This window comes from Vicugna pacos, chromosome 24 (assembly GCF_048564905.1).
Source record: "Vicugna pacos chromosome 24, VicPac4, whole genome shotgun sequence".
Classification (NCBI taxonomy): Eukaryota; Metazoa; Chordata; class Mammalia; order Artiodactyla; family Camelidae; genus Vicugna; species Vicugna pacos.
Genome location: NC_133010.1, coordinates 183,539 through 304,434, shown reverse-complemented (window position 1 = coordinate 304,434; position 120,896 = coordinate 183,539). Strand labels below are relative to the sequence as shown.

General features: G+C 51.2%; 2 protein-coding genes, 1 long non-coding RNA gene, 1 other non-coding gene and 1 pseudogene across 4 annotated transcripts; 1 reads left to right on the top strand and 4 right to left on the bottom strand.

Annotated features, from left to right (window-relative positions):
- Positions 1-1,831: 1,831 nt before the first annotated feature.
- Positions 1,832-11,344, bottom strand: LOC102544839 (myeloperoxidase). The gene is made up of 12 exons (XM_072948877.1): positions 11,251-11,344; positions 11,025-11,118; positions 10,522-10,697; positions 10,174-10,297; positions 9,951-10,080; positions 9,657-9,863; positions 8,495-8,813; positions 6,459-6,619; positions 4,574-4,829; positions 3,945-4,115; positions 2,932-3,169; positions 1,832-2,201 (listed from the first exon to the last, which is right to left on the bottom strand). The coding sequence occupies exons 1-12, from the start codon at positions 11,324-11,326 to the stop codon at positions 1,994-1,996; spliced, it is 2,160 nt and encodes a 719-aa protein (XP_072804978.1). The 5' UTR covers positions 11,327-11,344; the 3' UTR covers positions 1,832-1,993.
- Positions 11,345-29,153: 17,809 nt separating this feature from the next.
- Positions 29,154-31,533, bottom strand: LOC140688952 (uncharacterized). The gene is made up of 4 exons (XR_012063770.1): positions 31,347-31,533; positions 30,832-31,140; positions 30,008-30,728; positions 29,154-29,904 (listed from the first exon to the last, which is right to left on the bottom strand). It is a non-coding gene; the product is annotated as an uncharacterized lncRNA (long non-coding RNA).
- LOC140688951 (cytoplasmic dynein 2 intermediate chain 1-like) lies at positions 31,259-74,853 on the top strand. The gene is given in 25 exon segments (XM_072948909.1): positions 31,259-32,349; positions 40,136-40,189; positions 40,812-41,229; positions 42,855-42,946; positions 44,486-44,782; positions 45,258-45,313; positions 46,573-46,627; positions 48,861-48,926; positions 50,829-50,906; positions 51,573-51,792; positions 53,833-53,935; positions 55,066-55,195; positions 57,086-57,219; positions 57,523-57,610; positions 58,580-58,709; positions 60,227-60,399; positions 61,105-61,258; positions 63,732-63,845; positions 63,936-63,997; positions 64,398-64,449; positions 66,613-66,673; positions 68,947-69,046; positions 69,221-69,352; positions 70,917-71,140; positions 74,317-74,853. Coding segments are annotated over 25 exon segments (3,396 nt in total). The 5' UTR covers positions 31,259-32,121; the 3' UTR covers positions 74,492-74,853.
- On the bottom strand, positions 33,886-33,946 carry LOC116277959 (small nucleolar RNA SNORD44). The gene has a single exon (XR_004187377.1). It is a non-coding gene; the product is annotated as a small nucleolar RNA SNORD44 (small nucleolar RNA).
- A 17,004-nt stretch (positions 74,854-91,857) lies between the features above and the next one.
- LOC140688896 (vasoactive intestinal polypeptide receptor 2-like) lies at positions 91,858-117,521 on the bottom strand (annotated as a pseudogene).
- Positions 117,522-120,896: the final 3,375 nt, after the last annotated feature.

The window sequence follows — 120,896 nt, the reverse complement described above, 5'->3', positions numbered from 1 at the left end:
GGGCAAGAGAGGGCAGTGCCAAGGGGTCAACAGGGAGGAGATCCAAGCCTGGATCCCCCCAGAGCTAAAGTTACTTTCCCTTCCAGAGGCCCTTCAGGGAAATACCCTCTTCTTCTAGGCTAGTCCTTGGAGCCTGTGCAGCCTCTGATGGGCAATGGGCGGGCAGCTCCAGAACATCCCTAGTGCTGCTGCCTGATGCATATTCATGAATTCTTTAAAAGTGACCCTCCTGGGTCAGCCAGCTGGGGCCTTTGGATCCCCTGACTGGCAGGGCGTGGGTGGGAGGCACTTAGCCCAGGACCCTGAAGACCGGGGCTGCAGCCCTGGCTCTGGCACCTTTTCTTCGAGGCCTCACATGAGTCCCTTAACCTCCCTGAAGGCCCCTGTCACCATCAGTGAACCGGAGATGAGCAGTCTGTGTCCAGCTACATGGTGGGATGCTACTATAACTGCCTGGGGCGCCTCAGGGTACCTGAGCCCCAGCATCCTGCATAGTTTCAGGTGTGGGTGCCCCCCTCAAATGTGGGAAGAAAGGAGGGAATGGGGAGGGGACCCATCGGTCATTTATAGGGATGAAGTTCTAGGCAAGATTAATAGGGACGTATCCTCCCTCCCCTCCATCAGCGCAGCCATGTGCTGCTCCTGTCTGGGAACCTGGCCACGTGAAGGTGGGAGTGAGAAGGAGTCAACTGTCCTGAGGGTCTCTGAATCACTGTGCCAGCTGCAGGGAAGCAGGACCCAGTCATGCCCTGTCATCTGGGGAGGGAACTACCTTCCCATCAACCCCCAGCTCTTTCTCTCTCCCAGGAAAGCTGTGTCTCCTCTATTTCCCAGCACTTGGCACCGGCCTGACATGGAGTGAGTGGTTAGCAAATCTTTCCCAGAGCCATGCATGAACAAAAGGGCTTGGTGACCACAAGTCCTGTCCTCTGGGGTAGTGTGGGTGGAAGGTGACGGAAGAGGGTCTGCTAGGTCTGGCCTGGCACCTAGGCTTCTAAGAACTGACTGCCTTCCATATAGGAATTGGCCAGAAGAGGACTCCTGGATGCCCTGACCTCCAGTTCAGAAAATGAAGGGCCCTGAGGCACAGCCCACCCGTGTTCAAGTTCAGAGCCCAGAGCAAGCTTCACACCGAGGACCCAGCCCCACTGCAGACTCAGACAGAGCGAAGGTCCCTATCAGTGGCGCTTTATTAGAATAATCATCAGGTATAAACAAACGGTACCAAAGGGCCAATGGGCCCTAGTTCCTCTCCAGGCAGGCTCCTGTGAATAAGCAAGAGAACAGGGTAAGGAAGCAAAAGGGGAGCAATGGACTGAGCCTGACTCGCCTGGGCTCATAACTCAACCACCTCGCACTGCTAATGGCCGTTCCTCCGGGGGTCACTGGTTCACCTCTGCTGACCGGGGACACTGTCAAGCTGTAGGGTCCGCGAGGGCCAGACACGGTGTCTGACTTTTCCCAAGCCTAGCACAGTGACTGGCAGGGGGTAGGTGCTCAACAAAGTACTAGAGGATGCAAATGGACCCGCTAAGGAGCCACAACAGCTGTCATTTACAAAGAAGAAAATTCAGGCTTAGCGAGGTGGAGGAACTTGATCAAAGTCACGCAGCTGGTAAGCTGCAGAGGCAGGATCTGAACCCAAGCAGTGTGGCTCCAGAGCATGTGCTCCTCACCAATCTGCTCGGCTGCCTTCCATACACTTAACATAGACACAGCAAGCACACACTCCCGTAAATGACACGTATACACAGCACACAAAACACTACCTGTGTTCATAGGCAACACACACATGAAATGCACGCGCGTACCCATGCGCGTGCACGCGCGTGCACACACACACACAAGTGAATGTCTAGTCATTCGCTTCCTCTGTCGGCTGGCACCAAGAACAGGGATGGGTTCACCCAGGGAAGGGAGATCTCTGTGTTTCCGACTGGCCAGCCCAGGTATGCCCGGCCTTCACCTCACACTGCACCCCCTTACCCAGCCTCTAGTCCCTGTTCCTCCAGGGAGCCAGGTCCAAGGCAGGGAGTGTACTGCAGTTGACAAAGTCCCGAGGGAATGTGTTGGACATGAAGATGTTGTTCTTGGACACGACAGTGATGCCTGTGTTGTCGCAGATGATGCGGGGCAAGGAGATCTTGGCCAGGGCCCGCTGCTGCTGCATGCTGAACACATCCTTGTTCTCCCACCAAAACCTGCACGGGAACACCCACGGTCACTGTGACCGAGGCTCTCCTGGGCTGGGAGGGCATCAACTGGCCAGAGCTGATCCTGGACGCAAGAGGACCATGCAGACAGCAGCCCTGCAGCACAGGAGAGCTCCGGGCTCTCAGAAAGCCCGGGGGCTTTCAAACAAGTAGAGCCCCACTCATGGCTGCCCAGTTGCCTACCTCCTGCCTCCAGAGCACCACTAATGATAGGCAGGGAGCCAGGCCCACACACGCTCACCAAGCCCTGTGCCCTGGCCCTGGGCTATATCCACAGGGTAGAAAGAAACTTGGGAGTGCTTAATAATTGTCCACCTTTTTCCCGATTTTCCTAAAAGCACAATATAGGTGAGGTGAGAAGTGGCTATGAGAGATATATGACAGTGGAACGACAGTGGGAGAGGCGGTGGGGAAGCAACGACGGGACTGTTCAACAGGGACAGGCAGCACCATGGCTGCGCCCTGAGACCCGGAGCAGTGACTGGCGTGGCAGCGAGGTCTCGCTTCCCTCCTTCACAGCCAGGCCCAAGTCCCTCCTTGCTACACCATCAACAGATTCAGAGCACATTAGGGGTGACCTGGAGGCTCCCCGGAACACAGTGGGAAATCACGGACTCCTCCTAGCCCTTCCTTTCTCAGGAGGAAGAGGGGCCCCCAGGGGGTCAGGGACAGGCCCGGAGCCGCACAGCCAGCCTGAGCCGCTCGGCTGCCTCCTCACCGATCGCCATCCCGCAGCTTCCTGAACTGGGTCCCGACGAGGCAGGCGAGGAGCGGGCCCACACGGCCTTTGCTCTTCAAGGGCTCAGCCACGCCGCCCATCCAGATGTCGATGTTGTCAGGTGTGCCATACTGGGCCATCAGCTTCCTCGCCAGGTTCAGGTTCTTCAGCACCGTGCCCAGCTCGCCCACTGTGCTGGGCTGCGGGAGCCCGCAGAAGTGCCTCCAGGCATTGTATCCTGTATGCGGGGAGGGGAGAGGTGGCTGTGGGTGGGTCCCAGTTAGCCCACCTTCCCAACACACCGAGGCCACATACAGAGGTACACGTGAGAGAGGAGGATATGGAGGGGCTGCCACCCCACTGTAAACCCCCAGGGAACCCCCGGCCTCTCTGGGAGCCTGAGGACAGCTGGGTCTCTCCAGGAGCCTCTCTGTCTTCCCTGTGCCCTCCTACCCTGAGGTAAATCCTTAACTGCATAACTCCTGCTAGATCCAAGAATAGGAGCATCTCCTTGCCCCTCTGGAAATCTCAGACTGCTAGGGGCACAGTTTGCCTCAAAGGATCAACCACACCAGCTCTCCTGTATCATTGGGGTTAGGCTGATCTGGGTTCAAATTCCAGCTCTGTCACTGATGAGGCTGGAGACCCTGGGCAGGTTCTGAATCTCTCCAAGCCTCTTTCCTCACGGGTAGACTTGAAGTGACAATAATCTCTTCCTCTCAGAGTTCATGTAAGATGAAACAAAATGAAATGTAGTAGAAACAGGTTTTCAGACTGGGGGTGGGAGGGCTTGTTGTTGTTGCTATGGTGATGCTCCAATTTGGAGGGTTACAGCAACACAAAAGGGGTGAGAGGAGCTGGAAATGGACCAGGGAGAGGTAAGGGCCTGAGCTGGGATGGCTTCCTAAGAGCAAGGCTGGTGGGCGCAGGGCTGGGCAGCTGGGGACACTGGAGACAGCAGGGCCCTGGGTGGGAAGCGGGGGAGGGTCAGGGGGACTCCTGCAGCCTCTCACCTGGGAGGCCATGGTCCCGGCTGCGCTGCATATTCAGAGCGGGCAGGTCCAGCCCGATCCTCATGACCTGCTCGAACAGCCGCTCCCGGATCTCATCCACCACGATTTGGTTCTGGCGGTTCAGCTTGGCAGGGGTGGCCATGAGGCCCCGGAAGATGGGGTTGATGCCACCTGGGGCAAGAGGAGCCAGGGTGGGGGAAGGATTTGGCTCAGTTTCAGAGCTGAAATGGAGTAAGGTAGAACCAGGGGGATTGCAGAAGAGGGCTGGGCACTTGTGGCTCCTGGCACCACGGTGTCCCCAGGGGGCAGGTCCTCGCTGGGGCACTGAGGTCTTAGGGAATCATGCCATTCAGACTGGCAAGGTTGCCATGCTCCCAGACGCTGGCTTCCTGCGTCACTGAGAGTCACAACCCACAGGAAGGAGCCAGCTCCCTAAAAGCCATCTCCACCCCACCCTTTATTATTAGATGGGCAAGCGGAATCAGGTGAACTGAGGCTGGAAAGTCAGATCAGGTCCCTAAAATAAGAGGGAAAGAGGGTTTATTCCGCCCGAGCTCACTGTGACCAAGCCTGCCCCCACCCCAACCTCGGCTGCCGGCCCACTCCCTCCTGGCCTAGGCCCTGCTCACCTTCCAGCACTACCCTCCAGCTGGCAAAAAAGACCCTGCTGAGCGGAACATGGGGGTTGGGCTGCATAGGCCGGTACCGATGGTCCAGGCGGAACATGAAGGGTTGGATGAGGGTGTGGCCATAGCGGAAGGCGTTGGTGAAGACATTGGAGATGCGAGGGTCCACCGAGTCATTGTAGGATCTGTACTTGGGCAGGTACTTCCTCATGGCCTCTGGCCCCAGCACCAGGGGCAGGTAGTCCTGGTAAGTGATGATCTAAACAAAAATCACCCCTCCCTGCAGATTCTCCGCCTGCTCCTGGCTCAGGGATCCCTTCCTCCCCTGTAGCCAGGGATTTGCCTCCCACAGCACTGGATCTGGGTCTCACAGAGTGGCACCAAGAGGCAAAGACAGGGCTCTACTGCCTGCCTGCTGTGTGACTCTGGGCCAATTATTAACCACTCTGAGCCCCAGTTCCTCAAATGTAAATTAAGGGTAATTAAGCTGCCCTCTGCCTTAGAGGATTAAATGACAAAAGGCTTCGTTAGTCCCTGCAATAGCTCCCTTGCCCTGGAGTTACTAATGTCTCATTTCTCCTACTAACTTATAGCTCATTGAGGACAAGGGTTGTCTCTCATTTCTCTTGAAATTACTCAGTGCCCAGCAAGTGCCTGGCTCACAGTGGGGTTCAATAAATTGTCTGTAGAAGGAGGAAAGGCAAGAAGGAAGAGTCTCCCTAGGTGACTTCTCCCAGTGAAAAGGGCCATGTCCTGGATGACTTCTCCCAGAAGAGATGAAATAGTCTCACTCTAGATTCTAGACTCTGGAATCTCCTCTGAGGCTTAAACAAATCTCACTCAAGTTCTTAATGCAAATCAAAAATGCACCAACGGCCCTTGCAACTCTCTCCCCCACAGAATCTAGGAATAGTAACAAGGTGGGGGCCGGGGCGGTGTGTGTGTGTTTGTGTTTATGGCTTCAGGAGAGGATGGGCGTGCTGAAGCAGCACAAATTGGAGGAGGGACCCAGGAACACTGCCCAGGGACAAGCAAGGATAAGCGTCGTGGTCCACAGTGGGACAGTCCGTGATGGGCCGGTGACACGGGTTGGTAAAAGAATTTACCAGAGATGAGGGAGGAAATGGTAAAGGAGTTTATTAGGGGTACACTGCCATAGACAACAGCAGGCCACAGAGATGAGAGGTGCCAATGTGAGCGCCGAGGGCCAATTGTTGGAGTCTTTTATAAGGTCAGGTCACAAGGTGACTGATCGGCTTGTGCACAAGTCTCTGATTGGCTGTAGGTGAAGTAAGAAGTTTAGGGTCCGTGAAGGGACACCGGGGATTTATGAGTCTAAGGTGGGCTGAAACAAGCCAGCCTGAGCTGTTGTGAGATTAGGCACTACCCAGGGCTATTAGTTTGTTAGGGGAAACATGCCCAGTGAAGAATGTGCTTTATCTGTTAAGGGATCACAGGCAGACATCTGAGAGCCCAGGAATGGGGGTCATTGGGCTTTGAAGGATGTCAGTTGGCCCCAAAAGAAGGAGAGTGGGGAGCTGTGATAGAGCCGTAAAGAAGGGGGGTGTGTGTGCGTAAAGAAGCCAAGAGCAACAATGAAACAAAGGAAAGGAGAAGCATTTACTGAACAGCTACTGTGCCAGGCACTTTAGTCCCACCTGTTTAAACGTCCCAGTACCATTCCTGGCGGACAGGAAAGAAGAAGGGAGAGAAAGCAAGTGACACTTGTCAGGCACTTAGGATCTGCCAGGTATTTAATCCTCACAGTATCATAGGTGAAGAAACTGAGGCTCATGAAAGTTAATTTGCACAGCTAGGATGTGGCAGAGGAGCATTTGGATCCCAAGTCTGCCGAGCCCCAGCATCACCGATGCGCAGGACTGCCTACATGGACCATGGCTCCCACGATCTTCCGGGCTTCCTGGTAGAGCCTCTCTCCATCCCAGCGGGGGTTCAGGCGCTTGAGCTTTGTGGCCAGCCGGTTGTGCTCCCGCAGTAATAGTGTGTGCATGGAGGTGAGCTCAGGCATCTCACTCGAGCGGGAGTCCCCTTGGGGATGCAAAAGCTACTGTCAAGCTTAAGACCTCCCTCCCAGAAAGTACTTGCTCCACTGAAGCTCCCTCCCAAGCCAAGGCTTGAAATGCCCCCTACCCAGCCCTCCTCTCCACCCATCTTTCCACGCCATGCTCAGTTTTCATCTCCTCTAGAAGGTATCCCCTGATGCCCTGGTCCACCACAAGAGCTTTGCCCCTCTTTAGTGGCACTGCTGGTTGGAAATGTTCATTCAGTAGGCATCAGATCTAACATATGATTTGCCACTTTCCCATATGTGAGACTGGGAGAGCCTTGAGGACAAGGACCATGGCTTGTGCCATTTTGTGTCTGACCCTCCTATCCAGCATACACCTAATGCCTGGTACAAAGTAGGAGATCCATGAACACTGTCTGGCTGACTTATTCTCTTGACTCAGGAAAGTCCACAAAGTAGCATGCATGTTGGCTCCCCCTATTTTTCTGCCCATGCCAGATGCAGCATATGATCACATCCCTCTCTCCTGCTAAAATTGAATGCAGCCTCAAAATCCTTCTCAACATAGGACTCTGGAAAGCCGTTACCCATTCTATGTACTGATGTGTAGCTTGATCGGGGGAGGGGGCCAAGGCTAAGGATGTTTGAAGTCCACACCTGAGACTGTCCAAAAGCATCAAGTCAGACCCTCTGATCCCTCCAGTCCTCCACTAAACCTCCTCTGGAAGGACCAGAGGGTTAGGGCCAGGCCCATTCCTGCAGGACACTGGGTTCAGTCCTCCCCAGGTTCTAAAGGTTGGTGGAAGGAGATTCTCTGAGAGCAGATTTTCCATCCCACAACCTGCCAACATGACAATCCAGGCTGAGGACATGTGGCTCAACACCACATGGAGGCTGAGGAGAGCTTCTCTTCCACCACTCACCCCAGAAAGTCCACCCTGGTGTGACTTTGGGGGGGGGGATGTGGGGAGGTAATTAGGTTTATTTATTTATTTACTTTTTTTTTTTAGAGGAAGTACTGGGGAATTGAACCCAGGACCTCATACATGCAAAGCACATGCTCTACCATGTTGAGCTATACCTTCCCCCCTCATCCTGGTGTGACCTTGATCTCCTCTCTACAGTCACTGACTTTGATCCTCTTCCCTAAGGCCCAGCCACTGGAAGCCACCAAGAGGAGAAATTGGGAGGCCAGAGAGAAGGGCCTCAGACCCACTACTGGTCTACATTAAAAATCATTAGAAAATTTCTGGGCATGGCCACCATCACTGCCCCAGCCATATCCCTAGGACTGCCAGTTTTTCACATCGAAAATCCCACCCTCTCTTATTATAGGGAATCAAGGTGGTTAGGAGGTGATATTCTGGAGCAGCTCTGTCCAATATAGCTTTTTGCATTGATGAAAATGTTCTGCATGTGAGCAGTCCTACATGGAAGCCACTAGCTATAAGGCTATTGAGCACTTGAAACGTGACTAGTGCAGTGCAGGAACTAAGTTTTTAATTTAGGTTGATTTAAATTAACTTAAATGTAAATGAAAATGGCCCTGTGTGGCTAGTGGCTACCATACTGGATACTGTGGTCCCTTTAGTTCCCTGTCCCTGGAGGACTCAACTCTCCTCGCTCCCAGAGCCCAAAGGGAAAGAGAGGGACAGATGGACAGAAGATCCTTAGCCATCGCTGAGTCTCCTTCTTAGGTCTGGGTTTTTGTTTTTTGTTGGTTTTGGTTTTGCCTTTCTGGCTCATCCACCTTGTTACCAAGGCAACTGGATTAATCTGAAATTGGTGAGGAGAGTCTCTCTAAATTCAAATCTACAAGCGGCTTGCAAACAGGCCCGCTGTGGCTCCAGCAGGGGGCACCCCTGTATCAGCCCAGGTCCCCGCCCAGGACTGACCTGCCAGGAAGCAAGGGATTTGTGCAGAGCGGTTGGTGAGGAGGCAGGGGTCATCGTGCAGGTTGTCGAAGGGGAGCAGGGCCCGCCTGTTGTCTTGGAAGCGGGTGTTGACAGCCAGCAGCCCCAGCTGGTTGGTCAGGTTGCGCAGCCTCATGGCCAAGGGGTCCTCGCTGCCGTACACCATGCTGGCGTCCACGAAGGAGGTGAGCGCGTTGATCTGGTTGCGAATGGTGATGTTGCTCCCCGTGCAGGCCGGGCAGGAGCGGAAGAAGGGGATGCAGTCACGTTGGTTCTTGATGCGGGGGTCATTGGGGGGGATCTGCAGCATGGAGAGAGGCCCAGCGGGCTCACCGAGGGCAGGGACAGAGGTCAGGAGTGGCTCTCCCCCGTCCACCCTCCTGAAGGCCTTGATCTCATCTTGGGGAGGGGGTATGGCCTGGAGCCCAGGACCAGAAGGGGAGACCCAGATATCAAAAAGGAGTTCTTCGGAACTTCTGGCCCCCTCAGCCTGCAAGGAGACCCCTCAAGGCCCACAAAGATTGGTGGGCCTGCGGTTCCACCAGCAGAACTCCTCTGACCTGGGGGGTGATGACTAGGACGTTGACCTGGGGGATGTGGTGCCCCCTGGAGGTGGGCGGGCCAGTCCTCTGACCCCTTCTCCCCAAACCTCCTTTCTCTCCTCTTTTCTGTGTCTGCTCCTCCCTACTCCGTCTTCTGAATCTGGTCTTCACCCTGCCGGCCTCCTCTTCCTTTTCCGTTCCTCTCGTAACTGTCTCTCTACCCTGTCCCTTTCCTGTCTTGCATTCTGGCCCTGTCTTTCTCTACCTCTCTCTCAGATTCTACTTCCTTTCTCTCCTCCACTCTACTCTGCATGTGCCTCAGCACACCAGTCCGCTCTCGGCCGGCTCTAAGACCACAACCCAGGATCTGTGTGCTGTGGACTGTGGGGAGGGAGCCCTGTGTGGGGAAGAAAGAGGACTGAGCCTGGGGAACCTGCAAACAGAGGTTGGAGGGACAGTGGGAAGTGGGCAGGGCCAGCCCTACTGGGGAGCTGGGGAAGGAAAGCTGGGCATCGAGGGAGGTGGCCCCTTCCAGACTGATGCCCCCTCATCCACCCCGACCCCTGACCCAGCAGGCTGGGGGTGGGGCAAGGAGGGAGCACCTTGAGTGGGAAGCAGGGCGGCTGCTGCAGGCAGCTGGTCTCGCAGTTGAGGCCAGTGAGGAAGGAGACGCAGGCGGCCGGCTCCGGGGTGAAGTCGAGGTCATGGTCCAGCAGCTGGCCCCACTGCATGAACATGAGCGAGCGCTCCTGGTCCGGGGTCAGCTGATCCGTGGGGAAGCGCACGATGTCGTTGGAGACAGTGCGAGTCTGCGGGACACGGGGAGTCAGGGGGCTTGGACTCCACGAGGTCTCGGCCTCAGTGGGGTCTCGCCCCCTCCACGGGCCAGCACTCACCAGGGGCACCTGGAAGCCATTGCGCTTGACCCCTGGCATCCAGCCAAAAGGCAGGGAGAAGCCATCCTCGTACTCCGCTGGCAGCCAGCGCACAAAGGCCCGGTTGGAGGCCCCCAGTGTGGGGCTGCGCCTGCAGGGAGGTGGTGAGAGAGGACAGGGCGCTGGGACCAGGTGGCCCCGGGCTGCTGGGACCCCACCCTGAGTCATTGCGCAGAGGCTGCACCTGTTGTTGCACTGGCCGGTGATGGTTCGGTACTTGTCCTTCTCGGGGCACCTCACCGCCAGGTCCTGGTAGGCGCAGCCACTAGTCTTGGACAGCAGATTAAGCTGGACAGGCGTCAGCACATCTGTGGGCCAGGAAAGTAGGGCGTGGGTGGTTGCCGAGCCCCACCATTTTCTATCCTAGGCTGAAAAGCCTTGGTTGAGGGTGTAGTCTGAGGACATGGAGGAGATGCCAGGAGGCCCCTGAGACTCCCTGGAACGGGGTGTTGGGGGAACTGCTGGGAGATGGCTGGAGGCACCAGGCAGGGTCACGAATGGAGTGAGGGGCTGGGTTGTCGGGGGGTGGTACCTGTGACGTTGAAGGGGCCTGGCCACAGGGACCGCAGCTTCCTCTCCAGCAGGCCTAGGGCCACGTGCAGGTAGTCAGCAGCCCTCACCGCTGTCCTGGTGCCTGCCACTGGCTGCTTGAAGTAGGACAGCAGTTCCATGGGGCTGGCTGAGCCACTGCGAAGGCGCTGCTTGATGCTGCTTGGAGGAGGGAGGAGTGAGAGCCAGAGAAACCAGGCAGAGACACGCAACAGAGCCCTAGCCCAGGCGAGGGACACGAAGGACAGTGTAGGCAGACCCACAGTCAGGAAGCAGGTTTCTCATAATAAACAGGGTATGGACCTGGGTATCCAGAGACTAGGCCACGGAAGGCGTGGTTTTAAAGATATTCTCACACCCAGAGACATAAAGACTGGCAGACAGACAGAGGGACCCATCCCCACCCACAAATTCCCCGCTGCCTGTTTCTTCCCTGAGAGGTCCGGGGTAGCCTTGTCCAGAGCCCAGCAGTGCCCGGCACCCCACCTTTCCCGCCGCTCCTTGTAGGCCTTGTCCACTAGCCACTTGGCCTCCTCCATGCAGGTCAGCACCACCGAGGTCTCCACTTCCCTCGGGACCGCTGCTCAGAACAGGGATCCCGAGGTCAGGAATGGGCCCAAAGTCCCCATCAGGTCCCGGAGCCCATGTGGAATCCCTGAAACTCAGAACCTCCCCCAACCCACCACGTTTTCCCTTCTTTCTGAGCTGTTACCTGGAGTGGCACCCCCAGAGGGCTGGAGCATGGCCAGACTGGCCAGGAGCCCTGCTAGGGCCAGGGGCAGCTTCATCTCTGCAACAAGACCCCAAGCCCAGTAAGTGTCCAAAGGCCACAGTGCATTTGGGAGAAGAGAGCCCCACATCTCTCCCTTCCCAGGCCCCTCACTCCCACCTTCATACCCCAGCAACCCCTCGGCAGGTTCTGCCTACAGACAGAGTCCAGGACCCCACCTCCAAAGTCCCAGTGCTCCCCCTGGCATTGGCATCCCCTCTTAGCTGAATCTGGGCTTTTATGTCCTCCACGCTGGGGGAGGGGCAGGGCAGAGGAGGCCCGTCCCTGGAGACTGAACTCTCCTCCCCCACCAGAGCTGGGGTGCACAAAAGAGCTCCCTGAGATCAGAGAGATGGGCAGGAGAAGAGGGACCAGAACTGTCTCCAGTCTTTGAACTTAGCATCACCACCCCAGAGTTTCTCAGCTCCCCATTGTGTGCCTAGACTGGTGCTGTCCCCAGGGAGTACAGACAGTGAAGCCTCCTTCAAAATTCTGATAAAACTGAGTATCCAGGTTTCCTTTGAAAGGGACGAAAGTTAGGAACCAACAACCTAGGGAATTATGGGAAGCAGAAGATGAAGGGGCGACCTGGAGTGATGATGGCCAGATCAGCCTCTGGGCACCATCCCCGACCCCCAAGTGTAACCTGGCCCCTGGGGCCGACCCTGGTGGGCAGCCCCCTATCCTTGGCGAGGGCTATAGCGACAGGAAATCTGGCTGGGGACCGTTGGGCTTCACAGGAAAAAGACTCTGGGGTCTATGGGCTGAGGACCAAAGTAACTTCCTCTCTACGACTGCTCACCCCCTTTCTTCTTGGCTTTTGGTAGGGGGCTGTCTCCAACACCTCCACCATCTGCTCCCAGATTTCAGGAACCAGGAGAGGGCAGGGCTGGTTGTGGTTAGTGGTCAGTTAGGTGACAGCCCAGGGCCTCTCAAGGACGAGAACAGTATAATTAGAAGGATTTTCATTAAACTTTTGAAATAGAAGAGGGAGACGCCTTGAGGACAACTGGCAAAGGGCCTGCCATTCTCAGGCAGCAGGAGTGCCCTATCACTAATGACTGTGTTTGTCCACCTCCCTGGGCCCTCATCAGGCTGGGCACGTGTCAACTGTGTCTCCCATGTCCTGTTTGGTCTAACCACACCTCCTACCTCTAGCCACCTTCTGGCCACTCACTCCTGCCTTCTATGCCCAGACCACATCTTGGCCAAGGAACAAGGGGCAGTGACATCTTCCCAGCGTGCCCAGGGATCCTGGCACCTGCCAGGAAACAGAGCCTAGGGGCCCACGAGAGAGGAGGCCTTTCTTCCAGCCTTGCTCTGCCAGTGACTTGCTCTGTGTGAACTTGGACAAGTGGCTTTTTGTGAATCAGGTTCTAGAATTTTATAAGATTTTGAAGATACTTCTTTTTTAGTCCTGTAAGGAGTATATTTCCACTCATGAAATGTTAGAGAATAAGTAAATAAAATATTTACAATCAAGTGACCTTATGGGTAATTTTTTTCTTTCCAGGTTTGTCGTTGTCTTTCACGTAAATAAGAAGCAAGAAGGAAGATAATTTCCCATATTCCCACCACTCACCAATAATCTCATTTCATAATTTGATATTCTGTATGTAGATATAATATGTATTTTAATCAGTGATAAGAACATACTTTAAATATTGTTTTACAATCCACTTTTAACACTTAATTTAGCCTGGACATCTACGTCAATAAATATAGATTTATTTCATTTTTATGTCTACATAATATTTTGTATGAAGTACTATGATTTAATCACTAATCCTCCCTTGTTCAATCCTGGGGTCATTTCCTATTTTCACTATTATAAGCAATACTAGGATCGTTATCCATGCAGTTAAATCTCTAGTTGCATCTTCAATTATTTCCTTAGGCAAAAAGTCCTAGAAGTAAAATTGCCACATGTTTGGGCATCCAAATTTTTAGGGCTTTTTTAAAGAAATTGTCAAATGGCCTCATGAAGATTTCACCTCATCCTCCCATCAATCATGCGTGGGAGCACCTGTTCCCCATCACCCTCATCGACGCTGACAATTAGGGTCCTTTTACTCTATTAAAGGAATTGTCAGAGCTCAAGATGAAAGAGACATTTAATACAAGCCCCTCATAGCACAGATGAGAAAGATGGAGGCCAGGGAAGGAAGTGGCTTTGCCTAGGGCAGCAGTGTGGCGCAGTTCAGAATAATATAGCCATCAGGTCTTGACTTAAAAACCAGTGCTTTTTACCCAGTGGCCTGTATGCACTGATTCCTGACCTTTAGCTTGGGTTTTTATTCAACTAGTGTGTACTCACCTCTTGCACATGTGCTGGCCCTTGGGTGCACTTCACTGAGCAAAGGTCTTGTCTTCAGTGAGCACAGGATCACGCAGACCAATGGCACCCCCAAGGACCTAGTGCAGGATTCCTTGTGAGCATTAGAGAAGGCTTTTTTGAGGAATCAGTGCTCGAGACTGTCTTGAAAAATGTTTAGAAGTTGACCAAGTAGACATACAGAGGAAGAGCATTCTGGGCCCAGAGAATGACACAGCAAAAGCCTTGACACAGGTGGGCTTCATGCAGATGCTTCCAACATGGGGGAGAGGGTAGGGCAGGATGAGGCTGAGAAGACAGGCAGAGGCCCAGGATGTAACACTCTTGCTGACCCACTGAGAAATTCTTGTCCTGAAGGCTCTGGGGAGCCATGAAGTCTTTGAAGCCCATGATCAGGGTTCCATTTTAGAATGCTCACTTTAGGGGAAAGTATAGCTCAGTGGTAGAGCACATGCTTAGCATGCAGGAGGTCCTGAGTTCAATTCCCAGTACCTCCACTAATAATAATAATAATAATAATAATAATAATAATAATAATAATAATAATAATAATAATAAAGAAAATAGTAGGAAAGCTAACTTGGGCAGCCGAATGGAAGGTGCACCGAGGGGACAGGCCCCAGAGGCCAAGTGCCAGGCAGGAAGCATTGCAGGGATTCATGAACGTCAGGAGACATGCCCTGATTTTTCATGGGCGGTGATGAGGCAGTTTGAAAAAGCTTTTTCAAAGAATGATGTTAAAACGCCTTTCACTATCCATGTGGAGCAGAGAGAATTCTCTCTTTGTGTAATCCCCAAACCACCTGCCTTTTGCTGGGCTGTGGGCCCGCATTTGTGTGCAAAGGTTTCAGATGCTCCGTGATTTTACCCTGTTTCCGACCAACTAAGAATGGCCCAAATGAGGTCACTCCAAGGCCGTCTGTACCTCTGCTGATTTCTCATCTAAGCCTTATTGGTCTGGCACAGGTGTATTTGAGGCTCAAAGGGCTTCTCAGCATGCAGAGTAACCAGAAGGAGACTATGTCTCCCTGAGGAGGTAATTCAGACAAGCCTTGTCCCGCAGATAACCTGCTAGCTCCCCATCCTGGGGGTGGCCTCTGGAAGGCACTGCTGGAACTGCCACATCTAAGACTACAGTCCTTTGAGGGAGTCTCCCCACCCACACCCCTACCTTCCTTTCCCCCACTGACCTTCCCAAACATCCCCACCCCCAGGGTGAAGTCCAACTGTCTGTGGGATAACGGGCTCTCTCTGCTACTGCTTGAAAACAGTTCATTCTTTCTTAACACTGTTTCAGTTGGAATTGCAGCCAGACTTCCTGTGTGTGTGTGGTTGGAGTGAAGGAGGCTTTGGAAGCTGGGGAGGGGACAGAGGCAATGACACCTCTGACACACCAATTGCACCCAGCCCAAAGACCTTGTTTTCTCTCTCTTTAAAATTTTAAAAATTAATTTTGAATTATGCAGGTAACTAACATCTGGATATGTTTCAAATAAAATTAAAATAGCACAGATCACTTTGTTTGTCCGTTTATTTATTTTTATTAAAGTATAGTCAGTTACAATGTGAAATATCACAGATCACTTTAAAGATCCCTCTAGATCAGGTTATTACACCATTTCCAATTACTACATTCCCGTCCCCCAACTGCTGAGCCATAAACGCTGTTGCCATTTCCGTGTTTGTCCTTCCAAATCTTTTCACTTTACATTCATTCATAGATATAGATCTGTGGGAAATATCCTTCCCCCTTTACTTTTCCCATAAATGATGTCACAGTATACATACCGTTGACAGGCATACCTCTCTCACGCAAACATACCTCTTGCAGATCTATCATGTACTACTTAGAGAACTATCTCACTTTTTTAACTGTTACCTAGTATTCTTTAGTTGAGTAATCTACACCTCCCATTATGCGACCATTCTTCTATTGATGGAAGTTGACTTTTCCCATTTTTCACTATTAAAAATGTTGTAGCAAGAGCCTCTTTGTGCACACACACAAGTGTTCTCCAGGGTAAAGATTGAGAGGTGGGCCACAGGTTTTGTGCATTTAAAATTTTTAATAGTGGGAAGGGTACAGCACAAGTGGTAGAGTACATGCTTAGCATGCACAGGGTCCTGGGTTCAATCCCCAGTACCTCCTCCAAAAAATAAATACATAAGTAGAACTAATTACCTCTGCCACAAAAAATTAATTAAATAAATAAAAATTTAAAAAAAATTAATAGATATTACCAAACTGTCCTCCAAACTAAAATTCTCATAGGCAAAGATTGGAATCACATTATTGTGATTCTTTTTTTTTATTTCCTCAATTAATAGTGAGATTAAGCATCTTTGTATTTGTATTACCTTTTCTGTAAATTTCCTGTGTTTAGTTTCGTCTATTTTCCTATTGATAATCACTCTTTTTATTGATGTGCAAAATTATTATGTATTCTGGATAAACAGTAATCTGTCAGCTGTCATGTATGTTGCTAATATTTTTTCCAGTTTGTCATTTTTCACTTATGTTTTTCATAGGGTCCTAATTTTGAGGTGGTTAAATTTATCAATCTTTTCCTCTGTAGATTTTCCTTTTCAGACTTGTTTAAGAGGATTTCTTCCTTTTTCAAAATCATAAACATATTCTCCTGTATATTCTTCTAATACCTTATTACTTTGATTTTTCACATTCAGATTGCTAAAATGTCTGAATTTTATGTGTGTGAATAGTGTAAGGTAGAGGACTACTTTCATTTTTTTCCAAATGGATAACCAGTTGTCCTAATGTCTTTAATTGAATAATCTGTCATGTCTCCACTGAATTGAGACACTACTTTTATCACTGACCATAAATGTGTATCTATTTCTAAACTATCCTATTCTACTGACCTACTGTTTATCGAGTCCTATGTCAATATCTCATCATTACAATTACCATGACTTTCTAATCTTTTGATTTCTTACAAGATAAATTCTCCTTCCTATTCTTCTTTTCCAAAAAGAATCTTCAACATTCTAACATATTTGCTTTCTCTTGTGAATTTTTTAATGTCTAGTTCCATCAGAAATCCAAATGAGATTTTTATTGAAATTGTATTCATTGTATACATAAATTTGGTGACAATTGGCATCTTTATGACATGAAATCTTCTCATCCATGTGCATTCATTCATTTAATATGTATTTACTGAGCAGCTCTGTTCCAGCACTGTTCTGGGCACTGGGAATAAAGCAATTAACAAATTACTCGCTCTCATGGAGTTTACATTCTTGAATAATAAAGTACATCATTTTATTTTTCTATCTTTATATTCTTCATTGAAATGTTACTGTTTTACCTTCCTGTTAGGTTTGTTCCTAAATACTTTCTTTTTGAAGAATGTATCCAGATTTGGTCTTTAAGTTTCTCTGCAGAACTTATAAACATTCTCTTTCCCTTAAAAGCTTTCAAGGTAAGTATTTTTAAAGAAAAAAAATTTTAGTACGCTTCTTTTTATTCTTTTTAGAAGGTAGATTCATAGATCTGAAAAGCATTGGACATTTTTAACCTTCTGAAAGGTCGCACTCTTTATTTAATGAATAAGATTTTTAAAAATTTAAGTGAATATTCAAACTTATGTTAGTTTCAAAGCATGGTTCCCAAATTTGTTTAGGGTGTATGGTAAAGTTAAATACAAGTTAAATTACATGATCATGCAAATGTCTAATGGTTATTCAGTAAACTCCATTTATACTTGTGGTTATTGGGGGTGGGGGTGGGGGATGGGTGGTAAGCTTCCATGAGACAAAGTTCTACAAAGTAGCACTAAAAATGAGAAGCACTAAACTCAAAAGTAAAAGAATTCAACAGCATCTTTACCAATCAGACTGGTTAAAATTTAAAAGGACTAATAATGCCGATGTAAGTAACCATGTGAAAAAATAAGTGTAGATTGGTTCCATGCCATGGGACAGCAATTTGGCAATGGCAGTCAAAATCCAAAATGTAGACTTGTTCTGACTCAGCAATTCTACTTCTAGGAAGGAATTTTTCCTTCAGATGCATTCTTAGGAAAACAGAAAGATATCTGCACAAGGGTGTTCACTTCAGTCTCATTTGCAACAACCAAAAGACTAGAAACAAGTCAAAGAGCCATCAAAAAATGTTGCCATATTGTGGTACATCCACCTAATGGTAATGTTTTATGCATCTTTTAAAACAAATGAGGGAGGTCTATATGTAGCAATACAGAAAGATGTATTACTGAAGGAACAGAGCTAGTTAGAAAAGACTGTATGCAGCATGATGAAATTCATACAAAACACACAGACACACATACACACCACTCACACACACGCCCACACCCATATCTTAAAATGCACAGATGGTTTGATCCCAGGATCAGCATCCCCCAAAATAAATAAATAAATATAAAAATACATAGGAAATTCTAGAAGCAGGCACAGAAGCCTATTACCAGTGAGGAATGGAACTGAAAGGGCTGAGGAGGAGGAGGCTTTTACTTAAAATCAATGCCCCTCTGTTTGATAGTTTTACCAGGAAAATATAACAATTTTATCTGAGAAGAACTAATAGTCTCTCCCTCCACCTTAACCAAAAGTAGCAAACTTTGATTTGTTTTACATAATCTGCAGTTTTAGATTATGTTTGCCTTGGTTTCTTAATATGAGACCAAACATTACCAAAGATCAAAATGGTAACCTTGGCAAACGTGGCACTGGGGATTAAGTGCTTCTTCTGTGGGAGGCTTTGGTTATGTGGCTGATAATTTGACTAAGTATAGACTTCAAGTTCAAATTTCTTGCTCTTTGGCACTTGGAAAATACTGCTCCATTATCTGTATGCATCTAGTATTGCAGTTAAGTTCTCCATTACCAGAAGACTTCTTGTTCCTGAAATACAGATGTTAGCCCTGATTTCAGGCAAAGCAGAATGAACATGGGCTGCAGGATCCATCAGCCAAACTTGACCATGGAGATATCACAGAAGTGAGACATAGAAGTGAAATTGTTGGACAGCAGAAAATAACAAGAGCTGTGGGAAATCCCCAGGGAGACAGAAAGAGCCTGGGACATGGTGAGGGGAAGACAGACTGAGAAGGGAGGAGGGAAGGGCAGAGGGTGGGGCTAAGGAGAGCTTCCCAGTTGTGCCCTCCTCTCTGCAGGGTGTTGCCCTCAACAGATCAGTGTCTGTCCTGCAGGGATTGCAAGGCAGGGAAACAGCTCTTCGAGGCCAGAAGAAGTTTGCATGGGGGGATGTTACCTTGGAGGTTTGGGAGTAGAAATAACAGGTCCTTTCCTCTGCCCTGAGAACTAGAGTATCATGACCCAAGGGGAAGTTCTTGTCTTGACAGAGATACATGGAGATTTCCCAATGGATGAGGACCCACTGTTGGGAACAGGTGGGAAACAAAGAATGGATGAGCCCAGATTGTAACCGCAGAGTCTCTCTACTCCAGCGTATGAGTCTCCCACCATCCTCACCATGACCCCCTTACCTTTGCCCTGTACACACGTCTCCACTCAATAAAAGGGGCACATCCTGGGGAATAGGCGTTCATCCTCCTCCCAAGTCATGACCAAATGGAATTTATCCCAGAAAAGTAAGGGTTGGCTGAACACTTGAAAATCAATCAATGAAATTTGCCATAACTAGGAAAGAAAAACAGAAAAAACAGTATGATTTCTCATTAGATGCAGAAAGGTCATTTGAAAAAAATCAAAATCTGTTACTGATTTTTTTTTTTTTAGAACCTCTCTGCAAACCAGGAATAGAACTTCCTCAAACCTGACGAAGGGCATCTACAAAAAAAAAAAAAAAACCCAAAAACCTATCACTGATATCATACTGGTGAAAGACTGAGTACTTTTTCCCTAAGGCCAGGAACAAAGCAAGTGAGTCTACTCCTGTGATTTCTATTAAACATTGTACCAAAGTTCTATCAGTGCAATGAGTCAAGAATAAGAAATTAAAATATCAAAATTTGAAAGGAAGAAGTAAAGCTACTTTTTTATATACAACCTGATCACATAAGTAGACACTCAAAGAATCTACAAAAAAGCTATGAGAATAAGTGAGTTTAGTAAGGTTGCAATACACAAAGCCAAAATACAAAGAATCAGAAATTGAAATTTAAGGTAACAATACTATGTATAATGTAATATAAATTTATATTTATGATAGTATCAAAAATACTAAATAATTAGGAGTAAATCTGACAAAAGATGTGCAAGATCTGTATTGAAAACTACAAAACATGGCTAAGAGAAATTAAAGACATAAATAAATGGAGAGATGTATTTGTTCGTGGATCAACATTTGTTCAAATGTCAATTCTTCCCAAATTGACCTGTTTGTTTCATCTTGTCTCTTTGCCTTAGTAGTTGAGAATCTTTGCAGAACAGTTGGGTGGGTACTGCTGCTGGCTTGGAGGGTTTCAGTGAGAGAGGGAAGAGGGGACCACGTGCGGCATTTTGATAGCTCCTCACCTGAGCAGTGTTTTTTTGTTTCTGCCCAGTGTTGCCAGCCACCTAAAGTGCTGTCTGGTCTCTGATCCACGCTGCCATTCCCACTGTTCTCATCTAAAGGCAGTCATCCTCACCTTTGCCCCTTGGCCCATGGAGAGAAGGAGGATGTGCGCCATCCACCTGGGGCTCCTCATGTAGAACCTCAACTAATCACGCTGTCAGCAGCCCCTGTGGTCCTTCTGCTGTTTGTGCCACCTCTCAGCGTGGAGCTCCACGCAGAACTCTCCCTCATGCGCCCTGTTTCGAGGTTTCTAAGTGCGATCTCCCATCTGCTCTGTCTGCTGGAATCCTGTCATTTCTAGTCTTCCTCGAATGGAACTATGCGTGGTGTTTGTGTGTTTGGTTGGTTTTTATTACATCTACTAGAATTTGGTTCAGGAGACTCAAGATTGCAGTATGTGTTCAGTCCCCTACCTTGAAACTGGTGCCTGCTCTCTTCCTGCTTCCCCGCCCCCTTCCCAGGCCTCTTTTGCCCCAGGACCCTGACCTGGCTCTGCGACCAGGAGCCCAGGAAGCTGCCAGACCTTCTTTGAGGAAAAGAATTCCAGAGCTGCTTGGTCTTCTTGGTGTTCATTAGTTTTGCCCCAGTCACACTCAGCTGTTAACTTCTGGGTTCTAAAGTCAAGGTCAAAGCCCACCATGACCCAGCCCCTCCAGGAGTCCCTCATCCCAGGTAGAGTCCAGCATGGGTGTTGTGAAAATAGACTTTATTATAATAAAATGTCTGTTTAAACAAATGCCCTCACCACTCCACACCCCTGGAGACCAAGGTGGGGGTGGGGGTTCAGTCAAACAATCTCCCACCACAGCGAAGGAAACATGCAGAGAGACACTCACCCAGCCAGAGGGTGGGGTGGGGTGGCTAGGGTGAGGGGCGAGAGCCCCCTGCCCCGTTCTGAACAGGGAATGTATGAAAATAGCTGCATAAATCTGTCCCTTTCCCCAGCCCTCGGACTCCGACAGGCGCCAGAGGAAAATGATGCAAAAGAGAAGTTGAATCCAATGAGCAAAATAAGGCAAACCCAATTCCTGCTTTCAGCCTGCTGGCCCCGGGTCTTGGGTCTCGGGCCAGGAGGGTGGCTGGCAGAGGGGGAGTGAAACGGGGCGGGTTCAGGCCTCTTGGGCAAGGGCCTTCCCCTCTCCTGGCGCCGTGCAGTGGAGGAGAGATGGAGGGAGCTGGACTGAGGCACTGAGTATGTACATATATACACACGGCCCGCCCGCCTGCCGGAGAATCCAGTGCAAACTTTCCTTCAGGGGAGGAAGACATGATGAGGGTGGCCAGCGCCACCAGAGGAACAGGCCCCTCTCGCACAGGGTCCCCATCCCAGGCATGTGGAGGCCAAGGCAGGTCTAGCACAGCATGGTGGACACTAGGCGGAGGTGGGCGAACCAGGAGTCCCAAGTCCACGGCCAGGCCCTGACTGAGGCGCTCAGGCTCAGCCACCGTGGCCGATTGGCTTCCCCACGCTGGGGCTCAGGTCCCCCTCCTGGAGGAGGAAGACACCCAGCCAGAAGACTTGTCGAGCTCTGACCTTCAACGAGTCTGCCTCCCACCCAAGTGCCACAAGGGGAACTCGGGAGGAAGAGGGCCCCCCTGCAGCCAGGAGAGTGCACTGGGGCCTGAGCCACTCCTGCTGCCGGGATGGCCACGGCGTCCTCACTCCTTCTTCCCAGAGCCCAGTTTCCTGAGGAGCTGCTTCCCTTTGGAGAGGAGATCCCACACCTTCTTGCTTGGGCCCAGTGGCACCCCCAGCTCAATCCTGGGGAAGCGGTCAGGGCCAGGAGCACAGGGCCAGCCTGGAGGCACTGAGGGCCCTTGTGTTGAGTCCGCGCAGTCCTGGAATGTGAGAGACAGGGGGCAAGGTCAGGGCCCGACTCCCCACCCCAATTTTCCTCCTTTACCCCACAACTTCAGGAGCTGCAGCACCCCCAAGTCACAGACTCGTGGGAGAACCAGGGTCCCCAACCCTGCCACTGCCCCACACAGAGCACAGAGAGGTGAATGGGTGCAATGATGCTGAGGGAGCACTGAGGTGAGAGTCCAAAAGGACAGGAGAGGAGTCTCAGTTCTGCTTCTGCTCACTTGGGCCTGGGCAAGCACCCACCCACACCAGCATCATTACATACTTCTGAGTATCTCTAACGCCAGATACATTTTCCAAACTAAAAACTATGATCATTATTTTTTTCATCAGAGTCCATTAAATCATTTCTTTCCGTTACTGCCCCGACCCCCTGCTGTAACATTTAGAAATTGGTTTTGGGAACCAGATTTTGGAAAACCAAATTCATAGTTGTGAAAATGAAAACTTCCATATTCTGTTTTTGAAAAGATGCGGCCATTATTACATTCATCTTATTATAGTGCATTGCCTCATCCAATCATAGTGATATTTTGGTCAAGGAATTTTAGTGACCAGTTATACTTGATTATAAACTATAAAGCAAGTGATACATGTCTTTGTATGATGTAATTCAGTGGAGATCAGAATAGTCTAACATACTGAAAACATTTCTAACATTAATTTGTAAATCTTGAATTTTTAAGAGGCTTATTTTGTTCTCTTGGCTGAATGAATACTTGAATTGGTTGAATTGAAATTGATAATTCTCATTTAAAAATAATTACATTCCAGAAATATACTTTATATTAAATGGAATTGATGATTTTTACTTACTTACATTGTTTATATAAATAAATATTAATTTAATTCTGATGATTGGCTTTAAATATTTGTATTACTAATTTTATTTTCTATTATTGTAAAATAATAGATATAATGTACAATAATCTTTCTGAGAAGGATTCTATACTATTATTTAAATTAAAAGATTTAGTGTATATTGCCTGAAGTATTTTTATTTGGGCCTTGAAATGTTCTTGTAAAGAAATACTCCACAATTCTTGGTGGTAAACATGTCTTTTCTTTAATGTGTGCCTCATATTTATATAGCTTTTATTCATTCATCTTATTATAGTGCATTGCCTCATCCAATCACAGTGGGGCTGCGTTTCTTCAGGCGGCGCAGAGGGCAGCCTGACCCGGGGTCCTTGGAGCGGGCGCCGTGGCCACGCCCCCTTCCTGGGGGCGGGCCCTGCCTTGTTCCAGTGGCTTCCAGAGAGGACCTACGCCGATGAGGAGCGGAGCGGTGAGCGCTGTGTGTTCTCCAGGCCTCTCCAGGAACGTGGAGTGGCTCCTGGGGCCCCATGGACGCGGAGTCAGAAGAAAAGGGGTGTTGGAGCCATCGAAGGCATGGGTACTCTTCGCAAAGGTAGGCCCCGCGAACGGCTCCACGAAGCGGCGGCGGCGGCGGCGGCGGGCGGGAGGCGGCGGGCGGCGGGAGGCGGCGGGCGGCGGCGGCGGCGGCGGCAGGAGGCGGCGGCGGCGGGAGGCGGGAGACGGCGGCGGGAGGCGGCGGCGGTGGCGGCGGCACCCAGCGCGGTGCTGGCATCGCTGTGTACGAACAAGGGCCCGGTTCCCGCCGCGCGGAGCGGGAGCGCGGCGGGCTGCGGGCGGCGGCAGGCGGCGGCGGGAGGCGGGAGACGGCGGCGGGAGGCAGGCGGTGGCGGGAGGCGGGCGGTGGCGGGAGGCAGCGGCGGCGGGCGGCGGCGGCGGCACCCAGCACGCTGCTGGCATCGCTGTGTACGAACAAGGGCCTGGTTCCCGCCGCGCGGAGCGGGAGCGCGGCGGGCTGCGGGCGGCGGCAGGCGGCGGCGGGAGGCGGGAGACGGCGGCGGGAGGCGGGCGGTGGCGGGAGGCAGCGGCGGCGGGCGGCGGCGGCGGCACCCAGCACGCTGCTGGCATCGCTGTGTACGATCAAGGGCCCGGTTCCCGCCGCCGGAGCGGGAGCGCGGCGGGCTGCGGGCGGCGGCAGGCGGTGGCGGGAGGCGGGCGGTGGCGGGAGGCAGCGGCGGCGGGCGGCGGCGGCACCCAGCGCGCTGCTGGCATCGCTGTGTACGAACAAGGGCCCGGTTCCCGCCGCGCGGAGCGGGAGCGCGGCGGGCGGCGGCAGGCGGCGGTGGGAGGCGGGAGACGACGGCAGGAGGTGGCGGCGGCGGCACCCAGCACGCTGCTGGCATCGCTGTGTTCGAACAAGGGCCCGGTTCCCGCCGCGCGGAGCGGGAGCGCGGCGGGCTGCGGGCGGCGGCAGGCGGCGGCGGGAGGCGGGAGACGGCGGCGGGAGGCGGGGGCTGGCGGGAGGCAGCGGCGGCGGGCGGCGGCGGCGGGCGGCGGCGGCAGGAGGCCGGCGGTGGCGGGAGGCAGCGTTGGCGGCACTCAGCGCGCTGCTGGCATCGCTGTGAACGAACAAGGGCCCGGTTCCCGCCGCCGGAGCGGGAGCGCGGCGGGCTGCGGGCGGCGGCAGGCGGTGGCGGGAGGCGGGCGGTGGCGGGAGGCGGCGGCGGGCGGCGGCGACACCCAGCACGCTGCTGGCATCGCTGTGAACGAACAAGGGCCCGGTTCCCGCCGCGTGGAGCGGGAGCGCGGCGGGCTGCGGGCGGCGGCAGGCGGCGGCGGGAGGCGGGAGACGGCGGCAGGAGGTGGGCGGTGGCGGGAGGCAGCGGCGGCGGGCGGCGGCGGCGGCCGCGGCACCCAGCACGCTGCCGGCATCGCTGTGTATGAACAAGGGCCTGGTTCCCGCCGCGCGGAGCGGGAGCGCGGCGGGCGGCGGCAGGCGGCGGCGGGAGGCGGGAGACGGCGGCGGGCGGCGGGCGGTGGCTGCGGCACCCAGCACGCTGCTGGCATCGCTGTGTACGAACAAGGGCCTGGTTCCCGCCGCCGGAGCGGGAGCGCGGCGGGCTGCGGGCGGCGGCAGGCGGTGGCGGGAGGCAGCGGCGGCGGGCGGCGGCGGCACCCAGCGCTCTCCTGGCATCGCTGTGAACGAACAAGGGCCCGGTTCCCGCCGCGCGGAGCGGGAGCGCGGCGGGCGGCGGCAGGTGGCGGCGGGCGGCGGGAGACGGCGGCGGGAGGCGGGGGTTGGCGGGAGGCAGCGGCGGCGGCGGCGGGCGGCGGCGGTAGGAGGCGGGCGGTGGCGAGAGGCAGCGTTGGCGGCACTCAGCGCGCTGCTGGCATCGCTGTGAACGAACAAGGGCCCGGTTCCCGCCGCCGGAGCGGGAGCGCTTCCTGACACGTGTCGGGGAAGCGGTCTGAGAAAGGGAAGGCATAGACGGCTCCGGTGAGGCGCCAGCCTGCTGCGGCCAGAGGCGGGCGGCGTGAGAGCCGAGGGGAAGGAGCCAGCCCCGTGGAAACCCACTCCTGTGAATTCATGGCCCGATAGGTGTAAAGAAAGAAAAGACTTGCGAGGGGCGGCCGAAGTGCCCTGTTTCCGGAGGTGCCGTTCCCGAGGAAGCCTGAGTCAGCGGTCGTCGCCAGGAGCTGGCCTTCCCGGACGGACGAGGGGACAGATCACCGTGAGAACCAGGGCCCGGTAAGGTTCCGTCCCCGGGGGGCTCAGAGCCGGGAGAGCGGGGCGGAGGGTGCTGAGGAGCAGGCGGGGCAGGATCATGAAAGATCTGCTGTATACTTGGCTGCTTTGCTCTTTGCCAAAGTTATAAGGGGTGACAAACTTTTTGAAAAGGGCCAGATAGTAAATATTTCAGACCTGGCAGGGAACATAACATCTCTGTCAAATATTCCTTTTTTATTTTTATTTTTTTACGGTTCTTTCTTTAATTGAAGTAGAGTTGATTTACAGTGTTTGGTTAATTTCTAGTGTACAGCATAGTGATTCGGATATATGTATTCTTTTTTGTATTCTTTTCCCTTATGGTTTACTACAAGATTTTGAATATAGTACTCTTGCTCTGCAGTGGACCTTGTTGCTTATCTATTTTGTATATAGTAGTTTGTATCTGCAAATCCCGAACTCCTAATTTATTTCTCCCTTCCCCCTTTCCCCTTTGGTAACCATGTTTGTTTTCTATGTCTGTGAGCCTGTTTCTGTTTTATAAATAAGTTCACTTGTCATATTTTAGATTCCACGTATAAGTGATAGCATATATTTTTCTTTGACTTCACTTAGTATAGATAATCTCTGGGCCCATCTATGTTGCTGCAGATGGCATTATTTCCTTCTTTTTTATGACTGAGTAGTATTCCAGTATTATTAATTTTTATTATCGTTATTATTATTATTATTATTATTACAGATCTTCAAACACATTAAATCCGTTTGTCACTTGCAGGCTGGATTTGGTCCACAGGTCAGCTTCAGCTTGCTGACCGCTGAAGAGAGTGGGAGGCATTGTAGACATTTAAGCAGGAAAGGACGTTATCAGATTTGTGCATTGGAAAGCGTACTCTGGTGGCAAGCAGTGTGGCAGAGATTTGGTGGGGCTGAGGTGTAGGGAGAGTTAGGTCAGAAGGGATGTGTAGAAGAAGACTCTAATCATGATGGTCCAGGGAGAAATAATGAGGGCCAGGACCAGGGTGGTGGCAGTGATGCCAGTGACTTCTTCATAGCTGGGCTGGATCACACATGCAGGAGTGAATGGGCATGTCGTAGAGCTACCTTTCTCTCTTCCTCCTTCCCAACTCCAGGAGACATCTTCTTGTCCACCTAGGGTGTGAGTGACTAGCAGAAAAAGGATACCTTAGCTTAAGTCCTGCTGTGTCCAGGCATAGCTTCACCCTGGGGCACAGCTTCACTCTGGGGGACATGCCCATCCCTTTCCTGTGGACCCCACATGCCAGGTTCTCCCTCCAGCTGGTGGCAGCCATAGGAGGGCAGCTCCCATCCCTCCTGCCCCCTCCTCAGGCTTCACACTGGGCTATGCCTAGTCTCCTCTTCTTTGAGACCAAAGTCTCATTTTTCTCTTGAAAATAAGCATTTCCCCAGAATATCTCACTGTGTGTGCCGCCTCCACTTTAGTCTAATTGCCCTCAGTGCCAGGCAGCTCAAGCCTGACACTTCTCACCCCGCTTCTTCTGTTTACTTCCAAGAAGAGTTTCCTGTTTCAGGTGTAAAAGATAGGACTAGGGCAGAGGGACCCCGGGCAGGGTGGAATCACATCTTATCCTTTTGCTCGGTGCCAATGACAATGGCCCTCCTTGTGGGAACCGGGCTGTCTCCCCGCAGACAATTTGTGTACGTGGTCTTTGCATGTTTTTTGGCACTTAGATTTCTGAAGCTCCTCACTGATATGGGTCCCTTTTATCCCAGGCCCCATCTCGCCTCCCCTTACCTGCTAGTCCTCCTTTCTCTGTAAGTGCCTCTCTCATCTCTTCAGGGTTAGCTTTCTCCCCCCAGGACACGAACACATTGTTTCCAGATTTTCTCACTGTTCCCAGGGTAGAACTCTTGCCCTTTTTACTTGTGTTTCCTTCTCAAATACTTCCTTGCAATTTCTTGAATTATGTTTTAAATGGTGAGTTGCTCATTCTGGTCGGATTTGTTTTCAAATACTTCAAATATCTGTGACAACAGGTTACGTTTTCACTTTCCCCTTTTCTGCTTTTTTACTTGATAAAACTTTGCTATTGTCTTTGGAGCTACAAGCGGCTCCCCTTCAGCAATGCTTGGTAGGGGTACAGGCCTCATTGTATTGACTCTGGTCCTTGTTTATGTAACTTAGTTTTGAGCATAAGTACCCTCACTGATAGATCACTGAGCAGTGTTTCCACAGAGGATGTCTTCTCCTTTTGCACAGCTGCTTTAGTCAGTGGCTCTGCTCTCTGGGCTTTTCTTTATTATTATTAAACTCATGAAGCAGAGCCGTTACATTTAGCGCAAGTGCCCTCTGTTGTAGCTGAAGACATTCCCCTGTTCTGGATTCTTTGGAGGTCGCCTACCTCCCTTGTTCCAGAATCAACCTCGGGACAGAACACATTTTCTTGGTTGCTTCCTGATGGAGACTGGATTTAAGGGGTAGAATCAGAGGAGCTGTGGTTTGTGCAGGCTGAGAATCCAGAAGCGGGTTCTCTTTCTCCATCCACGTGAAGCTGGGTCAGGCAGGAGGAGGCTGTAAGCGGCCTGCCTCTCCCCTCCCAACCTCTGGAGCTGACGCTGGGCTGGATCACGGTGGGCTGTGGGCGGGGAAGTACAGCTCTGGCTTTCCCTGAACCTTCCTCGTCCTGCTGAAAGATTGGGTTTGGGGCCTGCTGATTAGGGACTGTGGTTTTGCTGGCGATTTTTCTTTTCCAGGAAAGACCTCCAAGCTAAGGAGCAAGTGTGAACACTAGCCTTGCTTGGATATGGTACTTTTCAGTGAAAATCACAGCATTTCATCTTATTATTTGCACCCTTTGCTCCCTGAGTCCCGAGCAGCCCCTGCCTAAATTTCAGGCGTTCCCCAGGACAGCCGAGCCCCTGGGCACCCAGTGTGGGAATCTGAGACACAGCCTGTGGGCTGCTTAGAAGACAGGGAAAAGGTGTCCTGGGGCTTTGTAGCTTCAGAACTCTCTGCAGGGCTGCAGGGGTTTAAATTGAAAATCCAGTCCCTTACAGGCCAATATGCATTTCAAGCAGAAAGGGGATTTCAGAGATCATCAAATCTAATGTCTGTTTCATAGATGTGGAAATAGAAACCCAGAGGTCATATGTTGGATGACCCCCAGAGCAGGACTTGAAACCTAGGTCTCCTGACTCCCAACCTAGTGTTTTTCTCGTGGAGGCATTCATATAGCATGTTTGTATTTTGGTTTTTTAAATTATTATTTTTTATTGAAGCATAGTTGCTGTACAGTATTATATAAGTTATAGGTGTACACTATAGTTAACAGTTTTTAAAGGTTATACTCCACTTATAGTTACTTTAAAATATTGGCCTGTTTTCCTGTGGTGTACCATATATCCTTGTGGCTTATTTTATATCTGATAGTTTGTACCTCTTAGTCCCCTACCCCTGTATTGCCCTGACTAGATCAAGAGATCTCAGATGGTAGAGACAGCTGAGTCTTAAGATAAAGCTGAGGTCTTTTTGAGATATCATAGTGGAGGACAGGCAAATTCAATTTCTGGAAGGTGAATTGAGCCGATGTCCTGAGGCATAAAGGCAAAAGGCACAAAAAGTATAAGTGACGGGTGGTTGTTGATATTAGACAACAACTGGCTATCAGGAAACTGTAGGCCCTGCCTGAAGGCTGTAGAGAACAAACCATGGGTTGAACTGATAAACAAGCTGTGAGAAATGTCACATAGCTGGCTGAATGAGAGATGCCTACTTAATGTGTCCAGCATGGACTGCTGGATAGCCAGTGACGGGTGAGATCCTCAGAGGAGGACAACCTAAGACAGGCACAGCCGGCTGGACCGGAGATGACCTACTCAATGTGTCCAGCATGGACGGCTGGATAGCCAATGACGGGTAAGATCCTCAGAGGAGGACAACCTAAGACAGGCACAGCCGGCTGGACCGGAGATGGCCTACCCAATGTGTCCAGCATGGACGGCTGGATAGCCAGTGACGGGTAAGATCCTCAGAGGAGGACAACCTAAGACAGGCACAGCCGGCTGGACCGGAGATGGCCTACCCAATGTGTCCAGCATGGACGGCTGGATAGCCAGTGACGGGTAAGATCCTCAGAGGAGGACAACCTAAGACAGGCACAGCCGGCTGGACCGGAGATGGCCTACCCAATGTGTCCAGCATGGACGGCTGGATAGCCAGTGACGGGTAAGATCCTCAGAGGAGGACAACCTAAGACAGGCACAGCCGGCTGGGCAAGAGATGGCCTACCCAATGTGTCCAGCATGGACGGCTGGATAGCCAGTGACGGGTAAGATCCTCAGAGGAGGACAACCTAAGACAGGCACAGCCGGCTGGACCGGAGATGGCCTACCCAATGTGTCCAGCATGGAAGGCTGGATAGCCAGTGACGGGTAAGATCCTCAGAGGAGGACAACCTAAGACAGGCACAGCCGGCTGGGCAAGAGATGGCCTACCCAATGTGTCCAGCATGGACGGCTGGATAGCCAGTGACGGGTAAGATCCTCAGAGGAGGACAACCTAAGACAGGCACAGCCGGCTGGGCAGGAGATGGCCTACTCAATGTGTCCAGCATGGACGGCTGGATAGCCAGTGACGGGTAAGATCCTCAGAGGAGGACAACCTAAGACAGGCACAGCCGGCTGGACCGGAGATGGCCTACCCAATGTGTCCAGCATGGAAGGCTGGATAGCCAGTGACGGGTAAGATCCTCAGAGGAGGACAACCTAAGACAGGCACAGCCGGCTGGGCAAGAGATGGCCTACCCAATGTGTCCAGCATGGACGGCTGGATAGCCAGTGACGGGTAAGATCCTCAGAGGAGGACAACCTAAGACAGGCACAGCCGGCTGGACCGGAGATGGCCTACCCAATGTGTCCAGCATGGAAGGCTGGATAGCCAATGACGGGTAAGATCCTCAGAGGAGGACAACCTAAGACAGGCACAGCCGGCTGGGCAAGAGATGGCCTACTCAATGTGTCCAGCATGGACGGCTGGATAGCCAGTGACGGGTAAGATCCTCAGAGGAGGACAACCTAAGACAGGCACAGCCGGCTGGACCGGAGATGGCCTACCCAATGTGTCCAGCATGGACGGCTGGATAGCCAGTGACGGGTAAGATCCTCAGAGGAGGACAACCTAAGACAGGCACAGCCGGCTGGGCAGGAGATGGCCTACTCAATGTGTCCAGCATGGACGGCTGGATAGCCAGTGACGGGTAAGATCCTCAGAGGAGGACAACCTAAGACAGGCACAGCCGGCTGGACCGGAGATGGCCTACCCAATGTGTCCAGCATGGACGGCTGGATAGCCAGTGACGGGTAAGATCCTCAGAGGAGGACAACCTAAGACAGGCACAGCCGGCTGGGCAAGAGATGGCCTACCCAATGTGTCCAGCATGGACGGCTGGATAGCCAGTGACGGGTAAGATCCTCAGAGGAGGACAACCTAAGACAGGCACAGCCGGCTGGACCGGAGATGGCCTACCCAATGTGTCCAGCATGGAAGGCTGGATAGCCAATGACGGGTAAGATCCTCAGAGGAGGACAACCTAAGACAGGCACAGCTGGCTGGGCAAGAGATGGCCTACTCAATGTGTCCAGCATGGACGGCTGGATAGCCAGTGACGGGTAAGATCCTCAGAGGAGGACAACCTAAGACAGGCACAGCCGGCTGGACCGGAGATGGCCTACCCAATGTGTCCAGCATGGACGGCTGGATAGCCAGTGACGGGTAAGATCCTCAGAGGAGGACAACCTAAGACAGGCACAGCCGGCTGGGCAGGAGATGGCCTACTCAATGTGTCCAGCATGGACGGCTGGATAGCCAGTGACGGGTAAGATCCTCAGAGGAGGACAACCTAAGACAGGCACAGCCGGCTGGGCAGGAGATGGCCTACTCAATGTGTCCAGCATGGACAGCTGGATAGCCAGTGACGGGTAAGATCCTCAGAGGAGGACAACCTAAGACAGGCACAGCCGGCTGGACCGGAGATGGCCTACCCAATGTGTCCAGCATGGACGGCTGGATAGCCAGTGACGGGTAAGATCCTCAGAGGAGGACAACCTAAGACAGGCACAGCCGGCTGGACCGGAGATGGCCTACCCAATGTGTCCAGCATGGACGGCTGGATAGCCAATGACGGGTAAGATCCTCAGAGGAGGACAACCTAAGACAGGCACAGCTGGCTGGAGAAAAGATGGCCTACTCAGTGTGTGCAGTGTGGACTTGGAATTGGAGAGAGAAGGCATCACTCGGTCCTTGAGGCTGTATGAAGTGGCCTTATAAGCTAAGTGAATGAATGACAAAGGAGAGAGAGAGAGGAAGAGAAAAGAAGGAAGGAGGGATGGAAGTGAGGGGAAGGAGGAAGATGTGCTTAACTCATGAGTCTGAAGTCTGAGGTGGCTTGAGTGTTCAAAGCGGGCCACATTAACTTGGGCATTTAGGACAACAAGACAGAAATCACACCACAGGGCAGAGGCTGGCTTGGTGGGCAGTGACGGGCAGCCATACCTTTCTGTGTTGGTATTAAATGCTCCCTTACGATTGGCTTCTCTGTTGGAGGGGGGAGACCCAGCGAACAAGTGCTATTCCTCCTTTGCTGCTCCCTCCCCGCGGGACCAGTCCTGCACTGTTTTGCTTTTTCTTCTTTCTTTTTTCCTTTTCTCCTACCAGGTTTTTGGCATCTTTGTCTTTCGAAGAGGGCGATGTTCTGTCGGAGTTCGACAGGTGCTCTGATTGGCTCAACGGGTCCATAGATGTGAGTTTTGGTGTATCTGTGGGAGAGGGTGAGCTACAAGCGTCCTTCTGCTCCACCATCTTGCTTCTCAGGTGGCTGACTCCTGTGCCTCCTGTTAGTCAGTTACTGGTGGGGGTCACCCTCTTGGCCCCAGGACAGGTTGTAACCTCCCAGGCTTTTCGCGGGGTCTCCTGTCACTGGAGGGCAGTTCTCCAGGGAGGGGTGTCACCAAGAACACTTAGCAGCCAAACTAAGAGCAGCTGTAGCAGCGTCTGCTGGAGGAGAGAAGGAGCACCCCCACCACTTCCTCCCAGCCCTGTGTCACGAAGGCTGAGAAGGAGAATGGCCACAGGAACAAGGATCTGGGGTCATATTGGAGAACGGGATTTGGCAGAAGGGAGGAAATGTGCAGATGGTCAGGCTTTTCTGATGCAGCCCTGCAAGTTGCAGAGTCTGGGGAGGAGGAGGACTGGTGCAGGACCTGGCAGGTGTGTGCAAGTGAGCGTCCACCTGTTGAGGGGTCTGGGAAGTCTTAGACCCTTCCCCATAATATTCTTTTCAGGAAGTGCCTTGTTTTCATGTAGAAACTCAACTGATTTTTGAGTGTTGATTTTGTACTCTATAACTTTGCTTACTTTATTAGCTCTGATACTAAGTTATTTTGTGGATTCTTCAGCATTTTCTACCCATGGGAATCACGTCATCTGTGAACAGAGTTTTACTTTTTCCTTCCCAGTTTGAATGCCTCCTTTTTCTTCTTACCTACTACTAGTAAATATTGAATAGCAGCAGTGAAAGCAGACATCCTTGTTTTGTTCCTGATTAAGGAAAAAACTTTCAGCCTTTTATCATGGAATTTGATGTTCGCTGTGAGCTTTTCCTAAATGTCCTTTATCATGTTGAGTAAGTTTCCTTATTTTGCTAGTTTGCTGACTGTCTTTATGAAAGGTGATCTAGTGGCTTTTCCCCTTTATTCTGTTGATACGGTGTGTTATATTGATTGATTTTTCTAATGATTCATTCCTGGGATAAATCTCACAGGGTCCTAGTGTGTAACCCTTTAAATATATTTTTGGACTCAGTTTGTTGGTATTTTGTTGAGGATTTTTGCATCTATATTAGTAAGGGATATTGGCTCGTAGTTTCTTTACCTCTGATTTTTTAGTCTGGTATTGGTATTAGGGTAAAATGGGCCTTATAGAAAGAGTTAGAAAGCATTTCTTCCTCTTCTATTTTTTGGTAGAGTCTGAAGAAAAATCGATGTTAATTCCTTTTAAAATGTTTGGTAGAATTCACCAGGGAAGCCAGCCAATCGGGCTTTTGTTTGTTGAGATGCTTTTGATAGCTGACTCAATTTATTTACTTAGTATGGGTTTTATTAGGTTTTCTATTTTTCAATCAGTTTTCATAATATATGTATTTCCCAGAATGTATCCATTTAATCTGAATTATCTGTTTGGTGTAGAGTCAGTTGTTCATAGTAACCTCTTGTCATCCTTTTTATTTCTGTGGCATCGGTAGAACTGTCTCCATGTTCATGTCCTTTTTTTTTTTTCTGATCAGATAGAGCTAATTAAGACCTTTGTGTTTACTCAGTATTTGCTTATCATCACACAGCCCATGTTCATTTCTGATTTTATTTATTTCCATCTTTTTTCCCCCTTGGTCAGTCTAGCTAAAGATTTGTCAGTTTGCTGATCTTTTCTGAGATTCAACTAGTGTTTCACTGATACCATTTTTCCATTCTGTATTTCATTTTCCACCACACTAATCTTTATTATTTCCTTCCTTCTGCCTAGGTTTTAGGTCACACTCTCTCTGGTTCCTTAAGGTGTAAGAGTCAGCTGCTGATTTGAGACCTTCCACCTTTTTCAGATTAGGGAGTAATTGGTATAAATTCGTTCTGAGAACTATTTTTTTCTGTATTCCATAGGTTTTGGTATATTTTGCTTTTACTGTCGTTTGTCTTTGTTCTCTAATTTTCCTGTGATTTTTTTTCTTTGACTCATTGTTTATGTGCGATTTAGTTTCCAAATATTTGTCAGTTTTCCAGTTTTCCTTCTGTAAATGATTTCTAGCTTCATTCCATTGTGGTCTGAAAAGATGTTGTGTGACTTCTACATTTTTAAATACATTGAAACTTGTTTTGTGCCCTAACTTATGGTCTCTTCTGGAGAAAGTCTGATCTGCTTATAAGAAGAATGTCTATTTTGCTGATGTTGGGTGTAGCCGCCTGAGTATGTCTGTGAGGTCTAGTTGCTTTATGGTGTTAATTCACTCATTTCCCTACTGATTTTCTGTCTAGATGTTTTATGTATTATTGAAAGGGGTACTGAAGTCTTCAACTATTATTTTAGAACTGTCACATTCTCCCTTTAGTTCTGCCTCATGTCTGTGGGGGCTCTGCTATTTGGGGTCTAGATGTTTATTACATCTTCTAGATAAGTGTGAAATTTTCCAAAACCCTTTTATCAATACATAATGTCTTATTTGTTTCATGGTAACGGTTTGACATACAGTCCATTTTATCTGATACTAGTTCAGCCCCCCCAGCTCTCTTCTGTTTACCATTTGCATAGAATGGCTTGTTCTGGCCTTTCACTTTCCACCGTTTTTTGTCTGGCTCTAAAGTGATGATCTTATAGACAGTAAATATTGGAGCATGTATTTTTATACCCCATTCTCCTAGGCTTTTTCTTTTGATTGGAGAGTTCAGATTTAAAGTAATTACTGAGAAGGAAGGACCTACTTTTGCCATTTTGGTGTTTGTTTAATATGTCTTATACTTTTTCGTGTTTCTCAGGGATACTAACTGATAATTTCATCTGTCAGTGGGTATACTTTTTCTTTGCATTTTATGCTTCATAAATTTTTGTTGAGCACTATACACTTTGAATACAATAATATGATAATTCTGGAATTTTCTCCATCTCAGGGTTTATGTTTTTAAGAGTCTACTCTGGTACTTTTTGTTTAGTGACTTCTCTGAAATATTTTAATGAAATGTCTGTATATTCTTCCTCATGTGTGGCTTATGAAGTAGTTGTTGTTTAGACTGGGTTGAGCTAGTGTTTGAACAGGGATTTCTTTGACAACAAAGAGAAACAAGAAGTAGAGAGAGAAGGGGGAGGGAGGAGGGGAGTGAGGAGGAAGAAGAGGATGGAGGAGGAGGAATAGGCTCCTCTCACCCTTATAGAACAACTCTGGGTCAGGGTCAGGGATCAGTAGTAAGGATCAGGGCCAGGGTCAGGTTAAGGGTCAGAGCCAGGGGATGAGGCCAGACCCAAGAGTCAGGGCAAGGGCCAGGGTCAGTAGTCAGGCCAGGGTCAGGAGTCAGGACAGGGGCCAAGGTAAAGGGTCAGGACAAGGGCCAGGGTCAGGGGTCAGGACAAGGGCCGGGGTCAGGGAAAGGGTCAGCGTCAGGGTGAAGGCCGGGATGGCTAGGTATACGGCCAGAGGCAGGGCCAGGGCCAGGGTGATGGTGAGGATCAGAGACAGGGCCAGGGTGATTGTAAGGGTACGGTCAGGGTCAGGGACAGGGTCAGGGTCGGAGTCGGGGTTTAGGGTCAGGGTCAGGGTTTAGGGTCAGGAACAGGGTCAGGGGTTAGGGTTAGGGGGTTAGGGTTAGAGGGTTAGGGGTTAGGGTTAGGGGTTAGGGTTAGGGGTTAAGGTTAGGGTTAGGGGTTAGGGTTAGAGGGTTAGGGTTAGGGTTGGTTAGGGCTAGGGCTAGGGTTAGGGTTTAGGGTTAGGGTCATCTACTTAATGTTTTACTTTGTTAATTTTAATATCGAGGATTTTTTCTTGTTCTTATATCGTTCCTTTTTGCAGCATTTGTTTAACTTGTGCTTATAATATTTTAGAAAAAGTTGAAAGATATTCCTTTTATGCCTTTTTTTAAAAAATAAAGATTTCTCTTTATTTTCTTGGTCACATGTCCTTTTAGGATCCTTTTCTCCATTTGTTTATCTTGATTCTTTGCTCTCTCATGTTTGTTTTTCTCACTGATCTTTCATATTTGTGCGAAGCGCCAGATTAATTGTGTAAGTTCTGTCATTCCAAGGGTTTTCTCTGCTGGTCCTCTGCTCTGGTTCCCTGTCAGGCCGCCTGCACTGTCTGCAGAGTCCTGCTGGAAGCAGAGGTTCCAGCACAAGCCCCGAAGCCCCTCAGGGCTCCTCTCCACCAGTCCTCGCACTAGTCATCAGACACCCCTTTCAGACACCTGTTTGCCTCTGGGACCCCCGTGAGTTCCTTTCCCTCCAGAGTTTTTCTGTGGTCTGGCTGAGATCACTCACCTGGTTTATTACAGTTTGTGTTATTTTTGGGTCACTTTTGGGATTTTTTTCTGGTACATATTTATTAAACATTTAAAGTCACAAAAGCCACGACCTCAGGGCTAATGTTCGCTGGCAGCTGATGGGTGTGCACCTTAGTTCTCAGTTTAAGCCGGTCTCTTACTTCTTAGGAAGTTAACCCACCGGTTGTTAGAACCTGATTGTGTAATTACTGTGACTTCGTGGAGTTACTACTTTGTCTCCTGACGCAAAGGGAAGGGTCAAGGCGGCACCAGCTTCTTGATGGTGTTTCTTCCGGCCCATGTCCTGTGCCAGCCCTTCCCCTTCCTCTGAGCATCTGTGCACTCTGCGCTCACACACACACACACACACACTCTGTGCGTACACACACACCGCGCTCACGCACGCACTGCACTGACGCACACATACTGTGCTCATGCACACACACACAGCACTCACACACACGCACACACTGTGCTCACACGCACACACACACTGTACTCACATGCACACACACACACTGCGCTCACACATGCACACACACTCTGTGTTCACACACACACGCACGGTCTGTGCTCACACGCCGGCAGTGCAATGCAGCAGGGCCAAGGCCTCCCCGCCCTGGGTGCTCACGGCCGTCCCTGGGACACGGAGCATGCCTCGTGTCTCCTTGGCAGCACACCTGCTGGTAGGACCAGGCAGTGCTGTGAGTGCTTTATGTATTACACAGTGTTGTACACCTGTTTTACCTGGGTGAAAGAGCACACTTCAGCTTACCTTGCTTACATGGGAATGGCCAGGCCCAGCATCTGCCCCATGGACTGGGGGCGAGGCCTGGTGTCAGCAGACCATGCAGGGTGGACAGGAGTGGACATGGGGGCAGCCCTGGAGAGGCGGGGGCCCGCGTCTCCCCCGCAGCCTCATTGCAGTGAGAACAAAGGACAGTAGCCATGTTTAGGGAGCGCTTCCTCAGTCACTGAATTCGATTCAAAGAATTCTGGGATCAGGCATAATTATAAAAGATTAAGACAGCAAGAGGGAACTGTCTTGACCCCAAAGCAGTGTGTGAAGCAGCCTTTCCCCCTTCGGGACTTTTTAGCAAATGTTAGGGTGGTCTGTCACCTCTGGGGGTGGACAGCATCCTGTGCCCCTGTGGTCCTGGGAGTCGCGGTGATGCGGGGACCCCGCCCCGGGGCTGTGGCAGGTCAGGAGATGCTAGTCTAGCCGGGTGTGGGTGGCAGTGGCCCGGACAGGAGGGTGGAAGCAGGGCATGAGTTAGAGGAGGACATGCAGGGACCTGGTGAAGAGCCGTGTCTGATCTGAGAGTGGACCCACCCCTGGCTGGCTGTCCGGGCACCAAGACCTGCACTGAGGTGCTTGGAGACGGATCCTGCTTGGCCTCAAGTCTAGGGAGCAGGGACAGCCGTTTTCACCCAACTGATGGAGAACGAAACAGCCTTGCCCTCTGACCTGCGGACTGGTTCAGTGACTGGCAGCTGCGGGCAGGCAGAGGGAGAGGTCTGCTCTCCCGGGTGGTGCAGGGCGCTGGAGGCAGGAGTGGAGGCCCCTGCGGGGCGGGTAGCTGCCCGGTGCTGCCTGATGGGACACCCGTGAGCACAGCACTGCCGGGGCAGCTGGTGGAAGTCACAGCTGGGGTGTGTGGGGAGGTCCGGGCGGCTGAGCTGTTCGGGTGGGGAAACTGGGGAAACCACTTTTCTCCAAAAGGGAAACAGGGCCAGCAGGGCCGCCTAGAGACCCAAACATGACCCTGGGGGTGAGGCCATTGCTGGACGGCCTGTGCCTGGCTCAGGAGAGACATGGTGCAGGGAGGTGGACCCTGCATAGTCATGTGGGCCCCGAGGCAGGGCACTGGGGTCTACGGCGCTGCTTCCCTGGGCCCACCTGGGGCCGCGCCTGTGGTCTGACACCCCTGCCCCCTGGGGGCCCTCCCCTGGTTCCCGCAGTCTCAGGATGAGCTGTGGGCCCTGCGTGGATGGGAAGGGATGGAAGCAGTGTGACCCCTTTATCCCCGCGGAGGTAGACAGACTGCCTGTTGCCTGGGTTCTCACTGGGCGCCCAGCAGGGCTTTGCTGTAGAAGCTCCTGGACAGCAGCCGAGTCTTGGGCTGCGTATGAGCGCTCCCTGTGTCTGTCCATCCCGCGCACAGGATGACACGCACGTGGGTTGCCAGCTGAGGTCCCCGCGGTAGACTGGCTGCTCCTGTGGTCGGAGGGTTTACTGTTCAGGCAGTGCCCTTCACGGAGGACACGCGGCCTCCGGCTGTGGAGTAGGTTTTAACTGCACTTGTTGCTCCGCGAGGCAGACGGGGAGCACGGGCGAGGGCGGCTCCTGTCTGAAGCCGTGTCCCCGCGCGCACTCTGGCGCTGCTGAACTCGTGTGACAGTGAGCTGTGGTGGGCACGAGGTGCTTGTCATTTTACAGCTTAAAAAGTGTGAAGAGAAAAGGGAAAGAAAGAAAAGTGAAGGACTGAGACCTGAAGTTGAGCTTTGGTTGGTGGGAACGTAGGAGGCGGGTGGAGAACCCTGGGATCTCTGCTGGAGATCTGTTGCCTTCAAGATTTTTACTTTTTGACACAAGTGCTATGATTACAGCCACTTGGAGAGACATTCCGATGGGTTCCCGACGCCCTCGGTCTGCTGTCCGGCCCTGGAGCTGGGTGACCGCGCTGCCGGCACATGCTCTTCCTCGGGTTTGGACCTTTTGTTCGGAAAAGGTCACGTGTTAACCTCTCTAAGGAGCCTTAACTTGAGAGAATGGATTTTAAAGTTCAGCAGCTGTGAGCTGCAGCCGTGCTGGGCGCTGATCCTCTTAACTGTATCTTCCTGTGACCCGTTTTGTTAAATCGACCAGCTTTCCGGACGAAGAATACATTTCCTAGTGAGCGTGACGGTAGAGGGTGACGCGATTTGTGGCCACTCTTTGGCCAGGTTCTTCCACCGGCTTGCTTTTTGTTCCTTTCTGCCTAGTGTATTTGTGAGCGGCTGTGATTTTCTTCTGCTTCCCTAATCTTCACATCACCAGGAAGACTTCTGTGTTTTGTCTTCATTTGGGACACATTGGCTTTAAAGTCGGAGCACTCCAGGTCGCCCTGCAGCTGTGCCCTTAGGGCCGTGTTTCTCCAAGGGAAGGGGAGCAGTCCACCGGAAATGCCCTTAGTCCCGTCTTACTGTTTTCACCAGGCCGTGTCTTGCATGCGGCTGGGGACCCGTGTCATGGGCTGGTGTCCTCTCAGCACCTGGGGGGCCACCTGCCATGAGTCCCTGGGGGGCCTGAGCCTGGGAGCGTGTGAATGTCACATTATGAAGTAGCTTGTGATCACTTGTGGGTGGTTTTAAGATCTGTGTTGGTGGTAGTTTTAATTCCTGTAGAGAGACTTGTGTTTTCTGGCATATGAAGGGCTGATTGCCACTGACTGGAAGTGACAAAGCTCCCTGGAGCAACAAAATTCGATCTTTTAAACTTTAATGATTCTGACTTTATGCTTTTTGTTTCAGAGAAGAACCAAAGACGATACTTGGAAAGCAGATGACCTCAGAAAATACCTTTGGGTAACATACTTTAAAGATTTGGGAAGAAAGACATGGACCTTGGATGGTTACCTGGGGCAGTTTTACCTGGTTCTCAGGGCTGCACGACTTTGCTCACGTGTGACGTGACTCGTTTGGGGCAGTTTTCACACAGAGATAAAGCCACGTGGTTAATTGCCCTGGAATGGCCCTGGGATAGGGTCCCTTCGCCCCCCGCCCAGTGCCCCACCAGCTCAGTCGGGTTTCTGTCGAGGTTCAGGGCTCGTGTGTGAGACAGTGTGTCACTGTGCATGTGTGTACACGGGGGGCATCCAGGTTGTGATCCAGGCCTCCTGAGGGCTTACAGCAAGGGTCCACGCTGGTGCAGTGGGCCCTGGGTGGTTAGTGTCACACTTACTGCCCAGCCCACACCCTCTCTCTTCTTTCTGCTCCATGTGGTACTTTAGGGTCGATTTGCCAACACACGTGGGTGTCCCTTAGGTGGGTGCTGTCACCAGTCGTGGGGCCGCCAAGTCTGACCCCTTCTTGGGTTCGAGAGTGTTGGTCTAGGCCCGTCCTGCTGGGATGGAAAGCCCTCAGCCTGCACTTTAAGGCCCCTCAGTGAGTCTGACTCTGTTTCTGAAACTTGCCATCTCTTGTTCAGGCGGCACAGTCAGCTGGTCCCAAGGAGGATAAGAAACACAGAGAGAAGCAGCCGCAGAAGGATCTGGAAACGGACCTCCCTGAATGCCGGGAGCACAGACGCAGGGACCCAGAGCGGGACGCCAGGTGCAGAGACAGGGCGGCTGAGAGGGAGAAGCCACACAGGCTTCAGGACCAGGACCAGGACCGGCATCGGGACAGGAGGAAGGACACCAGGAGCCGGGACAGAGAGAAGCCCAAGGAGGGACACTGAGAGCAGGCCACTGCTGAGAAGGCTCCCAGCCGGGGGAAGGAGAGCGAGAAGGGGGGCCACAGGGCACGGCGGGACGGGCTGAGGCAGGCAGCTGGCTGCCACAACCTGCTGGGCCGGGACGCGCAGGGGCAGCCACCTGACAGGCCAGAGCGCAGGACACAGGCAGGTGTGTGCAGGGCGGCCTCCTCCCCGCTGCTTTCCGAGTTTTGTAAATGCTGGGTGGTGGGTTTGCAGTGAGAGGCCTGGGCTGCACCCTGTGCACCTGCCCCTGCCCCCTTCTTATGTTTTACAGTTCATCTCGGCGAGTGAGGGGGTAACTGTTGTCTCATTGTTTGCTGGGGTTTTACTGTGAAATATAGTTTAGACTTAAGTCTCCGTAAATCTTAGTCCACATAGTAAATAGACAAAAATAATGCTCTTTGATAGAAAGAAATCCTGAAAAGGAACAGACTTATTTTAAGCAATGTTTAAATATCACTTGTCCAGATTCCTAGGAATTCTAGTGTAGAGGTAAATGTGCTTTTTTTCTCCCAAGTATGTATTTCATTATCTTTTATTACACAAATGGTGTGTTCTTCCTATAAGAAATTCAAACCAACCAACATAAACAAAAAAGGGAATGTCAGAAGAGTTCGTAGTAACTTTGGGAGTCCCCAGGCTAGGAAGCTGGGCTCAGGCTCCGGGAGGGGGTGTGTCTGTGGCCTTGGGCAGGGCCGGGCTGAGGTGGGTCATCACTTTAGTACGTTGCCTCTTTCTGGGGTTATTATGTTGGTGTTCTCGGTAGTTTTTTAAATAATAAGGCTGCAGGCTTGTTAAGCCCCCGGTGCCCGACAGCCCCCAGAACCTGACCCCCCACGGCCTTCCCTTCCTCAGGCCAGAAAACCTGGGGACCACCCTGACCTGCACTTCCTCTCCCAGCCTGGGGAGCCTGGCCCTTCTCCCTTCCTCTCCTGCCCCCACGTTGGGCGCGAGCCCTGGGAGGGCCCCCACCTCCTCTCCTGCCCCCACGTCGGGCGCGAGTGCTGGGAGGGCCCCCACCTCCTCTCCTGCCCCCATGTCGGGCGCAAGCCCTGGGAGGCCCCGCCTGCTGTTCTGGCCTCTTGTACCCAGGCTCCTAGAAAGTGGCCAGTGTTTGGTGGATACTTCTAGACGGAATGAACTTTGTTTCAGTGATCGCTGTATGTTTAATTTTGTCCTCATCTTTTAAAATATTGCGTCTCTTAGGACTAAGCCTAGTAACTTTGAGCAGACTCAAAAGAGAAAATCTAGTTTCTCACTGTTGGACAAGGCTGTAAGTGGTGTCTCCACTGGCTGCCCATGCCAGGGAGAGCTCGCGGGTCTGGGCAGCAGGTGGGCTGGATGGAGCCTCGTGGTGGGGCCTCCTGGTCCACTACGCTGCGCCCTCAGCAGCGGGGCTCTGGGAGCCAGGGGCTGGGCCCAGCTGCTCGAAGGCCGGCACCTTCCGGCAGCTGAGCCCTCGGAGGAGACGTCGGCCCTCCTGGCCAGTTTTCCTGGGAGGACTGGGCTCTGTTCCTGGGCTCCTCTCAGTGGCCCAGGGGCTCCGAGGGCCTGGCATTGGGCTGCTGCCCCTCTCAAGTTTCCAGGGCCTCCTCTGACACCTTCTCCTGGCTGCTGGATACCAGCTGCCATTTATTCCATTTTAAGCCCGATTCCAGAACTTCCCACCCTCGAGACTGGAGAGTGTTAGTCAGGGGTGTGTTTACATACGTGTTACCGTGTAGTTCAGTTGAAGCTGGAGTTGGGAATGTTAAAACTTGTTTTATTTTGTAGTAAGTAAAGCAAGGCCTGAGGAGAGGGAGCCAAAGGGTGAGGAGCCCGAAGGAGGCGACGAGGAGAGAGAGAGACGGTACCGGGAGAGGAAGGTACGTGGGGAGGCAGGCCGCTGCCGACTTGGGCCTGGGCGCCAGGCAGGCGCATCTGTCCGGTGCAAGAGTGAACTGTGGCCGTTTGGGAGAATTTAGGAAAACCAGGCCCCCCCCAGAGAGAACTATGGGTCACATCATGCACGTGTATTCTTGTGTGTGTATGTGGATGGACATGTACGTAGAGACAGTTTTCTTAGGTTGGATTGTTACTGTTTTATAACTGTTCAAACTGAATACATCTTGAGCATTTTCCTAAGCTATCGTGTGTCTATGATATTATTTTATCCATAATATAATACTTAATGATATGGACTTGTCATGGTTTTCTTGACATGTCTGCTTTTTTTGGACACTTCAATTGCTTCTAATTTTTTTTTTATTATGAAGACATCCATGGTGTAAACTTTTTCACTTATTCTGAATTATTTCTTTATGATTAATTTCTGGAAGTGAACTTGCTGGATCAATGTCAGGGTGCACTTGCCCGTTTGCTTTACCTCAGAGCTGTGATTATGTATATCACCGGAGCGTGGCACCCCACGTCATCACTGTCAGTCTTTGCTCATCTGACTCAGAGAAAAGGGCATTTCCTAAAAGGCTCTGCGGCCCTGCGTTGGGCCTGACCTGTGTGTGTGTGTGCGTGGCTGTCCGGCGGGGTGTCGTGCTGGTTTTGGGAGCGCCTTAAGGTCACCTCTGTGCCTGTCACATTTGCTGGGGTTCTGTTTGTTCTGTTCATGTTACTGTGGAATCTGTATTTTTATATGTTTAAATCATGAAATAGTCAAGTCTGTCCTTCCGAATTCCCGTTGCTGATGCAATGAGCTCTCCTCCCCACACTTGCGTCATGTTAGGAGTCGCCCGTGTTTTGTTCTGGGTCCTCATAATTTCTTAAACACTCAGGTCTAATCCCTCAGACTTTGTTCTGTGATGGGTGTGGGCAGCCATGTAATGTTACACTGAGCGTCTCCATCAGGACCTGGTTGTCACGTTTCTCTCTGGGAAGGTTGTCCTGGTGGCTGTGAGCAGAGTGGGTGGGGCTGGAGGCCAGGGGGTGGTCTGCGGTGGGACGGAGGGCGTGGGGCCCCAGGAATGGAGGTGGGGAGGCCCTGCATGAAGGAAAAGGCCAGTCCAGTTGGGGTTATGTTGAGACCTGGAGATGGTGCTCCCGGCCCGGCATCCCAGCCAGCGCTGGTCCACGCTCACCCACCTTGTGATGACGTCATAGTTGTCACTGGGCTCCAAGGCAGTTGAGGGATGCAGAGATGACGTAGCGATGGTGCTGGTTTTAAGGATCTCCCTGTGGGGAGGGGGCAGACGTGCAAACTGCCCAGGAGACCGAGGGACCTGGGGATGCACTGTTGGGAGGGGAGCCCACAGAAGCCGGCAAGTCCCAGACATGTCCTGTGGGAGAGGGTGTGCGCTGGGAAGACTGGGACGAGGCCCCCGCCGTCCTGGGGCAGTTCAGCAGCACCCTGGGCAGGGAGTGAGGGGCAGCCGCTCCCAGTCCTCATGCTCAGTTTCCATGTCACGCTTCAGTTGCGGTATGGCGACAGCAGGGACAGCCCTCTCAAGTACTGGCTGTACCAAGAGGAGGGCGAGAGACCGCACAGGTGGCAGGAGGAGAGGAAGCGCCGAGAAAAGAGCCACGCCAGGGAGAGGAGAGACAAGAGCGCGAAAGACAGCAGCCACTCACTGTCTGACAGGGGCGGGGAGGAGCGGCGGAGAGACCGACGGCTTACAGAGGGCTTTCCTTCTGAGGACAAGCGGCTCTGGGGCCATGCAGACAGAAAGGACAGGCCGTGGAGGGAGGAGCAGTGGAGGAGGGCGGCCAAGGTATCTGCCCCCGCGCCCTGCCCGCCCTGCTCCCGGGCTCCCAGCCGGTGGCCTCACCCAGCTCTGTGAGGTGCTCATGGCGACAGATCGTCTAACGCCGACACACCTGGGGACCCTGGCCCTTTAGGTGTTCTCCTCTAAGTATGTGGCTTTGTGACATAGCCATCTTCCATGTGTTTGAAAGTTTAACTTGAAGCAGTACAAGGAGCTAGTCAGATTTTCTGAAAATAATGTGACATCGAGAAGTATAAATTTCTCCTGCTCAGGTAATGTCACTGAGGTGACAGTCACTCTCAGTGCACCCTTATTCACCTCCCTTACTTAGGGCGACACCTTAGTAAAGCTGAGAACCATCATTGTGAGACACGCCGCAGCAGAGACACTGCTAGGACTGAGCCCCGCTTGTCTTGCAGGCGTCACTATCGCTGATTTGTTGTGCTGTACTAATGAGTGGTTCTGGAATCTTTCCCGACAGAATGGTGAGCACAGAAGTCGAGGTGCAGGTTCCAAGAAGGACGAGACCGGCAGCCAGTAAGGCCCCGTGCTCTTGGGTGGTGGCTGTGGGTTGTGTGTGTGGCGCAGTCCTCACAGGTGCCGTGGGGTGAATTTTCCTTACTGGGCCTGGTTGGGGTTGGTAAGTGAGTGTACATAATGGGTTTACTTCACTTACTCCAGATACAGCCCTCCCACTGTGTGTCTGCTGTGCTGGGGGCTTGAAAGCTTGTTACAAACGGTTAGTCCTGCTCTGCCTTTTGCACACTTGCTCATGCAGCATTAGGAAGTCAGCTCTCATGGGGCGGAGGGGGGACTGTCCTGAACCGTGAGCCAGGAGCCTCTGCACATGGGCTGTTAGGCACCTTTTCCCAGTGTCTGGTCCACGTCCCTGGACATGGAGCCGCCTGCAGATTCCCGCTCGTGGTGTCCGAGAGTCAGACGACAGACCCAGGGCCTTGGCACCACTACTGCCTGTCTGCCTGCTCGGGTGCCAGGCCGTGGAGCTTTCTTCACCTATAAAACTCAGACGATGCCCCTTGTGGGTTTTGTGAAGTTACAGATTAGAGTTTATAGAGGCTCTCATTTTGTGTATCAGCTCTACATTTTAATTTGTGCATTGCGACAACCATTTCTGGTCATTCTTTTTCATAGATGAGGAAAATTTAGGTTAAATGCCTTGTCCAAATTCTTACAAGTTTGAGCAAAGTTAGTCCTTAAACCTGGGGGTGCCAATTCCTAGATTGTGTGTTGCAGATCTGCCGCGGTGCACAGTGAAGCTTTTGCCTGGCTCTGTATGTTTTCAGCCACGTGCTATATTGAATTGGTATGAGTGTGAGCTCCAAAAACTGAAAATCAGTCTGAAATTTTGAAAGCCTTAATTTTAGGGTCCAATTAAACATATACATGTGACTAATAAATAGAACATATTTCAAGATAAATCTTTCTTTTGGAAATACAAATATTACATTAAACACAAAACAGTATTTGGGATTGATTCTCTAATAAAATTGCAGGAATTTTCTAGAACCCTTATGAGGATCTATTACACAAGCACAAGTTTGTTCAAACACAGTTTCTTCTCTCTGCTGAAGGTATTTCCTATCTTGCGTTACTGCTGAATTAGTAAAAATTGTTTTTAAAAAGACTTCAGTGTTCATAGTTCTAATAAACCAGGCTTTGCAAATTTGCCAACCTAATTGTATCAAATGCTGATAACAGCCTTCACTGAGGTGTAAATGTTTTATTTTTCACGTCATTTAACATTAGTTTTGATTTTGATCATGTTTGCTTTCTAGGCATGCAGAGAATTCAGGGAGGAATAATGGAAGAGATAAAGACTCAAGAAGGAAGGTAAGACACTTTGCACTGATTCTTTCATGCAGTGGGTGTGGTCCTGTGTCTCAGCCTGGAAGCTGGGCCGGAGACGGGCCTTGTTTCAGATGATTTATTTCAGTGGTGATTCCAGGAGGCACATAAGAGACACATTTTAGATTAAAAGACTCACATTGAAGGTGAAAAGATGGACGAGGTGAACTGTCAAGCAGCAACCGTGACAGAGCTTGAGTGACTGTTGTGTGCAGGCCGAGTCGCTCGAGAGGCAGAGAACAGTTCACAAGGATGAACTGAGCAGCTTGCAGGAGATGTGGCAATTGTAAAAGAACACGCACCTCACGGAAGAGCCCCAAAATACAGAAAGTGAAAACCTGACAGTTACAGGGAGAGATAGAAAACCCAACAGTAGGAGGCTTTACCCCCCACTTCCAGTAGTGGACAGACGACAGCATTTCACACTACAGGCTGGACAGCTCAGACGGAAGGGACATCCCTGGGAGACGTAAATTAGTGAAATGGCCTCCGGGGAAGCAGAAAGTCTGAGTGGGCCTGTGGTAAGTAGTCACGTCAGTGCTAAAAATCTTCCCACAAAGCAGCCCAGGCCCTTGACCTCGCGGGCAAATCCATTACACGTTTGTTACTGACGCTGGCCGGCTTCGGGGCTCCACTCCCTACCTCATTATTTCGTGTTCTGGGCCACGTGTGTGTCGTGTGTGTGTGTGTGTGTGCACGCTGGGGTGCGCACATGTAAGTGTGTGCGGGGTGTCTGTGTGTGTGTGCGCGTGTATGCAGGTGTGTGTACGTGAGGATCACATGCAGATCATGCAGCATCACTAGGACACCAGCAGCTCCCCGTCCTCATTTTTACGCTGTCTTCGTAATTCTCGCCGAGTGGTCTTCAGAATGACTACTTCATTTCGCTGAAGTGGTGCACACCAGGGTGTTGGAGTGACTGTCAAAACATTTCTCAGTTTTCCATTCTGTTGTCGACAATGTGACAACCAGATTGGGCTTCTGTGGTTTCCCTTTCTGTGTTATTATCTGGGGGGCAGGACCAGGAGTAACTGTCTTTCGTGTCTTGTGCCCTGTTTTTGTGGATCTTTATTCCACACACACACACAGAAAGCGCAGTAACTTTCCGAGTGGCAGGCGGCATGTGTGCTGCTGGGTGTGTGAGTGTTTTAGTCACCAGTTTGAGGCAGTGGTTGGGTCACTCACTGTCCAGTGCAGCCACTCCTTAGGGAAAAGTCAGCTGTGCAAATGTTTCTTCCCACATGACCTTTTTTCTGTGTGATGGTTTCCAGTCCTGCTTTGATACATGTGTTTGGGGGATTTGGGTCCTTTTTCTCGCCCCACCCCAGTGCAGCACACTGTTTTTCCCAGTTCATTGTGGAAATCCCTCCAGCTCTAATGATACAGGCCTCTTTCCTACTTTTTGTGGGTAAACTTCTGAATGTGGAATTATTGGATGAGAATATATCTTTTTCTGTTTTCCTTGTGTCTCCCATTTTTTTTTGTACAGGTTAACATTGTTCACTAGAATTATAACATGAGCCATATTTGTAATTTTCAATTTTTTGGTAATCACCTTAAAAAAGAAACATAAAATCAATTTTAATAATATATAACCCTACAGTCCTGAAATATTTTTCTTTCAACATGTAACCAATGTGAAAAATTATCAACGAGACATTTATTTTACATTCTCTTTCTCACCAAAGGAGCAAAATATGTTAAGTACTTTTTTCCTTAAGGTATCCAGAAGGGACCTTGAAGACATTTGACAGGTCGTTTTGGCTTGTGCTTGGGGCATGTGTTTCATAGCATCGGCACTGACTTGACCTTGATTTAGTTCTTGAGCGTTTATGAGACCCTCAATATGCCAGAATATGTTCTGGATGTGTGGACGACCCCCTTGTTCATGGGGGTACCGTGCCGTCCCCACACTCAGGCACTGAATAGTTCAGGGCGGTGATGTCCGAGAACTGTGCCTTCTGGTGCCAGTGACCATAGCAGGGCTGGTGCCCGACTTCTTCCGTCTTGCCCGCCCCTCGCTGGCACCAGGGAGGAGGCACCAGGAAGGCTCTCCCGCTTCTCAGAGGAGACAGTGATGCACGAGAGGCTGAGTGACTTGTGGGGCATCGCAGCACTGGGCTGCCTCCCAGCCAGACCCGAGGCCCCACAGAGGGATGGGTGGCCCGGGGTTGCCCGGAGACGCTCCCTGGCACTGACCACCGCGTTCTGTCCTCAGCATGGCCGCGAGGAGGGCGCTTTGGAATGGAAGCTGGCCCGGAGGCGAGGCAGCGAGGAGGCAGTGGTGAGGAGAGGGCGCGTGTCTGGCTGTCACCTGTGTTCCCTGCACTCGGGCACCTGTGACGGGGACTGGGGCGGGAGGTAGGGGTGTTGGCGTCCGTTTGCGAGGCCGTGGTCCTGGTGGGGCTGCAAAGCGGACTGGGAGGAGCTCGGGGCGGGTGGGTGCCCAGCCTGCACCTGGGTGCTCTGCATTTACAGTCACCAAGTTTGGGGAGAACTGGAGAAACTAGAGACATTACAAAAGACCGAATTCAGGCTGTTGTTGGTGAGAGGTGTTCAAGGTTGCAGATACTTTTCAGAGATAAATGCCAAACCAGAGAGTTGGACGGAAGCTGCCCTCCGACCAGAGGGGCCCGCTGGTGAGACTGAGCCATTCTTTCCAAAACTGTGGGTGACGTGGGGGGCTCTCTGCTCAGTGCCTCCACAGGATGGGGGACACTTTCTTGCCATCACCCTCCTGTCCCCCTGGCCGGCACCCTTCCCGCTGTCAGGCCCTGAGTGTTGCTGAGGGGGGCGTTGTTGGGGACGTGAGGAGCTTGTGTGCTGTGAGTTTTGTTTGAAGCTCCTGCAGAGCATTCGTTTCAGTTTCTCTCACCAGTCTCAGGGCTCCCGCTTTTGGTGCAGTGAGCGTGACGTCCCTCTGCTGCGATGTCGGGCTGGGAGGCCTTGTCTCGGGGCAGTTCTTCCTGAACAGCGTTTGCTTGGAGTCACTGCGCCACCCGGCCGTACAGTGCCCTTGGGAATTGTCTCTCGGTCCTGTGGGCGCAGGCCCACGTGGCCACGGTGGCAGCGCCTGGGGGCTTGGGGTAGGACACCCACTGGCCTCACATCTCTCAGCATCTCCTGCCCTCCTCCCTGAGCTCCCCGCCTGTTGGCCTGTCTCCCACCAGGTCCAGGCCGCCTCCCTCCACTATCCCCGACACCTGCCCTGGTTTAATCCTGAAAGGCTGACAGGCCTCTCCTTCCCTGGGGCAGGCCACACCCCCCCCCGCACAGCTGCTCTAACCCCCACATCCATCCCATCTGTAGGCGCCAGAGGCTCCCATTGATGCCACTTTTATTTCTTCTCCAGGATAGAAACCAAGGACACTTTGGTGGGTGGATATGTGGTGGCTCGGCCACCCATCCATCCATCCCCCAGTGCAGCGAGCTGTGTGGTTTTGATCAGATTTCCCCTCACTCGTGTGACTGAGAGGGGACAGGGGACACGGGAAGGTTGGGGCTGGACTGGGGACAGTGGTGGAGCAGCTGTCAGGTGGGGGCGCAGGGCCCTGGGGGAGCCCCGACGTGGGTGCCTGTGGGATGCAGAGGTGCCACGTCCCCACTGGGCGGGAAGAGCAGGTGGACGAGCAGGAGCAGCTGTGGGGAATGGGAGTTTTCTCCACCGGTGCTCGTTTCTGCTGCCTCTTCCCTGGAAACCTGGAACGTGCTCTGCTGGTTTTCCTGGGACCCTCTTCCTTCCGGCCAGGGAGGCCACCCACCCTCCGGAGCCCCACGGAACGCATGTCCTCCGATTTCAGGAGAGACCCTGAGGCCCACAGGGCGGGGTCGGGGCCAGAGCAGGCGTCCCTGCGTGCAGGAACACACGTGTCTGTGTCTTCACAGGGAAGACGCAGATGTGGTTGTGGGGAGGCGCTGCTGTGCATCTGTGGTTGCCTCTTTTCTTTAGTCGTCAGAATTCCAGAGGCTTCTCAGAGTGTGACTGTTGACGCTTTCTCTTCGTGGTCATACTCATCATGAGGGTATTTCTGTAAGAATTTGTGGTTAGGTTATATTAGTTTTATAAACACATTTTAAAATAAGCAACGTCAAATGAATCTCAGAAAACATATGTTTTCCCAACCCATTTGCAAGATTCAAATTTATGATTGGATGTCTTAGTTATATGTTTCATTTCTTCCTCCAGGAGATTGGAAAGGAAGACGCTGACTCAGAAAACGCAGGAGCTGGTGAACATACAGCCGGTTTTGAAGATTATTTTGAAGTAGGTGTAAATAAAAATTAAAATTATTCTATTATTAGCATTAAAAGTATTCTCATCTTAAAGATAATTTGTTCTAAAGCTAGAAACTTAACAGTTTTTCTCTTTTTATTGCTCTTAACACTCCGTATCTGACTTAGGTCTGTTACCTACGCGTCTACCAATGCTGACCAATGTGATGTGATTAAATGACTTAAGTTTACCCTGTTGTTGGTGCTCCCCAATCAAACTTGTGTGTGCGTGCACGCCGGGACATGTGTGTACGTGTGTGTACGTGTGTGTGTACATGTGTTATACGTGTGTGTGTGTGCATGCCTGGACGTGTGTGTACGTGTGTATAGGTGTGTGTGTACATGTGTGTACACCTGTGTGCGTGTATATCTGCGTGGAGCACGAAGTACACGTGTCTACATGCACATACACGCACATTCCCCACACTGAAGCGTTTGCACATGGTTGTCCACTCAGGTCTTGGTGGATGCAGGTCTGTAGGCTCCGGTTCCTTTTTAGAGAAACACGTGCAGCCATTTACACGATTGGTCACTCAGTGACCCTGGACTTTACAGACTGAGCCTCGCTGCGGCCCTCTTCTGCTTCAGGGGACAAGTTGTGTATTTTCTTCCGTGTAGGGTTTGTCCTAGTAGCTCCAGGCTCTGTGACTGTTTGCAGGACTATGAGAATGACTTTGAGGTCTGTGACGGGGATGAGGACAGCGGGCTGGATGCACTTGAATCAGCAGAGATGGCAGAAGAGCTTCCCCCGGCCAGAAGGAGGGAGATTGAAGAAATTCGGAAAGCCATCCATGCGGAGAACGAACGGGTGGGCGAGCTGTCTTGGAAGCTGTTGGAGAGCCCAGGCCGGGTGGAGCGTGGAAGGGGCGCAGGGCCAGGTACGTGAGCCGGGCCAGTTCCCCCGCTCCCCACTACAGGTGCCTGAGCACTGCTCAGTGCCCATGGGGCCACCGGCTGCAGACACCGCCCATTTCCCGGGGTCAGTCAGCCAGGCTGCTGTGCAGGCTGCTTTTTTTCTAACAGAGGAGATGAGTGTCACCAATGAGGGGCAGCAGGTCCCAGGACCAACGCAGTGCTCAGGGGTCAGGGCACCTCCAGGGGAGTCTCCTTTCCCAGGGCTTTTCCTTAGGAAGTGTACTTTGCTCAGAAGTTCTTGGCATCTGGATACGATAAAGTCACTTGTATAAGGGCAGGAATAAATATTTTAAAACCACTTAAAGGGAAAACTATGATATTCTAATAAAAAATCAGCATTAAAATAACCCCCAAAATTCAAATAGGACAATATTAAAAACATTGGATAGTGTACTGCTTTAAATGGTTTCATAAAATAATTGTTAACGAGTAAATTAATACGATGTGATGATCCAGGTGAGGCCAGGCAGAGCGACTGTTGCCTCGTCTTGTGCGTCTGCTCTGGAGGGAGCAGGACTGAGCCGGGGTGCTGGTGTGCAGGGTCCTCTTGAACCTTGGAGCCGGGTGGCGGCCCACAGGCTCTGGTGTGCTGCCTGTCGCTGCTGTGCGGCCTGGCGGTACCTTGGCCTCTCTGTGCCTGGCTCCTCGCCCGTAGAACAAGGGCATGGCATCTTCAGGGCTGCTGTGGACTTAACTAAACAAGCTGCCACATGCGAAGCGCTTGGGGGCGCCAGGCCTGTGGTGACACAGAGACCTTAGTCGTTGGTGGCGTCCGGTCGCCATCTTTCAGCGGCCGAAAGGTGTTGGCTCTCCTTGTCCTCCGCAGTCAGCCCCATGTCGGGGGTGGCTGTGGCTGCAGCAGTGGCCTGTTTGTTTGTAAATGACATGCTTCATCTTTGTCCAGGGCGACAGGAAACTGTTTGATAAGTAACTTTCCAGAGCAGTAAGTTACTCCGTGGTGTGAAAGTGTTCACATACCGCCAAAAGGAATTGCATGCTTGGCTGGCGAGTGTTTCCCAAGGGCAGACACCTGCTCCGCAGGGTCTTTGTTCTCGTCTTGACCCTGTGGCCTCAGTCAGGGGCCAGTTTCCTCACTTCTGAAGCTGGAGCAGCAGTCAGCATCATCTCCGGTCCTGCGCGGTGCTTGGCAGATGCTAGGGTTCTTCTCATAAACATGACCTGCTTCCACCCTTGTCTCAGTCCTGCTGGTGGGTGTTCTGACCGTGGGAGGGTGGAGGCTCACAGACTGGCCACCTGCTCACTGCAGAAGGCCAGCACCGGGCAGAGCTGGGGCTGTGGGATGGCTTCCGTCCCGCAGGCCTCGGGGATTTGGTAAAACTGTAAGCCAGCAGGGTGGTTCATGCTCTTTGGATGAGTTCAAACACAAATGCAGAAGGACTAAGAAGTTGGATTAAGATACAGTTGAAATAAATACATAATAGACATGTAGGTACATCTGTATGGAAACCTCAGAAACCCTTGGGGAAGAGGCGATGTGAGGAGGTCCATGCATGGCAGAGTGGTGGGCGGAGCTGCTGACCCTCACAGGAGCCTTTAGGCTGCTCCATGACTGGTCACCAGCCCAGCTACCTCTGCCCGCACCTGCCCGTTTGTCTCGGGGCAGCGAGTGGCCAGACCCCAGGAGCTCACGTCTGCCATTTTCAGCTCTGCCTTACACATCTCAGTCCCTTACAGAGCGTGCAGTTTTGGAGGAGGATGGGAGTGGAGGACTGCATCTTCTGTTGTGTTCTTAAATATTTCTGAAACTAGTATGATTGGTGCATACGTAGGAAATTGTGCTTCGTTGCTGAGAGTTTTAGATGAAATGAGCAGAAGCGGTTCTCCAGATGCCCGGGGAAGGTGTTTCCCTTTGTCGTCACCAGTTACGTGTAAAGACTTATTGAGCATAAGTGTTATGCGTGCTTCTCATTCCTTTACTCTTGACTTCCTTTGCTTGAAAGAAATATTTCAGTTTCACAAAAATAGCTTTTTTTCCTAAACAGGTGCAAACAATTCCCCTTCCCAAATCCCTGTTTGTGGAATTCTCGTGGATTTTGCAACAGCCTCACACCGTCAGAAGAGCCAGACTCAGGCACTTAAGCAAAAGTAGGTGGACTGGGAAATTTGCAGAAGGTGTGATTAGTTTTAAAATGCTTCTCTTCAACGTACCTTTGAAAGTTAGCTGATGGGCAGGCAGGGTCTTTAATTTGTGCTGCGTCTCCCTGTGCCCGGTGTGGTGTTATTGCTGTGGGTGTGCAGTGTTGCACAAAGACATGTGGCCCTAACGTTGTATCAGTTTCAGGGGCCCTGGGAGCCCCACCTGTCACGGCTGCAGCAGAGTTGCAGTCAGGTGGTCACAGGGCTGGCGGCCGGGCCTGACCCCCTGCAGGTGCCACTGCCTCTCGAGGCGTGGTTGGCATTGCTCAGGGTTTGAACAGCCCTGTGAGCCCTGCTGCTTCTCGGACGTGCAGCTGGAGAATTCTCAGGCGAGAGTCCCAGGTGGGCCATGCGGCCCAAGTGCCCCGGACACCATGCCCGTATTGATGTCCTTAGGTCCTTGTGTAGACGACCACAGGCTCGAGTCAGCCTCTGGGGTTGAGGGAGCTGAGTGTGAACCACGAGAGCTGTTCCTCCACGTGTCAGAGTCCAAGCTTGCCTTACTGTGAACTCAGAAATTTGTAGCATTCATAGATTCATGGAAGTGAAGTTCTCAGTCGGTGATCGAGGACTGAGTGTTGGGTCTAGTGCAGATTCGATGGAGGAGTGGAGCTGTAGGTTCACAGAGGCCAAAGCAAAACCAGAGCATGACTGCTGGGGAGAAGGCGTCCACACTGACTGGAACTTGGGGGTTTCTCCTCGCCGTGCCCCCCAGGTCTCCAGCCCACTAACCATCTGCAGCAGCAAAGCTCTCAGTGTTGGTATCAAGTGAAGACAGGTGGGGTGACAGGGAGCACATGTGTCTTGGGTGCACGCCTGTGAGCAGGACAGAGTTCAGTCCTCTGGAGGGATGGGCGGGCCTAGGGCTCTGAGACAGAGCAGACAAAATGCCGTCAGCGTGGTCCAGCCACATGGCATCACCCGTCCATTTGCGGTGTCTTATCTTTAATGACCATTAATATCTGACTCACACCAAACGTCAGTTAGGTCCTCAGCAAGAGCTACCATCTCACCACGAGGCCTGTTCCCCCTTCTGCACGTTGTCTGTTTGACATTGTTTTGTTTCCAACTGTTTTGAGGATGCGCAGCACAAAGCTGCTCCGGCTCATCGACCTGGACTTCTCATTCACCTTCTCCCTCCTGGATCTGCCACCGGGGAATGAGTATGACATGTACATCAGGAGCTTTGGGAAGAAGAACACCAAGCAGGTGAGTGCAAGTGTGCTGACAGGTGAGCAGATGGAGGTGTGCTGACAGGTGAGCAGGTGGTGCAGGTGTACTGACAGGTGAGCAGGTGGTGCAGGTGTGCTATCAGGTGAGCAGGTGGGTGCAGGTGTGCTATCAGGTGAGCAGGTGGGTGCAAGTGTGCTGACAGGTGAGCAGATGGAGGTGTGCTGACAGGTGAGCAGGTGGGTGCAGGTGTGCTGACAGGTGAGCAGGTGAGTGCAGGTGTGCTGACAGGTGAGCAGGTGGTGCAGGTGTGCTGACAGGTGACAGTGCAGGTACAATGTAGGGAGGGGATTGAGCCTGGCTCTGTCCTGCCATGATGTTAGAACCTGGGATGGTGTGAAGGACACAGACTTGAGGGAAGAGGGGCTCCTCCGTCACGGGCTCTTCCCTGGAGAGATTGTGCGACGTCCTCCATGTCCAGAGCCTTCCAGCACAAACGTGGTCACACAGGAGGACTGGGCAGGCTCCTGGCTCAGAGGACAGACAGCTCGACCAAGGGAGGGTTTCTGGGAAGTCACGGGATGTCACCTCTGGTCACTGTCCAGGTTCCTGTAGGGTGGAGCAGTCCTGCACGTCCTCCCTGTCCTGCAGGTATGACCACTCAGGTTCTTCCCGAGCTCCCAAGATGCCGGGCTCACCTTAGATTCCCTCCTCTGTTCCCATCCACCTGCCTCTTCTCCCAGGTCTTTCTATGCCAGGTCCCCATCACTGCCTGTGTCCCCCTTGCCTCACTAAGTGTCTCCCTTACCTCACCAGGTCCCTCGTCACCTGCGTGTGTCCTCCTTGCCAGGCCCATTTGTCGTCTCCCTGTTGTTCTCCATCATGTGCTCCTGCTGTCCCTGCCTCTCCTCTTGGTGACCTGTCTGTCCCTCCGTGTCCACAGCCTGTTCTCAGGGCTCCTTCCTGGTGACTCCTGCTGAATTGCCCCTGGCCCAGCGCTGCTCCCCCGTCCCCCAGCTCTGTCCCCCATCCTGCTTTCTATTGTTAATTATGTTTCAGTCTAGTTCCCAACAGTTGGCGGCGTTTTAAAGTCAGGGACACCCTCTGATGCTTCTCTTGCATCCCAATGGTGCCGCGGATCAGCATGCTCCTGGGTGAATTCCGTCAGGAACCTCTCAGTGGAGGATCACAGGATGAAATTTAAGAAGCCGCCAGATTAATCCTGGCTTTGCAGCTGGACTCACTCTGACCCTGAGCAGATACTCTGACTTCTCTGCTTGTTTTCCTCATTCAAAGCTCTTAGTATCTTACTGTCTTCCCTGAAGCATGTAGCTTTTTCTGCTTGTTTCTTTTGATTTTTTAATTTACTTATTTTAATTAATTAATCAATTAATTTATTGAGGTGTAGATGATGGACAGTATTACATATTTCAGGTACACAACAAAGTGACTCACACTTTTTAAGTGTTTTATGCTCCATTTACAGTTAGCATAAAACACTGGCTCTGCTCCCTGTGCTGTGCAGTGTGTCCTTGTGTCTTACTCATTTGATACGTAGTAGTTTGTACCTCTTAATCCCCTACCCCTAAAGCATGTGCCTTTTTTAAATTAAAAAACTGGTTTTGCTAAGCCTCTGTGCTCTAAGAGAGTAGGGTGCCGGTGGACTTGGTAACAGTGTTTTCAAACCAGAGTTGACTTGTTTGATGTGACTTTCTGAAATCACTTCTGAGATTCAGGCCTGTGTGTATCGAATGTTTAAGACATGAGCAGCATTTGTGTGGCTTTATTTACGCTGTGGTACTTATTTTTGACAGAAGCAAGAAGACTGTCATTATTAACTTTAAACATTTTAATCGTTTTCTTTTCAGTTGTGAGAAATTGCTCTGAGGTCAAGACCCAGAGCTGACTCTGGCACACCTTGTTTTTAAGGCATACGTTCAGTGTAACGAAGACCATGTGAAGAGGGACGTGCAGACCGAAGAGGTGGAGACCCGGGAAGTGTGGACCCAGCACCCGGGAGAGAGTGCGGCTGTGTCTGGGGGTAAACGGCTCCTGGCCCTGGGGTATGTTTGTTACCTTCTTGCCCTTTCTCTGTCCTGGGTGTGGTCACTGCTGTGCGGCTGTGGAAACACGTGCTCTTCCCAGCCGCCTCCTGGCTGTTCAGAACCCCTAGTGTCTGGGCCCCGATCCAGGCCCACACAAGGGAAGGACCTCACCCTCAAACAGGCGCGTTGCAGACGGGCTCCCCCAACACTCCCTGCTCTTAATTTGGGCAGTCTGTGCTCCTCATTTGTTTGCAACAACTTTAAGTTTGTGACGTGTGCCTGTGAGTCCACCTAGCTGGTTTCACATGAGCTATCTTTCAGGGAGTGACGGGGCAGCCCTGGTGGCGCTGCCGTGGTCCCGAAGGTCGACATGCCCCAGCTGTGCAGCTTCCTCCGGGCAGCCTGCCAGGTATGCCGGTCCTGGGGCTGCATCTTGCTAGTGCTGTCTGTGCTTCTGGATTGTATTCCTTAACGTTAATTGCTTGCATTGTAAAATCTAGACTGAAAAACAGGTATGTTAAGTTGGCAAGGGACACACATACCCAGGGTATTTGAAATTAGTAAACTTATGGCTTTAAAAACTGGTTCTAAGTACGTCCAAAGGCTGAGGGAGCGACGGGGATCCTGAGTGCCCGCTTATCTCATCTGAGCCCCAGCCCTGCCCCTCAGTTGGGTCAGAGCCGGTCACAGTCACCAGATCCTCCACGAAGGCTCAGTATGAGTCTCGGAGATTCTTCCCCCAGCGCGTTACAGAGTCTGGTTTCATGTGACTTTAAACTTATTCAGCTTCTCTTAGAGTTGACGTGGAGTGAGGATGGGCGGGGGGAAGGTGGTGCAGGATGACTTGGGGACAGGCCCGGCGGCTTCATGTCACCGTGGTCCCTCATCTTCTCCCCGGGCCTCGCTCCGGGCCAGCTGCCTTCCTGAGTCCACTGCGTCTCCCTCCCGCCTCCTTGCCATCGTCCCAAACTGGACCCCTGACTCCTGAGGGCAGGGACGGTGATCTGCTGTACACTGGGTCTCAGTGCAGCCCGGCGAGTGGGACATGGGCTGTGCTGAGTTTCCTCTAGAAACGCTGGAGGGTCTACCTCTCCCCCTCCTGTTACCTTTAGCCCATGTTTTCTGTGACAAGCGATGCCTGTGTTGGACCATGGCTCCCCCGTGGAGTTTACGTTTTTGGAATTTTCCCTGCAGTCTCTGCTGTTGTGTGGGAGGAACACTCTAGTTTCCTTGTGTCAGTTGTCGTGATGTCTTGGACTTGGGCAGTTAGGTTTTTGGAAATGGGTAACTGCCCAGGTAGTGATTTGTGTGTGGTGTTTTTCCTGTAAAGCGAGCACTTTGGGAGTGCTCACCAAGGACTGCTCTCATGTCTTTGAAGGTGATTGCGGCTTTGCTGGAAGAGGACCGTGTGGCCGCGGAGCCGAGCTGGCCCCCCCGGGCACAGGACTGCACCCTGCCTCTCAGTGACGGCTCCGTCCCCTTCAACACCGGCCTGCTGTTCCTCCAGAGTAAGCACGGCCCTGCTCGGCGTCTGGGTCTAGCGGGAGACGTTCACGCCGGCACGGCCACCTTTACTGTGACACCTCTGTCCCCACAGTGGGCTTATCGAATGGAGATTCTGCATCTGCAGACTGAAGTGTAAGGTCACGGTTTTGTGGGGCCCTCCTGAGGCGTGACTGGAGGAAGGACACGCGGTCATTTTCCTGTTTCCTTCGGCTGCTTTTGGTTTTTGGCTCAGAGGTGCAGCAGGAGCAGCGTGGGAGGGTTCAGGGTGGGAGTCGTGCAATGAACTTGGCTCAGCGTTTCCCATCGAGCTCCTGACTTCAGTTTAAGTAGGTTCCTGGGGACAGGGCACCTTGCGACGTCACACACGCAGTGAAACTGCACGTGATTGTGTGAGCCACACAGACTGCCTTCGCGTGACCAGGTGTGACTTCTTGAGCAAGTCGCCACTGGGCTTTAAACAAAGTGGCTGGTAAGGGCGTGGGTGGCCAGGCTGGTCCGTGAGCGGAGGTGAGGCCCACGGGCCGTGTGCACCAGGCTCCGGTGCCGCCAGTTGGGGTGTTTTAGGTGTTTCCTGTGCTACCTGCTGTTTATACAGTTCAGATGCACTCACGTTCCTCCACATCCAACATTAGCAAAGTTGGTGGTGTTAGTTTCTTAAAAACTCATATTGTTTGAGAGAGCTTTTGTTTTTAAAAGATAAGACTGATTCTCGAAAAATACTATTATTGCATCTGTAGCATCTGAAACGCGGACATGCAGGCTCCCACGTTCCTCTGCGTCCTGAGAAGCCGAGGAGGGACGGTGGCTTCACGGAGCTGGGGGCCTGGCTGAGCACGCACCAGGGCCCTTTGGGGAGGCTCGTGTGTCCTGTGGGACCTGCCCCTGTTCCATATGTGAACAGAAAGCAGGTTCTGGTGTGTTTTGCTTGGTAAAGTTGAGTTGTGAGGCACCAGGAGGAGACTGGGGTGACAGTGTCTGAGCCTGGGCCTGGGGCACGGGTCCTGGATCTGAGCTTGGAGGTAGGGACGAGGGCCCCCCCAACACTGTGACCACCAGGAACCACACAGTGCTGGCCGCCCACTTGCTCTTCTGTTGGTTCCACACGTTCAGGAGTGTCCAGTGTCCCAGGCCCAGGAGTCAGCAGTGGACACACAGACAGACAGACATCACTGAGCTGACTGGATGGGGGAGTGGGCCACGACGGGAGGGCGAGGAGGTGTCACCACTGCTGGCAGACAAGGTGCTGATGGGCTGGCCGCGGGGCCTCCCCAGACCCCTCCGTGCCACCCAGTCTGTGGGAGCGGTGGGGGAGTGAGAGGGAGCGGGGCCACGTTGGCCAAGGGCACGGGTGGCCTCCAGTCGAGCTGTGGCCATCCGTTGACACCAGATCTAGGCGTGTGTGGCAGTGAAGGACCATGTTTGTCTCTTCGTTGAGCTGATGCATGTCTGAAAAGTGTTCACGTGACGTGGGTCCTGGTGGGTCACTAACCACAGGTACATTTTCTTGTCTCCTCCTCAGACCGAAGGGTGACCTGCGTGCACGCATCTCAGGCCCAGAGGCGGACAGTGGTGTCCGTCCACGGTCTGCCTGGCAAGGCCTCGGTGCCCCTGCTGGACAGCAGGCACCTGCTCTGCGTGTGGGACATCTGGCAGCCGTCAGGGCCTCAGAAGGTCCTGCTGTGCGAGTCAGAGGTACAGCTTGAGGAATCGTCCGTGTAACTCGGGGGTGGGCCAGGGGCGCCAAGGAGGGGGCTCCCACGTGGCTTCCTCTGTCCCGGCCGCCGCCGCTGTGTGCAGGGGATGCGGCACAGTGCTCTCAGCTGGAAGGACGGCTCACCTCTCAGGCCTCTGGGATTGGGTGGCAGCACGGCTGCAGGTTGAGGAAGACCTGGGCCCGGCGCCCTGGGGTCCCAGCAGCGGTGCCTGGCCTCTCGCGGCTGGGGACATATGTTGCTGGGGTTCTAAACAAGCTTGAGCCTTTCCGGGCCAGCTGGTGGGGCTGTGGTGTGCTGACCGTGCAGGTCCAATGGGAGAGCTGTTCTTTCAGACTGGGAGGATACACACGTGTTTCCAAGTCGTGATCTCCATGACCTCAGAATCTTCCATCTCCACACAGGCTGTGGAGAAGTGTAACTTCTGTGGGCGTCAGTCTTGGGGCTTGGGAATCACAGAGTGCTGCCGCGTGGGAGGCAGATGACATACCAGCGGTGGCCTGGCCACTCTGGGCGGCGGCTGGGCGGAATGGAGATGCCTGGGGCTCACCCGCGACTGCCTCTCTTATCCCTGAGGCCGCGGACACTCAGACACGCCCCCCCCGCGCTGTGTCCCCAGCTTCTATGGGAGGGTCCATGGGAGCTCTCAGTGTCTGGCTTTTGTCGTGGCGGGGGGTCTTTCCAGGTCAGCTTCAGCCCCTGTAAAGCCTTTTTGCTGTTTGCTGGAACCACACATGGCTCGGTGCTGGTGTGGGACCTGAGAGAGGACACCCGGATCCATTGCTCCCTGAAGCTGAGTGGGTGCTCCTGGACGTTCAGGACCTCAACGTTTTCTACTGGTCAGTGATGCCTGCCTGTCAGCCCGGACTTACAGAGGGGCCCTGAAATCTCTCTGTTTTGTCACTGCAAGTTACCCCAGAACGGTCTGACCTACGAGCAAAAGGGTGCTTTGACGAGCAGGAAAAATGGACCCCTTCCAGGGGATGCTCAGGCAGCGGCCGGCGACAGTGGGGTGTCCTTTCTTGTTGAACCTGGGGTTGCAGGTCCTCAGTGAGATGACTTTCAGTTTTAAATCCATCTGGGGCATATCAGAGCCTGCGCTCCCATGGCTGAGACAACCCACAGAGGGCTGAAGGAGGAGAAGTGGTTGCCTCTTGCGTCAAAGGGAACTGGAAGCACTCGACCTGCCAGGAGCTCTAGTTAGACTCATGTGACTGACTACTGCATGTTGAGCAGCTGTGGCCACAACCACAACCACAAACAACCACAACCACATTTACAACCACAACTGTTATTATAACCACAGACAACCACGATTACAACCACAACAACAAACCACAGCCACGACTACAACCACAGCTAACCACGATTAAAGTCACAACCGCAGCCAACAACAACAAACCACCTATAACTGCAACCACAGCCATAATTATAACCAGAGTCCACCACAGCCACAACCACACAAGCACGACCCCCACTGGGGAGGCACTCGTGTCCTGGGGTTTTCTCTGTGCTTTGTGGACTGGCTTGCTCAGTGCCCGTACCGGCCCACCTGCCAGTGCTGGGGGCTGGGGAGCTCGTGCACGGTGCACTGACCCCACGCTGACCGTGGAGGGGCTGCCCTTGGCCCGACTGCATTCAGCCCATGCTCCCTCTGCTCCTGCCCAGGAACCCCGGTTTTCTCCAGACAGCGAGTAAGGGGCCCTGTGAGCCCGGCCTCCTTCCCTGGCCTGAGGCCCTGGGGTTCCTGCACCGGGCGTTTCCGAGCTCCCTCCCCTCTGTTGGCGGAACCTCTGGTGCACCTGCTTGGTCTTTCCACCCAGCAGTCCAGGGGTTTCCAGGTAGTCCTGTGGTTGGCAGGCAGGACCAGGGCCTGTGGCACAGGCAGGCTGCGTCCTCACTGGCTAAGCTGTGGGGCGTCTCGCGGTTCTGCTGTGGTTTCCTCGAGGACGCGGGTGAGCATCCTCCCTCGCCCTCTGTCTGGGCGGGTGTCTGCCAGCTCTTCCCCGGGGGTGTAAGTTGAGTCGTTGCTGCTTACTGCTGCATGTGAGGGGTCTTTGTACGTTCTGGGTGCAGTCCCGTGTCAGATGTGTCTGGGCCGGCCTCTCTCCCAGCCGAGTAGCCTTCCAGCTCCCCCTCCTGTTCTGTGATACTGCCACGCATGTGGATGTCTTGCATCTGTTTGCACCGCGAGTGTGTCTGTGCTTCCCACGTGAAGACGCAGGTTTTCGTCTCCCAACAACCCATTTTTGCCCTTCTGGAGGCGACCTTGCCGCTGTTGGGAGGTGTGAGTGTATGGGTACGTGAGGGCTTGGTGCGCTAGAGGACATCTTTTGATGGTGCTGGCTAACCTCTGACTCACCTCCGTGTTCAAAACACTGCAAGTCTTAAGCTTTTGACCTCACTTGAAGTCTTACTCCAGGAGGGCACTTCCTTGTGCTCTGCTGCTGTCTGAACTTTGTCACTAGAACCTCCAGTTCCCGTGGCCTCCCCTCCAGAGGGACACCGGCTCACCACGCCTCCTCCACTTCAGGGCACTGAGCCTGGAACCCTGTCCGTCCGCATTCATTCCTCAGACTGCTTTGCCTTTTCCCTCGGCTTTTCCTGAGTTCAGCTCCAGCTCTCATTTTCTTTCTCCTCGTTTTCTACCCATCTTTGTTCTGGGTTTCTGATTTGTTTCCTTGCTTTAAACACATTTGCAAGTGCTTTTCGAAGAGACGTGATGTAGCTTGGAGTGTTGCGTTCTGGTCTCTTTTGTGCTTGTTTTGGGGGAGAATGTGCAGGGGCTGAAACACTGTGATTTGCATTTTCTGCCTTGTTCCTTCGGAGTCTGCGTGAGCTTGTCTGGTTTCTTCTGCTCCTGACATCGTGCACGTGGATGTTTGTGGTCAGAGGAGCTGTGTTGTGTTAGGGTGTAGAGGGTCACTTCTTGAATGGGGGCGGGGGTCTGCAGCTCTGAGTCCCCCTTGGCCTGTGCCCCATGCTGCTCTGTCTGAGCCTCCTCTTCCTCCAGAAGCCCTGCTGCCCTGCGCACCTTCCAGCCCCGTCGTCCCCGCAGGTGGAGGGTGGCCCCAGGGTCCCGACCAGGGGTCTGAACCTCGCCCTCCACACCCACAGCCCTGCGTGCAAAGCTCACCCCTCTTCTCACTGGCACAGTGAACTCTGGTCTCAGCTTCACGGTGATGCTGATAGCAGTGGCACGTGGACGTTTGTGTGTGGTCCGTGTGGTCTCTCGTTGAGGAGATGCACCTGTGCCCGTCCCCGCACAACTCAGTGCTAACTGTGCTCCCTGACTTACCCTTCCATCCCCAGACGGCGTCCTGACGTTGGTGAACCACCGCAGTCCCCTCCGAGCGATAGAACCGGTCTCGGCGTCTGTCTGCAAAAGACAGAGCTGCGTGCTTTCACCTTTCTCTGCTCCGAAAGGTACGCCCTTCACCTCGTGAGCTCTGTAGCTCAGGTCGTGAGGAGTGGTCCCCTGGTCTCGAGCCTCCCTCCCCACTTCTGTCTTCACAGAGACGTCGGGTCTGTTGTTCCACATCACGTCCTTGGACGAGAGCGGGGTTCTCAACGTGTGGGTGAGGAGGCCGCACGCCCGGGCCTGGTCTGTGCTGAGGTTGGTTGGGTGTGGGGGGCTCCATTCGGCTCGGGGACACAAGGACCAGACGGGCCATCGGGAATTCCTGCGGGAATGAGCGATGCCAGTGCAAGCGGTGGGGACAGTCGGGGCCACAGGACGAGGGTGGGAGACTCACTGCAGAGGACGCGCTGGACGTCGGCCCCTCATGGAGCGTGGAGAAACGGGTTGAAAGAAGGCGGTTTACAGCATGCAAGTATTAGTTCGGAAGTTATGACACATCTCTCTTCTGGAGCAGTGATCCTTTTAGTGGCTAATGGAGCATGCTGTCCTCGTCAGAGCTCTGCGCTGCTGAAGTGTTCCGTGAGTGTGAAGTGTTTCCGTCTTCCCATCTGTTTCAGGTGGTGGTTGAATTACCAAGGGCAGATCTCGCTGGTTCAATAAGTGACTTGGGTAATTATTAAACAAAAACACTAATTTTATTCAGTGTTTGCTAAAATGAATAAAACGAATGAAAAGATTCCAATACCTGCTTTGAAAAAAAGAGTAATTAGCTACCTGGAAGGTAAAGATGAAGGTTGTATGCTTCATGCCCTTTGACCCTTGAACAGGCCCCGAGACCAGCTCGCATGCTGCTCTTGTTACAGGAAGGGCTGCGTGTCCTGTCTGTGCTGCAGGGCCCTCTGTGTCCTGGGTCACCAGTTGGTGTGCGAGTCCCAGGTCCACCCCTCAGGGTGACTCCCACAGTCTTTGAGGCTGGGGCAGTGGAGGCAGGGGCCAAGGCCCGAGGTCAGCGGTTCCTGATGCCCCGTGGCCAGTCTGCCGTGTCAGGCAGGGCCCGGGCGTCCGTCCCACAGCCCCTCACCTGGTTTGAGCTGGGGGTGCCCCGGCAGACCCAGGCAATGGGTGTAACAAGAGTGACCCCGGCTTTGCCCCGATGCTCGAAATCAGAAAGGGGCGCCCCCTGTCTGCGGAGCAGCTGCCGGGCTTCATGTGGGCCGCGGCGGCCTGGCTGAGAGGTGGACTCGCTCCCAGAAGCCAGGCTGGATGGAGGCCTGTCTGAGGTGAGGCCCCGCCTTTCTCGGCATTTTCTCCACCCAGCATCTGCTCATCTGCTTGGGGCAGTGTTCACTGTGTCTGTCGGGAATGTTGGGCGGGAGGGCCCAGGCGCCTCCTGGACGTGGGCTGGTGGGGCCCGACGCTGCCCCCGCCGGCTTGCACCCTGGCCCCGAGACCCCAGCCCCAGCCTCAGAGACCTCAGGGGTCACGTACCCGAGGCCTCTGTGCGGTGACCAAGGCACTTGGGGGAATTTTAGGCGGTGTTGGGAGGTCAGTTCATAGTCTGCCTGTGGAGACAAAATTACTTTGTGTGAAAGTACTTTGTGATATAAATGAGAGAGTCTGACAAAGGGCGGTATCAGGCAGTGTGTATTTTATCAAAAGTTGCTGTAAGAAGACTTCTTTATCTGTAGAACCACTTGTGTAAATTCCAGCCATGATCTAGCTCTGCTTTTAGGAAAAGAGGGGGTGACATTCACACCAAGAAAGCTCTGGGCGTTACATGCCTGTGGGAGAGGCTGGGGTGGTTCCGAGCCCTGTCGTGTACATATCAGGTTAGTGGCCTCTTGGAGAGCTCAGGTCACGCTTAGAACCAGTCCTTCATTCACGGATTCTCTGAACAAGCTGGGTCCTGGCTGCAGTGCCAGGGGAATGGGGTGAGGGGGTGACAGTGCTGCCTGGGGAGTGGTTTCCTGGGGAGACTGGCCGTCGTGATGTCACTGCTGGAGCAGGGCTGAGGGCCCAGATCGGGGAAGACTTCCCAGGGAGGAAGGTTTGAGCCAAGACTCTCAGCCCCAGAGTCGGTCCGGGGAGCAGGTGCTGGGAAAGTGGGATCTGCAGTCGGTGACGTCGCACGCCCTGAAATCAGAGTTATAACTGTGACAGGTGGCAAGTCTATAAACACAGTCCCATGCCTTATAATTATAGCCACCCTTTCTCACTGCAGGTTGAGTTTTTTGTGTACTTTTAGTTCATCCACTGCCAAGGTTCTCAGCTGTGCCTTGCTAGGACGTGGGCCTCCATATAAGTAAGTCTCTAGTTCCCCCTCTGCAGTAATTACAGAAGAGGAGGACGAAGCTGGAAATGGACAAAGGAGGGAGAGCCAGTGGGGCCGTGAGCCCGTGGGGAGTGCAGGGAGGGGTCGCGGAGCGGAGCCAGGCAGCCTCTGAGGAGCGAGACCACCAGAGCGTGAGGACGTTTGCGGAAGAGGGTTTCTGTGGGAACCGGAGGTTCCAGTTATGTATTGATTTTTTTTTTTGCTTAGTGTACTCCCTTTGTTTTATTTTATCAAATCTAAAAATAGGAAGGCTTTTTGATCTTGATCCCACCAGCCATTTTCCCGTGAAGCCTTGAACTGCAGACTCTCGATTCTTCCCCCGAGGGAACTGCAGGACCCACCCCTGCTCTAGGGAGGGAGCGCTCTTTACCCACCTGTGTTTTTATGTTACTGCCGGACACAGGTATTGAAGCAGTGGAAAGTGATTCCAGGCACGTGTGATTGGATTTTGGCTTAACTCATGTTAGAGGCACACTTATTTCTGGTTTCTCCATTTTCAGGGCTGATACCTGGAGGGAGGATCAAACTGCTGCACAGCACGGCCGTTCACCTGGGCGGCAGGTAGGTTTCCCACAGAAGGAGCTCACGCTCGTTCGTGAGCAAGCCAGGCGTGCGTCGAGGAAACCGGCTTCACACGCCGTGTGTTTGCTGGTTTATTATTAACGACTCAGAGTAATAGGTAAAAGTACCAGGTCTAGAGCTAACATTTTTTTCTTTGATTTAAATATTTTCTATCTTATAAATTGGTGCTATTTCACTATTTTTCATCCAGTTTTAATACAACCCTGAAGCTAAATAGACAAGTTTGAGGATTTGGAAACAGTGATATGAAAGTTTTATTCAGAAATTAGATTTATTTTTACTCAGATAACTTGATATGACATAAAATCTTAAGTGTACAAGTAGTATTTGCGGTATTTATATATCATGTTAACTGATTTCCCAGAGATGCCCTTTGTTGTCGGTAACCGCAGTCGGGCTCTCAGCCTACGACCCGCCCTGAGAAGTTTTCATATTAGCCCGAGTCCTCTCTTCAGACGAACTCCTCTGGGCTGTCAGTGATCGGACACGTGCCGAGGCTGGTTTCAGTGTAACTGTGGCAGGAGTCAGTTATGTTTAAAGCTCACCGGCTACACGGCAGACCCCAGCACAGGTGGCCCAGGCCCTTTTCTGACTTCTGCCAAACCAATCTCATATCATCTCGGTTCTGGCCTTTATGCATGTGGTACCTTGCGTTACATGTACCCTTCAACTATAGGCTTCTTCTGTGCTTAACTATACGCTCTTGAAAGGGAAGTGTCTCCTGTAGCCAATATTGGGTTTCCCCCCAAACACCGGGTGGTGCCTCCCCAGGTCTGTGCACAACCAGCACCATCCAAACTTGTGTGGCCCCTTCGCTCAGGCCCTCAAGTGCAGACGGTGACCAGTGGTCGCTGCAGCCCTCGGAGAGGGCGTCTGGTGAGGGGTAGGCAGTGGACATGGCAGCTCGGGGGCTGAGCTAGGCCTGACACCCCCCTCAGCTGCAGACCATCGGCGTCCCTGGAGGTGTATGACCTTGGGTGATGCGCCCCAGGCCCCTGGGGCAGCAAGCCCTCCCCCGAGGGGCTTGGTGGCAGTGTCCTCGTCCCTGTGGTTGGCTCTGGGGGAGGCATGCGGAGCTTGGGAGCTCAGGGAGGGCTGTGGTGACTTTTCAGAGAGATGACGGCTGAGATGGGGCCCGGCAGACCCCGATGCATCAGCAGCCTGCAGCAGATCTGCTTTGAGAAATGGGGATGAGTCGGGGCAGGCCCAAAGAGTGTGCTGTGCTGAGGGCTGAGACTAGCCTCAGGGGGCAGGGACGAGACGGGCTCCACGGGGACTCCTATGGGTTCTCAGCAGTTTAGGGGGATCAGCTTGGCAACAGTGTGAGGCGGGAATGGAGGACGGCACATGGGGCTCTGGGCAGCCTTAAGGGACTGACGCAGGGTCAGTCGAGATCAGAGACGAAGCTGGAGCTGGAGCCGCGGCGGCAGGCACTCAAGGGTGGGCTCCCTTGGTGGTGGAGGCGAGGAAACCTGGAGCCGGCGGTTCCAGGGACAGAGGACCAAAATCTGGAGGGAGGAGGTGACAGGTCCAGAGCAGATTGTGGCTGGAGTCCGGGATGTGGGTGTGAGCAGAGGGTGGGCGGAGATGGGGGCAGACCCCCGCCGTGTGCCTGGGGTGGCCTCGCAGAAGGAGCAGCCCTGGGCCTTGCCTGTTACAGATAGGTACGCAGCATGAGGTGAAAAACCAACAACAGACCGAATATCGTCTTTCAGAAAAGAGAGAGGAAGACGCCAGAGCACGGTGGAACTTTGAGTTGGCCTGCAGTCTTCCATGCTGGGGTGCGGCCGCGCTGGCACCTCCTCCCAGAGCTGGAGCCCGCGGATGGGGAGCGGTGGGCTTGCTGGGCTGTGCGCTAGAGCTGACCCCACGGACTCCAGGACGTGCCGCCCCTGCAGCGGTAGAAGCCCAGAAACCAAGTTTCGGGTGGCCTGGGGTCCGCGCAGTGGCACAGGGGCTGCTGCCTGCGGGCGGCCCCACACGGGGAGGCCACAGACACTCAGGCACCGGGACAGCGCCGGTCGTGGGGTCTGAAGGCGTTCCTAGGTGGAACTGTTGTCTCTGAGGTTTGAAAGTTGGAGCGAGAATGCAGACAGACACTGGAAGAAAGGACTGGTGACCCGCGGAGAGCACAGGAGCGAAGAGCAAGGGGGCTGGAGATGCTGGTCGGGGGTGGGCGCCCCGTGTGGCACAGGTGCCACCTCCGCCCTGCGGCTTCCAGGCTACCTGACACTGTCCTTCTCTTTTTCCAGCCTTTTCCATAAAGGCGATGAATTCTGGGTGTCCACACAAACACTGAATGTTAAATTTCTGCCTTCAGACCCTGATCGCTTTGTTGTGGGCACGGACATGGTGAGTGGTGTTCGGACTTCGCTCTGTGACTAGAGCTGCTCGGTGACCGTCTCCCTGCAGATGAGCTTCCGCTCGCCCTTGTGGTGCCGCTGTTTACACTGTCTCAACAATGGCGGTTTTGTCCAGCCCGGGCCAGACCCCTCCTTCCTCACCGGGGCCTCTTCTCACCACCAGGGCCTCGTCTGCCACGGCAGCAGACAGGAGCGGAGGGTGTTTCCCAGGCTGTTCAGACCACAGCAACAGGGCGTGAGACCCGTAAGGGTGAACGTGGTTGACTTTTCACCTTTCGGGGAACCAGTTTTCCTGGTAAGAGTGTCGGTTTGTTTTTTTTTCTAACATTTTTTATTGATTTATAATCATTTTACAATGTTGTGTCAAATTCCAGTGTTCAGGACAATTTTTCAGTCATTCATGGACATATACACACTCATTGTCACTTTTTTTCTCTGTGATTTATCATAACATTTTGTGTATATTTCCCTGTGCTATACAGTGTAATCTTGTTTGAGTATCGGTTTTTAAAGCACCAGTTCTGCTGCATCTACAGTGTCGGCACACTTCTGCTCTGATGTCCTGACGCCCCGTCTGTGGTCAGGGCAGCTCACTCCACGGGGCCGTCGCTTGTGACATAATTTCAGGCTTAGAGAGCAGTTTCAAGACCAGCACGAGGATTCCCGCCCCTGCCAGGCATGGGGGAACATCCCTGACCTGTGGCCAGGGTGTCCATCCCTGAGGAGCTGAGCTGGCCCTCCTCTAGCCTCCGTCCTGTTGGCTGTGGGGCGGAGCAAAACATCCTGTCAGTCAGCGTCCATGACGAGCGAGATCATGCCCCTCCCGAGTCCTGCTCAGTCACCGTGTCCCCTCTGCTTGAGACGGCCTTGGGCCCTCACCAAGGGCGTAGATGCCCTCCATCCAGTCTGCTGGCATCTCCTTGTCTGCAGACACCAGTCTCCCCCATGGGCCCCAACTTCCACGTCTCACCCCTGGGCTCTGGTGGGGGACACGGGGACACTACTGGAGCTCCTGGCACCCTGCTGTGAATTCTGTTGCAGGTTGGAGGACTTCCTTTCCTCCTCGGAGCACATTTACTATGTCTGCACGGACACGTGGCTCCCCACTCTCCCCATGGATCACAATTGACTGCTAGTCCTTACTCTGCTGTGCAGGCTGTCCCCAGCGGTGGGTCTGCGTCCTGTGCATGGTTCTGTTCACTCTTCCCACAGTGACGTTCACTCCCAGCCCCAATCCGTGCTGACCCTGGGCCCGCCTCCCCAACAGCCCCGTTGTCCACGGATGTGCTTAGTTACTTGGTCCTGGAACAGACAGACCTCCCGACATTGCTCACTCAGGCTTCTGGTTTTTTTGAAAGATTAAGAATGTGGAGGATTAAATATATTGAGTAAAATGGAATTAAGTTTCTCTTTTTAAGCTAAAAACTTCGTCTTTTACTAAACCAGCTAAGTTTTTTTAATGCAAATTTCACTCCAAAAGGAATGTACAGTCCTATTATTGGTGCAAATGTACGTAACTTTTAAAAAGTGGCACAGTGATTTCCACTTTAGTGTCAGTCTTCCCAGTCTCAGCGTCCTAGCTTGAATCGGCGACAGCCCATTTGTTAAAAAAGCGCCCGTTTACCTGGTCACTGAACTCACTGATCTCAGCCATCCTGGGCTGGAGGGCGTTCACAGTGAGTCAGTCTCCAAGGAGAAAGCTCAAGTTGGTAATTTGTGAGGACAACATTTAATGTTATAATTTTATGTTTGGAAACAAAAATTAAACCAGCTCTTTCTGCTACACAAACAAAAGAAAGCTAACGCTCTGAAATCTTTCCTGGCTGTGAGATTGAGTGACGCCAGTCTGCCCTCCTCAGACCGGCTGCTCTGACGGGAGCCTCAGGCTGCACCAGCTGACGGCCGAGCTCCCACGCCTGCAGTGGTACCACAGCACGGGCGGCCGCGCCATAAACGGCCTGCACTGGTCCTTGACGAGACCTGCCATGTTTCTGGTCTGGGACGACGCGTCCTGCATTTACATCTGGGACCTCCTGGAGAGCGACCTGGGTCCCGTGGCCAAACAGTCCGTCTCCCCAGACAGGTGAGGCTCGAGCCCTCACGGGTGATTTCCTGAAGAAGCGTCACTGATGGTCTTCTTTAAGTTACATATAAGGCTACTACACTTTAAAGTGCGGTTATTTGTATTTAAATTTATATATTATCTTTATATACTTAAGCACTGTGTTAAAAATCACTTTAAAGTGTGTCTGTTTGATATTTAGCCTAAAATAGTGTATGGTTAGAGAATTCACTCTGTAAATAAAAGGAGCTTTTTTCTTCTTAGCACTTTATTTATTTACTAGTTTATTTACTAGTTTTATAAATTCACGCACGTTTGAGCGGTAGATAGAGCGTTCCTTCTGTGTTCTGACAAGGATGCTATGTGGAAGTCAGGAGTCAGGGACTTCCACAGAGTCACAGTCCCCCTGCTCCAGGCGATTGGGGGCCGACTGCCCTGGGGCCCGTCCCACACACGCGAGAGCTGGGTTGTCACCCATGTGCTCTAATAATTTCTCATCTTTGTTGTTTTATGAGCATCAGGAAGAGTCCTCCTTGAGACCACTTTTTCCATTCACCTGTCTTTTTTTCTTAGCTTTTATGTCTCTTGTCAGTAGATCCTCCTTCTGTGAAGGCTTGTTATAACCTGGAGGATGGGGACCACATCCCTTTTGTGAAAGAAAGAAGATAAAAAGTGATCAAAACCAGAAGATCGTTTGACAGAATGTTAGGGGCATACTGATAAGATATGAAAAAAATTAAGAATTACGTTTATTTAGTTCAAGTAGTAGGCATACTTACATTATTCTAATTATTAAAAAATTACATCATTAAAATCCAAACTGTGATTTGCTGATAAACACATAATGCTCATGCAGTTTGTTCCAAAACGTGTCTCATTTATTTAATAAAACGTGTTTGTCTGTTCATTTATTTATTTGTATTGAGGTGTAACTGACATAAAGCATGCTGGTTTTAGGTGTGCGACGTTGTGATTCAGTGTTTGTGCAGGTTGTGGAATGATCGCCACGGAAGTCTATCGCCTCACATGGTTTCAGGACTTTTCTTTCTGTGATGAGAACTTGTAGTGTTTAGTTTCTTGGCAACTTTTCAGACACGCGGTTCAGTGTTACTTAGCTACAGCTGTCGCACTGAACGTCCCGCACTATGGTGGTTCCTTTACCACTGGAAATTTGTGCCTTCCGACCCCTTCACCCCCTCGGCCCACCCCCGCCCCTCCCTCTGGCCACCACCCGTCTGGTGTCTGTATCTGTGAGCTTGGCTGGGTTTTCTTGTTTGTTTTGTATATAAGCGGGATCATACAGTGTTTGTCCTTCTCTGTCCAGCTTATCTCGCTTAGCTTACTGTCCTCAAGATCCTTCGATGTTGTTGCAAATGGATTTCCTTCTTTTTATGGCTGAATAATATTCCACATGTAATATGTGTACATAACGTATTCTTTATCCCTTCAACCACTGATGGACACCTGGGCTGTTCCCATGTCTTGACTATTGTGAACAGTGTTGCTGTGAACGTGGGGGCACAGATACCTCTTTAAGGTCCTGTTCTCGTTTCCTTTGAATACCTACCCAGGAGTGGAGCTGCTGGGTCATATGGTAACCATTTTTAATTCTTGAGGGACCTCCAGACTGTTTCACGCAGTGGCTGCACCAACTTGCATTCCCACCAGTGGTGCACGAGGGCCCCCTTCTCTCCACACCCTCGCCGACATGCGCTGTTGTCTGCTTGATGGTGGCGTCCTGACACGGGTGAGGTGACGTCTGTGTGGTCTGGGTCTGCATCTCCTTGATGACCAGTGGTGCTGAGCGCCTTTTCATGTGGCCGTTGGCCTCTGTGTGTCTTCCCTGGAGAAATGTCTCTTTAGATCTTCTTCCCGCTTTTGAATTGGGTTGCTTGTGCTTTTGCTCTTGAGGGGCGTGAGTTCCTCACGTGTTTAGGGTGCTGGCCCCTCAGCAGGGGTGTGGCTGCCGGACGTGCTCTCCTGCCCACCGGTCTGTGTCCACTTTGCTGCTCATTCTCCTGCTCTGCAGTTTTTCAGCTTGATGTCACCCCAGCTGGTTTTTCCTGTGGCCTTTGCTCCTGGAGTCAGATCCAGAAAGGCCATCGCCCGGACACTGTCACGGAGATTGCTGCCTGTGTTTTCCTGGGACTTTATGGTTTCAGGTCCTACATTCAAGTCTTTAATCCGTTCTGAGTTGATATCTGTGTGTGGTGTGAGATGATGGTCTGTCCAGTTTTCCCATCACCACTTATTGGAGACCGTCCTTCCCCCACTGTGTATTCTTGGCTCCTGTGCCGTAGGTGAATTGACTACATATGAAAACAAGTATTTATTGGGTCCTTCCTGTGCGCCCCTACGGCTGCAGGCACCAGGGCTGTGACAGTGAACTGGTCAGTGGGCTGCAGTCCCCGTGGGCTGACGGGTGACAAAATGAAATAATGTGATGGGCTCACGTCCTGGGGCCTGGGGGGAGGGCTGGGGGGTATTTGGGTTGTGGGCCCCGACGGGGGTTCCCTGCCACTGAGACCCCCGCTGCCCCTCGAGGGGCTGCCTGCTCCTGCAGTCTACCTGCGTGGCCCACAGGTCTGGCTCCAGTCATGGTGGAGAAGACGGGAGGGGCACATTGCGGTGGGTGTGGTTTAATCTCGGTGATTAAAGCTGTGACTACGTGATGGGTGATCCTAGGATACCAGGGCCCAACTGAACTTGGAAGTCAGGGATGGGGAGGCCTCGGGGAGACGGCACTGAACCACAGGAGGACGGTGGTGAGGCTGCAGAGGGTGCTGTGTGGGGATGGGGGTATGGGGTGGCCATGGAGGGGACATGGCGGGGGAAACGGGCCTGCTCGGAGAAACGGGGTCGGCGAAGGTGCCCATGGTACAGCGGCCCCACGTGCGGTTCCTTGGCTGGACGGCAGATCTGGAGCTCAGGGTGAGGTCTGGGCGAGGGGTGCAGGTCTGTGGGCTCCCCATCTCAAGGCCGCACGTCCCTGGTGCTTAGCAGTGACCATCACAGACGTCAGTCCCACAGTCTCTGGCTGCAGAGACACGTTTCAGTGTGGTTTCTGTAGATTGAGTCCGTCTGCCTCGGGTCTGATTTCCATTCTGATGATGACAGACGCTGCAGCCTTCCTCTTCCTTCCCCGGGACGCGGGTGATAGGGTGAGTCAGGGTCACACGTGTGCTTCTTGGTTCCAGGCTGGTGGCCATGACTGTCGTGGGGGAAGCCGAGAAGACCCGTGGCAGCTTCCTGGCCCTGGTGCTGGCCAGAGCCTCCGGCAGCGTGGACGTCCAGTACCTGAGGAGGGAGTGGGCCACCCCGGCAGGGGACGAGCGCAGGAGGCTGCGTCTGCTCCTGCAGGAGGCCCCGTAGGAGCCGGGAAACCACCAACTGCGGGCGCAGCCCTGGCCGCAGCCGGGAGGGCACCCTCGTGTAGACGGACGGCGTGTGTTCCGCACGTGGTTCGTTCCACAGGAATGCTACTTCAGTGCACCAGGAAGTAAATCACTGTCTTCGAGTGGAAGCAGCAAGCACTTTAGTGAGAGAGCCACGCCCGGCTGCTCTTTTCTGAGGACATTTCCACCTGTTTTCAGAGCAGCTTTAAAATACTGTCACGTTTATTAAGAGATTTTTAAACAATCCAAATGAAAATGTATTTTTAATTAATACTTTTCTTAGTCAAGCATAAAATGAGTCACAGGTTTAAATTAAAGGAGTGACTCCACTAAAATGACCTCCCGCCTGTGTTTTCTTAACGCTTTCCTGGGCTCGTCCTGCTGGAAATGTCGGGCTGTCCGGTCAGACCGACGTGCTTTGGTGTTAAAGCATTTGCAGCTTTATGTAAAGATGATACTGATAAATACGTCCTCTTAATTCTAGCTGTCACAGGGATTCAAGGGCAGGAGGACCCTGGGTGGTGGCCTTGGCAGAGATGCAGTGTTGCCAAAAATAGTCTTTGAAGGCACGTGTGGAGATGAGAAGGGTCCTGCTGGGCGTCTGCGCTGGAGAAGCTGTGGGTGTGCTCTAGTCCAAGAGACGTTGCTGGCGATGGCCTGCAGGCTGACCACACTGCTTGTGCAGAACGTTACCCTCTCTGAATAACGGCACTTCCCTGGGCGGGGAGGGAGGTCACCCCAGGTCTTCCTGCTCTTCCAGCGCCTGCTGCCCTTCGCCGGATGTCTTCCCTTTGTACGCAGCCGACACGCAGCTCGTGCTGTGTTGCTTTAGATGGTTCTTTCAAGCAATAGAAGGAGGAGAGGGGAGTTGGGTGGGCCACACCTACTGTGCTGCTGGCTGCGTCCTGTACCCTCGGCCCAGGGGGCTGCCTTCGATGCTTCTCGGAGGGGAGGAGCGCTGGCAGGCAGCTCCCACTGTTTCTGTCACAAAAGCCTTTCTCCGTAGGTTTTGAAACACGTTTTTACCGGGTGTGGAGGTCTGGGTTGAGAGTTCTCCCTTCAGCATTTTAATGCAAGAATAGGGCTCTGCCCGGGAGTCTTGGAGCCAGAAGGCAGCCAAGCTGAGGAGGACCCCGGGGCAGCCTTGTTGTTGGGAGCAGGACGCCTGCTGTAGGACGGTGGGGGCTCAGGTGAGGAGGTTTGGAGGAGGGCCTTGAGCCAGTCTAGTCAGGGCTTGGATAGGGTCTGGGATCTGCTGTGACTTCAGAAATCTCTCTTGGCGCCTGAGACGGCACAGGCTGAAACCACAGGAGAGCACCTCGGAGGGTGAGGGCCGGCTCCTGGAGGCCATCCAAGACCTGTGCGTGGAGGACGCTGGACAGGGCTTCTGAAGGAAGACTCTCCATCCCCCGCTCCCCCAGCCCCTGGCAACCGCTGAAGCGCATCTCTGCTTCTGAGCTTGACTGTGTGGGGCGTCTCGTGCACGTGCAGTGTTTGTGCTGGGACTGGCTTCACGCAGCCTCGTGTCCTCCGGTTCATCGTGCTCTTACCAATGGCAGGATTTCTTTCTTTTTTGATGACTAATAACCTGTTGTCTGCATACACAACATTACCTTTATCCGTTCATCTGCTGATGGACACTTGGGTTGTTTGTGTATCTTGACTACTCTGAATAATTCTGCAGTGAACATGGGGGTAGAGGTAGCTTTCTGTGATTCTGGTCTCAGTTCTGATGAGTATATTCCCAGGACTGGATCATACTCAGACGTGGGACTGCTGGGTCACGTGGCAGTTCCACTGTTAATTTATTCAAGAGCCTCCAGACTGTTTTCCACAGCAGCTGCTCCATTTTGTATTCCCACCAACAATGTACAAGGATTCCGATTTCTCTACATCCTTGCCAACACTTGCTGTTTTTTTGTTTTTTGATAATAGTCATCCTGACAGGTGTGAGGTGGTGTCTCATGGCAGTTCTGATTTGCATTTTGATTTGTATTTGATAACTAATGATGTTGAATGTCTTTTCATATACCCATTAGCCATTTGTATGTCTTCTCTGGAGAAATGTCTGTTCAAGTCCTTTGCTTATTCAGAAATCAGGTTTGGGTTTTTTGCTACTGAAGTGTAGAATTTTGTATAACTTTCAGGAATTGATCCTTTATCAGCTATATGGCTTAAAAATATTTTCTCCCATTCCAGAGGTCACCCTTCCATTCTATTAATTGTTTCTGTTGCGAAAGATTTTTAATTTGGTATAGTCCCATTTGTTTATCTTTGCTTTTGTTTTTTGCTTTTTTGGTTTCACGTCCAAGAAATTATTGCCAAGACCAATGTCAAGAAACATTTCCCCCATGTTTTCTTGTAGGAGTTGTACAGTTTCAGGTCTTGTGTTTAAGTCTTTAATCCATCTTGAGTTAATTTTTGTGTATGATGCAAGGTTGAGGTCTAATTTTATTCCTTTGTGGTCATCTAATTTCTCAATACTGTTTATTAAAAACACTGTCCTTTCCCCTTCGTATATTATTGGCAATCTGGTCAGAAATCAGTTAGCCATGGGTGTGTGTGTTTATTTCTGGGCCCTCTATTCTGTTCCATCGGTCCATATGTGTGTCTTTATGCAGGTGCCAAACTCCTTTTACAAGACCAGCATTACCCTCACACCAAAGCCAGAGACCCCACAAGAAAACTGCAGGTCAGTATCCATGATGAACAAAGACATGAAAATCTTGAACAAAATAATAGCAAACTCAGTTTAGTAGTACATTAAAAGGATCGTGAGCCGTGATCAAGTGAAATCCATCCTGGGATGCAAGGATGGTTTAACATAAGAAAATCGATAAATGTGATGCACCACAGTGACAGAACGAAGCGTAAAAACCACGGCCTTCTCAATAGGTGTTAAAAAGCATTTGACCAAACTTAACACCCTTTTGTTATTAAAGTGATCAACAAACTAGATACAAAAGGAATTTACCCCAACATAGCAAAGGTCTCTTATCACAAGCCACAGTTAATACCATACTCAGTGGTGAAAAATTGGGAAGCTTGCCTCTGAGACCAAGAACACAGTAAGAGTGTCCACTGGCCACAGCAATCAGGCAAGAGAAAGAAGTAAAAGGCATCCAAATTGGGAAGGAAACAGTAAAATGATCTCTGTTTGCAGATGATATGATTCTGTATGTAGAAACCCCCAAAGACTCCACCAAAAAAAAAAACCCCAACCCTGTTAGAATTAATAAATGAATTCCATAAAGTTGCAGGACACAAAAATCTGTTCCATTTCTAGACACTAATATGAGTCATCTGAAAGGGAAATTAATGAAACAATCTCATTGACAATATCATCAAAAATAATAAAATACTTAGGAACTAGCCAAGGAGGTGAAAGACTTGTCTGCTGAAAACTGCAAACCATTAATGGGAGAAATTAGAGGAGGCACAGATACATGAAATGACACCCCTGTTCATGGATTGGGAGAACTCACATTGTTGAAGTGTCCACACTACCCAAAGTGAGCTACAGATTCAGTGCTTATCCCCATCAAAATCCAAATGGCAATTTTTACAAAAATGGAAAAAAATCCTAAAATTAATAGGGAACCACAAAAGACCCAGATTAGCCAACGCAGTCTTGAGAAAGAAGGGCAAAGCTGGAGGCATCGCACGTCCTGATTTCAAAGTAAATTACAAAGTTGTGGTAACAGACAAACATTTACTCAGTGAGCTTACAGACTGCACGGGGAGTGGGAGGACATCGCTGTCCCCACGCACACGTCACCCCGTGAGCAATGTGACAGCCACGCTCTTTCCTCTTGCGCCAGATCTTCCTAATGCTTGAGTCAGGAACTGCTAATCTTCCGGATTTCCAAGAGTTTACATGTTTGAGAGCTGTTATAACCTCTGCGAGGGATGGAGGGTGGAGTCCTTTGTACCCAAGCCAGCACTTGAGGGAGAGAGCTGAGTGAGGACAGTTTGTTCTCCAGGCCACCCGCCGTCAGGCGGTGGACAAGGAAGGCCACATGCCTCGTGAGAGGCTGGCGAGCTGCTGGTCTGCCCTGAAGGGCCCTTGCTGTCCACGTGCTGCCCGCGGGCCACCTGCACCCAGACGGCTCATCCCCAGCCTGCGGCTCCGAGCTTCTCCAGGCTTGGGTTCCCTGGAGGCTTGGGGGTCAGGACCCACCATTTCTGCCGGCCTCACAGTCTAGGTGCCTCCGTGCCTGGAACAAGGGATTCCAGGGGCCAACGTGGACAGAGAGAGGGAGGAGGACACGTGGACTAGTAGCAGGTACTGGATTCCCGTCCTGAGATGTTCTGACCCAGTGAGGTGGGGATGGTCCATGGGGCCAACCGACCCATCCCTGTAAGCTGGGGAAGCGGTTCTTAGCAACAAGGCCTGTGCCATTCTAGAATATTCTGCCCTGTCTGGCGCCATCAAAACCCATCCTTGTGACGTAGGACCAACACCCGACCGCTCTCAACTGCTGATTAACTAAATTAAGTGAAGTCCTACCCTCCCAGGGCAGGCCTGCATGGACCAGTGCCCAAGCGGGTCCCTCAAAGCAAGACGTGGCTGGTGATGCCGGTGTTGGCAAGAGAGAGTGCCTTCTGGAACACTCTGTGCTCTGAATTTTTAGTAAAAGTCTAGGCAAAGGCTGGAGCAGACCAACAGCATTATTTAAACTCTTCTCAGTCAACTGCTGTTGGCTGCTCTTACACCAGAAAGTCTAACTCTCATCCCTGCCTTGAAAATGAACAAAGTGACTTTTCAGGCTGTGTATGTGGCAGAGTGTGTGTGCTTCCTCATTTATCCACACAGCGCCCACTGCTCCTGTGCCACACAGTGAGTGAGGACGGACGCGTGGTGGCCCCCGAGTCCGTCTGCCACTTGGCCTCCACACCCCGGGACCAAGGTGAGGCACCGTGTGTGGGGGGGCTCGGGAAGGAGCGGGCTGCGGGGATGTGCGTTCTGACCCAGCCTCGGCCTCCAGGCTGGAAGCTGCAGTGGTAGGTGGAGGGTGTGGCTACAGGGAGGGACTCGGGAGGTCTGGGGGACCCCAGCCCCCGGAGCACGGCTGACCGGGGAGGAGGCCTCCTTAGCTGATGGACACTCAGCTGTTGAGTGTACGCTCAAGCTTCCCGACTCCGTGGAGCTCTGCCAAGCTGCTGCACCCGGAATGGGAGGCTTCCCCACAGAATCCTTGGTGTGCCTGGCAGTTTCTCGTGGGGGGACCGATGAGCCTGGAATCGTGTGGGGTGGGGCAAACACTGAACAAACTGGCTCAAGTCCTGGAGGTGGACTGACCTGTCCAGAGCTGAACAGAGGGTCATGGCACCCAGGCCTCCAGTTTCCAGCTTGGCCTCCTTGCCAGCAGAGAGCTGGGCCGCCCTGGGATGGCTTCCCGGTGGCCAGCCTGGGCTTTTAGCAGCCCCTCGCCAGGTCTCTGTCAGGACTGGGTGGTGGTCGTACACCTGGCTGAGGACTAAAGCGTCCTGTTGGGACAAGATCATGCTGAGATCCAACAGTAGTAAACGTCAGAGGTTTTCCCCTAATAGCTAATACGCCAGGAATTCTGACATGTCACATGCCAGCTCATCTTCTAACTTTGGTGAGAAGCCGGGGGCTCAGCTCAGAGGGACTGGCCTTGCTGACGTGAGCCTCTGGGCGGGGTGAGGTACACGGCCCCCGAGGTGCCAGGGCAACCACTGTGCCAGGGGAACTGGGTTGGATAAATCTGGGTTTGGTGGTGTTTGCCAAGCCTCAGAGAGAGCAGTGGGGAGGGGAGCTTCGCAGAGAGAACCCCTCCTCAGGCTGCCAAAGCTTCCAGTTTCCTGATGATGCCAAGACCCTAGAGAAGGGAGACCCTCTGTGAGACAGGGTCTCTGGGCCCCCTGGGAAGGGGCACTGGGGGTGTGGTGGTGGCCAGTGTGCCTGAGCCTGGCTGGAGAGTCACGTCCAATCTCTGGTCTGGGGCTCTCCTTGGCTGCAATAACAGGACAACTTTCTGTAGTTAGAAACAGGGGTTTATTTCTCTCACATGAAAAGGGGTCCGGGACTGGGGGCCGCTGACACTTGAAATCACCACTGTAGAGAGTCACCGTCTGAACACAGCAGGGTGGTAGATGGTTATATTTCCTTGTTGGTAAGTGCTCTGCTTCTGTGACCAGACAGTTCATGCATTTTTGAACGTCTGCCTTGATTCAAGCAGCCAAACACCAGACCTCTACTGTGATTCATCTGCGAAGGGGAATGACCGCCTTCCTGGAACTGTGAAAGCCAGCTGGGGGCCTGGACCTTCTCTCTCACGCGTGACCTAGATCTCTCAGCTCCCCTCACCTCTGGGGTGCAGTTGATCCAGCTGCTGAGTGAGGTTATCCACACAGAAGGGCTTCAGAGACAGCTGCTGCGCTGCAGAAGCAAGACGCTACCACCACGTGCATGGCACGTGCCCCCGGGGCCCAGAGAAGCCAGATATGGGAGGAAGGTGCTGCCTTTTGTAATTGATTAAATCTGAGCGACAAAAGGACATATAATCCTTAGAATGGAGCGTGCTGATCTGAAAATCAACACCAGAGAATTCTAGGAAGTACTTGAACAGTATTTGAGGAGAATAGAAGCTAGTTACTTCTAGTGCCACGCTTTCCTAAGACAGGAAGACGATGGGTTGGAAGGAGGAGACAATCAATCAGGGTGGGTCAAGACCCCAACATCCCCCAGATCAGGAGCAGCAGTAATTCAGCCCCTTCCCCCGGACTTTGCGTGATTCCCAGGATGTCTGCCTCCCTAGGCATGGAGATGCCCCTTGGGTGCAGGTCTGCGTGTTCGCGGTGAGAGGTGGGGCTGGGAGGCCGGCTCCTCCCTCCCAGTACCAGCACCCCAGGCTGGGTGGAGGACAAGGCTGTGAGACAGAACATGCGATTGTATTAAAAAGCCAGCACCTGAAATTTTGCTCTGGACTGGGAGCAACTTCGTAAGACACAAACGACTTTGATCAAAACCGTAAGATTTCATTTCCACTGAGAAGTGTGGTGATGGCTGGAACTCACCAAGCACGTGTTTTGATAATAAATTGTCCCAAGTGTCTTACGTCCCTTGTCTCCAGGTGTTGCAGCCACATCTCAGGAAGGTGGTGCTGACTTCTGCGGAGCGGGGACCCACGGTGACTCCACTCCAAGTGGCAGGAGGGGCCCTCTGTGCAGCGCCCGAAAGCCAGGCTTCGAGAACGTTCATTTTCGTGTGCTCACTGCATTTTTTCCTTCTCATTGTAACTTCCGTGTCCGAGGACCCTCGTTCGTGCTGGGGATGTCCCTGTGTCCCTGATCTGACGGCAGGCGTGCGCAGCGCTCACTGCGGTGTGTGCCGATTGTGGTCTATCCTCCCGCCCGGAGCGCAGCCCCCCAGGGACAGGCGCCCGTGCCGTCCACGTGTGGCCCCAGGGCCCCAGGGACCCTTCACGCGTTAGTTGGAAGAAAGGAAGGGTGAATTTGTGAGAGTGAATGAATGGTGCCCCGGGAACAGCCACTTTACTACTGTGTTTTTAGTATTTGTTAATGCATATTATATGAATAAAGGATTCTGTAGGCAGCTGAAGTGCTTTCCGTCCCCACCCTACCTCCGAGGCATTATCTTTTACAGCTTATCATCAGCGTCCTGTGGTCAAATTATATCCCAGTAAATAGCCACCTGTGAGCCACTCTTGTACAGAAATACTTGCTGAAAAGCATTTTTTGTTTTGTTTTTTGCTTAGGATGCTTAAGAAGCGAAACTATCTGGTCAACGTTTGTGAACATTTTTAAAGTTATTTCTGTCTTCACTGAATTGCGTTTTTGAACTTTTGGACCAAGCTAAACCTGTCAGTAACATTCTAGGCCCTGTCTCACATGGCCAGAGTCAAATATTACTCGTTTATTTTTACAAATTATTGTGAAGCATTGGGAAGTAAAAGTAAAAATGCATCACTTTGTTCACTTGTAAAGCTGAAGAGTTTCCATGTATCTGTTAGCCATTTTCATTCAGGTGTCCATGGATTGGCTTTTTAAGCAATCTGCCAACTTATCTCTTGGAGTTCTGGCAGACTTCTTATTAACTGAACCTTAGGAATGCTAATTCCCTCTCATAATTCTTGCAAACACTTTTCTATATTGTTACTTGCCTTTTAATTTAGTTTATGGCTTTTTTTTTTTGATGTGCAGAACTTCCTTAAAATGTTTCTGTGGTAAAATGGAGGATTTTGTTTTTTTACTTAAGAAGAGTTTCTCAACTAATCATTAAAAAATTCCCCAAATGGTGATGTAATTGTTTTGGTTTTGATTTTAAATATATTATTACCTTTTAAATCCATCTGAGGTCTGTATTTATCCATACTGTGAGAATGTATTAACTTTCCTTTTTTGGTTTTAAAATGAACTTTGATTCTTTTTTTTTCTGCAGAGGAACCTCAAGAACCCCTGGTCGGGTAAAGCACTGTCAGCCCCGGGAAGTGCTGGTGGGACCCGCGTGACTGGTGAGGAGCCGCGTGACTGCCGTGGGCCTCTCCGGGCTTAGGGAGCAGCTCTGGTCCCTCTTCACACGTGTGGCTCAGACTCACCTTTCCCAGGGGCCTTTACTGCGAGGGGTATGTCCAGTGGGACAGGGCCACAGATACCAGCCTGGGGCCTCCAGTCTGGGCAGTGCCCCTGACTCTTGGGGAACAGCAGACATGGGGTCTTAGAGCGGGCGGCTGGGTTGCTGGAGGGGGATCTTGTGGTCAGACTGCTGGGCTGGGAAATATTTGCTTCATTTGACCTTGGGGCCAAACCAGATTCATCTGCCATTTGAGAACAGAACTCTCCTAATGGAAAGATCCCATCCAAACAAAACTAAACATTTTTCTGAGGAAGAACTCTGGAATTTCTGGTCTGGTTATTTCTCATTCCACCCTGGTTGTTATGGCAATGAGAATCTTGTGCAAAGGCAGATGGTGGGAACCTAAGTGACTTGCTTGAGAAAATGAGTCACTATTTAAATTGAGTTTTGTTTTGTTTTTCTCATAGAAGTAAGTACTTCAAGTGTATTTCCAGGAAAATAAACACGAGGCCTATATGGTTTTGGCCTAATCAGACATGGCCGCCCACCTGCCAGCCAGACCTGCCACACCGCGGGGCAGTGATTGCTGCCCGCACCATCTTCCTCCTGGTGCCGAGCTTTACAGCCACCCCTCCAGCCCTCCGGGGCCTTCCTGTGACCTCGCCTACCATTAGGGAAATTTTTAATGAAATCTTGAACCTCTCAGAGACCTGCTTTTCCTTCTTAAGAGCATAAGTGCACGTTAACACATCTGTGGTCACTACTCCTAAAGCAACACCCACAGGCCCCTGGGCTCTCCGTCTGCAGCTGGTTTGCCCTCTCCCTGGAGGAATGACGGTCCCGGGTGCTTGGTGCAGGGGCCCTGCTGTCCTCTCCTATGGCCTTGGTGTCCCTAAATGCAGGGTTGTCCTCTTACCTCCGGCACAGCTGCCCAGGCCACTAATCCCAGGTATGCTGGGACCACACCCCGCAGCCCTGGGGGCACCTGGGCTGCTTGTCTTCGGGTACAGAGGCCTCATGTTCACCACCGTGTGCAGACGAGCAGCACCTGTGTGCGCTGTGAAGACAGATCGGGAAGGAACTGGCTCAAGACTCCCTAGATCTGGGTTCCCTGGAAAGATCGAGCGGGGACAGTCTCCAAGGTTTTCTGCTTCTGAGCAGAGAGGAAGCTAGCAGGGAGATGTCTGCACGTCCCCTTCCCTGCGAACAGAAGGGGAAGGCAACCCTAGGCCTGTTTGTTTCTGTGTCTCGACACATCCACTCCTGAGTCTGTAAGTCCTGATGAAGTGGGAGACGGGTGACTTTAAACTGGGGCCAGATCGGGGAAGAATTTGAGGGGAGCAAGATTCAGAAGGGACCAGCTGAGAAACAGGCGGTAAAGAGGGGGCAGCCCCAGGTAGAAGATGGTGGGTGGAGCTGGTGAGGCCCTTTGGTGAACCGGGCGTGAGGACTGGGTGATTCTGAGGCTTCTGTCTTGAACGTCTAAGAGGAAACAGACTGGGGAGAAAGCGCGCTGCTTTGTTCTTCCCGTGAAGTAGAAGCTTGGGTCACCGATTCTTCTGATTTGCTTTTTCCTGTCTGTATTGCATGTTCCAAAGTCTCCTCCAAGGATTGCTTTAGTTGTGCCCTACCAATTTTGATGCACTGTGTTTTTGTTCTCATTCAGCTAAAAATATTTTATAATTTCCCTGAGATTTCTTCGTAGGTCTGTTTAGACATATGCTGTGTAACTTTTATTACTGGGCATTTTCTGGTTAACTTTTTGTTACTGACTTCCAGCTTAACTCCATTTTGTCAGAGAAACTGCTCCGTATGGTTTTATTTCTGTGAAGTTTATCAAAACTTGCTTTTGTGCTTAGCATGTGGTCTGTTTGCTGAGCATTCCATGTGCACTTGCAAAACACACAATCTGCAATTGTTGGCTGCTGTGTTCTATGTGTGTTCTGTATGTATATGTTCTGCATATGTGTTCTGCCTGTGTATATATGCTCCGTGTTGTAAACATGTATGTTCTACATGTATGTTCTCAATGTTTGTGGATGCTATATATATGTTCTCTGTATGCATATGTTCTATACATATTGATTACACCAAGTTGGATGGTATTTTTGGTTAATATTTTGTTCAAATTTTCTACATCCTTACTGGTTTTGGGGGAAGCTTGTTCTATCAGTTACAGAGAAGTGTGTTAAAATCTCCAGCCACGACCGTAGGTTTGTCTGTTTCTTCTTTCAGTTCTGTCCGTTTGCCTCCTGCACCTGGCAGCCCTGTCACGAGGTGCCTGCACACTGAGGACTGTCGCCTCTTCCTGATGAGTCGGCCTTTGTTGCTGTGAAAGGGGAAGCTGCTGTGTGTGGGACGGGTACGGGCAGACGTCGATGTACAGGCGGAACCTGGAGTCTGGGCCTCAGGAAGAGATGCCATGCTGCCACTGAGGGCACACCAGTCCTCGGCCCTGTAAGTGGCACTGCTTGAGTTAGGTGAGCTGGCTGTTTGCTGTTCCCGGTTTACTTGCTCAAAAAGGTGGCTGTCCTAAATTTCATTCCTAAATATCCTTGCTAGGTGAGTAACTGGACTGTGTAATTCATACTGCACTATTAATGGTTCGCTTGGCAAAGTTAGTGACCACCAGGACTGCGGTGGAGGGAACTGCAGGCTGACTGTCCACGAGCTTCCTCTCAGGAGCAGTGAAGGTCTCAGAGTATGCAGCTGTTTCTCCCTCCCAGGACTCCGGCCTTGTTCGAGACTGCCCAGTGGTTTCTGACTCCTGGGAGCCCCCTTCCCCACGCCAAGGGCTCCATTCTGTGGTCCAGCCACAGCTTACTTCATCACGCCTTAATGAGTGAATAGCTCTGTTGTTTCTGATTCTCTGACACCGACGTCATGAACTGCATCATGACGACTGTTCTTACACATAAATTGTGCGCAGCTGAATGCTTAATTAGGGGAAATTCCTGGAAATGAAATTACTGGGCCACGTGAAATGAACATTTTAAAGTTAGAATGTGTTTGAAGTTTATAGAGGAAACACAGGTAATAATTTGCTGTGTTGTACACTAGTTACTGTATTGTGGTAATGCTGTGATACAACAGAACCACTAAATGCAAAGGTTATAGTGTTATTCCACACAATGTAGCTGTAACCTTACCTCAGTATCACAGAACAGTACCATATTCATAGGCAATTATGGGATCCAGTTTTTAATTTTACTTATGAGGGGTGCGATCTTTTCCTCATTCTTTTTGTCTTTCATAATTTTTGTTCATTAATTATCAGTTTCTGCTGGTCAGTTTTCTAAGTGTTGACATTTTTCTTACTTACTTACTAGCTCCTTGTGGGGAAATCACCAGTCCTTCCATAAGAGGAAATCGGGACTAGCGGACAATTACTTAGCTCTCACTGGGCATCAGCCTGTTTCTAGGGCTCCCACAGCCGACACACTCTGCCCCACAGAAGTCGTGAGGCTGGGTGTGGCTCGGGGTCTAGGGAGCTGGACACCCAGGCTGCTGCTCCGAGGGCCCCTCATCCAGGCACCTGTGGGCTGTCCTTGTCCCTCGTGGGAGCTGCCACAGTGTTCCCTGCACATTTCTGCTGGGACGTACTCCCTGAGTCAGACCCCTGCTGGCTGAGGGAGGGAGGTGGGCCTGGGCACCGGTCACATCCTGGCTCACCTGAGGGCCAAGTGCCAGAATGGGACTGGGGACAGACACCCAGAGCCCCATCACTACCTGGACGCTTGCCCCATCCAGAGGGGGCCAAAGGCGGGTGAGGCAGGGGCGAGTCTCAGCCCACTGGGAACTTTCTCAGATGAACTGACAGGCCAGCAACACTGGAACACATTTACTTGTCTGGTTTATTTTGCAAACAAACATCCTTTCAACTTGTTCTTGAATGTTATTTAGAAAACACTCTTGAGCTGTCTCCCCGGCATGGGGCGGGCAGACAGAGGCACATGGAGGTCACCCTCCCTGCCAGGCCCTCTCGCTCCGGGGGGCATCTTGCTCAGAGTCGCCCTGCGCTTCTGTGGCACAGAGGTGTCTCCTGAGCAGTGTCGTGGGTCCATTGCTCCCACCCCCACCACCTCCAGGGACTTCTTGTGGTCAGGCTGCCTGCCTCCGCGCCCCCTCCCGGCACCCACCACCGCTGACCCAGGTTCAGGTACCAGGCACCTCGCGCGGCCACCTGCAGGCCAAGTCGGGCTCAGCCTTCTCCCCGTCCCCTTGTCTTCCCGGGGTCTCATCAGTGTGGGCACAGGGCCGTGGGCGTGTGAGCAGGGCTGTGAGCGCCCTTGACGTGGGCGGGTCACAGACAGAGATGCTGTTGGGATTTAAAGAGAACTTGCTCTAGCAGCCGCCCTCCCCCCATTCTGCAGGGCAGAGGCTGAGGCCCAGATTATTCAAGAAACTTACCAAACCACGTCCGCGCCACCCCCCCATCTCCCGCCACCAGTCACCTCCAGAAAAGCTGCCCCAAGGTCATTCCCTAGCCCTGAAGCCTTGGGAAGCTCCCAGCTTCCAAGAAAGCCACATTTGTCCTTCTGGGCAGCACTGGTGGTGGCTGCTCTGCCTCTGCAGGGCTGGGTGTGGCCCGCCCGGCAACCACACCAACTACACCTTTGCTGTATTAACTTACTTCTAGGTCATTCCCTCTTACTCCCGCACCAACCTCGCTCAAGGCCTACCTCCCCTAAAACCTTTCACTCCTTTGCTGAACTCTCAGCGTTGTCTTCTGCAAAGCCTTGCACAACCTCGTGGTCAGATGGACAGACAGATGGACAAATGGGCAGAGGGCAAGGAGACACAGTGTAGACCGGATGTGGTCGAGGGTCTGCGAGCCACAGTGACGTCCACACATCAAAAGCAACGTTAAGTTACACTCACGTCCTTCACTTGTGCTTTCTGTATAACACGGGCACCTCGTGGGTTTGGGGACTTGTGGGCCCCCTTTCCCATCACCCCTGCTCAGTGCACAGACTTGCTGTCTCCGGTGCTGCTCTATTAAACTGCCCCCCCACCCCGGCCAAAAGGAAACCCTCTCCACCCACCTCCTTCCTTCAGCCTCCCCACCTCAAAGCCCTCGAGTCTGTCTGACCAGGAGGGAGGGAACAGGAAGACCTGGAGAGCCAGCCCAAACCCTTTCCAGAGGGTGGGTGGGCGGTGCCCCTTGTAAAAGCCCCTGACCCACATTCACCAGTGCGTTTCGTACACACATGTGCAGAAACTGGGACTAAATTTACAGATGCCTCACACACCTACAGCTTCCGTAGAACCAAGCACAGACATCACTTGGGTTTTCACTGCCGGCTGATAGATTCGGGGAGACACCATCTGCCTTTGCCTGTGAAAGTCTGCAGGATGATGAGGCACCTTATAATGGGGTTTCAGTAAAAATGGGTGTCTTTAGATCTGAAAGGGTTGTAATTATTTATGCTATGTTTGAAAATCACAAATTTTACGTCTTCTGGCTTCACAGTTGCAGTTGTTAAAACCATGCGAGCTCGTGTTTCTCAAGCGCATTGAGTGTCCCTGCTGCTGCTTACACTTCATCACCTGCCCCGCTCAGCACACGAGGGTTTGCAAAATCCTGCCTCCAAGAGCGAGCAGCTGCTTGGTCTCGTTTTTCCGCAGTGATGTTCTGACAGCTTATTCCCCCTGTTGCTTCCTCAGGGTCAGGTGCTGAACATCAGGCGCTCTAACAGAGATCCCAGTGCCACCCCAGGGTCAGTGTCTGTGCTGAGGCCCGCCGTCCAGGGCTCGGTCCAGGGCACCCCTGGGCAGGCGGGGGTGGGCTGTTGTCAGGAATGAGGGGACCACCTACAGCCTGCCCCTGATTTCCTCCTTACACCTTCAGGAAACACAAAGGAAGTGACAGGCCCTTTTCTTTCCATCTCCCAAAGAACACTCTTCTGTATAAAAGGTGCCCTGAATCCTTTGTGATGTCCACAAGCCAAGCGGGGCCTCGTAGAGGGCCGGCGGTTACAATGCAAGCACATGATGATGACACACCGCCTACTGCCTCTGCTGAGTCTCGACCCCGTTTCACAAGAATAAAGGATTAATCTGTGACCTTCCAGCAGGAACTGCATCTGGGGGGGGGAACGGCCACCTGGAGGAACAGACGAGCCTGAAATCTGCCTCGGTGGGTCGGGCTGAGGCTCAGCTTTGAATCAGACTAGACAACAAGCTTCCTGTGGAAAAGAGGTGCTCGCTGTCTCCAAGACCACGGACGGGCAGGTTGGGGCAAGGTGCAACCATAACACCCGTGGTGCTGGCGTCCACCCAGCCCCGGTGAGAGGGGAGCTGCTTCAGCCCTTCCAGGGCCAGCACCTGCCTGGAGCCCACTGCCACTTCTGGGAACTGATCTCTGGCACACCAGAGCGGACACCTATGTGCTCAAACGCTCATCAGCAGCGGTGGATGGACTAAACCACGCATGGCCGTGCCATGCAACTGTCAGCAATAAGGCAGGTCTGTGTGCAGACAGGCAAGACCCACACAATCCGTCTTAACTAAAAAAGCAAGTTGCAGAGACTTCTATACAACATGATCCAATTTCCATGGAAAAAGAGAAGACCGAGAAGGAGGGAGAGGTGTGCACAGACATCGAGGAAACTCACAACATTTACCTCCAGACCAGAGAGAGGCAGACGGAGGATGGAATTCAGAGCCTTTCACGTTTCAGATTCTATCTACCTATATCAATATTTGAGGTTTTGTAACTCCTCCATGTAATTTCTATAACCTGAAAACCTAAAAAAAAGCCATTTAAAAACTGCCATTCTTGATGAGAAAGGAAGGTGCATGCTACTTCCGTCTGCAGAGAGGAGGTATGTTCCCCAGAATGGCTCCTGGGCACCTGCCGGTCCTCAGGTCAAGCACTCTCTTCCTTTCGATGAGTCTGGAACAGGTTCCTGCCTTACCCTAGTCCTCACGAGGCCCTTTCCACCAGCAGACAGCTGACAGCTACCATCACCTGCAGCCTGGGGTGCGGCTCTTAGAATCTCACTGGAGGCTGGTCCGCCAGCTCAATTCTCCAAGTTGGGCCCCCAGAAAATCTGCCTTGTAGCAAGGTGCTGCATTCCTCTCGGAATGAAGCAGTTTGGTTGAGCACAGAGTTTCCTAGAAATAGATTTTTTATGTCTGTGGCACAAATGGGGGTAGACAGGTGTGCACACATGTGCACAGACATAAATGCACACTAGCATGTGTGTGCTCAGCCCTGCCCCTACTTGGCAGGTTCTCAGGTTCTGTGGAGCTGGGGATTAGATGTCGGGAGCCAGGTGCATCGCCCCCACTGCTGACCGGCTGCTGTAAGGAACATGTCTCTGCAGGCTGCATAAGTGCTCTAGGGAAGGTGGCTGCCATGTGCCACCCTCCCCACCCTGTCCCACATCCAAGCTCTGCTGCAGACGTGAGGAGGTTTCCTCTGAATGTCCCCAGCTCAAGGCCCTGGGGCCTCAGGATTTGCTACTCAGAGTCACTCAGCACACAGACACGGACTGGGTTTTATTCAAGTGGTCAGGCATGGTGGCTTGGGGACATTCCACACATGGTTACAACACTTTACAAAGACATATGTTGACTCTGATCACCTGCTCCTCTGCCAACAATGAGTAACACTCACTCTCCCCTCTGCTCTTCATTGGTCCAGACAGCCCAGTTTCTGGCTCACGGCCTTGGAGGGCTGTCCTGGGAACATGTCTGATGTCCGAGCACAAGTGACCGTCCCAGGTTATGGGGGCTGGCTCTCCAGTTGGTCGTGTGGATCTGGTCACAGCAAATCTTCTAAGTCAGGGAACCTGGCTCCAGGGTTTCTGGGTGGTTCCTGGACACTGCCCGCTGCTCTTGTTCAGGCTCCCCGTAGCTCGCGCCAGCCATCCTGGTCACGGGCACTCGCACCCAGGCCTGTGATGTCTCAGAATGAAGATGCTGTAGCCTCATTGCTAACAGGGACCACTATCATAAAGAGGTTGGAGAACTGGCAAAGCAGTTGAAGCAGCTGGACGGGGTTGTGAGCAGAATGCCTGCCGGGGGGGGTGTGCCCTGGACAGGGTGTGGGCCTGCTTTTCCCCACACCCCCCGTCCCCCGCCCCCGAGGCCACTCAGCCCCTCTCAGACCCACGAACAGTCAAAGGAGGCCAGGCGAGGACAGCTGCTTGCCAATACTGGATGGGAGCTTGATACATTTTAATCTTTCATTAAAATAATTCTCCACTCAAACAGAAATGACTTCAAGATTATTCTCATTAAGGAGAGAGCAGGTTTCCACCCCCACCAAGTAAAATGCCTGGTCTCCCTGCCCCGCGGGTGAGGTCACCACCCGCAGGGCCGCCGATGGAGCCCTGCCCGCTGCCTGCTGGGCAGGGCCTTCAGAAAGTGCAGGTGCCCTGGGAGAGGGGGGACCGCTCCACCCGCTGTTCTCACCTGGCGCCCTTCTCTGCACTCTCCCTGCCAGCCTGGCTGCCCCGGTGGAGCAGCAGCAGGCGGACAGCCCAGAGGTGGCCGTAACGGGACTCGGGCAGTGGGGTACGGAGTGGGCGCTGGAGGGGCGGGTCCGCCCGGGCTCGCAGGAGAATTGAACGGAAGCCCTCGGAGGGCGGCTACGTGTCCTGCTCACAGGAGGGCTGCCCGGGGGACCTGGGGGCGGGAGGCCAGTGGTGCTGGTTATTCGGAGGGAGGGCGGCCAGCATCCCAGCTCAGGCCCGCGCTCCCCGCAGAACAGGCACTGAGATTAGAAAATTTCTCATTTTTTCCCTCAGTCGCTGGACCCAATACCTGGGCTTCAACCGCCTTGGTCTCTCCTACTCTCTTTGAAAATAGGGCCGGCTACACAGCCAAACATTAACGAGACAATTACTAAATGCTGGAGTTCTACAATCACTAGGTTTAACCCCCAGGCGGTTACAAGGTAACCCGGCTGGCTCGCCCCGCAATCCTGGCGGGGACCCCGGCTCACGGCCCTCACCGCGGCTCCGCTGCGCAGTGGCCTCACCGCTAGATGACCGAGGTCTCCGTCTGCAGGAAGGACGGGGTGCGGGAGCCACGGGGCACCTGCAGGGCGCCCTCCGAGCCGTTCCTGGAGACGGACGAGCTATGCAGCCTGTAGTCCCGGCCGGAGGGCCGGCTCGGGCACAGGCCTCGCCACTTCCTTCTCAGCTCGCTCTGCACCTGTGGGCGAGGGCAAACGCAAGGCGGGCGGTGGGGGTCAGGCGGACGACAGGCTTGGAACGGGACCCCAGGTGCCCTCTAATGCAAACACCTGTGAACGAACCCCTCCCTCTTCCGCCCTTTTCTGTGTGGAGGGTGCGACATTCCTGCCCGCCCATCAGACGCGCTTGGGAGGGTGCGGCAGGGAAAGGGACGCGGGACCCGACGGGGGCCTAGGGGAGAGTGTCCAGGCTGCGGAAACCAAGGTTCCAGCTGCAGGTTCCAGGATCTTCAGTCCGTAGGACAGCAGCTGACACACCCAGAACCGAGAGAGCTAATTCGGATTTTCAGGGCATGCAGTGCTTTTACCTACGGTCCTGGTTCTGCTCCCTCAGTCCTGGTGAGGGAGTTCCCGGGGAGTTTGGAAAGAAGGAAGGGAGGCAGGTGTAGCAGTCGCTCAGGCCAACATGAGGGCCGCGAGGAACAGCAAGTAGCGGGAAAGGGGGAGCCAGCGAGGCGCCAGCTGGAGAGGCGGCCACAGCCCAGGTGAGTGGGGGCCAGCGCGGCGGGGGCGGGACAGAGCGGGGGGGGAGGGACGGGGGTGGAGGGCGGGGGGCGGGGCTGAGGATAGAGGAGCGGGGTGGGGTGGGGGTGGGGTAGAGGGTGGGGTGGGGGCGGGAACTCAGGGCATGGGGCGGGGCTCAGGGGGGAGCAGGGCGGGGGCGTGGGTAGAGGGCGAGGCGGGGCAGAGTTGGGAGAAGGGAGTGGGGTAAAATGTGAGGCGGCGGCAGAGGGTCAGCAGAGGGCGGGACAAGGTGGACCCGCGGGAGGACTGGCCGTGGACCCGGGAGGGGCCCCAGACTCCGTGACAGCGCCTGGCGGGCGGCGCAGACCCACGCACGTGCGGGCAGTGTGAGCGGGGCCGAGACCCCAGGTGCTGGGCGGCGGCACTGACCCCATGGAAGGCTGGGCCTTTTGCAGGGCTGGGGCATTTTGGGGAATTCCTCATAAAGCGAGAATCTGTGCTTGCTTCCCAGAGGTGAGCACTTCCTTCACTGTTCAGAAAGCAGTAGAGAACCGCCACCACCAGGTCCTGCAGGTGGAAGGGCGGTCAGTGGCCACTCGCCCCCGCCCCCGCCCCCGTCCCAGGGACGCCCAGCCCCTGCTCACCGCACCTGAAAGTATCCGATGCACAATTCGAACAGGATCTGGTACTTGGAGGAGATCCCGATGGGAAACACGGCAAACACCATGTAGTGGACTCCAAACAGCGGAATGAGCAGCAGGGTGGACTTGGCGAGCCTCCTGCACCAAAGAGAAAGGATCCTGAGGTCCCCGCCCATTCTGGAAAGAATGTGCGAACTGACCGTCAGATCACCTTCCCTCCTACCGCAACGGAGCTCCTACAAGAAACTTGACAGGTTTGGCAAGAAGATACTGGTCTGAGGGGTCTCACTGCCCCTTGGGCCACTAGTTTTAATAGTTGAGACCCATCCCAGCATTTGAAGGGGGGGCAAGCTTTACTTTCAGATCAGAAGAGCAGACAAAACGGTGGTCCCTTGAACACACGTGTGACAGAGAGTGTCCCCGTGGAGAGCAGACTCAGAAGTCGGGGAGCCCAGACGGGATCTAATTTCTTTGTCACAGAGCTCTTACCCTCCCTAGTCCGAGCAGATTTTCTCCTCACCGTGTTGTTTGTAAAAAACAAAATAACTGAACGCAACTCCACCCTCTGAGGAGCCCCATTCCTTGTCTGAACCTTTCCCGCTCCCCAAGCGGGTGCTGGTCACGCTCCTCCAGGTCAGGGCTTCCCAGTTCCTCCTGCACCAGAACCTGGTCATGTTAAAACGCCGCTTGCTCCCAGCTCTGAAAGTCTGGGGTGTGACCTGAGAATGCATTTCTGTCAGGTTCCCGAAGATGCTGTGGCTGCTAGTTGGAACCCTGCTTTGAGAACTACTGCGCTAAGGCAGTGACTCTCACAGCTGCACTAGAGAGTCATCTGGGGGGCTCTTCAGCTTCCTCAAGTCTGCCTGGCCCTCATCCAATGTCAGGTCACAGCAGGTGGCTGGCATCTTCCCAGGGGATTCAACGTGGTCCTATGTGACCTTGCTTCCGCCACCTGGTCTGAGGGTCAGGAGCACTGGGGTCACCGGCTGGCCCACCAGGTGATGTGTATGCACATCAAGGCCCCCAAATGAACCACCAGCAGGTGCTCTAATGACCAGCCTCATCCTGGAAACTCTGAGTGAGGGGTGCCTCCTTGCTCCTCCCCCACCCAACACTTGGAAAAGTCACGAATTTCTTTACATATTTTTGAGTCACCTGCCTCAAACCTAGCACTCAGAGCCTCAAATGTAAGTTCTAGAAATGTGTTCATTTCTCCCAGTTCCCTCAAAAAACCCACCTGTGGTGTTTACCAGAGGCTTGCCTCTGTATTGGACCATCTGCACAAGCCCAGAAGCCCAGCCTACTCTGCAGCAGACGTGAACGCCCCTGGGCAGCAGGGAGAGCCTGCCCACCCTCCAGGCCGCAGCTGCAGATTTGCACATCTGACTTTACGAGGCCCGCTGTGCCCGCACTGCACTGACACTTCGGCTGGTGTCACCATGCGTGAGGACGGGCCCTGCAGGGAGCTATGCCGTTGGTTAAACTTCAGCGAGAACCTGCCTGAATTCCAATTATCCATCTGCCCAGAAGTGCTTTGTGCTGGTTTTTGGAAAAGGGTTCTAGAGGCTGGGCCCCAGGGACCCTGTGTGGGGAGACCTGTTACTACACTACTGAGACAGTTACAGGGAGAAGAAGAAGACGGCAAAGTACAACCAGGCGAGATCACAGACGTGCTCTGCCTTTTGTGTTATCCTGGAAAAAGACCAGATTCTATTATCCCCACTTTGTTTTGTTTCCAAAATAAAGCATCTGTCTCTAAGACCTACTCAGTGAACTTCCCACAGAACCCGGAGGGAAGGTCGGCAGGGCTGTGAACACGACTAGCAGAAACACTAGGAGTCAGTGTGAAGACAGCCTGGGTGGCAGGCGTGGGGGGCGGGGCCAGGGGCCGCCCAGCTTCTCACCTGAGCCAAGGAAATGCTGCTCGGAAGGACTGCCCCGCACCCTGCGATCTGACGTGGCAACCCATCTAGCCCGGCCTCTGTGGTGGGCTGGGCAGAGATTTCCACGCCGGGCACAATGAGGGGTATGTGTGTTTCCTAACTCTGTCACAGTACTTATTGCTGCCAGGCACGAAATGTCTTTGAATATTAATTTAGTTAATTGAGTTTTGAATAAATCTCAGTTGATCCTCATAGCCTCAGTGACAATTACACTATTATTTCTACTTTACAGGTGAGGAGACTGAGGCTCAGAGCAGCCCAGTCACTTTCCCCCAGGCCTCCATGACCACCAGGATGCTGCCTGTCTCCCACTCTGTTTGAAGGAGGGGAGGGAGGAGACGGCTGCGTGGGGCCCACCCTCGGGGCAGGCTGGTAACCTGCGCAAGAGCCAGGGCCACACAGCTTTCAGCAGCTGCAGCTCCAACCAGGTCTGTCTGAACCCAACCACTGTACCAGCTGTACCAACCACTCACACCAAACTGATTTTATTTTGTATCTGAGTTGTGCGCTGTATCTTTTCCTTATAAATTCGTGACAGACATGTACAGAATCTTCAAGTTCCTTTACTGTCTCAGAGCCTCAAGAATTTTTTTTTTTTTAGGAAAATTGTTGGATCTCGTAGATCCACAGTCATGTGGAGGAGGCTTAACCTCTGCTCCCTTTCCTGGGAAGGGAGAGGGTCTCAGCCATCCCCAGGCTGTCACTCAGCATGTCCACAAACATCAGCGGAGTCATGATCAAGCACAAGGCCCGACACCAGGTGCCACCTGAGCCCTGAGGTCTGAGGGGGCAGAAGAATTAAACATGAGGTATAAATAAGGTGTGGCCAAGGAGAAAGGTCAGATGACAACGCAGGAAAGTAGGCAAAGCACCTCGAGAAGCAGCTCCCTGGGGGGCATCATGATGGAAGGGGGGCCTGACAGTTGCCAGGGCAACCTGCCCTCGGACAAGACCCTCCGTCTCTGGGGGTCCCTGTGAAGTGGCCAAGGGCACACGCCTGCGACTGAAGGAGGAGAGCTGGGGCCCTCTGGGCCTGGCTCTGATCTCCTCACACGCGCTTCGTCCTCACCCTTGGGTCCTGGGTGACGAGGTGTGTCTAAGCACATACTCACTTGTACTGGGACTGGTCATTGCCACCAACATCTGGGGATGTCAACTTCTGCAGTAAAATTCATATAATGCTAACAAAAAGGATGAAATTGACCTGCACAAAGAGAGATGACACATTTGTGTGTGATGCCCCCTGGAAAGGAGGCCGGGATGTCTGTGGCTGAGCCTCACCAGTTTCAGCAGGGCCAGGGCCCAGCACAGCTGCCTGCCGCCCCCCAACCCCGAGAGCGGGACAGTGTCCCCTGCAGTGTCACATACACTCTGGCCCTGGGCTGCGGCGGCTAAGTAAACTGACTTTGAGATGTGCAACGGACAGACCGAAACCTGGTTCAGCTCAGAGGCTGCACACTTGGTCCTCCCGACGGTGATTCCCCTGAGGGTCCCCTGAAGGAGCAGTCTCCTTCTCACCCACCCCATTCCCTGAGACTCCACCCTGAAGGTGGGCTGAGCCCACCGTGGAAGAGCTCGGCCTTGGGGATCGGGCCTCAGAAGACCCAGGAGAACGGGGCTATTTATATTTACTTCTGGGCAGCAGCCCGCTCTTTGCCCAAGTGTGCAGCCTGGAGGGTCACTCGTGTTTCAATACAGAAATGACTTACTATAATGGAAATTAAAATTGGTGTTCGTATAAGCCACCAGGGAACACTGTGGTCGTTGGTATCTCAGCAACTGTTGAGAGAGGGAGTCACATTACCATGGATGATTCCAGCTACAAATCCAGCACAGGCTAAGCGCACTGCCCGGGACTCACCCCTTACAGGGTGCTTGCAAAACAGAGCCCAAAGCCCCCTCCCCTCCCCTCCCCTCGGGGTTGTTAGATGGTCCCTCTTGACTGCCGTGCTCCACCCTGAAGGCACAATTGCTCTGCACTTAGAGATCTGCTGATGCAGAGGCAACTCCAGAAGCTGGGAGAAGGGGCAGGCCAAGCCCTAGGAAGGCCCACAGCCTGGGCGTTGGCGCAGCTTTCTCCAGCTGACATCGCAAAGAGAAGTCTGCCTTCTGAAAATCAGTTCTCCTCAGCTCCCAAATGTTTAGTATTAGTATCTTGAATGAAAGCACAATGCCATCAGAATAGCTGAGGCAGGCACTGCCAGGAACGTTTGTCCAGTAACAGGTTTCAGTTTTGCTTTTCAGCATAAGGGCTGGCTCCAGCGGGAGGCTGGGGTTGGGTGCTGGTGAAACGCCTCCCTTGTTCCCTCGGTCACCCGCACTCCCTCCCAGCAGGGGCAGAGGCCCACCCTGGACCCCAGCTGGGGTTGACAGTAGGATGTGGGGCTCCTGGAACCCACAGGGCAGAGGGGAGGCTTCCCACAAATGCTGTCTTAGACCTGCAGCCCTGACCCACCCTGCAGCTGCTCCTGGTGTGGGAGTGAGCCAGGCCGAGGCCAGGAGAACTGCCCAAAGTGCCAGTGACAGATACATGTCACATAAACTACAGCCATACAACTGGACTTTGAGAGGCTCATTACCAGAATAGACAACTGGTAGACCACAGCCTCGTGGTGGGAACTCTTGGTGCCTGAGTTTGGGGTCTTGTTCTGGCTCATTGTACTCACCAGGCAGAATGTCTGCGGCCCTAGGCCGGCTGCGCTGTCTCAGAGGGTGGTTCCCAGCTGGCCATTGTGACCTGGCTCAATACTGGGCTCTGCGTTTGCTTGGCGCCCTTTTGTGAATACTGCTCCAAGCTCTGGGACGCTGTTCTGTCTCTGCCCGGTTTACCCCAAACTCAGCTCTGCTGTGAGACCTGGTTCAGTCCCATCTCTCCCATGGCTTCTCCCGATGAAGTTCAATGTCCTCTCCATCAGGTATTCAGATCCTCAGCTTGGCCACATGTGCTGCCTTCTGATCAGTCACGGGGCCTCTCCCTAGTTTCCCAAGACTTGGTGATGCCAGGAACTTAGCGTCACTAGATGGATCTCAATTAAAAGGCAGAGGTACGGGCCCAGCACTCACCCTGTGTCTTCTAACGAGAGCCTGGCTGCAATCCACGCACCTGTGCAGACAGTGGGGATGCCTGCAGAAAGACACCTGGTTACCACCACCCACGCTAGTTCCCTGGACCAGCCCTGCAGGGACAGAGTGAGCCTTCGTCAGCCCAGCCATCAAGGACCAGGGCTTTCTGATGAGCAAGTGGAAGCTCTTCATAATACAGACAAGTTTACGCTCATGCCTGATGAAGCAGTGAAGATAATCTGAATGCTTTGAAAGCTGAACCTTCACGGGCCTGAAACAAATCACCATTTTTTTGCGGGTGTCTGTGTCAATGTGCTGGCAAGGCTGTGTCCAGACATGGCGGTGACCTGAAGGGGTGCTCCTGGCTGTGAGTGTGGGGGTCCCGCAGCTTTACCCTCTTTCCAATTCTGGTCAGTGTGGAGTCCCACTGACGGGCATGTGGTCGGGACTCAGGATGGACGGCCCCCTGCTCTTTCTCCTCCCAGGCCCCTTCCTTCTGACTTTCCCAGCATCAGGGTACACCTCAGCCAATGAGAGAGCAACCTGGTTCTCAGAAATATTAATGTACTGGCTGCAGGGACCTCCAGTGGCCCTAGGAAAGCTCTTCCTACAGGCTCAGCAAAGTGTTTTCGAGCTGAAAGAGTCTGCATTTACAGGTCAGAGAGGACGGAATCAGGAACCTGGAGGGTTTGGGGGTGGCAGTGTGCGGCAGGGCAGGAGTCTTTACCCCATCCAATCAGGAGGTAGGCCACAAAGCGTCAGCTGGGGGAGAATATGGCCACCAGGAGGGTGTGGAGGTACAGCCCCTCCATCAGCAGCCAGCAGAAGTTGGCCATGATGCAGTACTGGAAGACCACCAGGCTCAGCTTGCAGCCCACCTGGAGCCAGACAGCAAGAGACACACACTCATGGCAGGCAGCGCCGGGCAGGGTGCAGCACGTGCTCACGCCCTCCGTGTAACCCGACCCTGACACAGAGGTGTGAACCCAAGTGTGTGCGTGTCAGGGCACGGCTGGCCGGGGTCGCTGGAGGGTAAATACCAGGTGAAGGCAGATGCCCATGTTGTCCCGGAGGTGATTTGTAACTCTGAGGGAACACAAGCGGCACCTGGCACAGCCTCTCTCTACCTCATCCCACCTCCTTGCCGCCTGCATCTTCATCCTCCACCCTGCACCCCCACCTCTCTCCCTCCTCCTCCCCTCCCTGCACTTCCTCCCCTCCCTCCTCCTCCCCTCCCTCCTCTCCCCTTCCCCCTCCCCTTCCCCTCCCTCTTGTCTCCCCTCTGCACCTTCTCCCCCTCCCTTCACCTCCTCTCCCAGCTGCATCCTCACCCTCAACCCTGCACCCCCACCTTTCTCCCTCCTCCTCCCTCCCTGCACCTCCTCTCCCGGCTGCAACCTCACCCTCCACTCACTCCCACTTCTCTTTCTCTGTCTTCCTCACTGTCCACTCTTAACAAGAGATAGGAAAATAAAGGGGAAAAACAAGAGAAACCCAGCAAATAAATTTTCCCCAGGCGTTTCAAAAGGGAAAAAATATGTGTTACACAAAATAAATATATTTTAATCTCTCAGAACCCCACATAAGTAAACATGTCAGGTATTTCTACATCATGAGCAAACATGGCATTGAGGCTTATAGTCACTAAGCTCATATAAATGTTCTACAAATCCAGCACTTTATTTCTATTTTTCTGTATCTTTGCAGCCTCCTCCCCAGATATGTATCTGTGGGTGGGGTGGACACATCCACATACGTGTGCAGATACACTCTTATGTGTATGTGTGTGGATTTACTCATACGTGTGCACGGAGCAGATGTGCTTGCAGGAGATGCGCGGCGGCTTTCAAGCTGCTGTCGGGCTGGAAGGAGCTCTGGCCCGCGGAGGCTCCATTCTTTCCAGGACACCCAATCCCGTTACCTGTCCTCGTTTCTCTTGCCTCAGTTAAGCATGATTCGGTTTCTTTCTAAGGTACGGCACGGACGGCTGTTACCGTGTACTGATGCTGCGTGCGGGGAGTGTGGTCTGGCACGTGGAGGCTGCCCACGGGCCACCGTAAGTTGACAGATGCACATCATAACACAACTGTGAAAACAGGGGCAGCAGCCCGGGGCCTCGGGCCTCAGCACCACCCGCTCATTGGAACAGTGGCAGGAGTGTGTGCTGCGTGTGGAGGGGGAAGAGCTCTCCGCCTCCCGGAGGAGGAAACCATGGGGCCCTGCTGCTCGTCCAGGGGGGCGGGTCCCACACCCATGGCGGTGTCTCCCCCTTTTGCAAAGCTGCCCAGCACTGTTTGTTACAATTTCAATACAGATGCCCTTTGATCCGTCCAGTCCCCCTCCAGGGCCATCTGATCGAGGGAGAAGCACCAGTGCGCAGAGACATCCGGGCGGTGATGCTTATGGCGGCAGAACGTAGAAAACCAAGGTGAGCATGCTGTTACTGGTGGGACGGCTACAGTTTTATCACACCTCAGGCTGGGTTCAGGGGAGATCCTGAGACAGGGGTAGACACGGAGGATTTCTGAGATATCCTGCTGAAGGAGGAAAGATGCAGAAAACATGTGTTTAAGGTGATTCCAATTCCATTTTCTTGGGAAAATGTTTAAAATGCAGCCTTTGCTCATCCACCAGTGAGTGCTCCCAGGACAGGAGGTCTGGGGAGCCATGCGCTGTCTGCTGACCTCATCTTCTTCAGGCCTGGAGGCGCTGAGCAGCCACATGGCCGGGACAGTGCCCCACAGGGACCTCGCAGGTCTGCCAAGTCCAGCAGGTCCTCACCCTGCTCCGGGAGCCTCCCACCACCATGGCCAGGCATCTGGGGACCACACTGGTCATCCACGGGGGCTCCTGCTGCTGGGCAGCTTCCAGGTGGCCGTCTGGTCATTCATTTCTCTAGACTAGAGCATGACTTCCACAGGACTTGGATGAACCCCAAACCAACCAGGGCAGAGAAGGAGGCCCACATGTTGCAGGGCGGGGCCATAGTGGGGAGGGGATGGGGCTCTGTCCCTGGGTCCACTTTCTGATCCAATAAAGACACTGGCTTCTCGGAGGCCAAGCTGATCGAAAGGGATGGAACAGCCGCACCCACCCCAGGGTCGTCAAAGGTAAACATGTGTCCTCCCGGGCCAACAGGACATGAGGCATCTCCCTAGGGTGCTGGGAAGACTGGCAGGTGCTGGTAGGAGCGAGTGAACAGGATATTTTACTTGAATATGTGACAGTGATGGTTGCAGGGCTGAGACAGCAGGTGAAGTGGGCCTTGGCGCCTATGCGGGGCTGACAGCTGGAGCCTCACTGTGCAGCAAGCAGCAGACGTGATGGCTGTGGCAACGTCCACTTGTGTGGTGTCACATATCCTATGTCCACAGCTGCAGACACTCGCCAGACGTGGCTCCCCCAGCACCACGCAGAGCCCTGACCAGCCATCCTTCCCAGGCGGGATCCAAAACATGCGATGGAGCAGAGTCTGGAGAGTGTGTGAGCTGCACACACATGCCAGTGTGTTTCTGCATGCATGTGCACCTTTGTGCATGTTTCCGTGTGTGCCCTCGTGCACACGTGTGTTCTGGGCACTGCTCACTTCCCCTCCTCCTGCCCCTTCTGCCTTTTCACCTGGGGCTGTGAGCCCAGGGCCCTCCACCACGTGCAGACCCCTAGCCCAGCCTCCAGCCACTGCAGAGCTCAAGGCCTCTGAGTTTGCCCTGACTCTCTGGGCAGGTGGGGCTCGGGGCAGGGACACTGGTTCCCGTTGCTCCCCCATCCCTCAGTGGGGGCCTGGCAAGGTCCTCAGTCTATGCAGCAGGAGACAGTTGAGGGCACAGCTCCGGATCAAGTGCCCGGTGTTTGTGGATCCATCAGGGACACCGTGTCCTTTAACAAAGAGCCAAGTGGGGAGGGCTCCTTCAAGCAGAGGTTTGAGACGCATGGAGAAGTGATGGAAGGTTCTTGGCAGGAGGGAACCTGGGTCTCCCGCTCCTGGTGCTGGGCGACCCCCTCTACACTCCGGGGACCCCATCTGGGAACAAAAGCCCTGTAGCCCCACCTCCACCCGGGGGCGGGATTTGCCAGGTGGAGGATCTCCTCAGTTTTATTATTACGCTCAGTCCACACGCGTGGCTGGCAAGACTGCCCCCAGATGTGTATTTACGTGCAGGCCTCGGAGCAGCCTCCACTATCTTAAAACCACAGTGTTTCAAATCTGTTCTGTCCAGGGCAGCGGTGCCAGTGGGTGAACCCACCGTTTGGAATGCGAGAGGGGGCCAGCTTTCTGGCTCCGAGTGAGAGAGGCGCCGGCCCCGGAGCCGGGATCACGGCGGGGAAGACGCTGCACGGGGACTCCATCTCGGAGGAGCTCGATAACCGCACCGCGCTGAACTGGCCCCAGAGACCCACGCGCGGCCACCACAAACCTCGCCTGCACCTGTGGAAACTGCTGGTTCAGATGCTCATCCCCGCGTCGCTAGCTGGGCGCCGCGGGCACTGTCCCGCACGGGAGGCTTCCTCCCAGCCATCGGGGAAGCACCCACTGCTCAGGTCTCGGACATTTGCGGAGAAAACACGGGGGAGCGGGAGGGCGAGAGGACGTGTGTCCACCTGTGCCAGGACCTCCCACCCCGGAGTGGCCTGCATCCCGCCGGGGGGGCCGTCGCGGGAGCCTGGCTCTGCCGGGGGCCTGCCTCGCGCCCGCCCTGCAGCCACTGGCGGTGCTCGGGTCCTGCCAGTCCTGGGCCTGCTCCGGCCTCCGGCCAGTTTCCTCTCCTTCCGCACCGACTGGGACCTCGGACCCGGGCACCGGCGCCGGGACTTCATCCCAGTGAGTATCCCCACCCACCTTCAGGGAGAGGACCCTGCCCGGGGACAGCCTACCCAGGAGGACGGCTGGTCGGGGCAGTGCAGCGTGCCGGAGTTGGAGTACAGGATGTCGTCCTTGACCAACACGGAGAGAGCTCGCAGGATGAAGGAGAGGAACAGGTTCAGGTGGATGTAGTTCTGGGTGCAGCGCAGCTTCCTGCGGGGGTGGGGTGGGTGGGGGAGGAGCCCCGGGGGAGGGGGAGGGAGAGGACGTTGGGGACAGGGAGGGATGTGGGGGAGGGGTGAGGGTCGGAGGGGAAGGGGAGGAGATAGATGATCACTGTTTTGTGCACACTTTAGTGATTGCCTCTGTGGCTTTAGTCTTAAGGCTTCTTTTTTATGGAAGTTATTTATCTAACCGTTCCTTATTGTATATTTAAGATGTTCTTAGTTTTGCATTATGGTAAATTTTTTTCTTACATAAGTCTTTTTCCTTATTTCTGACTTATCTCTTTAGAAGCAAGATTTCAGGATAAAAGTATGAAGCAAAGATGTCTCGAGACTGCAGGGGCCTGCACCCACTTCACAGATGTGAAGACCACGTTGTCTTTACAGCAAACTTCCTGCAAGGCCCACAGCAAATGACCTGTCTTTGAACTTAACTTTATGCGATATTTTGCTTCTCTAAAAAATTCCCAGAACATTTTGTTTATAATTCTTTTACAACACTTAAATTCTACTTTGCAGAAGACTTAATTGGATATTTGATTTAACTCTGACTTTTAATTGTTTGGAGTCATTAAGAAACAAACTGCCCCACACAAATGCACTTCCAAGATCATTAAACATTAACTCTGGTTAAGTAAGGTTAAGGAAAGTTTAAAAATTTTGAAGAATGTTAAAAAATGTATACTAAAGTGGTCTTCCACTTGTGGCTACTAAAGGGGAGCTTATCTGACTACCCTCCCACCAAGGGGTCAACACGATTTTAAACTCTGGAGAGTAGCCAAAGCAGCTGGGACTCGAAGGACAGGCCCCTGGAGAGGAGGGAGGCATGGAGGCCCTGTGGACACCCACCCCTTGTCACCTCTGCTGGTGGTTAACTCATGTCTCAGGGCACAACGACCACTTAGAAAGCAGAGGCTGAGAGCTTATGACAATGTCACTGGACAGAATGGGCCACAGAGGAAGTTAAGGGATTTCAAGTAACAGATGCAAGCAGCAATCATTCTGGAGAAAAGGGAAACACAGAAAGTCCAAATTTCAGCAGGCAGTCACCTACTGAGGCTTTCTTTCTTTTATTTCCAAGGTGTTCATGTGCTGCTTGAGCAGAAGAATCCCCAGGTTTTCATTCAAAACCCTGAAGTGCTGTGACTTAGGAATAATGACAAACCAGAAGTAAACTGGCCTTCACAGAGCCTGGAATACAGCCTCAAATCAGCTCAGTCCCTGACTGTCTCAGGCTGGTCTGCCCATCTTGCTAGAAAAATTAAATCCTCTCTGTAGTCAGATGTAATCAGAAGCCTTTATAACTTAATTATTTGTGATTTCAATAATAAATTGCTAGGTATGCCAGAAACAGGACCAAATGATCAAATGCAGTTAAAAAGGAAAAGCAAAAATGAAACAAAGGACAAAAAGAGAGCCAGTTACTGGCATTTTAAGACATAGACTATAAAATTACCCTGATTAATATATTCAAGAAAATTGATAAAGAAATGAATTTTATTATAGAATGGAATTGATTATAAAAATCAAATGACAAACTGAAAACTTAAAAAAGAACCTTGAAACTAAGAATAAATTACTGGTGTAACATTAGACACAATAAATCAGAGTATTAGGAACTGGAAAATAGATCAGTAGACTATGTCTAGATTAAAGTAGAGAGAAACAAAATAATCGAAAATATAAAGAAACAATAGGAAATATAAGGGAAATGGTGAAAACATTAAACGTGTGAAAATGGAGTTTCAGAAGGAGAGGAGAGAGAATAAGGTAGAAACAATATTTGAAGAGATTCTAGCCAATAATTTTTGAAACTGATAAAATATAATAAGAGACTAAAGAAATTCCACTAACCCCAAGAAGGAGAATTACAAAGAAGACTACACAAGTCCCGTGATAGTGTAAATGCTGAAAACAAAAGACAAAGACAGAAATCGTCAAAGCACCCAGAGAAAGACACATCCTTCAGTGGAGTAATGGTGAGGCTTTTTCAAAAGAATTGATGATGTACATCTTTAATGTGATGAAAGAAAGTAACTGCCTACCAAGAATTCAGTACTCTCAAAAATATCCTCAGAAATGAAGGCAAAATTAAGATGATTTCAGGCAATCAAACCCTGTGAGAATTCATTGCCAGGAGGCCTGTGCTGAAGGAAACCCTAACGGGAGGTCTTCAGGCAGGAGGAAGATGGTCCCAGGTGGAAACATGAAAACACAGGAAGAACAAAGAGCAAGGAAGACAATAGACGATGACTCTAAGCAAACACCGACTTTGGAAACAGCAGCAGTAGTAACCATGCCTTGTGGAACTTAAAATACATGCAGAATTAGAACGCAGAATAATGACACAAAAGGCATGAGGGTGAGCAGATATAAATGCTGTAAAGTCTTGAATTGACTGGGAAGCAGTAAAAATAGTCATTGGAGGTTTCTGCCTATGAGACAAGGATGCATGTTGTAAATGTGGTGTGAAAACTAGAAGAACACTAGAATATATAACTGGCAATCTAAAAAGGAGAAATTGGGATAATAAAAATACTTGATAACTTAAAAAGAAGCATGAAGTGATACAAGAGAAACAAGGCACAGCTGAAAAAACAGAGCAAAGACACAGAAGGTGGACTGGAACTGTAAGCTGTCAGTCAGTAGTCTAACTGTGAGTGTAAAAATACTGCTTGTAAAAATAAAAAGTCAGACCAGAAATAAAGAGCAGATCTCAATTAAATGGAGCTTTAAAACACTCACATTAAATACAAAACAGGAAGTTCAGATAAAAGCACAGAAAACAATACACTTTGCAAATATCAAACAAAAAAAAGCTAATATAACCACATTAATATAAAAGTAGATTTTTAAGGCAAAAGGCATTACTAACCATGGACAATTTCACACGAATATATAACATTAAATAGGTATGCCCCTAATAACATAGCCTTAAAATATATAAAGCCAACAGTGAAAGAAATGAAAGGAGAAATAGACAAGCTCACAAATATAGCTGGATATTTTACTGCATATCTCTCAGTAACTGACAGGACAAGTACTTAAAATAAATAGTAAAGATTAAGAATATTTAAATAACATGATTGATAAATGATGTGAATGACACCTTTAACATACAAACCAATAACTGCAGAATTTACACTGTTTTCAAGTGAAAACAAAACTTTACTAAAATAGACCACATTCTGAGTCATAAATCAAATCTCAAAAAATGTCACAGGGTTTAAGTCATGGGGTATGCTCTTTGATTACCATGAATTAAGCCAGAAATCATTAGCAAACTGAAAAGGAAAGTAATAACAGATTGGAAGTTAAGCTATGAATTTCTATAGCCTATGAGTTAAACAAGATAATCAAAAGAAGAGTTTAGAAAAATTAGAACTAAATGATAATGGAAAACACATCTTTAACTTGAAAGATGGAACTAAAGCAGGTCTGAGAGGGAAATTTGTAGATATAAATAAATGCATTTTAAACCAAGGAATGCTGAACATCTAACTTAAGAAGCTAGAAAATGAACAAATCAAAACCAGAGAATGCAGAAAGAAGGAAATAATAAAGATAAAAATGCAAGTCAGTAATAAAAAGCATACAAGAGAGGAAGTTAAAGGTAAAAATCTGTTCTTGGAAAACACAACTGATAAAGCTTTGCACAGGAAGATACATCAAGGTACAAAGAAGGAAAATACAGCTGGCTCACACCAGGAATGGAAAGGAGACAGCAGTATAGCTCTTACACACGTTAACAGTGTAGTGAGAGAATACAGAAACGTAGATGAAGCAAACAGATTCCTTCTCATGACTAACGTAAGAAGAAACAGAGAATCTGAATCATCATGTGTCTGTTTTTAAGAATTTGAACCTAAAATAAGATTAAAACTTTCCCACAAGACAACTCTCAGCCCAGATGGCTTCCACAAACGTTACGGAAGAAATAACACCTTATCTAACCCAGACTAGTCCAAAGAATAGAAAAGAGGGGCACCTTCCTATTCACCTGTGGACCAGCACAGCTGTCAAGTCAAAGCCGAATGTTACGAGAAAGGAAAATTATAGATCAAATTCATGAATGTAGATGCAAAAATCCTCAACAAGATGTTAGTAAATTACACCTAGCCATGTAATAAAAGGGTGATATATCACAACCAAGTAGGGTTAATTTTAGGGATAAAAGCTACATTTAATATTAGAAAATCTATCTATGCAGTTTTTCACATTAAATGAACAAATGATAAAAAACCACCTGCTCGTCTCAATATATGCAGAAAAATCAGTATGAAATTCAGCACCTATTCATGATGAAAACTCAGAAAACTGGGAATCGAAAGGAATGTTCTTAACCTGGTACAGCGTATCTTCAGAATGTCTGCTGCAATGTCATGCTTACAGTGACACTGTGAGCTCAGAAAGAAGAAAAGGTGGTCTCTTAGCATCATTTCTATTCAACACTGTACTTTACAAAAACAGGAGTTTCACATAGAAGAATCCACATGAAGTTACAGGATAATTATTACATTTGTAAATAAATTTAGCAAGGCTTCTGAGGCAAGATTTAGTATGCAGAAATCAATTCCTTTTTTAGAAAGTTATATATACACAAATATATACAACAGCATAAACGAATACTTCATATGACTATTAGGAGATGCCCAATTCGATAACTCAGAAAACCACAGAACACTATTGAAAGAAATTAAGGAAACTCAAACAAATGGAAAGGTCTGCTATAATCACTGGTCGGATGACCAAAGCTGTAAAGACATCCAGTCTATCCAAGCTCATCTATAGATTCAGTGGAATCAGAAGTGAAATCCTAGCAGGATTTTTTTAGTGGCTACTGACAAGCTGATTTTTAAAAATTCACATGTAAGTGCAAATGAGCAAGCTCTTCCTAGTGTGAAAGGAGAGTTGACAGACTTACACTGGGACTCAGGACTTCTCACAAAGGCACAGCAATGGCAGCAATGTAAAAATGGCTCAGTGGCAGACGGGAGTGTCCCGTCCCTCGATACACGGTCACAAAGGCACCATTGCAATGCATGGGCACAGGGTGGCCTTCCCAGCAAATGGTCCTGGAGAAACTGAACACACATACTGCAAAAGCAAGTGAACCTTAACCCCTGCCTCACGCTGTACACAGAAATACATCATCAGTGGATCCTAAAGCTCAACATGAGAATTTAGGATAGTAAAATTTCTAGATGATGACTAAGAACATGCTAGAGATTTTTAAACAGTCTCAGGAAGCCCTGACTATGCAATGCAAGTGGTCAACAGACATCACTAAAACAAAGAACTTTCGCTGATCAGAAGACTCACTAGGAGAGTGTAAAGTTGAACCACAGTGCTGGGGATAAAAGCTGTGACACCCATGTCTGACAAAAGGTTCCACTACAGGTTTCCACTCCTAAAAATTAACATAAGAAAAAAGAGACAGCTAAATAGAAAAATGAGCAAACACTTGGAATAGTACTGCTAAAAAAGTTTCCAAACATACCCTCACCATCCACCAAGGAAATGCCAATTAAAACACAATTCTATGTTATGATGGACCCAACTGGATGGCTAAATTTTAAGAAGTTGGCAATAACAGATGGTGGCAGGGAGGTGATGTGAAAGGAATCTCCACACTGCAGGTGCACGTGTGATGTGTCTGGGAAGATTACATCTCTGCAGAGCCTCGGACCGCACACACAATGTAAGTATAAGATAAATGTAAGTGTAAACATAAGTGTGCGCACATACACACACCCCCACAGCTAAATGCGCAAGACACAGTGCATGAGGACACTCACAGCAGCATTACTTGTCTGAAGTCAGCCATGTATCTGTGGACAACTGAGAGAATAAATACGTTTTATTATCTTCAGACAGCAATGAAGAGTACAGGATGGCCACATGCAACAACATGGGTGAATCTCCCTGCAAAAGGCTCAGTGAAGGGTTCTGGAGGCTGGGGCTTCCACTTTGTATGATTCAAAGACAACATTTTCAAAATGAGGCAAGAGTAACGTGTGGTGTCAGGAATCTGAATAATGGCACCTTCTGGGAAGCGGGTGGTTACAGACACAGCGTCATGAGCACGGCTGCGGTGCCGACAGTGCCCTGCACCTTGGCCTGGGTGCTGAGCTCACTGAAGACCAGCATCACACTGCAGGTGGAAGACATACCCACTTCCCCTAGTGTGTACTTCCCGAATAAAAGTTTATTTTTATGTATTTAACACGGCTGCAGAGCCTTAGCAAATGAAGACATTAAGTATAATGCACAGCTGCTCAGGTCTCGGAGCAGTTCTGCAGCTGTGTGACCCAGGTCTAAAGGCTGCTGGACCCCTGCTCCCGGTGGTGCAGCCGCTGCCCCTACTGCATGTGTCTCGTGTTGGGGGCTCTCACCCCTCCAGGTCACTTTTCCTTTCTTTTCTCCTCCCCTCCCTCCTCCCCACGTCTTTCCCCTGAGAGGGGTTTGGGATTTACTGCTGTCACCCGGGTCTGCAAGCCACCCAAGCAAGTCTTGCTGCCCAGGGTCTTAGTGATGGTCTTCACAGACGCTGTTCACTTGAAGTTCCATCTCGAAGTGTGGCTCTGCTAAAGGACGGTGGATGTACCTGACGGTGAGTTCCCCGGTGAGCCAGGCGGGAATCTGCCCCAATGCAGGCTGCGAGTGGGCCCTCGAAGGTGAACGGGGTGCAGGTGGTCATGAATCGGGGCTGTGCCCTCAGCAGCTCAGCAGCCTGGGGCGCACGGCACCTCTTGGGCCTCCTTTCTCTAGCTGGCAGAGCTGGGACGTGAGAGCACTGACCTGGTGGAGGCACTGTAAGGGCTAAACTAATAAAGCACACAGCACAGTGAGGACTGGTGCTGCCACATCCATGCCTGGACCACAGGGCGTGCTCAAGGATGTCAGCCACAATGACCCCCTGCGACTTCTGCACAGAACTCGGCCCTGTGTTTGTCACCCAAGTCTGCATACACTTTGCAAATGGGAAGAAATGAGCAGCTCCATTTCTCTGTCCTTAAAGTAAGAGCATGTCTGCTTAATGCTTTCTTAGCTCATGGACTATTATGGAGAATAAATGTTCAATGACTGCAAAGAATTCTGTATCCTGGGTGTAATTACTGGGGCAATGGAGCATATTATTTTCATAAGATGGATTTTAGAATCAACTCACTCTCACAGCTGTCCAGGGAGGTGACATCGGGTGAGCAGGTCTGGCCGATGTTGGCAGGAAGGTGCCCGAAATGAAGGCAGAGATGAGAACTGCACACCAGCCTGGGCCCTGGGCACTTTTTCTAGTGATTGTTACATACTGGACCAGCAGAATGACAGGTTCTTTTTTTAACCAAGAAGTGTCACCTGCAGGTGACTAATGACATCCAGGTATAAAAGATTGTGTTGGATACACGTAAAACCATTTGAGATTCTCTTAATGCATCATGTCCATATTTGCAATAATTCCAAAATGCTATCAGGCTGGCTAATTAAATATGTCACACAGTACAAATCTGAGGGAAGCTGCTGAGGTCAAGTATTTGGATTGCTCAAGATTAGAGCTCTTTAAAAACAAACAAATTTTTCTAATTCAAGTTACCCTATGCCAGCTTACCTCCCTAAATATTTCCTTTCATTTTTGTATTTCACAATTTCAATATTTAAAAATGTACAGCAAAATACAGAACATAGCAGAACAAATATTAATATTGTATCAGCCTTTTTTAAAGAACTAAAACATGATGGGTCATCCTCACATTTTTCAAAGTGCAGTTCTGGATTAAAGGCATTGCCTTGAGATTCAGCCAAGATGGTGGAGTAGATGGACCTTGAGCTCACCTCCTCTCATGAGCTCACCAAAATCACAAAAACAAACATTGATTAAAAAAAGACTGGAACCTACCCAAAAAAGATCTTCTATGACTAAAGACGTAAAGAAGGAATCACAGCGAGACAAGTAGGAGGGGTGCACTTGAGATGTATCAAATCCCATACCCTCGGGTGGTGACCCACAAACTGGAGAAAAATTATATTGCAGAGGCCCTCCCACAGGAGTGAGAGATCTGAACCCCATGTCCAGCTCCCCAGCCTCCAGGTCTGGCACTGGGAGGAGGAACCCCTAGAACATTTGGCTTTGAAGTCCAGTAGGTCTTGGTGGCAGGAGCCACAGGATTGGGGGAAACAGAAATTTCATTCTTGAAGGGCACACACAGTATCTCATGTGTACCGGGACCAGGGGCAAAAGCAGTTCCTTCATAGGAACCTGGGCCAGACCTGCCAGTCTTGGAGGGTCTCCTGAGAGTGGCTGTGGCTCACCCTGGGGACATAAAAGCTGGTAGTGGACATACTGGGGAGTGTTCATATGTATGCACTCTCTTGGAGGCTGGCATCTTGGGTCTTGGGTCACCAAGACCTGGCCCTACCTAAGAGCCTGTAGGCTCCAGTGCTGGGACACCTCAGACCAAACAACACACTGGGTGGGAACACAGTCTCACCTGTCAGCAAACTTCCTAAGCCCACAGTCACCTCTAGACAAGCCCCTTGACACAGCTCTGCCCATCAGAGGCTCAGTCTTACCCACCTGTGGGCAGACACCGGCCCCTCCCACTAGGAAGCCTGCATGAGCCTCTAGACCAGCCTACCTACCAGGTGGCAGACACCAGAAGCAAGAAAACTATGATCCTGTATCTTGCAGAACTGAGTCTGCAAACACAAATCCAAAACAATTTACAAAATGTCAATAAGAACATATGTACCAATAATTACCTTAAGTGTAAATGGAATAAATGTTCCAACCAATAGACAGTGGACAGATTCTTAGAAAGGTGCAATCTCCCAAGACTGAACCAGGAAGAAACAGAAAATACGAACGGACCAATTACCAGCACTGAAACTGAATCAGTAATTTAAAAACTCCCAACAAACAGAAGTCCAGGACTAGATGGCTTCACAGGTGACTTCTACCAAACATGTAGAGAAGAGTTAACAACTATCTTTCTGAAACTGTTCCAAAAAAGTGCAGAGGAAGGGACACTTCTAAACTCATTCTATGAGTCCACCATTACCCTGATACCAAATCTTTGTGAAAAAGATATCACAAAAAAAAGAAAGAAAATTACAAGCCAATATCACTGATGAACATAGATGCAAAAATCCTCAACAAAATACTAGCAAACTAACTCCAACAATACATTAGAAGGCTCATATGCCACGATCAAGTGGGATTTATCCCAGGGATGCAAAGATTTTTCAATATCCACAAATCAGTGTGATACACCACATTAACAAATTGAATAAAAACCACATGTTCATCTCAATAGATGCAGAAAGAGCTTTTGATAAAATTCAACATCCATTTATGATAAAAGCTCTCAGAAAGTGGGCATAGAGGGAACACACCTCAACATAATAAAAGCCATATATGCCAAACCTACAGCTAACATCATACTCAGTGGTGAGAACCTGAGAGCATTTCCTCCAAGATCAGTAACAAGACAAAAATGTCCATTCTCATCACTTTTATTCAATACAGTTTTGGAAGTTCTAGCCACAGCAATTAGAGAAGAAAAAGAAATAAAAGGAATCCAAATTGGGAAAGAAGAAGTAAAACTGTCACTATTTGCAAATGACATGATACTATACATAGAAAATCCTAAAGATCCTACCAAAAATTGTTGGAATTAATAAATGAAGCCAGTAAAGTTGCAGGATACAAAATTAATACACAGAAATCTGCTGCATTTCTATACACTAACAACAAACTATCAGAAAAAGAAATTAAGGAAACAATCTCATTTACCATTACATGAGAAAGAATAAAATACCTAGGAATAAACCTATCTAAGGAGGCAAAAGACTTGTATTCTGAAAACTGTAAGACACTGATGAAAGAAACTGAAGACAGCACAAACAGATGGAAAGATACACTATGCTCTTGGATTGGAAGGATCAATATTGTTAAAATGACCATTCTGCCCAAAGCAACCTACAGATTCAATGCAGTCCCTATCAAATTACCAGTGGCATCTTTCACAGAACTGAAACAAAAAAATGTTAAAATTTTTATGGAAACACAAAAGACCTGGAATAGCCAAAACAATCTTGAGAAAGAACAGAGCTGGAGGAATCACACTTGCTGACTTCAGACTATACTACAAAACTGCAGTAATCAAAACAGCATGGCACTAGCACAAAAGCTGACACACAGATCAGTGGAACAGGATAGAGAGCCCAGAAGTAAACCCACACACTTATGGTCAATTAATCTACGACAAAGGAGGCGAGAATATACAATGGAGACAAGACAGACTCTTCAACAAATGATGCTGGGAAAACTGGACAGCTACAAGTGAAATAATGAAATTAGAACATTCTCTAACACCAGGAACAAAAATAAACTCAAGACGGATTAAATATCTAAATGTAAGACTGGATACTGTAAAACTCCTTGAGGAAAACATAGGCAGAACACACTTTGACATAAATCACAGCAATATTTTTTTTGACTCATCTCCTAGAGTAATGGAAATAAAAACAAAAATAAACAAATGGGACCTATTTAGACTTAAAAGATTTTGCACAGCAAAGGAAACCATAAACAGAATTAAAAAACAATCTATGGAGTTAGAGAAAATATTTGCAAATGATGTGACTGACAAGGGCTTAATTTCCAGAATATATAAAGAGCCCATTCAGCTCAATATTAAAGACAAAAACCCAATCAAAAAGTGGGCAGAAGACCTAAATAGACATTCCTCCAAAAAAGACATACAGACGGCCAGCAGATACATAAAAAGATGCTCAACACTGCTAATTATTAGAGAAATGCAAACCAAAACTACAACAAGGTATCACCTCAAACCAGTTTGAATGGCCTTCATGAAAAAATCTACAAATAATAAATGCTGGAGAGGGTGTGGAGAAAAGGGAACCCTCCTGCACTGCTGGTGAGAATGTAAATCGGTGCAGTCACTATGGAAAGCAGTAAGGAGGTTTCTTAAAAAACTAAAAATAGACTCACCCTATGATCCAGCAATCCCACTCCTGGGCATGTATCCAGGGGAAACTCTAACTTGAAAAGATACATGCACCCCAATGTTCACAGCAGCACTATTTACAATAGCCAGGACACGGAAGCAACCTAAATGTCCATCGACAAATGACTGGGTAAAGAAGCTGTGGTACACTTATACAATGGAATACTACTCAGCCATAAAAGAGAATGGAATAATGCCATTGGCAGCAACATGGATGCACCAAGAGATGATCATACCAAGTGAAGTCAGTCAGACAAAGACAAATATAGGATACCACTTATATGTGGAACCTAAAATATGACACAAATGAATTTAATTACAAACCAGAAATAGACTCACGGACATAGGAAAAACCTCTGGTTACCAAACAGGAAAGTAGGGGGCATGGATAAATTAGGAGTTTGGGATTTGCAGATACACACTACTATATATAAAGTAGGTAAACATCAAGTTCCTACTGTACAGCACAGGGAACTATACTCAACATCCCATAATAAACCATAATGGAAAAGAACCTGGGAAAGAACAGATATGTATGTGTGTGTATAACTGAACCGCTTTGCTGTACACCTTTGACACAACACTGTAAGTCATCTATACTTCAATTTTAAAAAGGCATTTTTTTTCTTTCTGAGAATTATCAACACCTGGTACAGCCGGGTTGCATGAAATGAGAGCAGCTGAACGTAAGGACTTCCGCTGAGTCTCAGCCATGCTCATTGCCTCCGCTCATTCATTTTTCTTCCAAGTATGGATTTCCTAATGTCCTAAAATCACTCCTTTTGTTGTAGCACTGGTTTTATCAGAACATTGGCCAACATTTGAACTCTATTCTAGCAAAGAGAAATAAGATCTGTGGGGTGTGGAAGGAAGAGAGAAATGGAGTCAGCATTGCTAGCCTCTAAACTGAGGCGGAGGCCACGGCAGGAGCGGCGCTGGGCACGTCTCAGTGGATAGAGTCTCAGCTCTGAGCACTTATGTCCAAACAAAGCCGCCAGAAGATCTCTACAGAAACGAAAGATACTTATCAGACTCCGACCCTAAATAACTCGAGAGATCCTACCCCTCAAGGACAAACGTTTCCTCCTTGCGTCAGAGCCAACCATAATTCCTGCCAGACAACCATGGCAACTGTGATTTCTACCTTTAATGGCTCTTTCTCTTCCTCAGAACGCTTTCTCCATTTTACCCAAATCTGTGTCTCCCAGATTGCAATTCCTAGAAACCCAAAAAGCTCTCTGTTTCCTACAGATGATTTTATGACAGGTGACCAAAACCCTGTTGAAATAAGCTGGATATTATCCGTTTTATTTAATGCTGGTGATGCTTAAGAAACAGATTTAATCCTAAAAACTAAAAGCTCTTCCTAGGGAGAAGTTCCTGCCTCCATTCGCAAGCCCTGACCACCAGCTGTACAATGTCCGTCATTAGTTATCAGAGACCTACTGAAGATTCAGGTGCAGGGAAACCAGAAGGCATTAAAGAGTGCCCACCACAAGCCCTGTTGGCTCCGTCAGCTTCCATCCTTCACAGGCACACAGAGAGGTTAAGCAATTTGTCCATGTCACACAGCTGCTAAGAGACAGACCCAGGATTTGAACCTGTCCTCATGCTCCTAAACACATCACAGGGTCTCTCAACGGCGCTCCCACACATAAGCCCAGACTTCCGTGCTTCCGAGTGGGAAGGGGAAGGCCAGGCTGCGTCTTTATATTCAAAGTATTTGCATAACACTGTGTTTAGTAAATAAAAGTTGAACTGGATTCCTATCCGTGGTCAGTATTGTCTCCTCATAGAAGAAATGCAGGGGACTTTAATAAAAGCGCCAGTGTTAGTTAGCAACACATTTCACTCTGGCGTTCTCCAAGACAGCCTGACTGGCACAGAGGAGGGCTTGGAGGCAGTGGTGTCTGCCTCCTCCGATGGCCGAGATGGCATAAGTGGATGATTTCCCGTCTCATGTTTTTGGCAGAATTGCTCATTTCTGCTACTTACCTGAAGAGGCAAAGAATTATGCTGCTGGTTGTAAGGGAAATCAGAGAGACACTGTAGCCCAGGGTGTAAATGGCCTTTACCAAATATAAAACGTGATCTGAAAGAGAGGAAAATAAATCTGTAAGTCACGCTGGCAGCATCGGACCCTACCGTGTGTTCCCTCAGGGAGGCTGCATACTGCGGATGCCGGAACGCGGGACAGTGACCTCTCAGAGATCCACTTCCGCCCTGAACCCCAGTGGTCCTCTCCCCTAAACACCTGCTGTTCCCGATAATTCACTGTGAGTGCCCTGGGGTGGTTCCGCAGCAACCCTGTCTGGAGGGAACCACCGGGGGAAGCTGGGGAGGAGGCAGTGCTGGGCCACGTTCAGGGAGGCCTCAGGCACCGCGGGGTGGGCCACGCTCAGCAGTCTGGGGTAAGACACAGAAAACAACTGAGCTTGTCTGGACGTCGGGGATGATGCCTGCTGAGGCGGCGCTGGGCACAAGTCCTGCGGTCGTCCCTGAGGCCACCTGCCTACAGAAATGGCCAGTGCAGTTAGAAACAGGTGACGTCCGGGGACAGGATGGTGCTCCTACAAAGAGACACCCACCCTCCACCGTGTGCGTTCTCATCCCTCAATTAATCCTCGGCGAGATTGAGCCTTTAAATCAGTGCAGACGGCAGAGCTGAGCGTGAGAGAAATGGCCCATCCAGCCTCAGAGGCGACCCGTTCCGAGGCCTCAGTCGGTGTGCGGGTTTTGCTGTTGCTTTGAGCCCACAGGGGAGGAAGCGGGGGACCAGCTGGGGTTCCAGAATGTTCTGGAAACCTCCGATTGTAGGTTCCATCCTGTCCCAGCCTCCTCCCCAGTGGGGCTTACGGATGGGGTGGGGGCACGTCCACGGGTCATGCTGTGGGGAGTTCGGGTTAAACAGTTGGAAATGGAACACTTCAAATCCGCCGAGAGCACAGGAAGCAATACGGCGACACGCACCTGCAGACAGACTCCGGACCCACCACTGCGCCAGACCACGGGGCCCGGGCCCACCTCCCGGGGCTCCAGCACCCCATTCATTCCAGCACCCAGCATCTTCATTCTTAGCCCTCTGCTCTTTCCTTGACTATTCTGAGTCTTAACCCATGTTTTAGATTTTAATACGTTTTTGAGATATAGTTTACATACCATAATTCACCTTTTGGCTGAAATGATCGGACAAGGACTTTAAAGTCTATATGTTAACTATGTTCAATGAGGAAAAGAAAGATGTAGTATTATCAGATAAAACCAACTTCAAGACAAAGAGAAGAACATTTGGAAGAATAAAGAAGTCACTTCATCAGGAAGACAAGTAATAGTTATGTGTGTATAGATCTAATAATTCAGCTTCAAAATAGTTGACAGAATTCAAGGGAACTGCCCCCCACCCAGTACTTGATAGAACAACTAGGTAAAAAAATCTGTAAAAACATATATTATGTGAGGAAAACTAGCAACTGTGCTATCCTGATTGGTAGTTACAGATCACTGTACCCCTCCTATTGCAGAATACATATTTTTTAGAGTACATTTGGTATGCTCACCAAGACTACATGTAGGTCGATAAAGGAAGTCTTAATAAATTTACAATGATTTAAAGAATGCAGAGTATTTTCTGTGACTCTAATAGAATTGTGTAAGAAATAAGTAATAAGATATCTAAGTAAATCTCAAATATGTATAAATTAACTAACACATTCCTTACTAATTCTTACATCGAAGAGGAAATTGTAGAGAAATTAGAAAATATTCAAACAGAATGATGATGGGAATACAACATATCAAAACTTGTGGGAGGCCAACCTGGGCAGTTTTGCCTTGCTAGCCCTCCAGCCGTGCCCTGCACCACTCCTGGAACTAGGATGTGTGTGCCAGCCCCACCCTCAGTTTCCAACTTGGAGACACATGCTCTCATTGATGAGGTTACAAGGTTTAGCACTGAGGATAAGCAAGGGGGCTTAGCAGTTGGGGAGTGGTTGGAACAAATACCCTACAGGCCTTACCTGCTTGGTTTCTCAGACTTGAACAGAGGCAGCAACACGTGGCCACAGTTGCATGCTTGCCAATTGCCTGATGAGCCACTTGGCATTTTGCTGCATTTCTTGGGTCTCAGACACACTGGGCCAGAAAGCAAGGTCTCCTTTGCTTAATGAGAAAGGAAACTTTAGGACAGAAATATAGGCTCTGCCTTCAGAGGACTGATGTTGAGAAAATTCACATATACAACCTAAGTCAAAACAGGCAGCCCTACAATAAAGATGGAGACAAAGCATCTTCTTTTGTAAAAGCAGAAATCACAGGTGATGGTTCCTTCTTGGCATTGGGAATAACTTGAGGAGTGGTTCTCAGGAGCCTGGGCTTAGCGAGAGCTTGTAACACTGGCTCAGGTTAGATTCTTCCCAGTCCCTCCCTGAAGAACTCTGTTGTGTTTCTGGCAAGTCACTCTGCCCCAGATAATTCCATAGGAGCAAGAACCCAGGGATTTGATGAGTGTAGGAGCAATGCCAGTCTAAACTCCGACTTTCCTACAAGGAGAGTAATTCTTCAAGAAGAAGAACCCATGAACGTGCCATTTGTGGCAGAAGCTTCATGTTTGTTATGCGCTCAGGCAATATCAGAAAATTCATTCCGGCGAGAAATCATTGTGTGTGGTGATGGTAGTAACTGCTTCACTGAAAGCTCAAAACTTAGTATCAGAGGATTCATACTGGAGGGAAACTTTTCAAGAGTACTGAGTGTTTAAAAAGCTTCAGTCTAAATTCTGATCTTCTGCATTAGAGATTTCATGTTGGAGAGAAACCTTATGAATGTAGTAAGTATAGGAGAATACTCAAATCCATCTCAAATCTCTTGGCATCAGAGCTTCCATTTAGAAGAGAAATGCCAACAATCTGGTGAGTGTGACATAGCCTTTAGTTAGAGCTCACTCCTTGTTCTCCCACTCATAGGGAGAATCCCTGTTAGTCTAAAGTGTATGAGAAGCGCTTTTATCTCTGACTTACATATGGCTCAACACCAAAGAATCTACTTCAGAGAGAATCTCTACAGGTGTAGTGAATGTAAGAGAGGCTTCATTTTGAGCTCTCAACTTGGACAGAACCAGGGAACTTATAGCATAGGAAAAAAGCCATACAAATGTACTATCTGTAGGTAGCGCTTCAGCCTGAGCTCCCACCATCCTTACCACCACAGATTCCCCTCTGGTGGGAAGCTCTATGGATGCAGTAAGTGTAGGAAAGCCTTCTGTCAAACTGGAAACCTTATTCAGTGTTGAAAGCTACACTAGAGAGAAATCCCACGTGTTAGTCTGCTAGGGCTGCCATAAAAGAATCATGGACAAAATGGCTTAAACAACAGAAATTTTATTTTCTCATGGTTCTGGGAGCGGGAAAATCTTAAAATCAAGGTGCAGTCAATTCAGTTCCTGGTGAGATCTCTCTTCAAGGCTGTAGATGGCTGGTCTTGGGCTGTGTGCTCACAGCAGAGACAGTTCTTGTATCTTTCTCTTATGAGGAACCATGCCTATTGGGTCAAGGCCCCACACCTATGACCTCACTTATTAACCTTTATGCTTCCTTAGAGGCCCGATCTCTAAATATAACCAAGTTGGGGTGAGGACTTAAACATAATCTTGGGAGACATAATTCAGTCCATAGAATTACAACGGTGGACCCTCAGAATTCATGTCCTTCTCACATGAACATGATTTATTTCATTTTAACAACCCCCCAACTCTTAACTCATACCAGCATCAACTTTAAAGTCCAAAGTCTCATCTAAATATCTAAATCAGACATAAGAGGGACATAAATAGAGGTACCATTCATCCTGAGGCAAAATTCCTCTCCAGTTGTGAATTTGTGAAACCAGACAAGTTATGTACTTCCAAAATAAAATGATGAACAGAAGTAGGATACACACTCCCATTACAAAAGGAAGAATCAGAAAGAAGATAGGGTGATGGATTCCAACCAGTCCAAAACCTAGCAAGATAAATTGTATTAGCTCTTAAGGCTGGAGAATAACCCTCTTTGGTTTGACGTTCCCCTCTCCAGGCCCACTGAGCTGGTAGTGCCCTTTGGGCTCAGAGGGGTGACCCTCCCTCTGCTGCAGTCTGAGAGTGCAGTGCTGAACCCAGGGAGTAGCAGCCTTGCTTCCTGGGCCTGTGATGGGATTGGAGGTCCTGACAACTTATGAATAGCTTCCAGGGTCATTATTCCGTTTCCTTGAAGTATGATGCATGTGTGCAACCTTCCTGTTCCTTCCTGTTTTCTGAGTTGACTTTAGTCCCAGCTGCAGTGTTTTTGCTGGTCTACTTCCACCTCTTCCTGGCTTGTGCTGAGATAACTGATTAAATTCATGGTTCATACCCATACTGATCACATTAGCAAATTGTTGTTCAGACATACCCTCTTCAGAATAAGTTTTCTCTCT

Coding starts and splice junctions, on each gene's coding strand:
- LOC102544839 (XM_072948877.1), bottom strand. CDS start 11,326: ATGAAGCTGCCCCTGGCCCTAGCAGGGCTCCTGGCCAGTCTGGCCATG. Junction 10,298..10,521: donor AGGCCCCTTCAACGTCACAG/GTACCACCCCCC, acceptor CCTGGCCCACAG/ATGTGCTGACGCCTGTCCAG. Junction 4,830..6,458: donor TCGTGGGAGCCATGGTCCAT/GTAGGCAGTCCT, acceptor ATTTTTGTTTAG/ATCATCACTTACCAGGACTA.